At 57.8% G+C, this 127,723-nt stretch overlaps 8 protein-coding genes across 25 annotated transcripts; 3 read left to right on the top strand and 5 right to left on the bottom strand.

Annotated features, from left to right (window-relative positions):
• The first annotated feature begins 1,987 nt into the window (after positions 1–1,987).
• Positions 1,988–28,601, top strand: MAP3K14 (mitogen-activated protein kinase kinase kinase 14). Of its 4 annotated transcripts, none has more exons than XM_054000385.1 (16): positions 1,988–2,076; positions 9,618–9,889; positions 10,438–10,507; positions 12,676–12,883; positions 12,997–13,593; positions 14,614–14,751; positions 16,853–16,982; positions 17,651–17,782; positions 18,207–18,311; positions 19,390–19,553; positions 19,903–20,053; positions 20,652–21,002; positions 22,228–22,334; positions 23,647–23,791; positions 24,300–24,400; positions 25,453–28,601. In XM_054000385.1, the coding sequence occupies exons 2-16, from the start codon at positions 9,637–9,639 to the stop codon at positions 25,615–25,617; spliced, it is 2,817 nt and encodes a 938-aa protein (XP_053856360.1). In that variant the 5' UTR covers positions 1,988–2,076; positions 9,618–9,636; the 3' UTR covers positions 25,618–28,601. The 4 variants fall into 4 exon arrangements, with proteins under 4 accessions (XP_053856360.1, XP_053856359.1, XP_053856362.1 ...); XM_054000384.1 differs by having other exon boundaries at positions 12,673–12,883; XM_054000387.1 differs by lacking the exon at positions 25,453–28,601 and adding an exon at positions 24,460–24,543 and having other exon boundaries at positions 12,673–12,883; positions 24,300–24,367.
• Positions 28,602–29,671: 1,070 nt separating this feature from the next.
• Positions 29,672–47,636, bottom strand: FMNL1 (formin like 1). 9 transcript variants are annotated; one of them, XM_054000343.1, is made up of 28 exons: positions 47,538–47,621; positions 41,615–41,698; positions 41,279–41,362; positions 41,117–41,190; positions 40,478–40,561; positions 40,134–40,265; positions 39,189–39,314; positions 38,824–38,932; positions 38,526–38,602; positions 38,339–38,432; positions 37,949–38,023; positions 37,306–37,416; positions 37,083–37,235; positions 36,890–36,991; positions 36,545–36,782; positions 36,033–36,338; positions 35,796–35,917; positions 35,156–35,358; positions 34,417–34,651; positions 34,266–34,334; positions 34,083–34,163; positions 33,333–33,462; positions 33,082–33,245; positions 32,762–32,863; positions 32,429–32,521; positions 32,125–32,248; positions 31,779–31,866; positions 29,672–31,159 (listed from the first exon to the last, which is right to left on the bottom strand). In XM_054000343.1, exons 1-28 carry the CDS (start codon positions 47,580–47,582, stop codon positions 30,916–30,918), a joined length of 3,549 nt encoding a protein of 1,182 aa, XP_053856318.1. In that variant the 5' UTR covers positions 47,583–47,621; the 3' UTR covers positions 29,672–30,915. The 9 variants fall into 9 exon arrangements, with proteins under 9 accessions (XP_053856318.1, XP_053856319.1, XP_053856324.1 ...); XM_054000344.1 differs by having other exon boundaries at positions 37,083–37,232; XM_054000348.1 differs by having other exon boundaries at positions 31,072–31,159; positions 31,775–31,866.
• A 6,771-nt stretch (positions 47,637–54,407) lies between these two features.
• Positions 54,408–59,445, bottom strand: LOC128819873 (myosin light chain kinase, smooth muscle-like). Its single transcript, XM_054000265.1, has 11 exons — positions 58,914–59,445; positions 57,963–58,042; positions 57,465–57,622; positions 57,023–57,113; positions 56,699–56,902; positions 56,209–56,426; positions 55,709–55,832; positions 55,478–55,630; positions 55,203–55,323; positions 55,039–55,129; positions 54,408–54,706 (listed from the first exon to the last, which is right to left on the bottom strand). Exons 3-11 carry the CDS (start codon positions 57,478–57,480, stop codon positions 54,579–54,581), a joined length of 1,146 nt encoding a protein of 381 aa, XP_053856240.1. The 5' UTR covers positions 57,481–57,622; positions 57,963–58,042; positions 58,914–59,445; the 3' UTR covers positions 54,408–54,578.
• A 9,941-nt stretch (positions 59,446–69,386) lies between these two features.
• HEXIM1 (HEXIM P-TEFb complex subunit 1) lies at positions 69,387–70,772 on the bottom strand. Its single transcript, XM_054000469.1, has one exon. The coding sequence runs from the start codon at positions 70,601–70,603 to the stop codon at positions 69,689–69,691; it is 915 nt and encodes a 304-aa protein (XP_053856444.1). The 5' UTR covers positions 70,604–70,772; the 3' UTR covers positions 69,387–69,688.
• A 1,478-nt stretch (positions 70,773–72,250) lies between these two features.
• Positions 72,251–79,397, bottom strand: ACBD4 (acyl-CoA binding domain containing 4). Of its 3 annotated transcripts, none has more exons than XM_054000391.1 (10): positions 79,275–79,397; positions 79,086–79,206; positions 78,916–79,000; positions 78,725–78,845; positions 76,477–76,590; positions 75,511–75,617; positions 74,774–74,921; positions 73,476–73,639; positions 72,989–73,033; positions 72,251–72,675 (listed from the first exon to the last, which is right to left on the bottom strand). In XM_054000391.1, the coding sequence occupies exons 1-10, from the start codon at positions 79,342–79,344 to the stop codon at positions 72,565–72,567; spliced, it is 1,086 nt and encodes a 361-aa protein (XP_053856366.1). In that variant the 5' UTR covers positions 79,345–79,397; the 3' UTR covers positions 72,251–72,564. The 3 variants fall into 3 exon arrangements, with proteins under 3 accessions (XP_053856366.1, XP_053856367.1, XP_053856368.1); XM_054000392.1 differs by having other exon boundaries at positions 79,300–79,381; XM_054000393.1 differs by having other exon boundaries at positions 79,086–79,163; positions 79,300–79,375.
• Positions 79,398–83,728: 4,331 nt separating this feature from the next.
• PLCD3 (phospholipase C delta 3) lies at positions 83,729–95,181 on the top strand. Its single transcript, XM_054000170.1, is given in 18 exon segments — positions 83,729–83,802; positions 83,804–83,889; positions 83,892–84,074; positions 86,340–86,501; positions 87,745–87,973; positions 88,060–88,189; positions 88,661–88,886; positions 89,665–89,866; positions 89,952–90,096; positions 90,174–90,326; positions 90,402–90,554; positions 90,724–90,759; positions 91,356–91,515; positions 92,249–92,365; positions 92,448–92,596; positions 93,241–93,376; positions 94,317–94,466; positions 94,546–95,181. Coding segments are annotated over 18 exon segments (2,580 nt in total). The 3' UTR covers positions 94,635–95,181.
• NMT1 (N-myristoyltransferase 1) lies at positions 95,149–113,194 on the bottom strand. The gene is made up of 12 exons (XM_054000171.1): positions 112,856–113,194; positions 106,918–107,032; positions 105,524–105,668; positions 103,391–103,509; positions 102,806–102,897; positions 102,120–102,236; positions 101,203–101,373; positions 100,762–100,870; positions 99,584–99,754; positions 99,188–99,355; positions 98,345–98,482; positions 95,149–96,658 (listed from the first exon to the last, which is right to left on the bottom strand). The coding sequence occupies exons 1-12, from the start codon at positions 113,056–113,058 to the stop codon at positions 96,638–96,640; spliced, it is 1,569 nt and encodes a 522-aa protein (XP_053856146.1). The 5' UTR covers positions 113,059–113,194; the 3' UTR covers positions 95,149–96,637.
• A 24-nt stretch (positions 113,195–113,218) lies between these two features.
• Positions 113,219–122,120, top strand: DCAKD (dephospho-CoA kinase domain containing). Of its 5 annotated transcripts, none has more exons than XM_054000177.1 (6): positions 113,321–113,405; positions 113,530–113,583; positions 116,488–116,605; positions 118,524–118,727; positions 120,539–120,626; positions 121,071–122,120. In XM_054000177.1, the coding sequence occupies exons 3-6, from the start codon at positions 116,494–116,496 to the stop codon at positions 121,354–121,356; spliced, it is 690 nt and encodes a 229-aa protein (XP_053856152.1). In that variant the 5' UTR covers positions 113,321–113,405; positions 113,530–113,583; positions 116,488–116,493; the 3' UTR covers positions 121,357–122,120. The 5 variants fall into 5 exon arrangements, with proteins under 5 accessions (XP_053856149.1, XP_053856152.1, XP_053856151.1 ...); XM_054000176.1 differs by having other exon boundaries at positions 121,068–122,120; XM_054000174.1 differs by lacking the exon at positions 113,530–113,583 and having other exon boundaries at positions 113,219–113,405; positions 121,068–122,120.
• The last annotated feature ends 5,603 nt before the right edge of the window (positions 122,121–127,723 follow it).

The raw sequence follows: 127,723 nt of genomic DNA, 5'->3' as shown, positions 1-127,723 counted from the left end.
AGAGGCTCTGGCACGAGGTGCCCAGAGAAGCTTTGGCTGCCCCTGGGTCTTTGGAAGAGTCCAAGGCCAGGTAGGACGAGGCTTGGAGCAGCCTGGGATAGTGGAAAGTGTCCCTGCCCATGGCAGAGGAACTCTCAGGTCCCTTCCCACCCAAACCAGTCTCTGCCTCTATAAGGATGATTCTTTACTCAGGGATGTTGGAGGTTGTGTGGATCCCAGGCTCTGTGACTCTAACACATTCTGCCCAAACACGAGAGCACACAGAACATGAACCCAAAACTCAACTCTCTCCATACACCCAACCCAGAGCTGCTCCAGGGAGGAGTCAAAACCATCTTCATCTACTGGCTTTCTCCCTGGAGAGCTGAGCTGATGAGAGCAACCTCACTCCCCATATTTTCCATGCACACTTTAACCAATTCCACAAGTCCTGGAGTAACCTGCAGAAAATCCTGTCAACTACAACTCATGAGGTATGACAGTGACCTACTGTGATGGGTTCTTTTAACTCAGGGCTCATACCCAGAGTTAAATGGGCAACAGGGGCCTGTTCTGCAACACAGCATAGAACCGTACAATCATTCAGGTTGGAAACAACCTCTAAGATCACTGAGTGCAACCAACACTCAATCAACTGACACAGTAGAATCCTCCTATGAAAGAGCTGTTGGAAGTTAAAATTTCTGACCAGACTGTGCAAGGAATTTGGGCAAGAGGCCCCTGTGCAGAGCCAGCATATGCTGCAGGTGAGGGATGTGGGATCTTCCTCCTGCGCATTCCAAGGCTGCTCCAAGCACCATCCCTGTGCTTCTCACACACAGACACTGCCAGAGCCGTGAATCATTCTCTGCTGGTGTGTCACACGAGGAGTCCAAATCCAGAAGGAATAAACACTGGATTAAATTCTCCCCTGTGATGGTGGGCAGGCCCTGGCACAGGGTGCCCAGAGCAGCTGTGGTGCCCTGGAAGTGTCCAAGGCCAGGCTGGACAGGGCTTGAAGCAGCCTGGGACAGTGGAAGGTGTCCCTGCCCCTGGCAGGGGGTGGCACCGGATGGGCTTTAGGGTCCCTTCCAATCAAATCCAATCCATGTTTCTATGGTTCTCTAAAGTTCATCAGAACCCTTTCTTGAAAGCTCTGAAACTACCTCTGAAATGATCTATTTCCCATGGCTCTCCCACCTCACTGAGGCAAGAACCAAGTCACCCACACCCACCCCTTCCTTTAGTGTCAAAGCAAAACATAACCGTACTTGGGCAAAGTATAACACGAAAAATAAAGTGTCGTTTACAGGGGAGATCAGAGTTAAGTTATCATAAACTTAGACAATTTGAAAATCTCCTCACAGCACCTCCTACTCCCCACCGCCGGGAGGAGCGCCGCCATAGGGGGGACACACTCCTGCGGCCCTTCCCTTGCCATTTCACCAGGAAAGGGCGACGGAGTCTTAGACAAGGAAAAAAAAAAATCAGTAAAATGTCTCAGCTTCCGGAGGCAAGAGCAATGTATTGGGCGAGTCTCTGGAACGGCTGCTGACAGGGAAAACGCGCTACTGCGGCATCGAGGTACTTCCGAGGGGGCTCCGAGGTGGCCTCAACACGCCTGTCGCCCCCTGCCCGAAGGAACCGGGGGACACGGCGGAGCCCGGCAGCGGCCAGAGCCACGGCCAACATGGCGGACGATCGTGAGGGGACCGGCGGCCGCTCCCAGCCCCGCCCCCCGTGGCCGAACGCGCATGCGCAGCGCGGCGGTGCCTGGAGAACCTGTGGGGCGGGGCCTACTTGGCAGAAAGCCCCGCCCACTTCTGGGAAGCCCAGCCGGCCGGGGCCGCGCCGGGGGGCGGAGGAGGGGCAAAGGCCGCGCGGTGATTGGGCGAGGTGGGAAGAGGGGTGGGGTCGTTCGGCGAGACGGGGCGATGATTGGCTGTGCGGAGACAGGGGGCGGGGCCGTGGCTGGGTGCCGCCTGTCAGTGAGCGGGAGCTAGCGAAGAGGCCTGAGGGGCCGCGCCGGGCTGTGCCGGGCGAGCTGAGCAGAATCGGACCGGGCTGAGCCGAGCCGAGCCGAGCCGTACCGGAGCGGTAGGTGCGGTACCGGCCACCGCCGCGGAGACGGGATCTGGGCCCGGGGTGCGGCGTTCGGTCTGGGAGCCGCGGGGTGCATCTGCCCGGTAGGGCCTGGCGGAGCTTCCGCGGCTGCCGGCGGGAGCAGCGTGTGAGGAGCCCCGGCCCAGCCGGGGGACCCGAGCGGTGATGGGCTCTCCGGGCCCCGCCGCAGGCGCTCCCTTCGCAGCGCCGTGTGTGGGTGTTCGGAGCGTGGGTGTCACGGCTGCCCCTGTCTCGCGTCTGCGGCTCCCGGTGCCCTGGGCAACCCGGCTTTCTGATCTCCTGGTGCCCCTCGGTTCCCCGGGCTCCCGGTGCAGGGACTTCGCTGATCCCTGGCCCTGGAGAGGGGAGAAGGAGGCAGGGATGAGCTCAGCTCATCACAACACAACCGAGCCAGACCTTAATTCACCTGAACCATCCGGTCCTTTTCACTGCGAGCGTCTCTTTGACACAACTAAACGCCTCTTTTCTCTTTTTTTTTTTTTTTTTTTTTTTTTTTTGGCAAAAGGTTAATATGTTTCTTTGCTGATTAATAAGTTGCTGCTGTGGTTGATCTCAGATGCTTCCTGTCAGCTTTAACTGGTTACATTAGAAACATGTGTTGAGTGCTCTGCACATGTACGACACAGCAGTCTGAAACCAGCACCTATAAACAAAGTCTGAATTTCTTTCTCGACTGGCTTTCTAAATGCTTTTATGAGTAATAATTCACGCTTCTGTGCTGTGACATTAGTGATAAGAATAGTTGAATTGAGTGTGTCTGTAGTGAGCTGCTTTATTGCATTTTACCTCAGTTGAAATCTGTTATTGGCACAGCCACCGGGTTCCTTGGGAATGAGTCACTTGCTATTAACTATTAAATTTTAACTGTATTAAGAGACTGATTCTTGTAGAGTGCTGTGAAGGAGCATAACAAACATAACTGAAAACCTAAAGGGTTTGTGGGACCTGATCCAACACCACTGGAGTTAATGAACTTGAAGTTAATGAGTCTGTCCTGAGTCTTCTTTCGTGTTAAATGGGAGAGGGTAGAGCTGAGCTGTTGTAGCAGTGATGAGGTGCTGAATTATTATTATAAATGCCAAGAGGATGGATGCAAAGTGACCATAAATCAGCTTTCCTTCTATGACTTTTGAACTTTGCTGGCAAATGTCAAATGTGTTGGTGGAGAAAGAGGGATCGAGGCCTGGAGGACAGAAAGATTTCCAGGCTCTGAGATGAGCAGCTGGCTGGGAGTAAAAGAGCCCTGAGCTAGGAAGGGGTCTGGAGATGCTGGGAGAGGGAGATGAGGATGCATGGAGGGACCAGGAGGAGGGACAGACACGTGGGAATTGCATCTGTGGAGAGTGGGCTTTGCTGATCATGGTTTAGTGACATCAGGGCCCTGAAGAAAATGGACCATGTCTTGGCTAAAGGCAGTTCTGTTCCACAGTTACTGTGGGAGTTTGTCTCATGAGAGTCTGCTCAGCCTGGACAATTAGAAATCATCCCTATCCGTTCATATTTTGATTCTATAGTCACAACTGAACTGGCAGGACCAATCATAAATTAAGATCATGTAGAACTGCTTCTATCTATACTAAATTTAACTGAACTTTTGGGTTGGTTTTGCCAGTAAGGCATCCCAGCCTTAGTGCTTCCCCATAGATTTACATGGATTTTATAAATATGATTGAAATGTAAAGCTGCAAAGCAGTGTAAAGTAACAACTGGTGACAGCCTGGCTCCAGCTGCTTGTGCAGAATTGATTTTCCGGTGTGCCTGTGGTGGCTGGTGGAAGTTGTCTCTTTAGGTGCTTTAGTGTATCATTTTGTTATAGTTTAGGAAATGACTTCAGGAGTGGGTTGTCAAAGCCATGATGTTGTTAAGTGGCCTGAGAGCTGTGTGAGAACAGCTGGGAAGCAAATCCTTATCAGGCTGAAGTTTGTTCTGATTATTTCTGTTCTCCTTGTTTACAAAGGGGTTAGGAAAAACTAGCCATTCTTCCAGTGAATGGGCTTGTGGCAGTGTTGGTAAACTCTGGGCAAGTGGTGGTGTTCATATCTGTTCAGCAACATGAAAAGAACTGTTCAGGGGCGAGCTGTGCTCGGGCTGTCCTCGAGGAAATGAGGATAAAGGTGTGTTTGGGTGCTTTTAGAAATCTGCTGATAATTAAGCCCAGTCAAATATTTCCCTGCAGATTTTGTAACCAAACTATTGCAATATCTTAATGTCTGGCAACTAAAAAAACAACAACTGAGGCTCATTATCCTGATGTTTACAGTAAGCAACACCAGTGGCTGAAACAGAATTTGGGAGTATTTACTATCAAACCACTTTAAAGAACATGTTTACACACTGGCTATCGTTAGTAATGTGACGTGCTCCTACATAGGGCTGATAGTGCAGTGCTTCAAACAGGGAGGTTGTGGTGCTGTGTGGAGAAGGTTTTTAGCTTTCTCTGGTGCTTCTCAGGTGAATCTGTGGATCCACATGAGAGGGACCAGAGGGGATTGTGCAGGAGTCCCTGGAATGGCCAGATGGGTCACAGTGGTTATCGAAGGGGAGGTGAAGGCTGAGAGCTCCCTGGAATAGCAACTGCTGCTCTGACTCACCAGGATTTTAATCAGTCAGGCATTCTATTTATTTTCACGTTGGAGCTCTTAGATACACAAGAAAGTCTCTCTTTATTTTTTTCCCCGTAGACATGTTCACTTAAAGCAGCATTAAGTGTGTTTTGAGTTCGGGGGGCTGCTGAGTGCTAAACTGGTTTAAGTCCCTTCTGACACAAACTGAAACTTGTCCTGCTGACAGCTCTGAGCAGTTTAAATCTCCACCCAGGCCTGGGCTACAGTAACAGGCCTTAAACTGCCTCGGCCAAAACCGGAACTGTCTGAATTTCAGTTCCATCTGAAACGTGTGCAGGCAGGGGAGCTCATGGGTGGCATCCAGGCAGAGAGGAGCCAGGGATGGAGGGCAGTGGTGCCCGGGCTCTGAAGGGCTTGTACAAATAATTATGGAATGGTTTGGGTTGGAAGGGACCTTACAGTTCATCCAGTTTCACCCCCTGCCATGGACAGGGACACCTTCCACTATCCCAGGTTGCTCCAAGCCCTGTCCAACCTGGCCTTGAATCCTTTATATATATTTAGTTAGTTAGTTATTTTTAGATATCTAAAGTATATATCTAAAATTTATATCTATGCATACATACCTTTGGCCCCAAACCAGATTTTTAATGTGATCCATTCATGTAACAAGTATAATTTTTTTTTTCCTTTGGAAGAACCTGCTCCTTGACAAGGTTTGGTGGATTTGCACAAGGATTTTGCAGGTAATAACGTGTGTGGGTTCTTTTGGCTGCAGACTTGGCACTTTCTGCCATACTCACTGACAGCTGTTAGGATTGCAAGGTCCCCAAAAGGTGTGTGGTGTTCTTCTCATTTGACATTCCCTGCTCTAGTGATGCAGAAATTCCTGGCTCTTCCCAGCTGTTGCTTTGTTGTGGTGGTCAGTAAAGCAGCATGGCTAAAAATGCCCCTTGTGTTCGATCAAACCAGCAGCAGCTGCAAAGGTAACCTGAGTTAGCGCTCTGTGCACAGAACTCCTCTCCATAAGGAAGTGGGAAACCTCACTGAGACAACATAATTTTTAATCTTCTTCTTTCCTTTCAAACTAAATGTCAGTGTGAAACTGCTGCTGAATGGGTACACTCAGATGAGATCTCCATTCTGTGAAGTTGACTTAGGAAGTCTTACATATATTTTAAAGCTCTTTCCCAAGTCTTTTTTGACCAAATGTATGGGCTGATCCACAAAGCATTAACTGATGTTCTCCCAAAAGCCATTGTCCATGGGGATTGGAACCAGGCACACCAGGCAGGACCCCATATTGTGGTGTGCTGTGGAGTGATGCAGTGCTGGAAAGGTGTTTGCATGGCTCTTGTCCAGCTCTGAGTTTCTCTCACGACTTCATGACACACAGAAATGCTTTTTTAAGGTCCCTGCTCCAAACATCTTCCAGCTGAGATGGAAGAGCTGAAGAGGAACTTGTTTAGAGAAGGAGGGAGGAGGTTTTAAAGGAGCAGTAAGCACGTGGTTATCTCTTACATTAATAATGTTTGAGTATCTCATTAGTTCTGACTCCCTTCGAGTCTCAGGTGACCTTATCCGGTATTTTAGTTTCTCCCACACGTTAGCTGAGGGAGGAGCTGCCATCAGAGCGGTGCCTTCACAGCACAACTGAGACTGTTTGGCTTTCATTCTGTAAAAACACACTTTCTGTTTTACAGCAGTGGGAACTAACATTAGCTAACCCAAGGTGAGTAAACTCTTAGTGAAGATAAGGAGCAAACAGGCTTTAAGCTGCTATCAAAAGCCCATTGTGGGTTAGGAGTGCAGGATCCACTCTTATCTCCTGCATCATTACCTGACTTCCCCTTTCTGCCTTGAAAATAACGAGCCCATCACATGTCCACAGAAGGAAGAAAGTCCAGAGTATGGAAAGCAAGAATTACAGCTGTATCTAAGTGAGCTGGCTGAGGGAGAGGAGAAGCAGTCCTGGGTAGGACACAGGCACCCTGCAGTGCAGGAACATGAAGCTCCTGGTGCTGTTTGACTGTGCCCTGCGTCTGTACAGGAAGCTGTGCTCATCCTGGAGCTCATAAACAGGCAGGGGAACCGCAGCTCCAGAGTGTCTCACGTGGGTAAATCCTGCTCTTAGTGGGCTTCCTGTGGATCCTCAGGTACCCATTTGCTGCTGCCCAGGCTCCCTTTTATCTGGAGCTCCCCGAGAAGGGCTGTGGGGTGGGTCTGGGCAGAGACTGAGTGCCTGTGTCTGAATTCGTGGGACTCAGGAGCTCTTTGCACCTCTCTTCGCCCCCTTCCACGTGCACAGAGATGAGTCAGGCCTGTTCAGTTCTGAATCACAGAGTCACTGAGGTTGGAAAAGACCTCCAAGGTCTTTCAGTCCAGCCTTCAACCAAATCCAACCGTGCCCACTAAGCCATAATATGAACTGCCGTGTCTGCTTGGTTTTTGAACACCTCCAGGGATGGGGACTCCACCAGTGCCCTGGCATTCCAATGCCTGACAACCCTTTCAGTGAAGAAATTTTCCCAATATCCATCTTGAACCTCTCCTGACACAACTTGAGGCCATTTCCTGGTGTTTTCTGGGAGCATAGCCCAACCCTCAATTGGCTTCAACCTCCTGTCAGGGAGCTGTAGAGGGCAATAAAAGTCTCCCCTGAGCCTTCTTTTCTCCAGGCAGAAGTTACACTTCAAAAACTATTTAAAAGTTCTGATTGCTTATTTTTAATCACAGCTTCTGCCTACCATGCTTTGCTGTACACACCATAAAAATACTTGGCATTTGACTTTTCCAAGGACTGAAAATTGTGCAGCAACAGTTAAATCAGGCTGGGCATGCAGATTCTGGTCCTGCACAGCCCCACAGACCTGAGTCACACATTAAACTGCCTGAGCTCTGCCCGGGTCGAGGCCGTTGCTCACAATTGCTGCCTCGGTCTCTTTGAGTCTGCAAGTGAGGTAGAGCTTTGTTGACTTTAGTCTCAGTTGTGTTTCCTTGTTATTCTTTGCCATTTTAGAGGGTGACAAGGACTTGCAGTTTTGTTTCTCCCCTCTCTCTGTTCTCCTTTGACTCAGCCAAGGAGGTACTTGTAGAATTATGTATTTTTTTGTGATGGGGATTGGTTTGCCCTGAAGGACCTTGAATGTGAGGGGAGGGCAAGGAGAGACAGAGTTAATGCAAGTCAGGAGAGAGTGAGGATAAAAATAACCTTGAACTTGTCAGTTTGGTCACTGGTGGCTGGGTTAGTCATCTGGCAGGCTCTGCTCCTGCTGCTCCAAGGGATTATTTTACAGCACTGAGAATTGACATAATTTCTGTAGAGGAGAGGGAGCGGGACGGCAGTAATGAGTGGGATACTGTCATCAGCACTTCTTTTGCACAGCAGCTGTTCTCTGTTTGGCTGCTGAATGTGGTCATTGTTGACTTTCCTTGTATACCTGCCAGGTTGTTAGGTGACTCACAGCACCAAGGTTCATGCACTTGGCTCCCAAATGCCTCCCCTTTTCCTTGGTGGTCCTTCAGGCATGGAGCACCCACTCATTTTGTCATTTTCCTGATTCATCTCTGTTGCCAGGAGCCTGTTGGAGTAAATGTCCTGTTGCCCCAGGCAGCTGCTCAAGGTGGGGAAAAAAGGAAAGAAAAAAGGAAAAGAAAAGGAAAAGGGAAAAAAAAAAAAAAAAAAAAAAAAAGAAAGATTTGTGTAGATTGAAGCTGATGAGCCTCAAGGTGTGCTCATGTAATGGTGCTGATTTCTGTTTTCCTGGCCTCTGTTAAAATGTCCCCCCTTGTCCTATCCTGGGTTTGTGCTACTTAACACCTGTATACATTGCCCAATGTTTCTGAACTTCCATGGGTTGTTTAAGGGTGGAAATGTTCATTTTAGGGTTTTACACTTGTGCTGTGGGAGGGCTGGCACAAGGAAGGGTCTCTGCACTTAAGTGGCAACAGAGCGCATTCTGGTTTGTAAGGAAACAACTGCTTTAAATTCTCCAGAAACCAAGGTGAGGGGATCAGGGGCTACACCAAAGCTGTATTCCCCAGGGGCTCATGCTGTACGGAGCTCCTCACTCTCCACGTTGCAGATTTTCACCCCTGGGTATCCCCATCCTGCCCCTCAATGCTTTGCTTCCATGCTGGTTTATGCTTCTACCTTTCCATCCCCAGCTCTCTTCCACCTTCCCCTGTGCTGGGGCTTGTTTGGAGCTCCATTTGTGTTCCTGGTCAGCTCACAGTCTGTGCTGATCCCCTCCTCAGGCAAAGGGGTCTGTTCCAGCACCATCACTGTCCTCTATCCCACACCAACTTCCATGGATCCTGCACTCTAAGAGCTCCACTTCTGATGGGCTTGAGCAAGGATTGCAGAAGTTGTTGGTGATGTAGAGGAAGGAGGGGAGTGAGGGAGGATCTGTGGATGGGCAGGTTGGCTGTCGAACCTGGCTGTATTGAGGGAGAATGAGGAATGGCTTTGAGGATGACTGAGCACAGGGAAAAAAGGAATTAGCTGGATTTATGGCCATTCATGTGGTGTGAGAGCACAGTGTCATTCCTCCCAGGTGCACTCTAGGAGAACTTTCATGTCTTCCCTTTTTCCCTTTTTTTGGGGATGAATATTCTTCCTGTTTAGTCATATGGGAGTTCCTTCTTCTCCTTGGTTTCACTGTTTAAATTTAAGTTAAGGGATTAATATACCAAGAATTAAATTTCTCCAAAACCTGTGTGGTTGCATGTTTTCAGTCATGAGAATGTTGAATATTCAGATCTTCAGTGGTCCAAGTCAGAAATGGAGGACTGGTACTCCAGGGTTCTTCTCCAGCTCAAATCATGGTCATTGATTTGAATTATTTATTAATCTGATACATTCAGGAGCCTCCTGTTTCTCATGAACTTGAAGCTGCTTCTGTCTGTGAAGGATTTTGACAATTGTTTTGTTTTTCTGTTCTTGCTCAGTGTCTCCCTGAAACTGGAAATGGCCGTGATGGGAATTGCATGCCAAGGAGCTCCTGATCCAACCATCAAGCACAAAAAGGAGCTCACAGCTGCCGAGGGGCTGAAGGAGACAGTGAGTGAAAAGCAGAGCAGTGTTTGCAAAGTAGAAGATTCAAAGAAGGTCATCTTTCACAGTCAGTGGAAAATCCTGAATGATGTAATCACCAGAGGAACAGCAAAAGAAGAAACAGAAGGAGGCTGTGCATCAATTTCTATTATTGCCCAAGCAGAATGTGAGTAGCAGGGCGGGCTGCGCTTCATTGAGAAAGTGGAATGTGTAAAGAGGGATGAGATTTCACTCCCTCGGCGCTCCTGGAGAGCTGAGGCCACATCTATTTGTAATCCCAAGTGGGGTGGAGCTGATGACACATCCCAGACTCTATTTAGGAAGCTCATGAAATCTCTTAATAATGTGGCAGCATCCACTGAATAAAGCATAAATAACAGACCAGCATGAGGCCCATGCACCTTGACCAAATCTGTGTCCTGTGGGGCACCTGTTCTTAGCTGACTTCTGAAAGGTTTTTTAAAGAGGGGATAAAGAGGAGGAAACCAAAGTAAAGCTGTTATCTGGGAAAGAGCTGGGGGATCAGGAGATCGCTGGGAAGCCTCTTAATTGTGGGGGAGGAAGAATGTAGTGTGGGTGGTGTGACATGACTGTGCAGTGGTTGTCTGGATCACTCATTTAGCACAGTGGTAGAGCTGTTTAAGTCCAGTTAGTTACTACGAGAGACTTTGCCTGGTTTAAAACAAGTGATGATCCTGGTTTTTTTTCACACAGGTGAAAACAGTCAGGAGTTCAGCCCCACATTATCAGAGAGATCCTTTATTGCCCACAGTAAACGTTACAGGTGAGAGACCTCTTAATACAAACACCCCTCTTCACTGCTTTTTTTCTGATTTATCCTTGTTCCAAATCACCCTGGCTCTCTGCACTTAAAATATTTTTCCAAAAGCACTCCTGTTGGAATTAGCTCTTCAGTCTGAGGCCTGATAAGAATGTGTCTTTCCCAAAACATCTTCCTATCAGGAAAAAATACAAGTTTAGGCACAAACCACTTGAGACACTTTTACCTTATTGGCAATGCCTGCAGATTTACTGCCGTTGTAGCCTTCTGGCTGTTTCTGGATGGTCAAATTTGTTTTGAAACTACTGGGTTTTTTTTAAGGTTCATAGGCTTAAAGTAGAAGGATCCAAGGAGAAATTTTCAGTCTTTTTTAACTGAACTGTGTTGATGCTTTTGAAACTGTTACACCATCTGCTGAAAAGCTGTGTGAAACCTGGGCTGCTGCTAGAAGGAGTCCTCAGAAAAGGGAACAGCTTAATTTCTTGGAAGGATAAAGGGGGATGAGAGAACCTTTGCTTAATGACAGCATCAACAGCAGAAGCTGTGAACACAGAGAAGCTGGAAGTGGTAAAAGGGACAGTGACACTTGTGATGGACAAGTGGAGACCTGGGAATTGCTTTTCTGGAGTCACCTAGGAGTGAGCTGCTTGTTCTTCATGAAAAATACCTTCCTGTTGGGGCACATACTGGAGCTTTCTTACACACTGGAGCCCTGTCAGGCAGCCCCAGCACCCTGAAAGGGGTGACTGGGGTACAGAATTAGGTGCTGCTTGTTTCCTGATGGCTTCAGACACCTTGTGGGGTGTGAGGTTTCACACTGCCCAGTGGCTTTATGATGTGGTCCCATGGACCATCTGAAGAAGTGCAAAGTGACCCATTTCTGAGGGGTTTTATGTGGGATCTGGAGTTTTATGGGATGCACACCAGCTGTGTATTCAGGCTCAAGGCACTGTGCTGATGCCATCAGCCAGAACTCTACTTATGGCATCTTTTAGCACTAAAACACCAGGAAAAGATGAAGAGAGTGGCTGTGCCCTGCATCACTGATCAGGAAAGGCAGAGAAATGTATCAGAACTGTTCCAAGTCAATGGAACAATTGCTTCATTTGAAGATCAAAAATCTTGTTTTCTCTTAGAGCTTAATTTAAAAAATCTAACTGCTGTGATTGGTATTGAATCATAGAATCACAGAATGGTTTGAGTTGAAAGGAGACCATCTCTTTCTGACCCTGAGTAACTGCAGGCAAATATCCCTCTTGAGAGTTCATCTCTTTGTGCAAACCCCAGCTGGAGTGTTGTATATATCTGTAGGCATTCTTAGAAATCATGTGGTAGTATTTGGCTTCACAAGCCAACACATTTTGGCTTTTTGAAGCTGTTTTATTTGAGTGCTCTTAGTCATCCCTCTTCTCTGTGCAAAGCTCTTTTCCTTCAAATTAGAGCAGGCATTGTTATTATAAAAACATGTATTAATTTTAATAACTTTTAAAATAGACTGCATTTATCCATCATCTCTGTGTTCACTAGAAATCAACCACAAACTGTCTCAGAGCAGCCTGAAGACATGTAGTGCTTTCACCTCTTCTTTGCTATGTTCAAAAAAGGGACATAAAAGAAAGCTGGAGAGGGACTTGGACAAAGGAGCTGGAGTGACAGGACAAGAGGAATGGCTTCCTCGTGCCAGAGGGCAGGGTTAGGTGGGATATTGGGAAGGAATTGTTCCCTGTGAGGGCGGTGAGGCCCTGGCACAAGGAGCCCAGAGCAGCTGTGGCTGCCTCTGGATCCCTGGAAGTGTCCAAGGCCAGGTTGGGTGGGGCTTGGAACCACCTGGGACAGTGGAAGGTGTCCCTGCCCATGGCAGGGGTGGCACTGGCTTTAAGGTCCCTTCCAACCCAAACCATTCTGTGACTGTACATTCCAGTCTTGTTCTTCCAGAATTTGTAAGCCCTGGGTCACTTTAATGTTTTGCTTCCCCACACCCCACCATTTCTTTTTTACAATGCCAGAGCCTGGACCTTGAACTTACCCCTACTAGAAGGCAAGAAGTTGTGTTTCAGTTCTCTGTTGAGTTAGCAGAGTTGCTACTTTTCTTTCTGTGGGTTGGAGGTGCCATGTGAGCTGTGCTTGCACTGTCCCATCTCAGAGCCCTGCTGTGTTCTGCTTTCCAGCAGTCGCTCGGACAGTCTCGATCACATCCCCAACAATGTGGCCCATGCCACGGAGGGCAGGATGGCACCCACCTGGAGAGGGAGGCACCGGGGCAGAGCCAAGAAGAAAAGGCACAAGAAAAGATCCAAGCTGAAAGGACAACCTGTGGCTGCTGGCAGGAGAAGTCCAAGAACTCCAGAACAGGAGAGCTGCACTCCAATTCCTGTACAGGTGAGAATCTTCAGCCTTCCTTTTGTACTGTCCCTGCAAACTCCTAATAGCTCTTGGGTGAGTTTTGGTGTCTGTACTGAGGTTCCTGCTCAGCTGTTTGTTTTGTTTTCTAGGAGGATGAATCCCACCAAAGTACTCTTTACAGAAACAGTTTTTGGGTTCCTGAATTTAACAAGGACTTGGGCTATGATCCACTGTCTTTTGAGAAGCCTACCCATGCCCCCTTGTCCATGGGCAAACTCCATTCCCCAAGGAGCCAGTACAAAACTGAACTGCACAAGCTGATCAGCCCTATTCAGTGCCTTAATCATGTTTGGAGACAGAGGGACACTGTTCCCCAGCCTGAGACTCTCCATCCTTTTCCCTACAACATCCTTCCCCCCCATTTCCCACACATGGACAATCCTCTCCATGCCATGAAGCAGAATGCTCTGGACACATACTTCCATGGTGACCTCAACTATCAAGACAGTCACTTATCTGGCCTGAACTTAGAATATAATTTCACCAAATGCATCAACCAGTCTGTGCAAACCAGTTCAGACAAGCTTTCTGTGGAAGAATATTTGGTAGATGCCTTGAAGGGGAGTGTGAGTTTTGGTGAACCACAAAATTTAGCCAGCCTGGCCAAGACGTGGAGAGGAGGTGGGCTGGAGCTGAAGGAACAATTCCATGAAGCAAGTGAAAATGAAGGCGTGCTGCTGAACGAGGTGATCTGAGCCACACGCTGGGGTGTGGGAGGCAGAGTTTCTCCTGGGCTTTGGGAGAGGGATAATCTGCATCCATGTGCTTGCTTCTAAAACTGTGATTTCTGAATGGTTCTGGATCTGGTTGAAACTGCCAGATAACGATGCAGAGTTGTTTTCTGCAGGAATTAAAGCTCTGCTGTCTCAGGCTGCTGCTCCATGCTGTGCTCAGTCACCAGACATGCAGCCTGTCTCTGAGCAGTGGTTCTGTGCTTAGTCAGTCTTCAACCATGTCCTCTGTTTGCTGGGCAAGAGCCCAGTCCGTTCAGCCAGGCTGCAATATTTATTGGCTCTGGATGAGCTGGAGAGTGACAGAAACCAGGGCTGGGTAGAAGGGGAGGTGTAGGAGGCCAGTCTGTGCCTCTGCTGGAACCAGCAGCTCCTGCAGTGTCCCTTGCAGTGTCCCAGGGGCCTGGGCACAGAAATGCATTTGAATCCTAGGGACATGATTCACTTCTTTTGAATTCAGTTCTCTCTCAACACCTTAAAGTCTTCCTGGAGGACTTCCCTGGGGTCAGTGTGACTCTGTCAGTCTGGTCTGTGGAGTTCAAGGTGTCCCTTATCTGCCTGAACGTGTTTCCACTGACACCTAAGGCACAGTCTCCATCTACTGACTGCAGAAAAGCTTTCACACAGTGTCTGCATTTAGTCATGGGAATCTGGGTTAGTTGTAGGATTCAGCTTTATAGTTATGTCCTGCATGAGAAGGGAGGAACACAGAGTTCCAAAGCCATCCAAATCCTGGTGGCCTTTCTTTACAACAGTGGGGTGCACTCAGATCCAGCAGAGCCCACAGAAATCAAGTAGGATGATCCTGTATGGTTTCATCCCAAGCCTGTGGCAGGAGTAATCTTGTACTGAGATTTCTAGAGAGGTGCTGTAGTATCTGTCCTTGTGCTGCTTCTGAGAATGTTGATCTCTGTGCAGCTCAAAATTTAAGTGTCTCTTTCCTTGCTTCATCTTGTTTTCTGTTTGGACTTCCAGAAGCTGAAGCCAGTGGATTATGAGTACCGAGAAGAGGTTCACTGGACCAAGTGCCATGGTTCCTTGGGCATTGGCTCTTTTGGGGAAGTGTACAAGATAGAGGACAAGCAGACAGGATTTCAGTGTGCTGCCAAGAAGGTAATTCTGCATGAGAGAAGGACACAGGGCAGCACATGGAGAGAAATCTCTTCCATGTTCTCTTTAGGACCTTGTTGTACAGTCACAGTGAAGTGCTGCTGTTGTGTCCAAGGAAAAACTTCAGGGGGGTGGCAGACAGAGAAGCAGATGGAGGACCTGAATGTGCACAGGGGCCAAGCTCAGCAGCCAGAAATAAGTTCATTTGGCTTTAAAGTGTGCTGAAAATGATCCTGGGTGCTGAGGCAAGAGTAGCGATTTCTGAATGATTGTGAGTGACTGCAGAGGAGCAACAGCTGCGTGGGTTGTCTGTTATCTGACTATTCTTATCTCAAACCATGTCTGGTGTAAGTGGTTACATGGCAGGTATTTATTTCCCTGTTGGAAAAGGAATAAAGTAGGAAAAACCCAAGGCAGTCAGTAGGCTCTGAAAACAGAGCTTTCATCTCCTCAGTGTCAGCTGCAATGCTGGCACATTGTTCTGAGGCGATGCTGTTCCAGATGCAGCAAAGGATGTGTGTTTTTCCAAGAGCTGGCACTCTATTGTACTCCAGGATATGCCATTGTCACATGGTGTAGGGTGTGTGGAATATAACTTGGATCAGGGCATTGATTTGTGGGCTGCTGTGGGGGCCTCAGGGATGCAGACAGAGGGATAATGCAAGGAGATGAGGAAAATGTAAACTATTTTATTTGAACTTACACTTGAATAGTTTCATCACCCCTGTGAACTGATGTTTCTCACATTACTTCACTAGAAAACTTCATGTGGGAAGTGTTTGCCTTGAGTACAGAAATATTATGTGCAAAAACAACCATAACTTTCATTTTTCAGTTTAAAATGTTCATTTTTTACACTGGGCCCAGCTTGCTGTGCTCCCTGTGGAAAGATGTAAGAGGCAAGACAAGCCAGTGTGTGTATTTATTTAACCATTTCATAACCATTCAGTTATTAGCTATACAAACAAACATCTCTCAAGCATGTAGAAAATTAATTCCTGTTCTGCATCCTCACAGTTCAGGTGTGAAATCTTGTGGTGACACAACCAGCCTGTTTCCTGTCAGTGTGTAGCTATTTAAATGTATTATCCATTTGGCAAATCCACAGTCTTGGGAGAAATAGCTGTTCCTTGTGGGGTGAATTTTCAGGAAGGAAGATGGTTGTGCTGAAAAGGGAAACATGAAAGTAGGAGAAGCTGAAGTCTTTCAAAATGTCATTTTCCCCCCTAATTACTGAAGGATAAATGATGCTTCTTTATATCAGAAATGCATCTTCTTAGATCATACTCTGAAAGCAGAGAGTTCTAACATGCAAATTGGACACTTCTCTATGCTCTATTTAATTTTCCATGAGTAACTGTCTCCAGTTCCTGCTGCCTCCCTGTGACAGGAGGGCACTACATCACCTTTCACCAGACTTGGTGCTGGAAGCACCTGCTCTCCAAATTCTTGAGATGAAAGAAAACCAGCTATAGCTGGATTGCTGACAGAGAAGAAACATGATGCATCTTTTTCCCACCAGAATCTTCATGACTCATGTTTTCCTTCTGGACTTCAGCAAATTCTTGTTTTATTTATTTTGGCTGAACTTAGCGAATAAAGTTTAACTTTAACCATTTGCAGGATGAGCGCCACCTAACAAGGTGATCATGCAGATCACTGCTTGTGGACATATTTTGTATTCCCTCCTGTTTTGGGGGAGTTGAATTTTTGCCAAGTTTTGCACCATCCCCAGGGGTTTTTTCCCTCTCTTTCATAAAAGCAGAATGTTCAGTTGTCAAAATTATCTTTTTACTGAGACAGAAATTGCCTTGCTCCTGAAGGGTACCTGTCCTCAGCTGTAATCTGGAGTTATTGCAAGCTGGCATCTCTTGTGGTGAACTTTCACTTCCCTTAGACATTGAGGGTTTATCATCCTGAGTGTTCCTATTTCTTGTTGCACTCCCCGAGTTCTATTCGGGAAGGTCACAGAATTAAGTTTGGAAAAGACCTCCAAGACCATCAAGCCAAATTAACCCATCTCTGCTGTCACACAGCCACCAGAGAGGGACAGCTGTGTGAGGATCCATCCCAGGATTTGCTCAGTGCCTCCCTGTTCCCGTAGGTGCAGGTGGAACACTTCCGTGCCGAGGAGCTGACGACGTGCGCGGCCGTGACGAGCCCCAGCGTGGTGCCCCTGTACGGCGCCGTCAAGGAGGGTCCCTGGGTCACCATCTTCATGAAGCTGATGGAGGGTGAGCAGGGGACAGCACCGTGGAAGCACCACTGGTGCTGTGCAGTGCACATTGACCTCCTCTTCCTCCTGCCCCAGTATGAATCTGTTAGCTCCTCAGTGCATCCAGAATATTCCTGGTGTGAATTCCCGAGTGGGTTGAGATGTGTGTGTGTCATCCCTGCAGTGGGCTTGCTGCGAGAGGAATAATTTCCAGTCCTGCCTCACTCCAGTTCAAGGTGTCTCTTTTTCACAGTAAGACACAGTTGGGGCTGGTTTGTGCTTTCTGCTGGTTTGCAGGACACCAGTGGGGCACATTGCCCTGGCTGTCTAAGCAAACCTTGATGATTCCATTGCCTGGTGCTCCTTTTCTGGCCACAACCATGGAAAACAGGCTGTGAAGAGCGAGCTGGTGGTCATTAACACCTAGAAATGTCCGTTCTGATTACAGAGCTCCAAAGCAATGCTGTTAAACTGACACTAAGCAAAAAAACCATATGAACAAGGCCTGGTTTTTTTTGGGCAGCAAAAACTCTGGGAATAAACAAAAAGAACACAGCCATGTGTGGAAGATATGTGCTGTCAGACCTGGAAAAATCTCATTTCTTCAATGGAAACAACCAGGAATGCTAATGATGCTGGGGAGAATTTAAAGATAAGATAACATGAACTCCCTGGATTCCTTCCTAGGTGGCTCATTAGGACAGCTCATTAAACAGAGTGGCTGCCTGCCAGAGGACAGAGCCCTCAGCTACCTGGGCCAGGTGTTAGAGGGTCTGGAGTATCTTCATGCTCAAAACATTCTCCATGGAGATGTCAAAGGTAGGAAAGTGTTTGAAGTACCTTGTTCTTCCCTTTTCTTTGAAGAGGCAAACTGCTTGGAGGTTAAATTATGGGATTACTTACTAAAGTTATGGGATCTACTTACTAGATTTTCAGATCCATGTTTGAAATTAGAGCTTCCCTTGGTTCTAGAGTGATGGGAATTTCATATTTGTCACCTCTTCTTGTCACCCCATGGGTCTCCCAAGCTGTTTGCCCAGGCTGGCCCACCACTGGGCTACAAGAATCTCCAGGGCTGGTAGTTGGTAGTTTATAAGAGATAATTACAGCTCTGTGCTTGCTTAAGCCAGTGACAGGAGAAATAAATCCTTTGGGCTTAAAAAACCTGTAGTTCTGTGTGCTTTTGACTGTTTTTGCCATCTCCTAATCCAGAGGAGACTAATGGAACCCTTCTCGTTGGCAGCGGAGAACGTGCTGCTGTCGGACGATGGGAGCAGGGCCCTCCTGTGTGACTTTGGCCACTCCGCTCACCTGCACCCAGACGGGCTGGGAAAGTGCTTGGTCACAGGTGAGGCTTTGCTGCTGCTCTTCTGAGGAATTGCTCTTCTGACTCATTCTCTCTCATGAACATTTACATGTGGCTGATTTGCAAGCAGCTGCTCAGGGTGTCTCATTTATTGGTATTACTGTGAGGCATCCCACTGACAGCCAAAATGACCTGAAATTTGGGAGGTGATGGTCCTTATCTCCCAGGCTAGCAGGGTTTTTGTAAGATTATGTCAGCATGCTGCATTCAGTGTTTTGTCCCTGCAAGAAACCACACTGAAACTTTAAAATCCTACTCGGACTTGTTGTGTAACCTCACTAAATAGTGGGGAAGAGTCCTCACCTCCACTAAAGAAAATTCCTTTTTTTTTTTTGACAATTAAACTTAACCATGCTTATTCATGCAGCTGTTGAAAGAGAAGGGTATGTTTTGTAAAGTCAAGCTCATGTTTTGCCTCCCAGACTTGCTTGAAAGGGAAGTTTAATCCCTATTCTGTGTATAAGGGATGGGTCTGAGAGGGAACAGCTTCTGGGAACACACAATGCTGCTTTTTGGGTTAAGGTGGAGCCCTTCCACTATGGAGAAAAGCTGAGAGAGCTCAGATTCTTCAGCCTGGAGGAAGAGAAGGCTCAGAGGAGACCTCAGAGCTCCTTCCAATGCCTAAAGGGGTTCCAAGAGAGCTGGAGAGGGACTTGGGACAATGGCCTGTAAGAACAGGGCAAGGAGGAATGTCTCCCTGCTGCCAGAGGGCAGGGATGGATGGGATATTGGGATAAATTGTTCCTTGTTGAGGGTGAGGAGGCCTTGGCACAGGTTGCTCAGAGCAGCTGTGGCTTCCTCTGGATCCCTGGCAGTGCCCAAGGCCAGGCTGGACAGGACTTGGAGCAGCCTGGGACAGTGGAAGGTGTCCCTGCCTATGGCAGGGGGTGGCACTGGATAACTTCAAGGTCACTTCCTACCTAAACCACTCCATCCTATGAAGCTGACATGTCTCTCACTTCAGCTGAAAAGAGAGGGATTCTACCTTAGGCCTCCTACCAGTGGCACTGGAGCAGCTCTCTTGCCTGCACGCAGTGAGTTTTCTCCTGGATGGTTCTAGGGAACTACGTGCCTGGCACAGAGACCCACATGGCCCCGGAGGTGGTGATGGGGAAGCGCTGTGACTCCAAGGTGGACGTGTGGAGCAGCTGCTGTATGATGCTGCACATGCTCAACGGCTGCCACCCCTGGACCCAGTACTACAACCACCCTCTCTGCCTGAAGGTGAGTGACCCAGCCTCTGTGCAGGTGAGCTGCCACAGCTTGTTATTGCTGGCCAGGGAGCACTCACCTCGGGGTGGATGGCTAGGAGCCAGCTGGGCATCTGACAGATTAGCAGCCTTGCTTTGGGAGCTGAGCATTCCCTGTGCTTGCTCTGCTTGGGCTGCTCTTCCATACCCTGCTCATGACTTGGGTGTGACTTTTGAGCCATTCAGCTGTAATAAAATTACTGTTCAGGTCTCACTTAATGCTTTCATTTCAGTTGGAAATGGTGTTGGGGTGGGAAGAACCTTCCTGAAATCAAATTAAGCCTCTCTGGTCTAACCTCTTTCACTTCCTGTTTGTTACACAGATCGCTAAAGAGCCGCCTCCTCTGAGGGAAATTCCACCTTCCTGCAACCCTCTCACTGCTGAGATTATTAAGCTGGGGCTGGAGAAGGAGCCTCTGCAGAGGGCATCTGCATCAGAACTCAAAACTAAGACCAGTGTGGCACTTGAGGAAGGTAGAAATGTCCTGATGTAACTGATGTAGCTGAACTTTCATATTCCCACGGGAGAGTTGCTGGTGCTGTTCCTTTTGGAAGGGCCAGTCTGTTTTATTGTCCAGAATATCATTTTCACAGCATTGATGCACATTTTGGGTTGATGGCTTCTGCCTGCAGCCGAGTGTTTGTCACCCAAATAAATTATAATTTCCTGTGTGCTGTCTCATGCTCTTCTTCCTTCTCTGCTGAAGGAGGTGAGCTCTCTGTGGGTTTGTTCAGGTGCTCTGCCTGGGCTCCTGAAGCATCAGCTGCACCTGGAGAGCCTGGTGTGCAGCACAACTTCAGTCAGAGGTTTATTGCATCCTTAGCTGTAACTCATACTTGTGGTTCAGTCTTGCCCCTGACACATCACTAATTTATTTCAAGCTAATCCTGCTGAGTGGTTCTGTAATACAGCGAGAATTTGTGGAGGTGGTCTGGTTTTATCTTTTGAAGAAGCTGGGCATTTTACACCAAATACACTTTAAAAATTCCTACAGCAAAGGAAAACTTTTACCTATTTTGTTGCTTTATTTGATTATGTTTGTATCCTTTTTTTTTTTTTTTTTTTTGCTAGTGGGAGGTGTGAGAAGCCCCTGGAAAGGTGAATACAGAGAGCCCAGACATTTATCTTTGAACAAAGAAAACAGTGCACAGACATCCCTGTCCCCCACAGTGAGCCCAGTTTCTGAGACTGGTTCTGACCCCAAACTGTCAGTCAAAGTTTCCTGTGCCAGCCCAGTCCTACCACCTCCATCTCTGCAGCAAACAGAGGAGGTTGAGGGACCCCACTGGAATGAGGGCAAGGAGTTACCTGAGACCTGTGATCCCCCACCTCTCTCCTCGACTCCTCTGCCCCTGAAGAGCTGCAGCCACGGGGAAAGAGCCACAACCATTTCAGAGCAAGAACTTCAGCAGCTGGAAATTGGTGAGCACTGGGCTTGGGGAGGAATTCAGCCTTTTTTCTTGACAGCAGGATAAAAGTACAGCTGCTTTCTCTTGGCTTGTTGACAGTTATTTTTGGGTTTTCAGCTTGGATGTCTTTTTGCTCATAGTTCCTTTCTCGTTACACAAATTGCTCAACCTTCCTTCAAACTACCCAAACTAATAGTTCTTAACCAGTTAAATGTACCACAAAGGGAGTGAACAGAATTTCCTTCCTCCTGAACAGGGGGGAACCTTCTGAGAGAGGTGCAGGAACATCTTAGAAAACAGCCTGTCTCTTGTGGTTGTTTGCACTGTGTAAACAGTGTCAGAATTCCAACTTCATCTGCAATTTTAGGTTCAAACTTTTTTTTTTTTTTTTTTTTTAATTGAGGCAAGCCAGGATAAAAATAAAGGAATGGCAGATGTCAAGCAAAGCAGTGCAGTTTAAGTCAGCCTGAAACTGTTTAGTTCTGGGCATTGGAAAACCTACAGCCATCAGCCAAGGAATTTGGTTACAACAGCAATCCAGAGTTTGAAAACCAGCAGTGAATTCAGTGTGAAAATCAGTGATTTGTCCAGTTCCATTGCCCCAGAATAACTCTACATTCCACTTTTTTCCCATGTTTTCTAGTCTTTTTGAATGAATTGAAAGAAATTAGGAAGAGAGTGGTTTGAATTGTAAATGTGTCAGAAAACTGAGGAATATTAGAGGTTGCTGATGGGCAGCTTCTTTCTCAAACGGCTTTGGGTGTCAGCAGCATTGTAAGAGCTAGTTATATATGGGATATCTGGATATTATCAGGAATATTTGCAGTATTTGTAAGTACTTGTATCCAGATAAGGGAGTACAAACCTCCAGATACTTGTGAGAGCTGAGTACATGAGTTTGACCTTTCCCTGATAATGTGGATGGATCTAAAGTGACATCTTGCAGGAGACATAATGGGCAAGAACTGGTAAATTTAGGGTGCTGTTTTGTATATTGTTGCACAATCCATCTGTTCTTGGCTCAGTTTCCCTGTGTCACAGTGCTGGCTGTGGCCTCTGCATGGCAAAGTTGTGTGTTGGGCTTTGCTGGCACCAATATGAATGTTCATTAAATATTGCTGAAGAAGCTTTGGGTATAAATTGCAGACTCTGATTAGAGCAGGGAGGCATGGAGGGAAACACTGGAAATGTCTCCCTGAAACACTGGAAATGTCTCCCTTCTCTTCCTTTTGCTGCAGAACTGTTTCTGAACAGCCTTTCCCAGCCTTACTCTCTGGAAGAACAAGAGCAAATGCTTTCATGCCTCAGCATTGACAGCCCCTTTGTGTCAGATGCCAGTGAGAAGGTGAGTGGGGATGGGTGGGGGTGGCTGGCTGGCCCCCTCGGTGAAACTGGAAGCTGTGATCAATGAAAATCTGGAATTTCTCACCTTTGCTGCTGCTTTCTGACACCCAGTTTGCTGAGGAGCACCTTGAGAAGAAAACTTTGCTTATGCCCAGTGGGGTGTTGAGGGTTGTAGCTGTGCTTTGGTTCCCTGTCCAGCATGGATCCTTTCCTCCAGGGTCTCCTGTGCTGTATCCTCACCAGAAGCTTCAAGTGTGTGGATACAGAAAATCTCAGCAGCCTCAACCCTGTCTGTGCAGGAGAAGGGAGCTGGGGAAGCAATGATGGAAGTAGGAGCTGCACCAAGCAGCTGTGCAGGGTCTTCTTCCTGGCCATGGCCACCAGTGGGAGGTTTAGGGAAAGACCAGGAGAGTAGGACAGGAAAACAGAGACCCAAATATTGGATATTCATTCCCAACCTATGGATCTATTCTCCGTGAACTTATTTTAACCCATGGATAGTAATGAACACATAGTCCTAGTTATTTACCAATTTCAAATCGATTGGTGTGCTCTCTCTGGTGTTCCTAAGGTAGGGAAGACCAGTGAAGTACACTGAATAGTCCTTGTTGGACCAAGGAAGGGCAAAAGGCCTTCAATCACAGTTTTCAAAGACATTGAGTCCCCAGTTTGTGCATCCTGACATCTGCAGGAGTCAGTTCTGACTGGGAGCAGTTTTGTGTCCTATTTTTGTCTCTCGTCTCAGTCTTCCAGTGCTTTTTGAGGAGGACTGAGGGAGTTCTGCACAGCTCAGCTGTTGACACACACAGTGTGCAGTGTGGGATCTGACTCTGCTTGGTTTTTCCCACTAACACCTACACCATACCTTTAACTTGGCTTTTGACTGGTTCAGACCTCTGTGCTGGTGTCAGATTGACTGGGACAATACAGACCCTTCCCAACAGTGCAGCAGCACAGGATCTGTGGTTGGTTTTGTACAGTTAATTGTTTTTCCTGTGTGTTTCTAATGTCAGTAAGTGACAAATTTTTTAACTGATGCTTAATTCTCCTGCCAGTTAGTACAACCCCTCTTTTCTCACCCAACTTTTCAGCTCATTATTAATTTAACTATTGAGGATATCTGATCATGTCTGCACGCTGTTGCATTGCTATCCATTCCCTTTTCCAGATGGCACATAGATGTTGACTAAGGCCCAGCCTTAAATCCCTGTGGATTTCCACCTTTTTCCTCCTGACCTTATTTTAACACTCATCTCCTGCCAGCTCATTTTCTTTCGGAACCTTAGACAAACTTGTTCTGCTTATTCCTGCAGAACTCCATGAAGGCTTCTCACAGCTTGAGGGACACCATGAGCTCTGGGATCCATTCCTGGAACAGCCAGGCAGACGGGCAGAGCTGCAGCTGGAACAACCTGCTGAGCCGCAGCCGGCACACGGACACCCCCAGCTACTTCAACGGTGGGTCTGCATTCCCATAGCAGGGAGACGTGGCCAGCAGTCACTTTCTCACTATCTGGATGGGCTGGATATAGAACTCCTTTTGTCCTTCAGTTGCTCTGCCAGCACAGACCTCCCCTAAAGGAGACCCAGTCTGCCCCAGTCACAGATGGATCTGTACAGTAAAATCCAGAGAAGTTTCTGAACACACAGAGCCTGTGTGCCCTGCTTCATGCAGCTTCCATGTGCAAGGAATGTTTTATAACCACAAACATCTACCCAGAATTTTGAGGGCGTATTGTGCAAATTAATACATCACTTCAGCTGCTTTCTTGCTAAATGCAGCTCTGCTCTGTGAGTCATTCCTGTCTACAGCAAGCTCCATGCTCAGCAAAAGACCTACATAAATTAAATCCTTAATGACAAAAATTAGTCTTTCCCCATGTGTGTGCCTTGTCAGTCAGTTTTGCTGTGGACTGTGAGGTCCTTGTGGCTCAGCAGAAGTTAAAGAACCTCTTGTGCATTCCAGGAGTGAAAATCCAGATCCAGTTGCTAAGTGGAGAAAATTTGCACATCAGGGATTTCCACAGGACGAAGGTGGGAGACATTGCCACGGGGATAAGCAGCCAGGTGAGACACAGACTGGAGTACAGTGTGTCATTTGAGGAATGTTTTCTTCCTTGCTGCAGCCTCATAACCCCTGAATGCCAGAGAGACCCAGGACTGGTTCAGGGGTCTTTAGGACACCTTTAGAAGCAGGACCTCAGTGCTGCTGTTGTGAGTGTGGTACCAGAGGATGTCTTCTGAATCACAGACTCATTAAGGTTGGAAAAGACCTCCAAGATCATCAAGTCCAACTTTTGACCAAATCCCACCAGGCCTACTAAACCATATTTCCAAGCGCCACATCTACTCATTTTCTGAACCTTTTCAGGGATGGTGATTCCACCACTGCCCTGGGCAGCCTGTTCCAATGCTTTTCCACTCTTGCAGTGAAAAAATTTTCCCTAATATCCAGTCTAAACCTAGTACAAAACCTGAATTGTAAGCCAGTGCCAACTGTCAGAGTGAGCACAGGGATCTATATCTTAGAATACAGATATTCTGTGCTGTAGCTTAAAAAATCCTTCTCCTCAATTATAATCTCTTTCCCCTCTCATTTGAAGAATCACTATATAGCTTTTCCATCATGAGCAGTAGCATCAGCTCAGGGAAATGAGCTGTGTTTGGCTGTTCCTGAAAGAAACTCTGCAGTATCTGTGGGACTGTGACTCATCTGTGTAAAATGGGATCTAAAAGATCTCAGTGTAAAATAGGATCATCTCTAAAAGATGTTGCACCAGCCCAGAAAATGTTCCAGTGGTGCTAGTTCTCTCTAGACTCTGTTCTTGTGGACATCACAAAACAAAATACCTGGAGAGGAGCTCAGGTGCCCAAACATGGGCAGCTCAGGACCCCCCAGCCATGGCCTAGAGCTCGGGGAAGCACTTTGGCAGCAGAGTGGGTGCTGCCCAGTCCAGTTCTGAGGTGTTTCCATATGAGAGGAGTTCAGGATGTTCCTGCCAAGCACGAGCCCCTCCCTGGGAGGTGTTCTTGTCTTGGGAAGCTGGGTGTGATGGAGGGGTGTGATGTTCTGGAGGAGACTGGACGTGCCACTGAGCTCTGTGTGTTCTGCTCCCCAGATCCCCGTGCCTGCCTTCAGCCTGGTGACCAAGGAGGGGCAGCCTGTGCACTACAACATGGAGGTGCCCGACTCTGGCATCGAGCTGCAGTGCACCCTGGCCCCCGACTGCAGCGTCAGCTGGGCTTGGCGCGTCAAGCACGGCCAGCTGGAGAACAGGCCCTGAGCCCTGCCTGCTTTGGAGGTTTGCACCTTGTGCAAAGAAGGAATTGCAAAAGCTTCTGACCTCCCCTGCCATGGAGCACCAAATGCAGTGCTGGTGTTTGTGCTGCAGCAGGATCACAGCTCACTGCCCTCACTCGGGCCTCACTTCTGTTGGCTGTTCTGATCCAATTCCAAGACATGTCCTGAGCTTAGACGTTCCCCAGGACAGTGGGAATTACTTGTTTTGGGTGTGTTAGAGCTTGAGAATGGTAGGTGGAAATTCCTCGCTTTTCAGAGGAAGGAGGTCGTGCTTTTCAGGAGAGCAGGGCCATCGGGTGAGAACTCTTGCTCCAAGGTGAGGTCGGTCATTGCTGGGCTTGCCCAGAGGAGGACGTTGGGTGCCCTCAGTGTGGCTGGGGTTGGTTGTGCCGAGGGGAGCTGGCTGACTTCTTTCCAGCTGGAGAAAAAACCATTTCTGTAGGCTCTGGGGAGCATCATCTCCACCTCAAGCCTTTTGCATGGGGAGAATCCACAGCAGTCACTGGCTGGCTCTTGTTTTCACCTCCCACCCTTCCCCGTAGTTGCTTCCTTCTTGAATCAGAAAAGAACTTTGTTCCCAGAAAGAGCTTTGCTTGCAGCTCCCACCTGCAGGTCTCAGAGGAGCTGGTGCTCTCTCTGGTGTCCTGCAGGCAGGGCAGGAGAACGGTACAGAATTCCATGGTGGGAGGGTGGAGGGGTTGTTTCTCCATCCTGTGCCCACCTCTGATGTGGGACTTCAGGTGCACTGTCCCATCCTTGGAGGAATAAGGGACATTAGCTCTTTCAGCTGTGACAGGGCTGAATTTTATTGCTGAGTTTATAAAAATCTCCCTCCCAGCTCCCAGTACAGCCCAGTGCCCCAGTTCTGTGAGCTCAGCCTGGCCTCACAAGGCTTCCCACTCCTCCCCTCACTTCAGACTAGGTTCACTGAGTGGGATAGGCAGCTGGGCCTGGAATGCCTTAAGCTTTAAACTGTTTTTTTTACTGATTTGTGAATGTTTGGAACATACTGAAACCTCACAGGTCAAGTTCAGGTGGGCGGGTGTCGTTCGCCCTTCTCCATCGCAGAACAGATCCCAAGGGAGGTGTGAGCTCCGCGTGTGCTTGCTCAGGGCTGCTCCCAGGCCTGGCACACCTGGAAATCACAGTCCCTCCCTGTGGCTGTGGCTCTCCCAGAGCTCTGAGGCTGCATCTGAGCAGGGGCTCTGCATCCAGCCTGGGCAGAGAAGCAGCTCCCAAAAGCCAAGGTGGGCTCTGCCAGATCCATGCTGGTCTGGGAGACACAGTGGGGCAGCAGTGCTGGCAGTCTTCCCAAGGGAAGTTCACTTAGAAAATAGCTGGGGAAAGCTGAACTCTGAGCCTCCCTTTTTGAGGAGCAGCACTCCTTAAACAATGGATGCTCTTTGCCTTTGGTCTCCCGGAACATGAGCTGGTTTTGCTCCACCAGACATCCCTGATCAGAAGACTCAAGTTGTGATGTAATAAAAAGTGGAACTCATGAAGAAAAATGAAACCTGTCACCACTTTGGATATAGTTTTTATAGCACTTTTTGTTCTAAAGCACTTAATACATTGTCCAAAATAGGCACCTAATTATATCTAGTATGCCACATTCAGAGTCTTTTTAGTAAATAATTAACACATTATGCACGTCTTCCAGGAGGGAGTGGGGAAAGGGGGAGGATTGCTCGATTTCTCTTTTCAGTTGCCATAAACTACTAAGAATTTAAGCTCTGGAGCAGGAGGGATCAAAGTGCCTCTTCCAGGGCTCCCAGGAGCTCCCAGCACAGGTTCAGTGCATGCCTGGCTCCTTTCCTAAGCTTCCTCTAAGGGGACAGGAGGAAAACTGTTGGTTGTTTCTGTGAGTGTCTGGTGATGTGTCAATCCCAAGGCATCATGGGTTCCATCCCAAAGGCTGCACCTTGTGCCTCTGTTGCCTGGGGGATGCTCCCATGTCCTGGTATCTAGTTCCATGCCTTGGCATTGGGATTGAGCCCTGGAGCAGCAGGGAGGGAGCAGCAGGACTATCTGCAGGACTCCTGGGCTCTGCATCTGCAGCATTAACCTGAACTCAGGCCACCTGCGCAAGGGCAGGGAACTCTCCTGGACCTGGGATGTCCTTGCAGGGCCCATGGAGATGTCTGTGTTCCCAGGCCCATGAAGATGTCTGTGTTCCCTTAGTCCATGGGGATGTCTGTGTTCCCAGGCCCATGGAGATTCCCCAGGCCAATGGAGATGTCTGTGTTCCCCAGTACCCTCATAGCAGCATTAACCAGGATTCACCCTCTTTGTTTTGTCCAAAGCCTTCAGTCCTGTTTTGCTGCCACCACAAGTGCCCAAGTGAGGCTGCAGGTTCCCAGCCCACAAAGCTTGGCCGTGTCACTGCTCCCAGCGTGGGATGTGCTGTCACAGTCCCTGCCTGGGGACAGACACCTCAGCAGCCCCACAAACCACTGGTGCCTTCCCAGTCCCTGAGCTGGGGTTCTCCTCTGGGACAATCTCCAGGCTGTGCTGCCAGCCAGCCTGAGCTCTCCCTGGCTCTCTGCTGCTGCCAGGACAGTTTCCTCTTCCCTTGGCTTGTCACTTTGCTGTGACAGGCACAAACAACCTGGCTTCTAGATGAAGGCAATACTGACAGCAGAGAGTCGGGAAAGATTTGCATTATCCTTGTTCAAATTTGGCTGGAACTGTCAGGTTTCATAACGAGTGTTTAGGACAGAACCCCAGCTCAGGGTGGGGAGGACAAGTAGGAGTGATAAACACAGATGGCTCTTGTCGTGCAGCTCCTTCCGGAAGTCTGGAAAAATCACTGTTGGTGAGGCGAGGTGGAGCTGAGGATCTCTTTGGGATGGGAAGGTGCTGGAACAAGGAGCTTGTATGGAATGAATGACACTTTATAAAACTGTGATTTCTTGAAGTTAACGTTTTTGACCTGCATTTTCACAGGGAAAAAAAATAAAGCTAAAAAAAAGAGAAGATTTTGTTTGTTGTTTGATGTGTTGTCCCAGAGAACAAGATGGTGATGCTGGATAAGACATTTTCCAGGACGAGGAGCCTGGTCTGATTAAACTCTGCTATGTAGTAATTACCCTTGGGTTTGGGGGATGCAGGAGAGGTCAGGGAGGAGGCTTGGGCACTGCCCAGGCTCCCCAGGGAATGGTCCCAGCCCTGAGGCTGCCAGAGCTCCAGGAGCGTTTGGACAGCGCTGCCAGGGATGCACAGGATGGGATTGTTGGGGTGTCTGGGCAGGGCAGGGGTTGGACTGGATGATCCTTGGTGGTCCCTTCCAGCCTAGGGTGTTCTAGGATTCTGTGATTTCTAGGGCTGAAGAGGCAGCACTGACTTTGATGGATCTAAGCCCAGGCTTTGGTGAATAGTCTGACATCTCCTTCCAAGCAGACATCCCTTGTCCTCCCTCTGTCCCACTGTAGGGGATTTGCTGCACTGGGAGCTGCTCAGTCTTGCCTTGGGAGGCGCAGGGGTGAGGCAGGCGGAGCTCTGGGGATCCCCCCACACCTCCCAGTGCTGCAGCCCCTCTGCCGCTGCTGCTGCAGGAGCTGTTTGTCTGCACAGAGCTGAATCCTTCTGGTAAACGAGCCCAGCGGGCTGGGAGGGGCTGTGGCCAGGCTGTGTGAGGACAGTTATCCTGAAAGACATTTTTTGTGCTGCCATGCACCCACATGTCTGTGCTGTGAACAGACCTCAGAGCTGTTGTCCTCAAAAAAGATGGTGGGTGGTTTGTTGCTAGAGTTCCAGACCGGATTGTGTTGGAAGGGACCCTAAAGATTATCTCGTTCCTCTCTCACCTCCCACTATCCCAGGGGGTGTCAAGCCCCATCCAACCTGGCCTTGGACATTTCCAGGGATGGGGCAGCCACAGCCACTCCCTCCATTTTTCCATTCCTCCCTTCCTTGCTCCTTCCCTCTCTTCCTTCCTTTCTTCCTCCATCCTTCCCTCACTCCATCTTTCCTTCCTTTTTCTCCCTCCCTCCCTTCATGACAGCATGCAAACCCTTCTCCCAGACAAGTCCTTTATCCTCTGAGACATTTTATTACCAGCTCTGCTTTAGATTAAACAGGCCTTCAGTATATAAAAATAATGTATACAAATGAGCAGTTAATGGTTTACATTTCTGGCTTAAAGGCATTTATAAGTTACACATTCATTTCCCATCTCTCCCCGGACACGGAGCCGGCGCTGAAGCAGCTTAAATACAGCAGGAAGCAGCGGCTGCTCTGGCTAAAGCTGGGACGAGCGAGAAAGGACAGGAGGAGGGACGGGAGGAGGAAGGAGCGTCCTCGCATCGGGACGAGCGGGGGCCGTTTGATGGAGCAAATGCACCGAGAGGTTCAGCTGCGGCACTGCGGGGTCGGCGTTACTGAGCAGCAGCGGGGCAGGGGAGGGAGCGACAGTCGGGTCCAGTCCGGTACCGAGAGGCTCCTGCAGCTCTGGGGCCTCTCCTGCCTGGCGGTAGCAGGGACCCCGCAGCCTTTGGGATCGCGGTGCTGCGGGGCTGGGGGCTGCCGGCATCTCCTGCGTGTCCCACCCAAGAAAACGGGGGGCTGACAGTCCCTGTTTATCCCAGAGGCTCCAGCCCCGACAGTGCAGGTGGATGCTGGGGAAGCAGGTGGGCGGAGGTGCCACCACCTCGCAGAAACTTGTCCCTGCTGCTGATTGTCGCAGCTACGGAGCCTCCTCTGCGGCTAAGAACAGCCCAGCGCTGCTCGCCACAGCCTTGGGGACACCCTGTGTGGGAGTGTTCCAATCCCTGCTGCCGCAGCACAGAGAAATTTGAAGGAAGACTTATAAAATCATGTAAAATAGCACCGCTGCCAGCCCCTGGCTCCGGGAGGTGCCCGGGGTGGGAGCTTTGCAGCAGCTCCTCACTGGCTGTGCAGCGCAGGAGAACGCGGGCCTCGGGGGGGCTCTGCAGGGCAGATGTGCGGGGGAGATGAGCGGGGAGCGTTGTGTCCCTGGCTGACACCTCCTCCCCTCCCGCAGCGGCAGTCAAAGGCACCAGCAAGCCGAGGGTGGGACACACCGGTGCGCAGGGCTGGCCCCGCGCCCGGCGTGCGAGGGAGCAGCGCCGGGATAGGGATGGGACAGCCCCTCTTTTCCTTCCAGGACAAGCCGGGGCCCTTTCTATGCTTCTCCCTCCCTGTCCGTAGCCAGGAGGGTCCCCCAGCCCTGCCAGCCTGGGGAAAGGAGCTCAGGGACATGGCCAAGCAAGTGCCGGGGGTGCCTGTGCCCGGCCCAGGCAGGCAAGGCGGAGCTGGCACGTTAAGCGGCTGCAGCAGCTCGAAGCGGGCACTGTCCCTCCACCCCGCCGAGCCCCGGGCTGAGGGACTGACATCCTGCGGTCCCATCTGCGTCCGGAGGATGGTCCTGCCCCGCTCCTGGAGCTGCAGGGACGGCGCCAGTCACAGCGCGATGTCCGGCGTCGCCTGCAGGCTCTGCCCCGCCGCCCGTTTCTTGGCGCTGCCGCGGGCCTTGTCCCCCCGCCGGTACGGGTTGTTCCGCAGATCTGCACCGGGGGAAGTGCAGGGGCCGGATGAGCTTCGCTGCCCACCGGGGATGGCCGGGGTCCCGCACCCATCACGTTAAGATGGAATGGTTTGTGTTGGAGGGACCTTAAAGCCCATCCTGTCCCACCCCTGCTATGGGCACGGACACGTTCCACTCCCCCAGGGTGCTCCAAGCCCCGTCCAGCCTGGCCTTGGACATTCCAGGGATCCAGGGGCAGCCACAGCTGCTCTGGGCACTCTGTGCCAGGGTTCACCCTCACAGGAATGAGTTTTTCTCTGAACCTTCAACTTAAAACTGTCCTTCGTTCATTTAAAACCCTTGCCCCTTGTCCTGTCTCTCTGCCCGTCGCCCCTCTGGGTGTGAGGACACCCAGGACGAGCCAAGGGCCGAACGCAACGATGGGAGGAGCAGCAGCTGTGAGCAATCAGCCCGTGGGACCCCGACCGTCGGCTCTGGGAGCCCAGCACGGCATCGGGGGCTGATCCCGGGTGCCCCCGGGCTTGGGGTTCAGCGTGGCACAAATCCGGCCACACACCTGGAGAAACCCCGGCGGGGAGGGGGGGAAGCCCGGCAGCCCCCGCCCACCTGCGCCGGCCCCGCTGCCCCACGTTACCTACAGAGGACTCTCCTCGTTGAAGCTCACGTCGCAGAAGAGCCGGGACGAGCGTTTGCCCGTCCGGGCCGTGAAAGGGACAGTTTTGAGAGCTGAGCAGAGTGATCCAGAGACAGCGAGGAGGAGCAGGAGGAGAGAGGAGGAAGAAGCAGAAGAGGAGGAAGAGATATGAGACAGGGGAGGGAGCACTCAGTAGCTTTGCCATGAGGGATGTGAAGGTGCTTGCAGGTAGGTTTGGTCCCCGTGGCAGGGCTTGGTGACTGCCCAGCTCCCGTGACAGCCCCTGCAGCCCCCAGCACTGGGTCTGTCATGTGGGGACACCTGGCTGCTCACCTGAAATCATCTCTCACCTGAAATTATATCCTCAATGGCCCCATCTTTGCCTTCGTAGATGAGCGGTTCCTTCACCATCTGCTTCTTCTTCAGCTCAGCAATCATGTCCATCTGCTGCCTCCTGGCCTTCTGGACAGGCAGCTGGGAGGGGACAGGGCGCTTGAGTGGTGTGATCACACCCCAGAGGAGATGGGGTACCCTCCCCTTCACCTCCCACCCACCTGTCCCTCCCCAGGACCTGTTTAGTCCTTCCCCACCACTCAGCCCACCCAGGGCTGGGGCTGGGATCCCACCAGGACACGGACATGGGGGCACCTTCACCTCGGGCTGCTGCTCGCTGCCAGGGGAGCTGGATTCTGCCTCTTTGGCTGCGGCCTCTTGCTTCTTCCACAGCTCGATGTCCTGCTCTGCTTTCTTGGGAGAGGGGCAGGAAGGATGTGCTGAGCCAGGGGAATCCAGGACTGCAGCCCCCTTCCTTCTTCGCATCACAGCCCCCAGCTCACCCCAACTCAGTTCCAAAATCTCTGACCATCCCAAGGGCATTCCTGAGCCCCAGCCTTGCCTGTGACCTCTGCTGATTGCTCCAAAGTGGAGTCAGGTGCCCCAAATCTCCTCCCAGCCCTCAGAAACAGAGGACCCCCTGCCCCCTCCTACCTTGTAGGCTTTGATGAAGCGCATGAACATGGGGAAGAAGGTGGTGGGGGGACTGGTCTTGGGGTTCTCCCCGAAATACTCCACAGCTGACTCATACGCTTCCTGTGGGCAAAGACACCTGATTTGGGGGCTGGGCAGTGGTGCCCACCGCCCACCACCTCCTTCCAGCCTCTCCCACCTCCCCATCCTTCCCTGTTCCTCCTGCCTGTCCCACTGGAGCCACATGCCAAGCAGGAGCCTCTCCCATGGGGCAGAGGGTACCCCAGGGTGTCCCCATGGAGGGGACTGCCCCCATGACCCCACTCCACCCCAGCACCCACCTTGGCGGTTTTGCTGTCAGCCTGCAGCTTTTCCATCACCTCCGAGTTGACCTTGAGGAAGTCCTTGAGCACGGGGCTGTCGTCCTGTCTCATGAACTCCCTGCGGGTCAGCTCCATGCCCTGCTGCAGGCTTCGCACGTCTTGCAGGACACCCTCCAGGGACACTGCAGGAGGCGAGCAGTGCGGGGTCAGGGCAGGCTTGGGGTGCCAGGGGCTGCCTCGACCCTCAGCCCAGAGCCCGTGGGCACTACCTGTGCCTGCCTTGTCAAGGAAGTGCAGCTCGGTGTGGAAGCCAGTGAGCTCTGGGTACTTCTCCATGATCACCCGCACCAGGTAATGCAGCAGCGTCTGCTTGCGGTCTGTCGACTTCATCTCCAGGAGCTGGGGCAGGGCAGAGTCAGCCCCGACCTGCAGCCACCACCCCCTCACCCTCCTCAGGGCTGCCTCTGGTGCCCCTTTGTCCCTGTGGCTGGGTCCATATCCATCCCTCCACTCTCACAGCTGGATTTGCATCCCTCCATCCCCCAGCCAGGTCTGCATCCCACCATTCCCATGGCTGATTCCCATCCTTCTCCATCCCCATGGCTGGGTCTGCATCGCTCTGTCCCTACATCCCCATATGTGACCTTCCTCCCTCCATCCCCGCAGCTGGTTCCCATCTTCCTTCATCCCATCTTCCTTCATCATGGTCCTTGAATCCTTTAACCTCTCCATATCAGGTCTCCATCCTTCCAACCATTCCTGTGTATCTCCATCCCTTTGCCTTCTGCTCTCACCTCCTCCATCCCAACATGCGGTGTCTTCATCCTTTTGTCCCCACAGCTAAACCTCATGTCCCTCCATCCCTACTGCTGGTCCTTGCGTCCCTCTATCCCCATAGCAGGTTCCTGTGTCCTTCCATCTCTGCAGCTGGTCCTTGTGTCCCTCTGTCCCCAGGGCTGGTCCCTGGCAGTGGCAGTGCCCCCCTCACCCCCACACCAGGGAACCCACACCGACCCTACCGCATCAAGGCTCTGCAGCCGGAAGCCGTAGGCAGCCCCACGCTTGCTGCTGTTCATGTAGTTCCCGAAGGCCAGCACAATCTGCGGGGACACCACGGCTTGGGGACACAGGGCCAGGAGGGCACAGTGCCCACAGACACTCTGTGTGCACCCATCGGGGCCACGTCCCCCCAGAGCCCTCACCTCGAGGATGTGGCGCAGTTTGCTGGAGGACTTGAGGGACATGGAGGCGGCGATGATAGCGTTGAGTTGCTGTGGGAGGGAAGGAAGGGTGTGAGTGTCGCTGCAGGAGCCGCCCCCGCGCAGCCCCCGCCCGCCCGTCCCCGGCGCACACCGGCATCAGCAGCTGGGCCGTGTCGCCGAAGCTGCCCAGGAAGATCATGACGTTCATGCGCTCGGCCAGGCGCGGGATCTTGCTGAAGCGGATCATGAACTGGTCCTCGTCCGAGAGCTCCTCCGGCGGCTGCTGGTCCCGCTCGAACTTCCCGATCAGGGTCCGCTCGTACTCGGTGGGCAGGAAGCGCAGCAGCAGCTCCAGGAAGTCGAGGCTCAGGGCTTGCTGGTCGTACCTGCGGGGAGGGGACACCCCTGGCACTGTCAGGCCCTGCCGCAGGTCCCCCTGTCACCCTCGGCTGGTTCCATCATCCCTCTGTCCCCCAGAGCTGGTTCCTGCACCACTCCATCTTTCTGTATCTGGACCCTGCATCTCTCTATCTCTCCATATGGATCCCTCCATCTCTCTGTCTTTGGTCCCCTCATCCCTTCTTTTCATATCTGGTTCCTGCATCCCTCCATCCCCACAGCTGGTCTCAGCATCTGTCTGTCTGTCTGTCTGTCTGTGTCTGTCTGTCCCCACAGCCCTTTGTCTCAGATCTCAACCCTGCATCTCTCCATCCCCACATCTGATGTCTCCATCCTCCACCTCTCCACATCTGATCCCTCCACCTCTGATCCTTCCATCCCTCCATCTCTCCCCATACCAATCCCTGCGTCCCATCACATCCTCCACCATCCCAACCCCTTGGTCCTGCTGACCTTATCCCAGCCTTGCCCAGCCCAGGGGGAGCACTCACGTCTCGATGGCTGTGCAGATGTCCTGGATGCTGCGGCCGCCCTTGCGCAGGGTGATGGCCAAGTTCTTGGCCCGGTTGGACTCCATGAGGGTCACCTTGCTGGGCGCCTTCTGCGTGGCCTTGGCCTTGAGGGCACTGATGTCCAGGGCGGGGCCCTGCGCCTTGGTCTTGAACTGCTCCTCAAAGTCACTCATGTCCAGCTCCTGCGGGGACAAAGGGCTGTGGACACAGCAGGGCGGTGGCACTGGACATCTGGGGTGAGGACAGGGCCAGAGGACCAGGATAAGGGTGAGGAGCGAGGATAAGATGAAGCAAGGGGATGAGGATGGAACAAGGGGACAAGTACAGGGACAGGCAAGGGGACAGGGAGGGGTAAGGAGGGGGTGAGGGGACCAGAGGATGGAGATGAGGAAGAAGAAATGGACAGGATGTAAAGGTGCACATGGAGCAAAGGGACAAGGGGAGGAGAAGCACGTCTGGTCCCGTGTCCCTCTCCATGGTGCTAAGGACTTTTCCTGACCTCCAGCTCCTCCTGCAGCCCTGGACACCGTGGGTGGGTGCAGGGTGGGCACGAGGCAGCCTCAGCATGGCCCGGGGCACTGAGGCCCCCTGTGCCCGGCCTCCTGTCCCCTGTGCTCACCTGCAGCACCTTCTCATCGTTGAGCTCGGTGAAGACGGTGCCATCGATCTGGCTCGGCTTCAGGGCCACCCAGTTGAAGACGGGCATGCGGAACTTGGTCTGGATGGGCTTCTTCACCTTCACTGCAGGGTCACAGGGAGGGGGGGCACGTCACAGTGTGGGGGGTCCCAAACCCGCCCCAGGGTGCCCCCAAACCCCTCCTGGGGAACATCCCCACCATCCCTGGGCCGCACTCACCTGAACCGTTGGCAGTGGGGGGGGCGCCCGGCCCGGCTGGGGGCTCCCCACCGAGGGGTGGGAGTGGTGGAGGGGGAGGCACGGGGCCCTCAGGCCCCCCCGGGAGCGGTGGGGGGGGTGGTGGCATTGGGGCACCCGGGAGCGGGGGAGCTGGGGGGGGGGCGGTGCCTGCGGGCAGAGGGGGTGCGGGGGGTGGGGGAGGGATGGGCTCAGCCCCCGGCAGAGGTGGGGGTGGTGGAGGGGGTGGGGGCGGGGGGGCAGCAGGTGCTGGTGGGGGAGGTGGGGCTGGAGCCAGAGCCGGAGCATCTGCAAGGGAAAGAAGATGTGGGTGAGATGGTGACACAGCAGGGCACGGTGCCACCGCCACCCTCCCTCTGCTACCGCACTACCCTGAGTCCTCGGGCACATCCCCACCCCCCGCCTCAGTTTCTGTGCCTGGAGACTCGCTGCCACCCCTCCTTGGTGCCAGGTGCCCCCGCCGGGAAGGGGACATCCCCTCGCACCCACGGTACCTGTGCAGGTGGCGGTGGTGTCGGTGGTGGCAGTGGCCTCCCCAGAAACCACGGGGGTTGCGGGGGTTTCTATGACAACGGGGACAATTTCGATGGCGACGTCTCCGTCGGGCCCACGCAGTATCTGCACCAGCCCCTTCTCCTCGAGCTCCGCCAGCCGCCGCTCCAGCGCCAGCCGGTAGCACTCCTGGGGCTGCGGGGACGGCGGGCTGGGCGGCCGCGGGGGGCTCAGCTGCTCCTGGAGAGGTGACAACCCCCGGCAGGTCACTGGTGTCCCTCTGCACCCCTAGGAGCCCGGTCCCTGAGCCCCAGCCTTCCCTTGGCACCGCGGCACCCCCGGCTCACCCGCAGCGCCTCCAGCTCCCGCCGCGCCTGGCTCAGCTGCTTCTCCAGCTCCGCTATCTTGGCCATGGAGTCGTTCTCCGCATCCTGCAGCTTCTCTGTCAACTGTGGGGGACGAGGCGCCGCCGCTCAGCCCCGTCCTCATCCCTCCCTCGGGGCTTGCGTCAGCGGCTCTGCCCACGCGCCCACGGCCCACCTGGCTGACGTGCTCCTGCAGCTCCTCCATGTGCTCCAGCACCGCCGTCTTGGTCTCCGAGTCCTCCAGCATGGCCCCCACGTCGAAGATGTTGTCCAGGTAGGCTTGGATCTGCACCTGCAGCTTGTCGCTCTCAGTGAGGCGCAGAGTCTGCTGAGGGACAGCCAGTGTCACCATCGGTGCCAGCAGCACCCCTGGCACCCCCACCCTCGGGATCACCCACCTCCAGGTACTGGTCCAGCCCCAGGTGGGTGAACTCGTACTGCAGGAACACGCGGAAGTTCATGTTCTCCACCGAGTGCACCACGATGTTAATGAACTGCATGCAGGCCACCTGTGCAGACACGGCTCAGCACAGGGCCAGGGTGGCTTGTGGGGATGTTGCCCCCGGGGCTGCATGGGGGGTTGGTGGCCCTCGGGGACGTGGTGCCCCTGGGAAGTGCATGGGGGCTTGCACAGTCCTGGGGACATGGTAGCCTGGGGACAGCACAGCAGCCCTGGGGACATGATGGCCTGGGGACAGTTTGGTGGCTCAGCATGCTTTGGGATGTGATGGCCTGGGGACAGTTTGGTGGCTTAGAAGCCCTTGGGGACATGATGCCATGAGCACAGTACAGTGGCTTAGAAGCCTTTGGGGACAGCAGAAGAGCCCTTGGGACATGCCACCCCCAGGAAAGCACAGTGGCTCAGCACCCCCTGAGGACATGGGAGAGTTTTGCTAGTTCAGCATCCCCTGGGACACGATGCCATAGGGACAGTGTGGTGGCTTAGGAGCTCTTGGGGCGTAATGGCCTGAGGACAGTGCAGCAGCCTTGGTGACATGACGCCCTGGGAACAGCAGAGCATGGGCCCCAGCAGCCACTCACCATGAAGTCAATGTTGGTGTCCTCATTTCGGAAATACTCCATCAGCTTCTCAAAGCGGTTCTTCTCCCCGCAGACCTGGTGGGGAGCAGGGGGGCTGAAGGCCAGGGAGGACATGGCCAGGGGACACCCAGGAGGGTGACAGGACAGGAGGTATCTATTGGTGACACTATCCCAACCCTGACTGGTGCTGCCAGGCACCCAGCCCAGCTGAGACATGGCCCTGGGGACACATGGTATGGGGACATCAAGCCCAGTGACTGGAACATCCCCAAACGAGCCAGAGATCTGAGGGTGGTGCAGGGCTCTGCCACACCCAGGGAAACCGAGGCACAAACCCAGCTGGAGCACAGATGTTCATGTGGGGACTGGGTGTCCCTGCTGGGGACTCACCTCCTTGAAATTGTCAAAAGCAGCCAGGATGATGTCGTGGCCACCTCGGACCAGGCAGACAGCGGCCAGCAGCTCCAGCACCAGAGCCTTGGTCCTGCAGAGACACGCGGTGTGAGGGGGCTGGGGCCGTGGGGTGGGCGAGGGGACGGGGGTGACAAGGGACAACAGGGGGCAGGGCAGCTCCTACCTGGCATTCTTGTTGTTGAGGCTCAGGGTGATCTCGTTGACACAGGCTGGGTGGTTCATCACCAGGCTGAAGCCAGACTGGGGAGGGGAAAGGAGCATTCATGGGGTCGTGTGTCCCCCTGGAGACACACAAGGCCCGTGGGACACCCCCACGCCACGTCCCCATCAGGCAGGAGGTTGAGTGAGGGCATCTCAGAGCCAGGGGATGCAGACCCAGTTCCACCCCGGAGGTGCCACCGCGGACGCGGGGGATCCCGGGGAGCCCCAGGCGGATCCCCGCGGATGCCGCCCACTCCCACCTGGTAGTTCATGATGGCGCGGAGGCACATGATGCACACATGGACATCGTCCTTCTGGCTGACGAGCCGCGAGTTGCGCAGCGTCTTCCTGCTGTGCGAGGAGTTCAGCCTGGGCGGGGAGAGCGCGGCTGAGCGGGGCCCGGGGAAGCCGCGGGCGCAGCGTAAAGCGGGGACGGGACAGCGCAAGGGGGTGGCAGCGGGGGCGGGGGGACACCGGGGCACCGGGCGGCTGCACCCCACGGGACAAACCCTCGTGTCCGTGCCCATCTAGAAGCCCTGGGACTGGGACTGGGACTGGGGGGGTGATGTGGGGTGGGGTGGGTTTTGGGGCCCTCTCGTGCACACGGGTGGTCTCGGAGGCTCACCGGGGCGGGCAGGAGCTGCCGGGTGACCTGGGGGCACTGTCCCCATCGCTGCCCGGGGCACCGCAGGGGACGCTGGGGTGGACGTGGCGGAGGAGGGTGTGGATGTGCTGGTTCGAGAGGCAGCAGCTGGAGGCGCGTTAGAGCCTGCAGGACAGGAGGGAGAAACGGGCTCCCGCGTCGCCTCGGGGACACCCGGGGACAAGGGATGGGAACCCCTGCGGGTGCCACGTCCCTCCTGACCTGTCCCTGGGGCTGGGAGGGACACCCCGGCTCCTCCAGAGCTGCTGGCAGGCGGCGAGGGACCCCCGCGGTCCCCCGGGTGCCACGTTACAGCTCGTGGGGTGACCGCGGTGGGGTGTCCCTGGGACCCCCCCGCCCACCGGGGATGCCCCGCAGGCCCTGTCCCCAATACCGGTGACCAGCAGCGGGGTCCCGTGGGGTGTCCCCGTCCCGCCAGTGCCCCGTCACCTACCGTCAGCGCGTCCCCGGCAGCGTGCAAGAGAAGAGCGGGGTTAGACGGGGCTGCGGGCGAGCGGCACCAAGCGAGAGCCACCAGCCACCAGGACCGGCTTGGGGGGACACAGGCCCGTCCCTCCGCCCGGGTTTAAACCAGGGGGCTGCGATTTGCTCCCCCAAAATCTCCAACACCCCCAATTTTTGTCTGTTCCTGGGGTTTGACCAGAGCACCCGAGCACGGTCGCAGTGCCGGGGTATGGACACGGCTGCAGCCCAGTCCCAGGCAGGGCTTAGCCCCTGGGGGCACACAGGGGGATGTGGCTTTGTCCCCACCCTCCAACCACCAATGGGCGCCCATTTTTAGGAGCGGGCCTGCGTCTCCCTGCCAAGCCCCTCTCCAAGCGCGGTGCGGCCGGGGGTGCAGCGAGGCGAGAGCGGGGGACACGGCACAGGGACACGGGGACAGCTGGGGACGGGACCACACGTTACCTTACAGTGAGGGGCCGCGGTTTGGAGGAGCCCTGCGTGGGGGAAGAGGAGGTGCTTTTGTTCAGGTCCTCCAGCGACCGCTCCTTGCCCTTGTCAGAGCCGGGGCTGTTCTCTGCGCTCTCCATGTCATACCTGGTGGCCCATGGGGACATGGGGACGGGTGAGATGTGGCACCCCAATGCGGGCAGATGCCCCTCAGGGATGTTGGGGATGTTCTGCCCAGCCCCAACCATGGAGCATCGCCCTGATGACAAGGGAGAGCACCCCCAGGGACCGCCCCAGCCCTGCTGAGCCCCCGGGGCAGCTGATCCCAGCCTTGGACAGGGGACCCGGTGGGGACGTACGCGACAGAGCACTGGGCAAAGGCGAGGTACTCCAGCAGCACGTCCAGCCCCTTGTTCTCCTCGTTGAGGAACTCCTGGACCCAGCTGGAGGGTGCAGAGGGTTAGTGGGCTCTGCCAGCCCCCACATCCTCTCTCCCCCTGTGCCCAGACACTCAGCAGAGCCACCCCCTGGTCAGAGGTTCCCAGCAAGGGTGGAACACGCTGGGAACATGAGGTGGCACCATGAGCTGGCATTTCTCTGAGGGCAGGTGAGTGCCACGGTGAACCTGATATATGGGGGACACAGCCCAAGGGCTCTCCTGTCACCACTGCCACCACTGCCACTGTTGCCACCACTACCATGACAGGACAGCCTGGCCCTGGCATCCACCACCCCACAAGGGGTCAGGACAGCCAGCGTGGGGCAGGGTCCCTCCTGGCACCCTGGGGGGACCAGAGAGTCATAATGGGGTTCAGAACCCCCAGCACACCCAGCTGCCTCAGCACCCTCAGCCTCCCATCAGAGCCCTCCTAACGGGGCAGGATGAGGCCACAGCCTCCACATCCTGCTGTCACCCTCTAGCCAGAGCCAGCAGCACGTCCACCCCCATCCCAGAGACAGTGGCAGTGGCTGGGTGACAATGCCACCCCCACCCTTACCCGATGTAGTTGGTCCTCAGGGAGATCTCCAGCTCCCGGAGCACCTGCGTCGACTCCTGCACTCGCCTCTTGAACTGTGGGACGGGGACAGCCATTGGCACCGTCCCTGTGCCCAGCCTGGGATGGGGACCAGGGGACCGGGGTGCAACGGGGACCCCTCACCTTCCTGCTGACACCACCTGTGTCCAAGTAGCTCCTCAGCTTCTGGATGTAGGCAGATGGAGGGTTCTTCACCTGGAAACGCTCCTAGGAGCCCCAGAGAGAGGCTGAAACTGGGCCAGCTGCTGTGGCACAGGGACATGCCACTGTCCCCACAGCAGCCACAGTGTCCCTGTCCCCACCCCAACTGCATCAATGCTTAATGAGGTTAATGAGGTGCTGTGTCAGTAACGAGATGGATGTCAGTGCTTGGTACAGCCAGACTGATGCCCAAACCATGCCACGAGTGGCACCTGGGGACAGGGACAGTACTGGGGACGCTGTGAGCTTGGACCTCACCTGATCACAGATCAGCTCCCACTTCTTCTCGTTGTCGTACTGGTTAAGCAGCTTCATCTTGTCCGGGGGCAGGTTCATGGAATTCTGTGGGTGAAGGGTGTCAGCGCTGGGGGTCACCCCAAAAACACCCCTGGGATGCAGCACCCCCTGCTCAGCGAGCACTGGGAGTCCTTGCTCAGCAGTGGGAGATGGGGAGACCAGTGGGAGGATGGGGACACTGGTGGGAGAATGGGAACACTGGTGGGACATGAAGATTCCAGTGAGAAGATGGGGACACTAGTGGGACAATGGGGATGGAACAATGGGGACAGGGGTGGGAGGATGGGATCATGGTGAAAAAATGAAAGCAGCATTCTCAGGATGGGAACACCGGGGGGATGATGGGGACAACCCTGGGAGGTTGGGAACACCACTATTCCCAGGATGTGAGCATCCATGAACCCATCAGTAATGTCCCCACCTGAGGGGACGGGTGGGCAGCGAGTGTTGGTGGGGGACAGGAGGAAGAACTGGACACATCCACCCATGTCATGAGTGTACCATGTGCCCAGCCTTAGCCAGCTCCATCCCGGCAGGGCCACACGGGGTGAGGGATGGGGACACGACTGGCGACAACTGAGGGACCCAGGAACCTGAGCTGTGCTTGAGGGGTCACCCCTGAGTCCCCACCACCGCAGGTGCGTGACGAGCCCATCTGGGGAAGTCAGTGTTTATTGAGAGACAATGCTGTCAGGGCCTGGCACGTCCCTCTGTGCCACCCTTGCACAGCCCCAGCCCCCACGGCCACCGCAGGACGTGACGTGGTTTCCGCTCTCGGCACCGGGCGCTGCCGAAACCGCCTCCGCCATGAGCGAGATGCAGCTCCTGTCCCTGGGCTGCTCTGCTGAGGGACACCATGGGGTGGCCTTCATGGGACACCCACCATGGCCTGGGCCAGCTGCAGCTCAGCTCGGCTCACAGGTGATTTTTTTTGGTGAAAGACCCAATTTTTGGTGCTCCAGCTCAGCTGGAAAGCATCTGCAGGCTGGCACAATGGCATGTGGAGCAATGCACAGCCCCAGGCCACCCCTAAATCACAGTCTTGGGGTTCCCTGAGGAAGAGGGTGGGGATGTGGGATGCATGCCATGTTGGAACAACCACATCCTTGGAGGAAGGCATCTCCCAGGGCTTTGGTTGCCCACAGAAGAGCAGGTCCAAGGGGAGAGGTCCCACTGTGGTGGGCAGGAACAGAAACCTCTCCACCTTCTCCAGGGAGGACCTGTCAAGCTGCTTTCACAAGAAGCCAAAACAAGGAGCAGTGGGTGGGGAGGAGCTGGGTTGGGCTGGGGCTGGCTGGCACGAAGAGCTGGGCAGGGGGACAGTCAGGCTGCAGGGTCAGAAATGGCCTTGCTGTGAGGCCACTGGAGCTGCTGGGTGGGTTCTGGAACTGGCAAGGTGACAGCAGCACCTGGCTGTCACCATTGTTGGTCCCGAGCTGCCATCCTTGGGATGGATGAGGATCAGACCAAGGGACAGCGCTGTGCCAAGAGGGACCACACACCCAGACACCCCACCCAGGGCTCAGTCACACCCGTGGCACCTTCTGTGGGACACTGTTGGGTGCCCTTGGCAGAGAGGGGATGGTGGCACTGCCACACGGACCAGCTTTAAGCCATCACACGTGGGACCTGGACCAAGCAGGACCTTGCACTGGTGGTGGGACAGGACCCAGCAGGAGGCTGGGGCAGGGCTGTCCCCGTGGAGGTGGCTCTGCCCCGAGCCCCGTGGTCCCTCCCTTGCGGGCAGGATGTGGCACAGGTCGGGTACAAACTGGGTGGTGGCTGCGTCCCGGGTGGGCTTGTGGTGCCGGGGAGGAAGCGGCTCCGCTGAGGAGCCTCAGCCGGCAGCACAAAGAAACCGGTTCTCATTTCCTGCCGGGGAGGGGGGAACCGCTGCTGTGGGAGGTGGGGCAGGGCGGGAGGTGTGGGGCAGAGTGGGTGATGTGGGGCTGGGCGGATAATGTGGTGCAGGGCAGCAGCCAAGCACCCCACAGATATCAAAGGAAGGACTTGGTCTTCCTCCTCTGCCTCCTTTGGGGACAAGGATGGAGGAGCCACAGCGACTTGTCCCCAGTAGCCACATCCCACCTGCCGTCATCCAGCACCCAGCTCCCTCATCCTGCCCCTGCCCGGGGCTTCCCAGCAGCCTCACAGCTCACCACGTCACTGAGTGGGTGCCACCAAATGTCCCCCAACAACTCTGCTGTGACACAAAGTGCCACAGAGCCTGAAGGGCCATCCCAGCCATGCCCAGCCAGCACCAGGATGAGCCTGGCTGGGACCCAGCACCAGCTGTGGGTTGAGCCAGGTTTTGCCCTACACTCAAACCAAGGCCAGGGGAGGTGAAGAAACACCAACATCATTTTCTGGTACAAAACAACCTTTTGCTGTCAGGGCTGGCCGGGACGGAGCTATTTTGGGTGTCAGACACCTCTTTGTGTTCCACACGTGAGCGGGCAGCGCCGAGAGGAGCTGGGCTGAGCCGAGCTCCGCACCAAAGCTGGCACAGAATGTTCTGGCATCCTCCAGGGAAGTGTTTGTGCTGCAAACCCCGGCAGGCTGAGCATGAACTGGGCTGAACCCTGGCAGTGCCGTTTCTGGGGCACGGGGGATGTGCAGGCACAGAGAGGGGATGGAAAGCCTTGGCAGCACGTGGGACAGGACGAGATCCCAGCCCAGCACCAGGCACAAAATCCTGCCACGGGGAAGGGGACAGGGCAGGGAACTGCCCCAGATGGTGGCTCAGGGGCTCTCCCCAGCTGCAGGAAGGGCCAACATCACCAGGTGTCCGGGTGACCAACAGACAATGCCACTCCTGGGATGCTCCATCCCTCATGGCCACAGAGCGCCCCTGAGGTGGTTTGGGACATGCCGAGTCGTGAAGTGCCAGGTGTCCCATGGTGTCCCCTCCAGTGACTCCAACTGCCACTGGACTTGTTCTCCTGCCTCTTCCCAGGGCTCATTGCAGGGCACAGAGCAGGACCAGGCCCACCCAGGGCTCCCTGACCACCCTCATGCAGCAAACTGGGCTGGGGAACACTGCCCCATCAGGGATCCAGCCAGACCCAAACCCTCCCAGCGTCAGGCAGGGACAGCCGGTGCAGGAGGACACGTGTCCCCAGGATGGCCGGAGGGGTGGCAGCAGCGGGCTGGGCTGGGCTGGGCTGAGCTGGGCTGGGCTGGGCTGGGCTGGGCTGGGCTGGGCTGGGCTGAGCTGGGCTGGGCTGGGCTGGGCTGGGCTGGGCTGGGCTGAGCTGGGCTGGGCTGGGCTGGGCGGCCGCTGCCGTCTGCGGCTCCAGCTGTATTTTAAGAACAAGCAGAAGCTGATGTAGCAGCAACCGAGAAGAGGAGCCTGATCCCGCCAACGTGCCTTCATCCCTGCTGGGCCTGCCTGCCCACCCTGCACTGGGATGTCCTCCTGGTTCACCTGGGGCTGGATTCAGCAGCACAGGAGGGCTCCTGCACCAGGACACTCTCCAGGCCCTGATCCAGCAGCTGGTGGCTCACAGGCAACCTCCCACCCAGGACACAGGTCCCCCTTGGGGACATCCTGGTGCAGCCCTGTATCCCCCAGCCAGCCTTGGCCACTGTGCTGGAGCTGGATCCAGCAGGAAGCTGAGGACCAGCTTTGTTTCCTGGTTGAGCCAAGGCTGACACTGTAGCCAGGGCTTGCTGGTGACCCATCCTGCTGCTGGGGCTAACAGCACATCTGCAAACATCTGCAACAGTGAAATTGGCCTTGCACTCCCTGCGAGAAGAGGCAGCAAAGCCCCCACCAGGAAAAGCGCCCGGCTGGAGCAGCCCCCGTCCCAGCCAGCCACTGTTTGATTTTGACTCCACCACACCTCAACTCACAATTCCATTTACATGTTCCCAATTAATGCCCCTTGACATGCAAAGGGGGGGAAATCCTGATTGCTTCAAGCAAGGGTATCGGGGCATCCTTATCCCAGCAGCAAAGATGCTCTTCCTCTGCTCCATCCCAAAAATCCACCTCGTCATATCCCAAACTACTTGGCACGGGACAACCCTTCCATTGCTCTGCCAAAGCGGCATCTGCCACAGTGCCCCAGCTGGGAAGAAGCCAATTTTTGAGAATGAAGTTTTGGGAAACTAAATTCCCATTTCTTGGCAGGGAATGGGTGTATCCCCTTCCTGGCAGCAATTTGGATCCCCATGGCTCCTCCCTGGGCTTTTCTGCCAAGGCTTTGAACCACCAGCTCTCCGAGTTTGGGATGTCCAGCCCAAAACTGATTTGCACTGAGCTCTCATGGCATCACTGCAACCATGGCAACATGTGAGGTCTGGATCGTGTCCCACCAGGAGATTCCCAGCTCATCACCACCTGCTCCATCACTGAGCTCAGGAGGTAGAAAATTTGAAGCCAGAGTCAGGGATTGTGTTTGTGGTGTGTGAGGGCAGAGGGACCCCCTGTCCCCATCCCCCCGGGGTTCTGCTGCCCCCACAGCCATGAGAATGGGGAAGGGACTGTGAAAGGAGGAAGCAGAATTGGGACAGCCGCTTTCACAAGACACCCGCTTCCCGTCGGGGCATGTCCAGCCCCCTGGGTGCCCCTTCTCCTGGAAAAGGGCTTTCCCTCGGGATGAAGGCAGAGAAGGTGGTGTTGAGGGCCTGGAGCAGCGCTTTCCACTTTTCTGATCATTTTTTGGTTTAGGATTTCCAACCTGCTGGGCCCAGCCCAGCTGAAAGCACTGCTTCCTGGGGCCTCACAGCGGAAACACCCCGAGTCTCTTCCTGCCACCGCTGCTGTGACAGCCAGAGCCATCAGAGGCACCGCCACCCCACCCAGCCACCTGCCACCCCGGGTGTCCCACTGCAATCCCCTCCCTGGGAGTCCCGCGGGGGTCCCGCCAAGCAGCGCCCCTCACCATCATCCCCCTGCAGCTGCGGCCGCGTTGCTCACCCCCAAATAATCCCAGAAACTCCACGAGATAAAAAAGCTCCCAAGGAATTTGTGCTCGGGGCTGGGATGAGGCACCCTGCCGAGCAGATCCCGGCAGGTCCAGCCGAGAGGATCCCGGTGCGCCGGCATCGTGGAAGCTGCGCCCGGCACGGGATCGGCAAAACGGCTCCATCTCCCGCCAGGGGCTCGGGGGGTTAAAGCAGCAATTTTTTTTTTTTCTCGGAGCATTTTTGGGGAGGGCATGGGTAGGGGCTGGAGCAGGTGGCGCGGTGGCGGGACCCGGCCCTCCTGGCGCGAAGGTCACGGCCGGCCCGCCCCGCTCAAGGACGGAGGGAGCGAGCGGGAGCCGCTCTCCCGCAGCTCCGAGCGGCTCCAGGAGCTGCCATCCATCCCACGGGAACGCGGCTCCGGCATCGCCCGCTGCCCAGCGGCGGGAGGCCGGCAGCGGTGCCGGGGGCTTCCCCTGCCCCGGGGAGGAGGAAGAGGAGGAAGAGGAGGTGAGCGAAGCATCGCCATCCGCAGCACCGGCTGCTTGCGGCGCGCTCCGGCCCTGCCGCCGATCCCGCCATGGCGGAGCCTGCCCGGGGTCCGCGACTCGGGGTCACCCCAAGAATTTGGGGGTTGGATCCCCCCCAAGGTGAGAGCGATGAGGGGAGGGGAGCGGCTGGGGGTCATCCCGGGGCAGGGCTGAGCGTCCCCGGGGAAACCAGGTGAGAGCAGGGCAGTCACCATTATTAATAAGAATATCAATTAAATAATAAACCAAATAATTAATAGAACGACGGAATAGTAAAAATACCATCATTATAATGATGATAACGGTGGTAACGCTGCTAACGATGCTGATGCCGGTAGGGATGCTGAGAGACCCCCCCCCCAGCGATTCCCCCTGTCCCCCCCGTTATGTCCGGACCCCCCTGTCCGGCCCGGCCCCCCCTGCGGCCGCCCGTCCCCGCTCACCAGGACGCGGCCGAAGCGCTCCTCCAGCTCGGCGGCGCCGGGCATGGGCTGCCGGGGGGGCGGCGGGCCGGCGGCGGCAGGGGGGGGCCCGGGCTGCGGGCGGTGGTCGCGGGGCTCCCGCGGGGCCGCGCCCCCCTCCAGCCCCCCGGCCGCGTTGCCCATGGCGGGCGCTGCGGGGCGGCCCCGGCTCCGAGCCGAGCTTCGTCCTCGCCCGTCCCCGCCGCCGCTCGCCGGCGTTTGCAACTTCTGCGGGGCGTTATCGCGCTATAAGCGCTCAGCCCGCCCCCGGCCCCCGCCCCGGCCGCAGCCAGAGGCGGCCCCGGCACCTGCTCGGCTGCGGCGAGGCAGCGGAGCGGCGCTGCCCCGCCGGGGCTTACTGCAGCCCATTTGCTTTATTTTTTTTTTTAAATTATTTTAGACTTACTTTTTATATTATATTAAATAAAATTTAATAGTAAATGTAATTAATGATAATTTATATGATATTAAATTAAATTAATTTTATTTTTAAAATCGTGTTTTTATTTATTTATTTAAATATTGTTCTTAAGTTCTTTATTTTGTTATTTTACTTTATTTTACTTTACTTTATTTTATTTTTATTCCTGTTTTCCCTTTATTTTATCCTGCCTTATTAATTTAATTTTATTCTTATTTTTCAATTTACTTTCATTCTATTTATTTATTCAAATTTTGCTTTAATTTTTATGTTCTATGCATGTATTATTTCACCACCTTTTATTTAACTATTTTATTTCATTCTTATTTCATTCTATTATTTATTTTATTTTAAAATTTCCATTTATTTTTTTTTTGGCTTTTTGTCTGACTTTCCTTTTATCTTACAGTAATTTATTACTGGTTTATATAATTTATTTTTATTTAATTTTAGATTTTTATTATATTTAATTTCTTTCTTATTTTATTTACTCTTTGATTTTTGGGCCAAAGCTCAACAGTTTTGCATGCTCCTGCCCTGACACAGGCCGGGGCTCATGGGGACAGGGGACAGAGCTGGGCTGGCACCCACAGCGTCCCCCAGAGGGGCCACAGTGCCCCCGCCGCGGGCAGAGCACCCTGGGCACAGGGATTGGGATGTGGCACCGGCGGCACATCCCGGGATCCTGCTGTGAGCCCTGCCGGGGCAGCAGGGCATGGCACAGAGCAGGTCTGCTGAGATCCTGTGACGTTCAGTGACTGAGATTTGGTGAGATTTACCAAATTTGGTGAGATTTGGTGAGATTCACCAAACTTTGGTGAGATTTCATGATATTCACCAAAATTTTGTGAGATTTAGTGCAATTCACCAAAATTTGATGAGATTTGGTGAGATTCACCAAACCTTGATGAGATTTCATGATATTCACCAAAATCTGGTGAGATTCACCAAGATTTTGTGAGATTTGATGAGATTCATCAAAATTTGGGGAGATTTTATGAAATTCACCAAAATTTGTTGAGATTTGATGAGATTCGCCAAAACTTGGTGAGATTTGGTGAGATTCACCAAAATTTGGTGAGATTTTATGAGATCCATCAGAATTCAGTGAGATTTTATGAGATCCATCAAAATTTGGTGAGATTTTAAGAGATCCATCAAAATTTGGTGAGATTTTATGAGCTTCACCAAAATTTGGTGAGATTTGGTGAGATGCACTGCTGTTCAGTGAGATTCACCAAGACTGGATGAGACTCGGTGGGATTCACCGAGTTCTGGTGAAATTTGCTGAACCCTAAGATTCGAGGAGAGGGATGGGGATGGATCCAGAGGGGATCCCGGCAGCTCCGGGAGCCGCCGTGGTCCCAAACCCCCTGCCCAGGCCCCAGCCAGACGCCAGCGCTGCCACATCCGCACCTCCAGCCCGGCAGGACCTGCCAGGTGTCACCAGGTGTCACCAGGTGTCAGCCACGGCACCGCAGGGACTGGGCGAACGCGCCGGGCCTGTTCTGCCAACCTCCCCCACCCTCTGCAAACCCCAAATTCCGGGCAGGGGACACGCCAGGACAGCAGGCACCCATTCCCTTGTTTCCATCCCATTGTCCCTGGGGATTTGGGAGCTGGGAGAGGACTCATGGACAGCTCAGCAGTGCCAAAATTGGGGTCACCCAATTTTGTTGTTCTGATATTCCAAGGCTGAATTTTGCAGTCAAAATCTCCGCTGCTAAATATTTCAGCTTCTCATTCAATATTTTACATTTCATTTCAGATGCAGGTTTTTAACGGAAGGCACTGCAGTCCTCTGTGGGCACAGGGAGATCCTGCTGCAGTCCCAGAGGTGTGTCCAGGGACAATATTGTCCCCTGGACCATGTGTGCTCCTCCAGGGCTTCCATCCCACACCAGGGCCAGGCTGTGCTGTGGACAGGGCACTGTGGGGACTCCAAGGTCGGGGACCTCCATGAGCACCTTGCTGCATGCCGGGATCACGGAATCACGGAATGGTTTGGTTTGGAATGGGCCTTAACCAGCACCCAGTGCCACCCCTGCCACGGGCAGGGACATCTTGCAGCAGCCCAGGCTGCTCCGAGCCCCGTCCTTGGACACTTCCAGGGTGGGGCAGCCACAGCTGCTCTGGGCAGCGGGTTCGGGATGAAATCTGCGAGCTGTGGGAGCATCCAGGCAACACCTTCCTGACCTCGGCTGGAAAAGGCTGCGAGGACCTGCGAGGACCTGGGGCCGCTGAGGCTCTGGAGCCCCAGCAGAAGCAGGGCCGGGCCGACAGTACCATCTCCTGGCCGCGGGGAGGGCTGCGAGGGGAGGGCTGGGGAAGCCGCGTGTGACACGGCCGGGTGACGGGGCTCCAGCGTCCTTGGCAGGGGCAGGTGTTCTGTGAGGGGTTTGGATCCTGCTCATTCCCACCGGCACGGAACCGAGCTGCAAACAGGGAGCCAGGCTGGATTTTGGGCTGCTGGAGGTGTTTGCAGCTGGGACAGGGCAGTCCTTGCACCAGTGGCAGCAGGAGGATGAGCTGGGGGAGCACCCTGCCCACTCCTCATCCCAGCCCTGGGCACTGGGATGTCTCTGGAGGTGGGAAACCACCCAGACTGCCCGTGGGTGGTGGGGGGACTTCACTGCTGTTCTCCAAGGTGATGGTTCTTGAGCTCCTGTGACCTCAAAGAGCCTCCTGACCCCTCAGAACCTGGCCGGTTCCTTTGGGAAGCAAGGACACTCCCCTGGATGTCCTCTTCACCCGAGGAGCTTTGCTGGAAGGCGAGTGCATCCCAGCTCAGGAGCTCCTGGTGTTCCTTCAGCACACTCAGCTTCTCCTCCATCGAGCCACCCTCACCTCTGGCCTGTCCATGTGGACAAGGACGTGGTCCCTTGCACCACATCCTTGTCACCACCCTGTCCTTGTTCTCCCGGGTCTTCTCTCCTTTCACTGCTTTCCTGGGGTTTGAGGGTGTTTACCTGACAACTCCAATTAGCCCAGGGCTGGTCAATTACTGTGATAAAAGCCCTTAAAAAAACATTCTAGAAATGACACATTCAAATATCATCTTCAGTATGTGCCCAGGGCTACATTTCTCACATTAAAGGTGATTCCAGACACTTAAGTTTGTTTCCTTAATTTCAATTCCCTGGAAAACACAGGCAGGGATGGATTTATTTTCCCCCTGAATTTGCATGTCCACAAAAAAAAAAAAAAAAAAAAAAAAAAAAAATTATTTCTTGATGTTAGAGCTACCCAGGCAACATTCCCTCCTCCAAACAAGCATTCCCAGGTTTAGACTGTGCAGCCTGAGGCTATCTGATGCCCTGGCACTGAAGGAGAAAGCTCCAGAAACTTGAGGGTGTTTGGACAGCTGACCCCACCTCATGTTCCTCAAAGAGCAAGACCTGGGGGTACCTGAAATACCTGAGATAAGACACCTGAGATAAGGTGGGAATCACTTCTCAAGATTCCTCAGATACATCACCCATCCTTTCTACCCCCATGGAGGATCCCTGAGGATTTGAGGGCATCCTCTGGGGTTGTGTGGCTGAAGTGAAGGTCAGCCCAAGGGTCTGTCTTGATGGAAGGACAAGATCTTAATTCCTTTGCCTCTGAGATCCTGAGATTAGAATTCTATTTTCAGCACTGCTGAATTTCTTGGTGGCTCTAATGAGTTCCAGGTATAATTCACTCTCCATTCCTTCCTGAATTACAGACTTTAATGTGTTAAGCCATGGCAAGCAGCAGAGGGAACACTTGTCTTCCGTCAGTAAACAAGCTTGTTCTGTAGGTAAATCAGATTTTTATGGTATAAATATAGGTTAAGAGAGAAAAAGTTCATGCTGGAGTCCTGGGACTCAGATTTTCAGGGCTACGAGGAGTTTGGAAAACAGAGGAAGATAAACATCGTTCCCAACCAGAAATATTTTGGTAATGTCACATGGTAAATAGCTCATCAAGGGGATTGATTATACTCAACTTGGTGTTTGCTTATCATCTGCAGCTTGAGCACATTCAGTGCATTCCCCAGGGATGGGTTTGGAATCTGTGTAACGAGGAAAACATGGAATAGATAGCGGGTAAAAACCGGGATGTGATGTGTGGGAAAGGGGCTCCTCAGCCTCCTTCTGCTACTCCGGCATGGGAAATGCTGTGGGCAGAATGTGGAATATTTTTGTTTGTTTATTTGTTTCTAAGGACGTTCTTCTTGAAGTAGGAGCAGGGAAGCCACAGCTCCTGCTGAAAACAGGGGAGGAAGAGGAAGCAGGTGAGTTCTGTCAGGATGTCTCTCACAGCTGCTGGACCCTGCGAGGGGTCATGGAGTCATTCAGGTTGGAAAAGCCCTCTGAGATGAAGCCCCGCCATTCCCCAGCACTGCCAAGGCCACCACTCACCCATGTCCCCAAGTGCCACATCCACACAGCTTTTAAACCCCACCAGTGCCCTAGGCAGCTCTGTCAGGGCTGGAGAACCCTTTGGGGGAAGAAATTTTCCGTAATCTCCAATGCAAACCTCCCCAGGCCCAGGCTGAGGCCGTTCCCTCTCCTCCTGTCCCTGTTCCCTGGCAGCACAGCCCGACCCCCCCGGCTGTCCCCTCCTGTCAGGAGTTGTGCAGAGCCAGAAGGGCCCCCCTGAGCCTCCTTTTCTCCAGGGAACATTGGGCATTTCCACAAGGGCCCCCCCCTTTGCCAGCAGCAGGTCCATAGACATGTTTCCAAATAAAGTTCCTTCTTAAATTTCATCCTCCATTTCCAACAGGAGATAAGAGCACCAAGCCCCGGGCAGGTGACAATCTGCCACCCCCCAGTGCCCTCCTGCTTCTCGTGGTCAGATGGACACATCAGCCATGGCATTATTAACAGGAACAGGCTTTTGCCACAAAAATTCAAGTCAGGCCTGGGTGCTGATAAAGCCCTGGCAGCTGGAGAGTCTGTCCCACAGCGAGGGGACAGGGAGGTGACACATCCCTCCCCATGAGCCCAAGAGAAGAGCCACAGTGCCCCCAGCCAAGGGCTTCAGGCACTGGGGCTTCTCTACAGTCTCTGGAGGCTGCAGGATGCCAAATCCTGCCTGGATCCTCCTGCTGTGATGGCTACCAGCTTCCAGAAGGTTCAGCAAACTGTCCCAAGCAGATTTGTCACCCCTGCTCCAGCAGCAGCTTCCAGGCTTGCTGTCCCTTTCAGCTGTGGCCCCCGAGTGGCTCCCAGGCAGAGCTCTCCGAGCGTCCCCCCGCGGCGTGGCTGGATTTGGTTCTGTTTGATAAAAAGAGCAGTTTCCTCCTGGCCCTGCTCCAGGCAGAGGAGGAGTAGGAAGGGTTGAAGCTGTGCCCCTGGCACTGGGCACGGCTCTGGGCTGCTCCACCCAGGGCACCTCCAGGAGGCCTCTGGCGTGAGCAGGTGCTGGAGGAGCCCCGATTCAGCAGGAGGAGGGTTTTCATGGAATCGTGCCGTGGTTAATGCTGGAAGGAGCCTCTGGAGGGCACCTGGTCCCCATCTCTGCTCCAGCAGGGGCCCCAGGACTGTGTCTAGACAGATTTTTAATATCTGCAAGGATGAAGAGCACACAACCTCCCTGAGCAACCTATGCCAGCACTCCATTAGCAGCAAAAAAAGTGTTTTCCTGAGCTTCAGATGGTGTTTCAGGTGGTGCCCATGGGCTTTGGGCACTGCTAAGAAGAGCCTGGTTTTATCCTCCCTCCAGGTATTGATGTGAGTGGATGAGATACCTCTGAGCCTTCTCATTCCTAAAAAATCCCATCTCTCCCAGACATTCCTTGTGGCTGAGGAACTCCAGTGTTTCCTCATCCTTTATCAAACTCCCCTGTGTGTCCATGCCACGGGGGTAGTGGGGCCCCCAGGGCACAGCACGGTCCTGCAGGGGTGGCCTCACTGACTTTGGGAATGATCCCTCCCTCCTCCTGCAGCCCAGGGTCCCACTCACCACCTTTCACCAAGGGCACACCGATGGTCAGTGGTCACCCCAGTGCCCAGCAGGACCCCCAGCCCAATCTCTGTCCCAGCTGGGTGTCCCTCAGCATGTGCCTGGGCTTGTTCCTCCCCACAGCTCCCGAACACCAAGTTTGGCCTCCTTAGGCCAAGGCTGGAGGTCCCACAGCAGTTTCCAGCCCCACCAGTACCAGAGTTGGCCCAGAAATGGAGAGAGCAGAGGCCTCAAGGCTGATCCTGGCCCATGTGAGCTCAGGACATGATGACAAGGAAGGAATAATTCCTTCCTCTGTTAAGGAAGGAATTCTCTTCTGAGCAAGGAATACCATGGCTGCTGTGCCCATCACTCAAGGCTGGTGGCCCAGGTGGGCAAGAGCCTGATGCCAGCTCCCAAAGGGTGGGCACAGCTTGAGCAGCTCTTTCCTACCTGTCCCAGTGAGTCTGGGGGAAGTAGGACCGGCACAGGGAGTGCAGAGATGGTCAGTGCTTTATTGGTGGCATGTGCCTGGCAGGGACAGCAGCACAGGGACACCAGGGACCCCAGAGCTCACCCACAGGGGTTCTGGGTCTGCCCCAGGCTGGCCAGGTCACCGTGGGAGCTGCTGGAGAGGGCACCATCCCCATCTCTAGGTGGTCCAGGACGGGGGTGCCAGGGCCACGCTGTCACTGCCCTGAGGCTGCAAAGCTCCCACCATCCTCCTCCTCCCGGTCTGTCAGCAGCTCCAAGGGGTTGGCACCTCGTTGGGGCAGAGCTCTGGGGGGCTGTTCCTTCTCCAGGCTGCAGCCCAGGCCTGCAGGAGATGGGCAGAGGGAATGGTGAGGAGCTGGCAGGATCCAGCCTCTCCCCTGTGCCAGAGGCACCCGTGGGGATCAGCTCTGGGTCACACAGGGCAGGATGAGCCCGTCCAGGGCTGCATCAGAGACCACCCCACAAGAATGAGGATGGAGAGAGCCTTGGGCCCCAGAGCAGAAGTGGCACTGTGGGGCCATGCTTGGGTGTTTAGGGGCACCCAGGGTGGAGCAAAAAAAAGGAGGAGGCTGCCCAGGAGCACAAGGTGGAGATGGCAAAGCAGAGAGAATGGGCTGAGGGGGGCACTGGGAACAGTGCCTCGGGGGCCATCACCTTCCTCATCCTGAGCCTCTGATGCCTTCCCCTCCACGCTCTGGGACAGCAGGGTCAGCCTCTTGAGGGCCAGCAGGGCTTTCCCTGTTTTCTGGAGGGAAGAGAATGGGCACTGAGCCCTTCAGCCAGAGGCATCCCCCTGTCCCCATCATCCCACCAGGTACCTGCCACTTCCGGCGTGCCAGGAACTGCCTGATCCTCTCCTTGGACAGCACCCTGGGGCTGCTGGGCTGGGGGTGCTGCAGCCAGGGGTGCAGCAGAGCCCCCGCACTGGGGAGCCGCCGGCTGCAGCACACAGAGGGGGTCATGGGGGGCTCCTCCACCCTCACCTGGAGTGTTCCCTCCACCAAAGGCAGAGCTTTCCCCCGCCCATCCCCTCAGCACTCCAAAATCCAGCCCAGCTCCAGCTGAGCAGCCCACAGCCACCCCCAGGCCCTACCAGGGGTCCTTCTGCAGCAGTTGGCTGATGAAGTCCTTGGCTTGCTGGGAGATCTCTGAGAAGGTCTCCTCCTCAAAGTCCCACTGGGCAGCTGTGACATTGCTCAGGGTCTCCATGTCGGTGTCCCCCTGGAAGGGCGACTCCCCACTCAGCCTGAAGAGGTGACCCCGGGGCATCAGTGAGAGCTCAGCCCCCTCCAGCCCAGCCTGCCCAGCCCAGGAGGGAACTCACAGGATGTAGCAGATGACACCAACACTCCACATGTCTGTGGAGAAGCTCACGGGCTCAAAGGCGACCACTTCTGGAGCCATGAATTCGGGGGTGCCGTGCAACACCTTCACGGGGGTGTCTGCAGCTGCAGAGAGGATGCAGGAGGCCCGTTGGGATCTCCCTGGGGCGAGTGGCCAGCTGGGATGGCCCTGGGGCAGAGGACACGCCAACACAGCCCAGGTGGAGGAGCCCCTGTGCCCAGGTGGAGCTGCCACCCTCCAAGGCTGATTGCAGGTCTTGGTGCACTCCTGGAGCACCTCTGTGTGCCAAACAGGCACAGGGGCCCCGGGGGTCTCCACCTCGGCAGCAGGACTGGGGACACACAACTTTGCCCAGAGCATCGGGTGGCTGTCAGGAAGGGCCCAGGCAGGAGGACACCAAGCTGCTGTGCCAGGCCAGATCCTGTCCCTGTGACAGTGCCAGTCCCTGCCCCAGAGCCCCAGGAGCCCCTTCATGCTCACCCAGCTTCCGTGCCAAGCCGAAGTCGATGATCTTGATCCAGTGGCTGCCGGGGCTGACGCAGACGATGTTCTCGGGCTTGAGGTCGAGGTGGACGATGGCCTGGCCGTGCATGAACTGCAGCCCCTCCAGGATCTGCTGCACGTACTGGGCACTGCTGGGCTCTGTGTGCTCGAAGTCATCGTCCACGATGCGCTCAAAGAGCTCCCCACCTGCCACGCTGGGGGCAACGAGGTGCTGGGGATGCTTTGGGGCCTCACCAGCCCCAAGGAGGGGAAGCCCCAGCAGAGAACCCAGACTCAGCACTCTGGGAGGACCTCACCACTCGTAACTCCAGAGTCACCAGGTTCCCCATCCATCCATCCATCCATCCATCCATCCATCCATCCATCCATCCATCCCACAGCACAGGGACCCCTCCCTACCTTCAGTGCTCCCCCTGGCAGAGCCCAGCACTGTCCCACACCTCCAAACCTGTCTGCCCCCACTCACTACTCCATCACCATCACCAGCTCAGCGGGGCCCTGGAAGGCGTCGAGGCACTGCACGAGGCGTGGGTGATGCAGGAGGTTCATCAGCTCCACCTCAGCCCGCGCCGCCTGCTTCTCCTTTGCTGTGCGTGTCCGGAAATATTTCCCAGCCCGGATTTTGCCCGTGGCCTTTTCCTGCAGCCTGTACACAGTCCCGAATTTCCCCCTGGGACAGAGGAGGATGAGGGATGGAGGAGCCACCACCACCCACCTGCAATCCCACCAGGGCTGCGCATGGACAGCCAGGGGCCATCCCCAGGGGTGGGGACGCAGGACCCTCACTCACTCCCCCAGCTTCTCCAGCTGTGTGTACACATCCGAAACCTTGTCCTGGCTGTTGATGACCACATCACGGTGTTCAAAGGCCTCCTCAGCTCCTGGGGGTTGGATTAAGGTGGGCCATGCAGAGATCCCCCCTGCTTTGGGGACCAGGGGCCTGTCTCCCCCTCCAGTGCTAATTTCTGTGTCCCCCCTGCTCCGTCTGGGCCCAACCACCCTCCCCACACAGTGTGGATGGCACCTGGGAGAGCATGGGGGCAGGAGCTCCTGGGGCAGACCAGCAACCTACAAGTCAGGTTTGGGGTGAAAGGTGCTCTTAGGATTCAAAATCCAAGAGAAATGAGCCAGGATGGGATGGAGATTGGTGCTGATGGGGGGATGGACAGGGGTCACACCATTGCTGGGGTCCCCTGTGCCTCCCTGGGGACAGACCCAGGGCTCTGCTGTACCTCCTGCCTGGGACATGGTGGTGCCACCGGCTCCTCACAGGGTGCTGGCACAGTCAGGACAGGCGCTGGATGTGTCCCCCAGGCTGGGACAGGGCTGCTGGGGCAGGCGATGGCCACGTCTCTGCTCCAGCTGCTCCCTGGGGCTCTGCACCTTCTCCCTGCCACAAGAGACCACCAGCTTCACTCCACCAGCACCCACACTCCCCATCCCCCCGATGGACCCAGAAGGACCAAGCCAGATTTTAAAGCAAAGCCCCTTGTTGGATGGGGACAATCCCTTCCCAGGAGCACCTTAGGCTCCAAGCCATTGTTTTTCCCACGCACTGTCTTACATCAGCCAGGAAATCCCCAGGAAAACCACACTTGTAGGGCAAAGGAGCTGTTTCCTTACACATCCCTCCACACTCTGTCCCCAGAAGGGTTGGGAGGAGAGACAATGACACCCAAGGGTGTCAGGCAACAGCACCCAAACCCCAACCCGGGAGCCACAGCACTGACCTGTCACTGTCCAGTCCCTCCTGCTCCAGGCCACCGGCAGGTCGCTGACCTTTCCCAGTCACTGCGGAGCCACTGGGACGCTGGGGAGGGAGGGAAGGGGTGATGCTGGAGGTTGAGGACAACTGGAACCACACATATGGGGATGTCTTGGGGTACAGCTGGGATCATCCCTCCCACTCCAGCACTGGGAACAGCCCGGGCTGTCCCCTCCCTTTCCTTCCCAGCAGAGCGCTTCCGGACTTGGGGCATAAACAACCCCCCAGCACCCACGGGCTGTCCCCAGATCATGCCTCAACGCCCCCTTTGGCACCGTGCAGGGCCACAGGTCTGCAGCACGGAGCTCTGGCAGAAAAACCCCAGGGTAGGGGGTGCTGCAGAGACCCAACACACCTCATTACACAGCAGAGACTACCCAGCCCTGCTGTGCCCTCCCAGCCCTCATACAGAACTGGGGCCTCTCACAGGTTAAATCCGCAGCTGACCCAGCCCCGGCCAACCCCCGCCTCTGCCCCACCCATGGGTGGGTTCGTGCAGAGGGGTTGAGCACCCACAGCTGCCCCCCGTCCCTGCTCCACCTGCAGCCAATATCCCAGCGGAGCCATCGCTCTCCCCAGCACAAGCCCAGGGCTTCGGCTTCCCGGGAGAGCTCAACCCCGGCTTCAGGGAAGTGGGGGTGAAGGTGAATGGGGAGCTGCAAATCTACTCCGGGCCTCCAAAGCAGGTGGTTTGGAGGAAAAATGTGTTTCCCAGCTTTTATCCCCCAAAAGCAGGAGCGTGAAGCAGCTCTGGCGCCCGGTGCTGCCGTTTGCCCAGATTTAAAGTGATCGTGATTTCCTCCCGGAGCTGACTCCAGCCCCGGGGATCAGGCAGTGGCACCGCACAGGGACAAGAAATCCCGGGGGAGCCCGCTGGCACAGCAGCTGGGGCACAGGGGGTGTCACCTGGGGTTACCTGCTGTCCGCAGCCAGGTCTCGGGGAGCTTTGGGGCGATGCCAGCGCCTCCAGACGCGTCCCAGTGCCGCTCCCAGGCTCGGCTCAAAGTCCACGGTCTCCGGCAGGGAGCAGGGGACAAATGTCCCCAGGGCAATGGCGGGGTCACCACGACCTCGCCGTGCCTTTGTCACTGCCAGACCTTGCCAGCGGGGCAGAGCTGGGCCCGGGGGTCTCCCCCGCTCCCGGGGCCGAGGGATGTGTGGATGCTCCGAGCTCGGCGGTGCCGCCAGCGCTCGGCTCGACCCCGCTGGGATATCGACTGCGGGGACACGATAGGACACGGGGGTGGCCGGGCTGGGGACAGGCAGCTGGAGCACGGCTGGGTGCATCCCGGCGATGGACGCGCTGCAGCTGCGGGCCGTGAGCCGCCCGGCCGCTCTCGGGGCAGGATGAGGCCGGGCGGGCGGCGCTGGGCGGCTCCCGGCGCACGGGGACCGGGGACAGCCCCGGAACGCGAGGGATCCCGGCAGCCGCTTGATGTCAGTGTTGGCCTGACGCTGGTCCCGACGGCAGCGGAGAAAGGAGCAGAAGAAGAAAGATTTGGGGTCTGGGGGATCTGTGGAGGGCTGGCATCACCCGCGTCCCTGCGGGATGTGCCGGGGTGGAGCACCTGGAGGGTGAATCCCTCGGGAGCCGCATTCCCTGTGGATGGAGGGTCGCTTCCATGAGACATCAGCAGCAGGGAGAGCTGGCTCTGGGGCAGGGATCGACAGCAGATCAATCCATCCTGTGGGACTGTCTCGTTACCGACAGCGCTCCATTTACCGGCCACTGGCCCGGCCCTGTCCCACACCTTTGCCTTCGGATTTGGGAAGGTGGCCCATCCAAAATGTCCAGCGGTGCCTTACTCACCACCTCTCCTTGTGCCTTAAAAAAATAATTAATCTAATTAATTAATCATTAGTAGTCACACCCAGGCAGCCATTCCAGCTTTGGGAATCAGGGTGTCCCCATCTGCCCAGGGAATCCTCTGGCACGGCTGGGATGGGATTCCCAAGTGACTCCCCCAACCCCAAACCCAGTCGTGCTGCCCATGGGGTGCTCACCAGACCCCCCCAGTTCACCCTGACCGCCCGTGGAGCCCCCCTTCCCCTTTGGGCTGAGTCAGGACCCTCTGTGCAGACTCGGCTGCCTCTGCTTTTCTGTAGGTCGCACAATAAACGGTGTCACCGCAGGGCTCAGCTGGGACCTTGGTGCTGAGTGACAGCACGGGGGACGGGGTCATATCAATGGGTGCTGGGTGTCTGTCTGTCCTTGATCCCCTTGTGCTGAGAGAAGGGCTCGATGGCCTCAGGGGGACATGGCCCCTGCTCCCTGTTATCCCAGGGGCACGGCCCCTGTTCCCATCACCCAGGGGGGACACGGTCCCTGCTCCCCATTTCCCCAGGATGGAAGACTCAGCACATGTGCCAGACGTGTGTGGGGACCTGGGTGACATGGGGACGTGGAGGGCACTGTGGCCTTGGGGGGCACAGGGAATACAGGGGCACACGGAGAACATGAGCACAGGGGACACCATGGGCATGGGGACACAGGAGGGTACTCAGGGGACTTGGGGGGACCAGGGGAACGTGAAGGGGACGCTGGGAAGGCAGCGGATACAGGGGACAGGGGGACATGGAAGCCACAAGGGCCCACAGGGCCCACAGAGGCCATGGAACAGATGGAGGGATGCAGAAGACATGCGGGGGACAGGGGACATCGGAGGAACACGGGGGACACAGAGGACATGGGGGCACACGGGGGCACTCCAGAGACAGAGGGCAGCAGGGACACCAGGACGGAGGGACATGGAAGCACAGGGACCTGGGAGGGTCTGGGGCCACCTGGGGGACACGGAGGCACAGCGAGGGACACGGGAGGGGCGAGGGGACATGGGGGGACATGGGGGGACACGGGGGGACACGGGGGGACACGGGGGGACACGGGGGGCGGGGCCAACGCCCGGGGCGCGCCGCTGATGGGCGGGGCCGGCCGCGCACGTGCTGGGGGCGGGGCTACGGCGGGGGGCGGGGACGTTCGGAGCGGAGCTTCCGGGTTGGGCGAGGCCGGCGCGTTGCGCAACGCGGTGGGCGTGACCATGCCCTTATTGGGAGCAGTGGGCGGGGCCAGGCGGGGCACACGTGTGCGGCTTTGGCGCCCCGCAGCGCCCGCGGGCGGGGGGAGCGGCCGGGGACTGGGAGCACTGGGAGCACTGGGAGCACTGGGAGCACTGGGAGCACTGGGAGCTGGATACCGGGAGTGCTGGGAGCTGGGAGCACTGGGAGCTGGATACCGGGAGTGCTGGGAGATGGGAGCACTGGAAGCACTGGGAGATGGATACCGGGAGTGCTGGGAGATGCGAGCACTGGGAACATTGGGAGCTGGATACCGGGAGTGCTGGGAGCTGGGAGCACTGGGAGCTGGATACCGGGAGTGCTGGGAGATGGGAGCACTGGAAGCACTGGGAGATGGATACCGGGAGTGCTGGGAGATGCGAGCACTGGGAACATTGGGAGCTGGATACCGGGAGTGCTGGGAGATGGGAGCACTGGGAGCTGGGTGCTGCGAGCGCTGGAGGAGGGGTGATGGAATCACTGGGAGATGAGTGTGAAGAGCTGGGAGCACTGGAAACACTGGGAGATCAGTGCTGGGAATGCTGGAATTCCCGGGAACTGGGTGCGAGTGCTGGGAGTGATGGCTGATGCCTGCTGGAAGCACTGGAATCACTGGAGCTGGGTGCAGACTGCTGGTGGAAATGAGAGCACTGGGAGATAAGTGTGGGAAGTTGGGTGCTGGAAGTCATGACTGATGTGTGATGAAAGTGCTGGGAGCGCTGGGAGCTGGGTGGAGAGCTGGGAGCTGTGGCTGATGCATGCTGGGAGTGCTGGGAACACCGGGATCCAGGAGCTGGGGGTGCCGGGATGCTGGGACATGGAATGCTGGGTGATGCATGCGGAGATCTGGGATCCGGGTGCTGGGAGCTCAGTGCTGGGTGCAGGTGGGACGGTGGCTGCTGGGAGCTGGGTCCTGGTTGCTGAGTGCTGGGGTCAAACCCCATTCTGCAGCATTAGTGTTGTGCAAACATGCCCCAAAATTATTCCTGGCAGCGTGGAAAGGGCTGTGGTACCCTGGCTTTGGGATGCCATAAAGGGTGGGAGGACCAGGGGAGGCAATCGGGGTTGGTCGTGCTCAGCCAGACAGTCCAAGGTGTGGAGGAGCTAAGATATGGCTGGAAAAGACCCAAATACATGGAAAATAAATCAATCTGGATCTATAAACCACAGTATCTCTGGCACCAGCTCGGGAATCAGCCTGTCCCTGTGTGGGCTTGGCTGATCCAGCTCCTCCAGGCAGCCTCGGGACCTTGGACCTGCTCCTGCAGCCCTGGGGAGGTGCAGCGAGTCAGGGACGGGACTGGCGGTGCTCCCACGGCCAGGGAGCGCCCTGGGCAGGGGGATTGCCTCTGCCCCCTGACAACAACCCCACGGGGTGACAAAGAACGGCCCATGGGACCTCAGAGAGCCTCTCCGTGGCTAAAGGCGCTGCGGGGGAGTGACGGAGGGGCCGGAGCTGGGCTCAGAGATAAGCCCAACGCCCGGAGGTGTGGGGGTTATCAGCACCCCAGGCTGCTCCTGGCTCCTCCAAAGCCCTGCGTGCTCCCCCGGTGCTCTGCTCAGGGCAGCAGCAGGCAGGGAAGGACAGAGGATCCCGTGGCTGAGGCTGTCATCAGGCTCTGTCCCTCTGACAGCACAAAATCCCAGGAGATGGGACACGCCGGGAGTCAAACCCCACCTGCACTAGCTGGGGACTGATGTCACAGCTCCTGATACAGAAACCCCCCAAAAATGGGTATTTTCTGGCTTGTAGGGATGGGTCAGCACAGGGAGAACATCTGAGAGCTCAGGGGCTGCCAGGAGCAGCCCCCCTGTCCCAGGAGCATCCCAGAGCTCCTGGCTCTGCCTCCCTGCTGTCCCAGGGACATCCCAGCACACCAGGGACAGGGACAAACCCCCTGGAGGGGCTGTGCCAGCGCCAATGCCCCCATCCTGGGCCTGTGGGGACAGGAACAGCCCCCAGGGGCTGAGGGCACCTGGTCCCATGCCTGGAAACCCTTCCTGGGATGTGGCACCAATGTCACCAGTCCCCCAAGCTCTGCAAAAAGGGTTCCCTTACTGGTCATACTGGGACAGTCCAGGGGGAAGTGGATTTGTCCCCTTCCTCCCCACCCAATTCCCAATATTTGGCCCATTTTACACCTCCCCATCCCCTTTCCCACTTAGGAACAGCCAGGCCATATCCAACACCAACCCTCTGGTCAGAAAACGTTTAGCACAATTAACCCCCACTCATTAAATCCCATAATGGGGAGGAGAATTTATGATTGAGGATTTACCAGCCCAGGAAAAAAAAAAAAAAAAAAAAAAAAAAAAAAAAAAGAAGAAAGCAAACCTCTTAAACCTCTTTGTCTTTTCATAACATCAGAACTTAATTCCAAATGCTTCAAGTGGCTGCTCAGCCTCATTCCCTGAAATGTTCTTCCCAAAAATCACACAAGGACAGGGCCTGGCCAGCCTGCTCCAGATAATGGGAGTTCAAGATGACCAACTTTAAAGGGAGAGACTTTTTGGGTTTGTAGTGAGGTGCTTTTTGTGCTTTTTTTTTTCCCTTTTATTTGCAAAATTTATTGCTTATTTTTGCCTTTTACATGCTCTGAACTCCCAAGGACACATTCCCTTTAAATTCCTGCTGACTGAACCCCCTGTGCACACCCCACAGGGCTCAGTGAGCATGGGGCACAACCAGTGGGGAAAAATCCCCTTGAAACCCTTGGGAAAGCTCATGGACTTTGCCCTTTGGGTCATTTCTCTCCTTGAGATCTGAGATGGAGGCCAGATAACCCTGGGAGGAGCCCTCTGCAGCGCTGGAATTGGGCAGACGGGCGACTGGAGGGGAGAACTGTCACCAGACAGGAGATCTGGGGGGAGAACTGCCACCAGACAGGAGATCTGGGGGGAGAACTGTCACCAGACAGGAGATCTGGGGGGAGAACTGTCACCAGACAGGAGATCTGGGGGGAGAACTGTCACCAGACAGGAGATCTGGGGGGAGAACTGTCACCAGACAGGAGATCTGGGGGGAGAACTGTCACCAGACAGGAGATCTGGGGGGAGAACTGCCGCCCCCTGAGCACACCGAGCTCCCACCGTGCTGAGGGGACACGTGTCTGCTAACTGTGGTCTGTGTGTGCTAATTGTGATCGATCTAATTGTGGTCGATCTAATTGCGATCCTGTGATCCTGATCTGTGCCTGCTGCTGCCCGGGCACGGTTCTGGAGAAGGACAGAGGCGTTAGTGAGCCAAACTTCAGACGGCTGAAGAGGAAGCCAGGCCTAGAGCCAGGCACCCTCATTTGGGGCTGCAGACCCCACTTTGGAGTCGAACACCCCCCTGAAGCGCTGGGGTCACCCCCTCGATCCAGGCCCCTCCCTGCATCCTCCCCGCCACCGGAGCAAGGCCTCGGGCCCCTGGGCCGCCCCGGCCGAGCAGCCCTCAGGGCCGGCTTTCGGTGTCGCCAAACCGGCCAAAACCCTCCTCCCGGAGCCCCACGGGCCCTGCCCGCCCCGCCGAGGACCTCCGGATCCCGCAAGCCCCCCCGGGCACATCGGGGCTCGCGGGAGGCCTCGGTGTTCGCTGTTCCGCCCCGCGGCAGGAGCGGGCCCAGCCGCGCCGGGGCCCGGCCCGCTTCCTCCGCCTACCGCCGTGACACAGCGCCCGCCACGTGCGGCCGCGGGGCGTGCTGGGGCGGCGAGTCCGCAACCGCCCCGGCCCCTGCACCGCAAGGCGTAAGTGGACTACAACCCCCACAATGCCTCGCGGTGGACACACGCACCGCCTTTTCCTCTGCTATTCGCGTTTCCATTGGCTTCGCCGGGCCGTCACGCAGCGGCACGGCGGGTTCTGATTGGCAGGAGGGCGGCGGAGCCGGGACGGCGGCTATGGCGGCCGGGCGGGCGGAGCGGGAGCGGGAGCGGTGCCGCCGCCGCCATTTTGTGTGTGAGGGGCCGGGCCGGGCCCACTCCTGTCGCGGACCGGGGCGGCCCAGCCGGGGCTCTGTCCCGCGAGCGGAACGTGGGGCCCCTCGCCGGCCCTAAATGGGGGGGTGGTGCCGCGGCGCCACCGGCCGTTTCCCCGTCAGCGCTCCGGGACCGGAGCGCAGCGCTGCCCGGCGCCTCATGGAGCTGCGCGTCCTCCCCGGGGCCTGAGCCGGTGGGGTGGAGGAGCCCGCCTGGCCTGGAGGGCTCCGGCTGCACCTGCGTTACTGGGCGGGGGTTGGGGCTGTTTTTCGATCAAAATTAGCGTTAAACGGTATTTTAACGTTTCTCGACAGCCGCAGCCTGATCTCGTGCGGGGCTGGCTCTGCCTGACCCCCGTGAAGAGCAGGGAGGGGAGGAACAGCGCAGTTTTTATGGAAATTGGGGCTGGGAAGCACGTCAGGAAGGCTGGATGTGCCGGGGTCCCGTCCCTCATACACCGCGTTTCGGGTGGGGGGAAATAACCCCTGGCATTTAATCCTTTGTTTCACACATTTCAGCCAAAGCCCGCGGGGTTCCCGCAGGGATCCCGGCCGGATCCAGTGGATCTCAGCTAACATGGCCTCCCCGCCGGGGAGCTCCGAGACTCAAAAACAAAAGCGTTTGGCTGTTGCCAGGGCCCGGGGGAACTTCTCGGGCGGTAACAAACGCGAGCGACCCCGGGCTCGCAGGAGCGGTGCCCCTCCGGGGCTGGGGAAGCACCTGCTGCGTTGTTTTCCCCATGCAAAGTCAAACCCCAGCTCTTTAAAAACTAAAAATGGCATTTTTTTGGGAGTGCTCAGCGCTGGGGAGGGATTGAGCTGGCGCAGCCTCCCCACGGCTCCTCAGTGGAACTCCAGTTGCCAGCCCCGTTCTTGCCTCGGCAAAGGCCGATAACACCAGCTCATCCCCTGGTATTTGTGGGGCTGGGTTTAGGTTTAAAACAGGGAGATTTGGGAGGCTTCTGCTCTAAGTGCGGATTGTGCTGTCAGACGTGGGTCAGCCAGTTAAAACCAGATTATTTTACATTTAGGCACTTGGTGGGTGGGGTGGGGTTTTTTTAAAATTATGTTTGTTGTTGTGACTCTGCAGATGTTGCTTTAGCAGGTCCTGAATTCCAAAGCATCATAGGGAAAAGGTGATGGCTGTCCCAGCCCTGGAGTGTCCAAGGCCAGGTTGGACAGGGCTTGGAGCAACCTGGAACAGTGGGAGGTGTCCCTGCCCATGGCAGTGGGGTGGAACTGGTCTTTAAGGTTCCTCCAACCCAATCCATTCTGTGATTCCATGATATTTTCTATCCCAGCTGCATTTCCAGGACTGGGAGGCTTTATTGTGTGTGTGTTCAAGTGCTTGTGATAGCTGAAAATGTAATTTCAAGGTGATTTTGTCAAACTCATGAGGGTCACATTTGGTTTGAGCTGTGAGCTTTGCACCTGCCCAGGTGTGCCAGGGTTTGTGGGGAGCAGAAGGGGAGCAATCCTGAGGGGCTGGAGCTGCCAGCCAGGGCTTGCTCTGTGGCAGATGCACAAAGAGCTGCAGGTTTTTTGTGATGGCCCCACCAGCTGCAGATTCTCCTCTTGTTTCGCCAAAATGCCACTTGTGTGACCCAGAGTCACCAGTCACCAGTGTATCCTGGGAAGTGGAGCCAGTGAAGGGGAGTGCAGTTAGTGTGGTGAAGTGGTGGCAGGGCACAGGGGGGTGCCAGAGCCGTGTCCCTGGGTGTAACCCTGCCATGGGATCAGGGAACCACTGGATTTACTGGGCTCAGGCCTGGAGTGCCACGGAAGGAACACCAGGAGCGACGCCAAGGGGCTGTTGTGTCCCAGGGCAGGATCTGGGGCTCACCTCACCCCAAGGCTGTGGCACTCACAGACACTTCCTTCTTGGATTTGCAGTGTTTCCATGGATGTGCTGTGTCCCTGCACTGCTTCTGTCCAAGGGGAAAGGCCATTCCCACACATGGGATGGAGCAGTCTCCATTTTTTGTGTTGGTAATTTTTTGTGTAATTTCTGCCTCTCCCCAGGACAGAATTTCAGCCCTTTCTTCTGAAAACAAAACCCTTGAGAGGGGAGGAGCTGGGAAAGCCCATTGCCAGAGGGTCCCCCAATGCTCTGTGTTTCCAGGTGCCCCAAATCCAGTGTTGGTGTTGCCTTCCCACAGCCATGGAGCCCTGGGGAAGTGATTCCTGCCTGGCCTAGTGGCATCCCTGTCCAGAGAATCATAGAATGGTTTGGATGGGAAGAGACCCTAAAGCCCATCTCATTCCACCCCCTGCCATGGCAGCAACATCAGGTGTTTCAGGGAGCTCCAAACCCTGTCCAGCCTGGCCTTGGACACTTCCAGGGATCCAGAGGCAGCCACAGCTGCTCTGGGCACCTCTGCCAGGGCAGAGGTTGGCACTGGATGGTCTTTAAGGTCACGTCCCACCCAAACCATTCCACAGTTGCAGCCTCTGGGTCCCAAGCCGAGCTGTGCCGGGCTGATCCCTGCTGCTGTGGCTCCGTGCTCACACAGGTGAGCTCCAGTCAGCTCCTTGGCTCCAGGGCTTGTGGGAAGCCTTGGGACAGGGAGCTCGGGAGGAGCACGGACAAGCTCCCTGTCCATTGCTGATCCACTCGGAGGTTTCAAAGGTCCCCAAATGTCCCTGGTCTGCATCTGCAGGAGCTTTGGGCACAGGAGCTGCACTGAGCCCTTGGGATCAGGATAACCTGGTTCCTAGGGAGAGTCGCTACAACAGCACAGAACAAAGCAGGAAAAGGTGGTGGGGGCAGAGGAGGTTGGAGAGCTGATCATTATGGTCCTTTTAGTTGGTTTCTTTGGTTTGGGTTTTTCTAAGTTGTATTTTTTAAAGCATTTGCAGGGAAAACATTTATTCCAGGGAGTTGAACCTGACATGTGTGGGGTTAAGTGGATGAGGGCAAAACCTGACTGAGAATATCCCCTTGGATCAAGGTTTTCACACGAAGCAGGTGCCGGGAGCTGCATTTCACAGAGCTAGGACCGTGAGGGACCCCCGTCAGTGCCATCAGACACGCGTCCTGCCCCGGGAGAAAACGCCTGTTGTGGGAATCGCTCTGCAGGGAAATAAACGGCGGGGAAGCATCGCCGGGGCCAGAGGAGGATGGGGGCTCGGCCCCATCCCAGCCCGCAGGATCCCGCAGGATCATCGCCCCCCCTCCCCGGCGCTGCGGTGATGTCATGGCACAGGGAAGGAGCCGCTGGCTCCCGGGCTCTTGAGCAAGTGGCCCTGGCTCGTTTCCTTCCCCCCACCGGTGCCCCAGAGCTGGGGGCAGGGGGGGGGGAGAAGATAAAATCGGTGTGATTGCCCTTCGAGGGGCTCCCTCGGCCGCTTTAACCCCCGGTTTTACACCGCCCCACCTGCGCTGGTAGCGCTGAGACGTCCGTGTCCTCTCCCCCCACTCCCCTGAACTCTCTGTCCCCTGATAAAGGCTGGTTTTTTCCCCCGTGGAGCGGCAGGGGTTTGGCCAGGCTGGAGTTAAGCCTGGTGGGACCTTTGCAGCCCCTCGGTGCTGCCGCTTTACCCCCGATCCGGTCCCACCGCACCTGCCCTGGCAGCGCTGGGACAGCCCCGTCCCCCCCTTCCCTCCCCGAGCCCTCGGGTTTTGTGTAAATGCCCGATTCCCCCGTTCCTGCGGGCAGCTGCCCAGGCCCATCCCGGTTCCTGCCTCGCCAGGTACAGCTTTCATCACCTCCCATTCCGCTCCCGACTTCTGGCTGCACCTCGGCCCCGGCCAGATCAGCCTCAGCCCCTCCCCTGCTTCAGCCCCTCATGGCCCTGTCTGCCCCCCAAAAAAGCTCCAGCGCTCGGAGCTTCTCCCTCCTCCTCCCCCTCTCAGGTGCAGCAGGAGGGAGGTTGAGCCATCGCCTTTCCCTGCTCCCTCGTCAGCCATTTCAGAGGCCAAGTGCTGACTACCAAAACTTTTCCTTGGGCTGCTCCAAAACTTTAAGGTTTTTCCTCTCACTTGTAGCTTGAAGTAGATTTTTTGGGGGCAGTTTTTGCCCAGATTTCAGTTAATGACCTGGATTCCTGCAGAGCTGCGGGGAAAGAGAGTCAAGTTTAAGTGAGCCTTAGGCAAACAGACAGACTTGAGGCTACTCCTACCTCAGCGAGGTGCCCTGTGTGTCCATCACACACCATTTTACCCCCTTCCAGGTACTTTTAACTATTTCAGCTCATTAAGCTGAATTAAAATTGAAAACAAACAGGGGAAAATAATAACAAAAAAGGTTAAGCGGGGAATTACAACTAAGTTTAATCAAACAACAGTTATACCATGACGAAAATAATCCAGAATGTATTCCCTGGTGGAATGCCATTCTGATTATTTTCGAGAAATCACACCAAAACTATTACAGTTACAAGTAATTAAATTTATTAGACCTCTGTATTTTTTATAGTCAGTTTTGGCCAATTTACAGCTTTCCTGGGGATTTTTTTTTTTTTTTTGGTTTAGACACAAAAAAAAAATAAAACCATAAACCAGATATCACCAATACATCAACCCCCCCTCGCCCCGTCACAGCCACCTAAAAAAGGGGGAGCCCTCGGCCCACCCAGCTGCAGTTTAGCCCATAAAAAGGGTCCGCGGCGACTCTGTACAAGGACCGAATGTTCCACCCAGCACTGTAAAAACCCCCCCGCGCCCCCCTGCCCAGTGTCACTCCCCCGGCTTGCAGGGGCCCTTTTCCTGCCGGGGCAGCTCCTGCTCCCGCAGCAGCCGCAGGTTCTCGGCTCGCAGCCTGTCCACCTCCCGCTCCAGCGCCTGCACCCGCGCCGGGTCCGCCGCCTCCCCCCCGGCTTTTTTGCTCTCCATCCTCAGCCGGTTGTTCTCCTCCTCCATGCGCGACAGGCACTTCTCCAGCTCCAGGTACTCCTTCACCAGCTCCTGCTTGCTCATGTTCTGCAGGCTCTCCACATGGTACCGCTCGTACGTCTCCGAGAAGTCCCTCTGCAGAAACTCGCTGCCGTCCCCCCCCATCCCGTCGCTGCCCCCGTCCTCGTCCGCCGCGTCGTCCAGGAAATCCTCCTCGCTCGTGTCGTCCGACTTGGCGGCCGCTCGCCGCGGGTACAGCCCGGTTTTCAGGTCGGGCTCCTCCTGGTCATGGTCCTCCATGAGAAACTGCGTGGTGTTGTAGGGAGCCACCGGCTGCCCCTTGGCGAACATCTCCGCTCGCAGCCGGGAGGCGCGGAGGCTCTGCCGCTCGTCGAACTGCTGCTTCTCCTCCCAGCTCAGCTTCGAGTACGGCTTCCAGCGCCGCTTCTTCTTCGACGGCCGCCGACGGTGCTTCTTCTTCACCGGCCACTCCTCGGTGCGTCCCACGGCCCGGTACCGCGGGCCCAGGCCGGGACGCCCCGCTCCACCCGCCGGCGGCCGCCCCTCGGCGCCGCCCGCCGCCGCCTCCGCCCCGGGGGGCGGCAGCCGCCCGGCATCGCCGTCCTCCGTCGGCGCCTCTCCGCGCTCGGGCTGCGGCTCGGGCTCGGACTGCGGCTCCGGCCGCGCCTCGGGCTCGGAGCGAAGCTCCGGTTCGCACTGGGGCTCCGGCCCCGGTTCAGCGGGCACCGCGTCGGCCATAGCGCTGCGCTCGGCTACGCTCGCTGACGGGCGCTACCGGCGCCGCATGGGGCTGGCCCCGCTCAGGCCGCCCGGGACATGGCCCGGGGGAGGTTTAACGCCGCCGGGCCCGCCTCCCCGCGCGCCCTGCACGCGCCGCCGCCGCCGCTCCCACCGCAATCCCACCCCACGGCCCAACCCGCGCCCGCCGCCGCCCGCTCCCGACTGCCTCTCCTCGGCCGCGGCCGCCCGCTTTATAGCCGCGCGCGCCCCGCCCCGCCCCGCGCAGGCGCCCTGTGCGCCCCGCCCCGCCGCGCGTCGGGACCCGCCCCCGCCGCGCGCCCCGCGCCGCCGCCACGGCCCCGAGCGCGCGGGCGGTGCCGCCTCGCGGCCAATCGGCGCGCGCGGGGGGCGGGCCTGCCCGCCGGGGCACGCCCCTGGCCGTTGTAGGGACTGGTCGCCATTGGCCGGGATGGACGTCACTCGTGCGCGGCGCCACCAATCGCGAAGGGGCGAGGGCGGGACCGGGCCGTACCACGCGGCGGGGGAGTCCCCGTGAGCGGGCCCGCGCGCGCCCCGCGACCTTCAGGCCCGTGCCGAGGGCAGCGCGCGCGCCCCACCCCCCACGGCGGGGCTGTGGCACGGTCCGAAAAGAGTCCCCGCGCGGCGGAGGCGCCGCCCGCGGTGCCGCGGCCCCGGGACCGGGAGGGTTGTACAGGACCGGGCCGGGTCGAGCCGGGCTGTGGGAGGGCCGGGAGGGGCTCCGGGGGTGCGCGGGCCCGGGGGGAAGGGGGGCGAGCGGAAGGATCCCGGCGCTGTGTGGAGTGCGGCCGTGCTGCAGTTGGCGGAGGGAGATGTAAACAAACCGAAGCGGAAAGAAGTCCTTTCTTAAAGGCGCCGCGTCCCTTTTTGCCGGGGCGGTGCGGAGCGGCGCTCCCGACACCGGCGGGGTGCGGGGGGGAGGGGCAAGGGGAAGGAGGGGGATGGGGAGGTCCCGGGCCTTGTGCTGGTCCCGGTCCCGTTCCTGGTCCTGCCACCCCCAGCCGCGGTGGCGATGTCCCCTCGGGCCCCACGTTCGGGGGCGGGGGGGCCGCGCGGCCTTGGGGGGGGCTGGAGGGGTTTGGGGGCCCCGCTGAGGGACACACGGCTGGGGGGGAGCCACGCACGGCCCTGGGGGGCTGCTGGGGCTCCGTGTCTGAGGGGGGAACAGCACAGGAGGGCCCCTGGGGGAGCCGCGGGAGCCTCACGGCCGGGCGGGGCACAGCCCGCGGGACCGGGGGCTCCGTGTCCCCGCTGTGTCACCTGCCCTGCCCGGCCCCACAGCGGGCACCCCCGCCATGGCGCCGCTGCAGCCCGGCCCGGGGAGGTGCCGGGGGTCCCCAGCCGCCCCTCCCGCCGCGGGCGCCCTGGGGCTTCCTCGCCGCCGCCTCCGGAGCAGGGTGGCGCTGCCGCTGGCACGGGCCCGGGGGCACGGCGGGGCCCCTCGGGGCGCGCACGGGACCCGGCCGGGGGGGTGGGCTGGGGCCTGGAGCCAGGCTGCCTGCACGGGGGCCGCCTCTGGCCCCGGGAGGTGACCAGGCGGGGACGGGAGTGACCGGCCGGGTACAGGGGCAGGGCCGGAGCGTTCGGCCGCGGTCCCCTTCCCTGGCAGGGCACAGGCAGCGGGGCTGAACCGAAAAGGCAACTTTAATAGAGGCAGGTTCGGTGGTGTCCCAGCCCCCGCGGCCCCGGTGGCCCGTGGCTGTCCGTGCCACCCGCGGGGCCGCGGCTGCTCCTGGTCCGTCGGTGCGTGGCAGCGGTGGGGCGGCCGCCCGGGCCCCGGTGCCGGCCCTGAGTGTCGGTGCCGGTGTCCGGGGTGCCCCGGCCGGGCCCGCAGAGCCCGTGGCTGCTGAGGCGATTCCCGCGTGGCTCCGTGGCGATTCCCCGGCTCGTGCGAAGCGGGATGGGCAAGAGGGGTGGCGGTGGCGGCGGGGACGCGGTGGTCACCTCTTCCTGCCCTGCCAGTGGCGCAGCAGCCACTGGGTGACGAAGGGCCAGGTGGCCAGGAAGAGCAGCGTGCGCAGGGACACGGTCAGGCGCCACAGGGACATCGCCTGGCGAGGGGACAGGGAGAGGCGGCGTGGGGAAGGGGACAAAGGTGTCACCGATGTCAACAAACACCCCCTCAGCCCTCTGCTGAAAGGAACCACCGCCACTGCTCGGTGTCCTGGTCACATCCCTCCTCCTCTGGAGATCGTGCATCACACCGCCGTCCCTGGGGCCGTGTCCCCATGGATGTCACCTGCTCCCCGGCTGGGGGTCCCTTCCCTGACCTCCCCCAGCTGTGTCCCCACGCCCCCGTGGGCTGTCGGGTGGGCAGGGGGACAGCGGGGCCACCCCGCAGCACTTCCTTCACCCCCAACTCACCTGTGGAGCAAGTGCTGGGCCGGGGTCTGTCCCAGCTGCCTCCCCCTGCAAGACAGGAGAGGGTTTGGGGTGCAGGTGGGGCTGGCACCCCCCTTCCAGCCCCTGTGCCCCTGTGAGAGGCAGGGAATGGCCTGGAGAGTCCGTGCGAGGCTGCTGGGAGGGATCAGATGTGCAGCTGGGCCAGGACCCCAGGGGCAGCGGGAACGAGGGGGGGCAATGGGAACGGGGGGGGGGGGCAGCGGCAGTGAGGGGAAAACAGGGATGAGGGGGCAATGGGAATGAGGGAGGCAATGGCAGCGAGGGGCAGCAGCTCCCAGCCTCCAGCGTGGGCCGGATCAGGGCACCACCGGCCGCGGCCCCACCAGGATGTGTCAGCACCAACCACCGCGGGGTCCGCACACGCGGGCCAGCCGTGTCGCAGGCTCGGAGCTGAGCTCTGCTGTCCCGGCCGGGCCGCTGCGGTGCCCCAGCTCTGCCCTTCCCGTACCTGGGCAGCGCCGAGCGTCTCCAGCCGGCTCAGCCGCTCCCGCACTCGCCGCAGCTCCTCCTGCAGCGCCCGCACCGTGCTGGCCACGTGGGCCTCCAGCTCCGCCGCCAGCCCCGGGGCCAGCTCGGGGGTGCTCCCGGGGTCCCCCCCGGCCGGCCGGACACCTGCGGGCACAGCGACGGGCACACGGGTGGCAGGGCAGGCTGAGCACCGCCCGACGAGCCCCGGGGCTGGCACTGCCCACCCCGTGCTGTCACCCACCGCTCAGCGCCTGCCCCACAGCCGATGCCGGCCCAGCCCGGCACCCCAGCAGCACCCAGGTTGTCCCCAGGGCCATGCATCGCTGTGACACTCCAGTGCCGTGGTGGCGGCAGTGGGTGGCCAGCCCACCGACAGGGTGGGTCACCTTGTGACACCTGGTGAAGGTGCCACCACCGGGCAGGACACCCAGGGCCAGGGCAGCTCCTCCCTGGCCGCCCCCAATCCCAGCGAAGGCCCCAAACCAGCCTGGCAAACACCTGGATAATCCAGGCAGCGAGCAGGACACAGGCAGGGACTCGCTGCCAGCCCTGGGGACAGCCCAGCTTGGCCTGGGGACAAGTTCACTGCCAAGGTCAAGCAGCCCGGAAGGGAACAGTAACAGGGGAAAGGGTGAGACACGTGGGCTGTGCCCAGGTGAGGCAATGGCACCAGTCCCACGGGTGAGGGTGGCAATGCCACCCCAGGGCAGCCCAGTATGTCTGGGGAGAGCAGAGAGGGTGGCAGGAGGCTCCTCCCTGCAGTGGCACAGCTCAAGGCCTGGCGGTCCCCAGACACCAGCACTGGATGACATCAGGTGAGTGGCACTGCTGTCCCCAAGGCCTCCAGGGCACAGGGCCCAGCTTCACCCCCTGCCCTGCTGGGCAGAGGTCACCCTTGCCACCACCCACATCCGAAGGCACGGCTGGTGTTGCTGGACCAGGGGCAGGAGCTGGGCAGGGGAGCCAGGGACCTGCACTGCCTGCCTGGCTGCCGAAGGGCCAGCAGAGCATCCTCCAAATTCGGTACCGCTGCGGCAAACGGGCAAAGGAAGGGCTGTGTGCTGGAGGACTAAAGCTGCTGAACTGCTTGGGGACCAAGGGATGCAGAGACAGGACACTTGTGGCTTCCTTCAGCTACTGATGGCCCAACCACAGGTGCTGGAGCCAAACTCAGTCCCCTGGGGGTGGTGGCAGCCCCCACCCCACCCCATCCCCCAGCCCAGCCCATGGGAGGTGGGCAGCAGCAGGAAGGGGCGCAGGAACAAGCTCTGCACCCACCTCTCTCGGAGCCCAGGGCTGGGAGGTCTGTGCTGCTGCTCCCCTCGGCTCTTCTGCCTTCGCCCCGCTCGCCTTGCCCACTGCGGGGCTCTGGGGGCTCAGCCCCAGCCTGGACCCCCTTTGGGGTGAGCCCCCGCACCTGCCCGGCCTATGAGATGGGAGAGAAGGGCCCTGAGACCCCCACTCCCCTCCCCAGGGCAGGGAGGGGCATGCCAGGGCAGCAGTGGGGTCCTTCTCCTGTGGTGGCATTTTTGGGGGTGAAGGGTGTGTGGGACTGAGTGAAGATGAATCCCAGTGGTGACACCAGCCAGCATCTGGCTTGGGAGGTGACACCTGAGGGGAGTGAGGTGCCCAGACTTGAGGTGGCAAAAGAGGGAGGGCTTCCTTCAGACCCACCAGGCCTCACCGTGGCACCTCAAGTGCCAAACGTGGCCCGTGGCAGCAGGGAGAAGTGGCAGGGGAGCAATCCAGGTGGTGGCACCCAGGGGATTGGAGCTGCTGGTCTTGCCCAGCCCCATCAGCCCCCAGTGCCCCAGCAGAGCCTCAGCACAGGAATGGGGGGGCTGGGGAGGCTCCTCAGCATCCCTCAGTGACAGGGAGCAGGCTCCAGGAGTGGCACGAAGCACAGGGAGGTGCAGGACGGTGTCCCTGGAGGTTTTATGAGGCTCCCAGGCTGGTGGTGCTGTGCAGCACGGGCAGGGCAGGGGTGGCAAAGCCTCCAGTGCTTCCTCCGTTACCTTCTCAGGCTCCATCTGCTCCAGGGTGTCACAGAACGTGTCCCCCTCAGAGTCACTCGTCACCTGGGTCCCCTCGAGCACCTCAGGGGCAGGAGCCGGCCCAGCCCCTGGAAGGGAAGCACAGGGCTGGGGCAGGGGTGCCCGGCTGTGCCTGGGGGCACAGGCGGAATGAGGGATGTGCGTGCCCAGGGCGAGGTGGGAGAGGGAAACTGAGGCACTGTGGGGGCAGAAGCAGCTCTGTTAACGTGGCCATGAGTCCCAAGACTGAATTCCCCCTTCTGCTGCCCACGGTGTCCCATTGGCACAACACCCACGGCTCCTGGGGCAGCAGTGGCACAGGCAGGGACACTGCCCAGCTCCCGGGGCACCGCCAGCCCCAGCACTCAAGGCTGGCACGGCTGGCACACTGGCACTCGCTCCGTGACCATATTTGCTCCTGGGGGAAGGCTGGAGCGGCAGCGGGAGGAGGAACCTCCCTGCAGCACCCTGCCCACCCCGGGGCACAGCCAGGGGCCCCTTGAGGGGGCACAGGGAGGGAGGGGGTGACTGCACGAGGGGCTGGGAGAGAAAAGCCAGGGCTGAGGTGTCACCAGGGCTAGGCACTGTGAATCCCAGTGCCAAGGAAGCAGCAAACGTGGCTTGAACCACGGGAGAACATCCCCTCATGGATCATGGACCTTCCAGGGTGATATTTTCAGAGTCCATGGGGCAACAGCCTCCCCTTGTCCCCACAGCTTAGCAGATTCTGGCTCCTTTGCACAGGCAGGAGCGAGGCAGAGCCAACCCCACGTGTCCAGGGTTACCCCAGTGAGAGCTGGACCCCGTGGCCTGGGCAGTGCCCGCAGCACCAGCAGGGCTGGGGCAGAGGTGCCTGAAGCCAGCAGTTCTGTGGGTGGATGGAGCCCCAGCCCCAGTGCCTGCTCCAGGGGGTCTCTGCCAGGTGCTGGCCACACCAGGGACACCAACCTGGCACGTGCTGCCCGTGCTGCTGCTCGCCAGGCACGGTGTCTCTGGGGCTCTCCGGGGCCGGGCTGCTCGCTGGGACGTCCTGGCTGGGGCCATCCCGCTGCCCCTGGCTCTCTGCACAGAGGGAAAGGCAGAGCAGGCTCAGTCCTGCTGTCCTCGCTGTGCTGGCTCCCTGGGGCTGGGCTGGCCTGCCAGCACAGCTGGGGGACACGCAAATGTCGGGGAGCAGCCAGGGAGCAGCAGCCTCTGCAGGTGCCAGCAGCTGGCAGGGAAGGAGAGGAGCCAGGTTTGTTTGCTGACAGCCCAGGAACCCCTGTGAACTCACGAGGGTTCACCCTGTGCAGACCACCGTGCTCACCCAGGGGTGGCTGCGGTGTCCCTGTCCCCGAGCCCCTGGGGCAGCAGGCAGAGGGATCGGCGCTGGTGAGTGACAGTGACAGCGCTGTGCCCCGGCAGTGCCCATGGCCCACCCACGGCAACAGAGCCCAGTGCAAGAGGCGTTGGCAGGAAGAGCCTTGTGTGGGCAGCAGCACCCCGAGCTCCTGGGCCAGCAGCACCCCGAGAGGGCCTGACAGGGCCAGCCCTCCCCAGCGCCCCGTGGAGCCCACGGGGTTAATCCCAGCCAGATTTCCAGCAGCCCCCAGGACTTTGCTCCCTGCTCTTGGGCAGGCAGGTGTGTGGCAACGCTGCCCTGCTGCTCCTTCCCTCACCTCTCTGCTGTCCCCCAGCCTCGGCATCACAGGGGACCCACTGAGGGGGACAAGGCAGCTGCACCCCACAGAGGGGTACTGCCGGGGCTGCCCTGCTCTGGGATCCTCCCAAATCCTCCTCAAATTCCCCAAATCCTCCTCCCCATTCCCAAATCCTCCTCGGGGTGTGCTGTGACCCACAGAGTGTGGCTCCTGTCACCTCACACAGCACCTGGACAGACCTGGCTCCAGCCACCATGTTCACAAGACTCTGGTGAAAGCCACACTCACTGGAGACCTGTTGGGACCTGGATCCATCCATGATTTGGGTTCCAAGTGCCACTTTATAATGTGCTGTCTTCATAAATAAACAAAACTTAAGCTGCCCAGATGCCCAGCTCTGTGCCCAAAAGCTGCTGGAGGCACCTGCCACGCTCCACACTCTGAAATCCCCTTTCTGCTCCAGTTAGGAGCAAACAAAGCTGTGATTGCAGTGTCTGAAGGCGGGTTTGGGAGCCTTTAACACAAATGACTCAACACCTTGAGGAGCTCAGTGCTTTGCACCTCAGTTCCAGCCACCTCGGGCTCGTTGTTCCTTGTTCCACCAGGCTGAGATTTAAGTGACCATGTCACCTGTAAGTGACACTCCCAAGTGGATAATGACCAGCTTAGACACAGCTTTTAAATTTCACAGAAAAACTAAGTCTGCCTTTTAAAGGGATTCAGCATCAAAAAATGGAGAACAAAGCACCTGGGTACCACAGGAAGGAGCGGCCGCCCAGGGGCCAAGCCTTACAGACAACTGGTTTTGGCATCCCAAAAAAGGGGGTGACAGGCATAGGACAGAGGTCGGGGAGTGAGTCTGTTTGCCAGGGCTCTCCCAAACCACTGACAGGTCACGGACCCGGCTGTGAATCCGCCCTGGAAGCCCCTGTGCTGCGGAGCCGATGCGCTGCTGGTGCCTTCCCCACCCCTCCCTGCTCAGCAGTCAGACACGGCCAGCCCTGCACTGGGGCTGGGGCAGCTCCCCAGCCCCCTCCCGGCCCCAGGCAGCAGCACGGGCACGGAAAGGGCTCGGAAGGCTTCTCCTCCAGCAGAAACCGGTTCAAATAATCCCATTTCTCAAGCCCTGTTTCTCCACATCCCCTCCATGCCGGAGCTGGCCGGCCTGTCCAGATGTTCACGGCAGCTGGGCCGGAGCCCTGCCCGGAGTGGGCCGGCGCCAAGGGCGAGCACAGCCCGCCGAGGAGCTGATCCCTGCCCCACTGCACACGGCCAAGGGCCGCCTGGAGGCCAGAGCTCAAATTCTCGCTCCAAGTTTTGTGGAGAGAAAGCCCAGAATGTGTCACACACAGGGACACCGGTCTGCCCTGAGAGCCCCTCGGCAGCAGCAGTGCCCCGGCAGGGTCGCTGGGATGTGCTGCGTCCACCCCGTGCCCCCTCAGGGGACGAACCGGACCCGGCGCCGGTGCCGGGGACAGCGGGAGCGCCGTGCCGGGAGGGCAGCACCGAGGGCGGGGATGCCCGGGGCACAGCCGGGGCACAGCGGCCCCACTCACCCCCTTTCCTCTTGAAGAAGGACTCGGGGGGCCGGGGCATGTCGTGGATCACCTCGTAGAGCGGCTCGAAGTAGCGGAACATCTCCTCCGTGCTCTCGTCCATGGGCACGGTGTCAATGACCTGCGCAGGGCCGCGGCTGGACACGGGCACCGCGCCGCGCCCGGCCCGGCCCCGCCGCCCGCCCCGTTACCTTCTGGGCCACCTTCTTCATCTCCGCCACGTACGCGGCCATCGCCTCCTCCTTGGACATCCTGCCCAGGCTGTGCCAGGCGTCCCTGCGGGGCCGGCGCCCGTCAGCGGGGCTGGGCGAACCGGACCCGAGCCCGAACCGGGGCGGAACCGGGACCCCCCCGCTCTTACCACTTGTACCGGCCGATGGGGTCCCAGAAGCCGGGCCGCGGGCCCTGGCAGCGCCCCGCCGTCGCCTGCTTGTAGTAGCTGTAGAAGCGCAGCATCTCCTCGTAGGAGGGCCGGTACGCACCTGCGGGACACGGTCAGCGGGGCCGCCGACGCCGCGGCTGCCCGGCTCCGGTCCCGGCCCCTACTCACCGCTCCGCGGCAGCCCCTGGATCACCTGCACGGCGGCGCGGAACTGCGCCCCGCAGCCCGGCTCCTCCATGGCGGGACCGGCCCCGGCCCGGCCCGGCGCGGCTCCCTCTCCGTGCGGGGACCGCGCGGGGCCAATCAGCGCCCGCCTTTCATCGGTCCCTCCGCTCCGCGCCCAATCAGCGCCCGCCTTCCATCGGCCCCTCCGCGCCGCGCCCAATCAGCGCGCGGCTCCCGGAACGGGTCCCTCCCGCCCCTGCGCTCCCGGCGCCGAGCGCGGTGCGTGCGCCCCCTGCCGGCCCGACTGTGCAGCGCTCGGCACGGGGGGGCCGGAACGCCGCCTGGCGGAGACGGGAGGGACTGCAGCGCTGGGGACTCGGCGGGACAGCGGCAGGGACGGGGGACAGAGGGAAAAGGACAGAGGGACAGGGACAGGGACAGAGGGACAGGGACAGAGGGACAGGGACGGGGGAAAGGGACAGGGGGAAAAGGACAGAGGGACAGGGACAGAGGGACAGGGACAGGGACAGAGGGACAGGGACAGGGGGAAAGGGACAGGGACAGGGACAGAGAGACAGGGACAGGGACAGGGGGAAAGGGACAGGGACAGGGACAGAGAGACAGGGACAGGGACAGAGGGAAAGGGACAGAGGGACAGGGACAGGGGAAAGGGACAGGGAGAAAGGGACAGGGACAGAGGGAAAAGGACAGAGGGAAAGGGACAGGGACACAGGGACAGGGACAGGAGGAAAGGGACAGGGACAGGGACTCAGGGACAGGGACAGGAGGAAAGGGACAGGGACAGGGACAGGGACAGGGACAGGAACAGGGACAGGGACAGGGACAGGGACAGAGAGACAGGGACAGGGACAGAGGGACAGAGGGACAGAGGGACAGGGACAGTGAGATAGGGGCAGTGTGACAGGGACAGTGGGACTGGAATAGGGACAGAGGGACAGAGACAGGGACAGTGGAACAGGGACAGCGGGACTGGGATAGGGACAAGGACTGCAGGACAGGGACAGTCAGACAGGTACAGTGGGATAGCAGGACAGGGACAGTGGGACAGTGCACAGGGATAATGAGGCAGGACAATGAGAGTGCACAGGGACAGTGGGACAATGAAACACAGGACAAGGACAGTGCACCAGGACAGTGACATGGGACACAGGGACAGGGAAACTGTGCACCCTGATAGGTGCACCCAGACAGGGCATGGGGACAGTGCCCTGGCACAGGCATGGGGACAGCAAGATGGTGGCTAAGGAAAGTGCCCCAGAACTGCACTCCAGCACCCCAGAACTGCGAGGCTGCGCCCCAGGCCAGAGCCCAGGCGTGGAGCCCTGGGACACAGCCCTGGGACAGTGCTCTGATGCACCAGGGCAGTGCAGTGACACTGCGGTCCGAGGACAGGGACCCTGTGCTGTTTCAGTGCCATGGGGCAGGGGCAGAGCTCTGTGACGCTGCACCAGGCACAGGGACAGTGCTTGGGGTGCCACCTGGGCTGTGCAGCAGGACAAGGCAGGCAGGAAGTGCCGGAGCACAGAGAAGCTCTGGTACACTGGCACAGGGTGCCCAGAGCAGCTGTGGCTGTCCCTGGATCCCTGGCAGTGCCCAAGGCCAGGCTGGGCAGGGCTTGGAGCACCCTGGACAGTGGAAGGTGTCCCTGCCATGACAAGGGTGGCACTGGATGGATTTAAGGTCCTTTCCAACCCAAACCATTCTGGGATTCTGTGATAATCATCTGTGATTCTGGGGCCATGCATGGGGACACTGGAGCCATGCACTGTGACACCAGGACAATGCAGTGGGGACAGGGACAATGGAGCCAAGTACCAAAGGTGCCAGGGGAAGGGACCAGGAGACTGGGACACTGCACTGGGAGGGTTGGATACTGCACTGGGGATCTGGAACACGGCACTGGGACAGTGCCACTGGGCCACCAGGCAGGAGCAGGGTCCCATTGCATGGGAGGGGACAGTTGAGTCAGGCAGAGCAATTGTTAATTATTATCCAATTTTATCCACTGTTCTTTTATTCACTGTATACTTTTAACCACTGTTAATTATTGTCCAACAATTAATTATGGTAGTAAGGAAGGGGCAGAATTTGGGGTCTCCGAGCCCCCGAGGTGAAGCCCCTCTGCTCCAGGGGCTTCCTGTGAAGGCAGGGAGCTGTGGGGACATGGGGACATGTGTGACCTGGCAGAACATGGTGCCCTGGGGAGGTGGGAGGTTCTGGGGAGATGGGAGGTTCTGGGGTGCTGTGGGAGGTTCTGGGGTGCTGTGGGAGGTTCTGGGGTGCTGTGGGGACCATTTGGATCCAGGCTGGCCCAGGGCTGGATGCTGGGGTTGGGATGCAGAGCAGCTTTCAACATCCCTGTGCTGGCTTCATCCTTGCCTCACACTCTGTTTTTCCAACCTTAACCCCACCTCCAAATCCCAAATCCAAGTGGGTCAATACCCCCCCAACCCTTCTAAATCACATCCACATCACCTGGGGAAACATTCCCTTGGCCAATTGAAGACAAATAAATAAAATGAAATTAATAATAATAATAATAAAAAATAAATAAAAGCAGTAAAACCTTTTAAAGCTCCGGCCATTTCCGAGCTCTGACTCAGGATTCCTGCTCGGAACAGCGACAGGGCCTGGCTGGCTCCGGCTGCCGGCAGCGCCGCCCGCGAATCCCGGGCGCTGATTCACGGCACACGTGCTGTGCTATAAGCGGCCGGGAATGCGAGCTGCAGCTTTCCACGGGATCCCTTCCAACCCGCTGGCGGGCGGGAGAAAATAGCAACGCCGCGGGAGGGGAGGAACCGCGCAGGGATTTGTTGTGCTGCGGGTTTTGCAGCCAGAGGTGTTTATCCTGGTCATCCCAGCGGGTCGAGGCAGCTGCTGTTGAATTCCTGGGAATGCAGCTTCAATGGGAGGAAGAGAACTTGGAGAAGAGCCCGGTTATGTGAGTTGCAAGTGCATTTTTGGGGTGACTCTGGTGTCCCCCTGTCCGCAAAGTATTCAGGAAGAGCTTTATCCCCCCCAAACACAGTCCAGGGACTGCACAGATGTGTCCCCAGCTGTCCAGATGTTGCAGGAGTTGCCCAAGTCTTGAGCCACAGCACTAAAATACTGTCCCAGGCTGCTCAGGCGCTGCCCAGATGTCTCCCTGCATGTACAGGTGTTGCTCTGGGATAAGCAGAGATTGTCCCAGGAGCCCCCATTGGTTGCTCTGGGTGCCCAGATGTTGCTCAGGACACACAGACATCACCCACAGTGCCCAGATGTTGCCATGGGTGCCCCAATGTTCCCTCAGTATATTCCAACACCTCCCAGGGTGGCCAGATGCTGCCCTAAGTACCCAGATGTCACCCCAGGATACTCAGGTATCACTCATGGTGCCCAGATGTTGCCCAGATGTTGCTCCAGTCTGCCCTGCTCTCACCCCTGGATGCCGAGCTGTCCCACCCAGGGGCTGGCAGCACCCCTGTGGCCCTGTCACTGGGGAAAGTCACCTCCTCTTCCTGTCCTGTAGCTCCTGGTCCCCACAGCCCAACCAGGCATGGGATGGGCTCCCCGCTCCTCTGGACGCTCTGGATTTTTGGAAGAAGCAGTCACCCACCCTTCCTGCCCCAGCACCCTCAGTGGTGGCTGGGGGAACACGGCACCCAGGGACAGAGCAAGAGGGAACAGCCTCGGGCTGGGCCAGGGCAGGCTCAGGGTGGACATCAGCAGGAATTTCCCCATGGAAAGGGTGGTCAGGCCATGGAAGAAGCTGCCCAGGGATGAGGTGGAGTCCCCATCCCTGGAGGTGCCCAAGAACAGTTGGATGTGGCACTCAGGGCTCTGGGCTGGTGCCAAGGCAGGGGCAGGCACGGCCTGGTGATCCTGGGGGTCTTTCCCACCCTAAACCCTCCTGGGGTCTGTGTGTGCATGGCTGCACACTCACACTCACACTCACACACTCATATTCACACACTCACCCTCAGACTCACTCACACACTCACCCTCACACTCACACTCACATGAGCTCACACTCACACGCAGCCCATGAGCTGGGGACAGGCTGGCACGGCAGGACGAGTCCCCCGGTGCGATGCAGAGGGGGTGCCCTGGGTCCCCGGTGGCGCTGCCAGGGTGGCGCCGGCCCGGGCAGAGCGGGGCTCCCTGGCGGTGCCCGGTGCTGTCCTGGGGCCGGTGCCCGGTGCAGGCGGACCCGCGGGGGGCAGTGGGGACCCCCGGTCTGTCCCGGGTCGGGCCGGCCCTTCGGACACAGCGGGACCCTCTGCACAGAACGAACACCCGGGCGCACGTCGGGCCCCCGTCCGTTGCCGGTCCGAGGTAGCCGCGGTGCAGAACGGGCCCCGCGTAGCTCGGTCCCATCCCGAGCAGCCCCGGTCAGCACCGGCAGCCCCGCTCGCCCCGGGCCGGCACAAACGGTTAACAGCGCCCGGGCTGCGATGTGGCTCCTCCCGGTCCCTCCCCGCGGCCGGCCCCGGTCACGGCCCGGCCGCCCAGCCCCAGTCCAGCCCCAGCCCCGACCTCCGCCGCCGCCCAGCCCGGTTACACCGGCCGGGGGCACCGGGCGTACCGGGAGCAACAGAACCACCCGGGGCACCGGGGCACCTGCAGCACCAAGAGCACCGGAGCCCCGGGAGCGCCGGGAGTACCGGCGGTACCGGGGGTACCGAGGGTCCCGCGTCATGATCTGCGGCAGGAAGGCGCGTCCCGCCGCCGAGCAGCTCCGCGCCCCGTCAGAAGGTGCCGGTGGCTCCCGCCGGCCCGGGAGAGCCCTGAAGAAAATGGGTGAGTTCGGGGGGAACCGGGCAGAAACTCCGTCAGGGCTGGGCCAGAGGGGTCCGGGAGGGATCTCCGTGCCCGGGAGGGTCCCCGAAGTGGGTGGGGACCCTTGTGACGGGAATAGGTCCGCAGGGCAGGGTGGGGGCCCCCATGGCTGAGATGGGTACCCAGGGCCGGAAGAGTCCCCCTGGTAGGGAGGCTCCCCGAGGAGGATGGGTTCCCCCACAGCAGGGAGGGCTCCCCCGGGATGGGAGGGGTCCCCAGGGCCACCCCAAAATCGCTGTGCATAGCCCCAGCCGTTGGGGGACAGTGGGGTCGGGGTTTGGCCACGTCACAGGCGACAGGAGCCCCCTTGCTCAGGGCATTTATTGTCCCCAGGGCTCAGGTCCCATTACCTGGGACCCTTCCCAACACCCTGCCTCAGTTTCCCCACGCAGGGGTGCTGCCCATGGCACAGTGGGCACACGGGGCTCACCAGTCCAGGCAGGGGCAGTGGGTGCCCGGCAAGGTCAGGGTGTGTCCCTGGAATGGCTGGTCCGGAGTGGGAGAAGCAGGAAGGGCACAGCTGGCCTTGTGCCCCCAGCTTTGGACACGGGGCCGTGTGCCTGGAGCTGCTGCAGCTCCGTGTGTCCATGTCCGTGTGTCCCTGTGGCTGTGTGTCCTTGCACCCATCTGTCCCTGTACCTCTATATCCATGCATCCACGTGTCCATGTGTCCCTGTACCTCTGTATCCACACATCCCCGTGTCCATCTGTCCCTACCTCCCAGCACCTGTATGTCCATGCATCCCCTTGGCTGTGTCTGGGAGCACCCACCCCTATGTCCATGCATGTCCGTGTGTCTGACTGTCCATGCACCCCAATGGTTGTGCACCCATGTGCCCACGTGTCCGTGTGTCCTGGCAGCAGTGCATCCATGCACCTGTGGATCCATGCATCCCTGCATCCTTGTCTCTGTCAGTGTATCCCTGTGTCCACGTGCCCCCATGACTCTGTGACCGAGAGGCTGTGTCCATGCACCCATGTGTGCCTGCATCCATGCATCCTTGCATCCGTGCGCCTGTGCATGCACCTACCTGAATATCTGTGTGTTCCTCTGTCCTTGCATCAGCAGATCCATGTATCCATACATCCCTGCATCTCTATATCCATGCATCCATGTCCTTGTGTCTGTGCATCCACGTGCACACTGCACCCCGGAGTCTGTGCACCCACACACCTGTGCCCACGGATCTGACATTCCACGTGTCCATCCCTGTGCCCACGGATCTGACATTCCACGTGTCCATCCCTGTGCCCATGGATCTGACATTCCACGTGTCCATCCCTGTGCCCATGGACCTTTATCCATGTGTCCATCCCTGTGCCCATGGATCTGACACTCCACGTGTCCATCCCTGTGCCCACGGATCTGACATTCCACGTGTCCATCCCTGTGCCCACGGATCTGACACTCCACAGGTCCATCCCTGTACCCATGGACCTGTATCCACGTGTTCCTACATCCCTGCAGCTCCATGCTCATGCAGCCATGTCCCCATACCTGCCCTGTGTCCTGCACCCTGGGCAGGATGTGACCATGCAGGAGGTGCTGGCAGCTGGTGGCTGCACCCGCGAGGCCATGGTGGCTCAGGATGTCCCCAGAGCCCCCAAACCACCCTTTCCCAGCCCAGGAGTGGAATCTCCATGCAGAGCAGGATGTGGCCACTGGAGATCTTAGGAATGGCTGCCAAAACAATAAAGGGAGGAAATAACCACTCCGTGAACAGATGGAAAAATCCTGGCTGAGGCGTGGGCTCGCAAGTCCCCCGAGTCCACCCTGTCATTGTTCCAGCCTGAGCTCTGCTGCTGGCACCGTCCTGGCACTCTCCATGCAGGATCTGGGCAGCTTTGCTGGGATTTAGAGCTGGGCTGTGTCACTGCTGTGCCCTTTCCCCCCTGAACAGCCACACTGTGCTCCAAAGGGGCCCAGGGCTGTGGCTTGTCCTGTCTGTCCTCTCCTGCCTGTCCTGTCCCATTCCAACCCATTCTTGTCCCATCCCATCCCATTCCAACCCATTCTTGTCCCATCCCATCCCATCCCATCCCATCCCATCCCATCCCATCCCATCCCATCCCATCGTCTGTCCTGTCCCATTTGTCCCATGCCATCCCATCGGATACAGATGTGCACCCAGATGTGCTCTGATCCCCCCCAGCCTATGCCCCCAGTACACCCTTAGAGCCCCCAGAGCCCCCAGAGCCGCCGGTAGCCCAGGGCTGTCCCCGCAGGCCTGACGGAGGATGAGGATGTCCAGCGGATGCTCCAGGGGTCCCTGCTCTGGAAGGTGAAGGCCAAGGGGGGCTCCAGGGCGCGGCTGTTCCGCCTGCAGGAGGACGGGGTCACCGTCTGCTTCGAGGGGCGCTTCCGGCACGCCCGCTCCCCCCAGAGCTGTGAGTGCTGGGACTGTCCCATGGGGCTCGGGGACACCGAGACTCATCCTGCACTGCCATGAGCTGCAGGGAGGGCCAGGAGCTGGGCAGTGCCCCAGACCCACCCCTAGACCCCTACCAAGGACCCAGACCCTTACCCAGACCCCCACCTGGAACCCCAGTCCCAGTTGGGGACCTAGTCCACAGCCTTGAGTCTGGATTCCCACAGAGAATCCAGACATGGACACGTCCATGTGAGACCCAGACCCCAACCCAGGACCCCCACCTGGAACCCAGACCCTACCCCAGGACCTGGACCCCCACCCAGGACCCAGATCCGTTCCCAGCACCCAGAAGCCCACTTGGATCCTGGCCACAGCCCAGTTCCCAGACCCCCACCCAAGACCTGGATTCCCACTCAGACCCCAGACCCCACCTGAGTTACAGACCCCAACCCAGGACCCAGATCCCAGCCCAGGACCCAAATCCCCCAGTGAGAACTGGACCCAATCCTGGGACATGGAACTCCACAATCCCAACCCCCCCCAGACCCCCACTTGTGACCCAGATGCCCCCGGGGACCCAGATCCCTGCTGGATCCCCACCTGTGACTTGGACCCTGACCCCAGCCAGGACCCAGACATCCCCCCTCACTCAGACCCCCGTCCAGGACCCAGACTCCCACCCAGCACCCAGACCCCAATCCTGCACCCCAAGCTTGGGGTCCAGACCCTCACCTGAGCTATTAATCCAGTCCAGAACATGCCCCCCCTCCCCCAATACCTGATCTCCAACCCCCTTCACGCAGTGGCTCCCAGAGCCTTCCAGCCCTTCCCAGTGCCTCCCAGTACACCCCGTGCGGAGCTGCAAGAGCCCCCACCCTTCCCCATCCCCCCGGGGTCAGCACAAGGTCCCGTCTCCATCCCGGCCAGACTCTGTCCCCCTCCCCGGCGTCACCCGGCTCTTCCCACCCTCATGTGGGATGGGTGCCTGGAGCTGGCACCGCTGCACGGCGGCTCCATCCCCTGCCAGCGTCCCCGTCGCCATCCCCGCGGGGACAGCGGCCGCGGCTGCTGTCTCGCCTGGGATTAGCGGGCTAAGCCCGGCTGCGGCACCGACCGGAGCCGAGCCCCGTCCCTGGGGCGCCGCGGGGACGCGCGGGGTGTCCATCAGCAGCCAGGGTGTCTTGCAGGATGCTCGCGGGTGGGTGACCCGCCGAGGGAGCACGTCCATGTCCCTCCCCACCCCGCGCGTGTCCCCGCAGTCTCGGTGGCGCACATCGAGGGGGTGCGCGAGGGTCGCCAGTCGGAGGGGCTGCGCAAGCACGGGGCCGCCTTCCCCGAGCGCCACTGCTTCACCCTCGCCTTCAAGGGCCGCCGCAAGAACCTCGACCTGGCCGCCCGCGGCGAGGAGGACGCCCGGCACTGGGTGCAGGGGCTCACCAAGCTGATGGGGCGGCTGCAGGCCATGAGCCAGATGGAGAAGCTCGACCAGTATCCTTTGAGGGGGCTCTGGGGGCTTGGGGACAGGGTGGGGACGGCTGCGGGTGACGCCGGGAGGTTTCCTTACCCCGCTGCAGTTGGATCCATGGGGTCCTGCAGCGAGCAGACAGGAACAAGGACAACAAGATGTCCTTCCGGGAGGTGAAGAGCATGCTGAGGATGCTCAACATCGACATGGACGATGTCTACGCCTCCAAGCTCTTCAAGGTACCCATCCTGTGCTGCACGGCCCGCTGTGCCCGCTGCTGGCTCCGGGAGGGAATTGCTGGCTCCTTCTCTGCCTTCCCCAGCACAGAGAACTGGCAAACTCCTCCCACCAAAGCCACCCATGGTTGGGGCCCACCAGGAGCACATGGTGGAGAGGGCTGAGGTGGGCTGAGCTGTCCCAGCCACTGTTCTGTGTCCCCAAGGTGGGACATTTCTCCCCCGTGGAGAGCTGTTCCTCTGGGCACCCCTTTCCACCTAGGGAAACTGAGGCACAGGGCTCTGCTCTGTTCCACCCCAGAGCGGGGGGTCAGAGGGCTCTGGCTGGGGGAACAGAGGGGACAGTAGCTGAGCCCCCCAAACTCATCCCACGCACACTGCCAGCTCCAGGGGACAGGCAGAACAAGGCAGGGGGTGGCTGTACCCCGTCCACACAGGGAGGGGACAGTCCCTGAGGCTGGGCTGTCCCACCAGGAGTGTGACCACTCGGGCAATGAGCGGCTGGAGGGCCGGGAGCTGGAGGAGTTCTGCCGGCGGCTGCTGCGGCGGCCGGAGCTGGAGGAGCTTTTTGGGCGTTACTCGGGTGAGGACCGGGTCCTGTCGGCCGAGGAGCTGCAGGACTTCCTGAGGGATCAGGGCGAGGACTCCAGCCTGCGCCAGGCCCGCTCCATCATCCGCACCTACGAGCTCAACGAGAAGGGTACGGTGAGGTGTGGGGTGTGGTAGGCACAGGAGCTCATGGATGGAGGGATGGGGCTCTGATTGGTGGCATCACCCCCACCAAACCAGTTTGGGGTCCTCCAAGGCTTCTATTACTGTCCTGGCGCCCATTGCCAGTGTCTGCCGTCCAACTCATGGCCTGGCTGGCACCTGGTGGATGTGACGCGTCACAGGGGATGTGAAGGTGGGGATGGGCAGCAGGTGGACTTGCACGTCTCATGGGTGGTGTGATGCCAGCTCTGGTATGAATGTGACACTGCTGAGGGACTTCTGTCTTCCTCAGGTCCCACCATGGCAGGTCCAGGGTGAGCACAGCACTAGGAGGACAGGGGAGACGTCATGGTGGGGATGAAGGACCTCCATGTCACAATAGTACCCTTAAGGCAGATGTGGCACTAGGAGGATGGAGGACATCAGATGGGAGATGGGACACAAAGGGGACCTCCCCTGAGTGCCACAGTGCCAGGTCTGGGGTGACATGGCACTGGGAGGACAGAGGGCATCAGGGTGGGGACAGGGAACCTCCACACTTCATGGGTGTCACCATGCCACGTCCAGAGTGAATGTGGCACCAGCAGGATGAGTGACATCAGGATGGAGATGGGACACTGGAGGGAACCTACATGTCCCTTGGTGCCACAGTGCCAGGTCAGGGGTGAGCATGGCACTGCTGGGACCTTCAAGCAGGGAAAGTTCTCAGGGTGCCACCCTGCTAGCACCATGCCACCCTCTGTGACACCTGCCACCGTGTCCCGCAGCCAAGCAGCAGGACCTGATGATGCTGGACGGCTTCATGATGTACCTGCTCTCGGCCGCCGGTGACATCCTCAACCAGGAGCACACCAAGGTGCACCAGGACATGAGCCAGCCCCTGAGCCACTACTTCATCTCCTCCTCCCACAACACCTACCTGACCCGCAACCAGATCGGCGGCACCAGCAGCACCGAGGCCTATGTCAGGTGCGTGTCCCCGGTCCCGTGGAGCCCCAGAAGGTCCCGTGGCTCCAGGGTGACAGGGACTGAGCCGGTGCTGCTGTGGTGGCAGGGCGCTGAGGGCAGGGTGCCGCTGTGTGGAGCTGGACTGCTGGGAGGGCTCAGACGGGGAGCCTGTCGTCTACCACGGCCACACACTCACCTCCAAAATCCTCTTCCGCGACGTCATCGAGAGCATCCGCGACTCCGCCTTCGAGGTGAGAGCGGGTGGCAGCCCTGGGGGGTGCCCGGTGCAGGGTGCCAGGTGCTGAGGGCTGCCCGTCCCCATGCCCAGAAATCCCCCTACCCCGTCATCCTGTCCCTGGAGAACCACTGTGGGCTGGAGCAGCAGGCCACCATGGCCCGGCACATGAAGGCCATCCTGGGGGACAGGCTGCTGACACAGCCCCTGCAGGGGCAGGACCCCCACGATCTCCCCTCACCGGAGGTAAGGCCACCTGTGTGCCCACTGCACTGTCCCCATGTCCCCTCCAAACCCTGAGCTCGAACCTGCCTTCTGTAGCAGCTGAAGGAAAAGATCCTGGTGAAGGGCAAGAAGCTGCCAGAGCTGTGGCAGGAGCCACAGGGTGTCACTTCCCTTCTGGACCCCGAGGAGGAGGAAGAGGAGGAGGAGGAAGAAGAGGAGGAGAAGGTGCAGGAGAGAAGCCCCCGGCGGGTAAGACACTTCCCCAGGGATGTGATTCTGGGGGACCATGGCATCCTGGTGGTCCTGATGGATCAGAGCATCCTGGTGGTGCCAGGGGACCATGGCATCCTGGCACAGTCCCAGCTGAGCACTGCCAGCTCTGCCATGGCCTCTGCAGCCCTGCTCCCTCCTCTTTCAGTCGCTGCAGTCGCTGCAGGAGATCAAACCTCTGCAGGTGGGTGATGGGCTGGAGCTGGGGGGGCTGACAGGGCGGGTGCTGTGGGAGCAGAGAGCAGCTGTCACTGCCTGGAAGAGGGGACAGAGCTTGGGGACCCCTCAGCTGTGCCTCCCTCTTCCTGTTGGGCTGGGTGGCCTGTGTCTGGGGTTTCCAACACTTTGATTTCTCTGTCACCTCGAGTTCTCCATCGTGTTGGGCTTTCATCACATCCAGAGTGACCTGTTGGGGTCGGCATCACTTTGGGGTCTCTGTCGCCTCAAGTATCCCATTATCTCGGGGTGCCCATCACCTCAGGTTCTCCAGCACTTTGGAGTCTCCCTCATCTTGGGGTCTGTAACATCTCGGGCTGTCCATCCCCTTGGGTTCTCCATGACTTCAGGTTCTCAACCTGCTTGGGTTCCCCATCAGCCCCTGGTCCGTCATTCCACTGCCTCAGGATCTGCACCCCTTGGGATCTCCACTGCATCAGGGTCTCCATGGTCTTGGGGGTCTCAGCACTCAGCACAAGTGGGGGAGGGGAGGTCTGCAGACACTCAGACTGGCAGGTGGGCACCAGGGCCAGGCTGTCCCTGATGCCACGGTGGCTCCTGCAGGCCAAGGACGCGTCGCAGGTGTCCCCAGAGCTGTCGGCACTGGTGGTGTACTGCCAGGCTGTCCCCTTCCCCGGGCTGGCCCAGGCCCTGCGCCACCCCCAGCCCTGCCAGATGTCCTCCTTCAGCGAGAGGAAGGCACGGAAGCTCATCAAGGAGGCAGGTGAGGGCCACCAGATGGGGACAGGGTGGGTCCATACTCCTGAGTCACTGGGATGCAGGAAGGGCTGAGAGTGATGGGCTCTGTCTCCAGGGTGGCTCCATGAGTGCTCAGGGTCACACTGGCCTCACCCAGGCTGCCCCAGATGGGTGGGACTGGGGTCTGCTGGCAGGGCCTGCCTGGGGCCAGAGGCCAGGGTTGGGTCTGACCAGGATCAAGGTCTGGGATCAGGATTTAGGATGTGGCATCTGGGTCCAGGGCCTGGGGCTGGGAGTAAGGTCTGGGTCAGGGTCCAGGCACTGAGGTCTGGGGTCAAGGGCTGGGGGTCAGGGTCAGAATCTGAGGTCAGGGCCTGAGATGAAGATCTGAGTCAGTGTTCAGGGTCTGGGGTCCAGGCTCAGTGTGTGGGGCCAGAGTCAGTGTCTGGAGTCAAGGATTAGGATCTAGGTCAGGGTTGGGGGTCTGGGTTTGGAGTCTGAAGTCCAGGGATCAGGATCAAGATCTGGGGTCAGGGTCTGGGTTCCATAGTCAAGGTTTGGGGTCAGGGGTCTAAAGTCAAAGTGTGGGGTCAAGATCAGATCAAGGGTCAGAAGTTGGGGTCAGGGGTCCAAGGTCAAGATCCAGGTTTGGGGTCTGAACCCAGGGTCTGGGTTCAAGGTCACACGTCACCCTCTGCTGGGGGCCCCCAGCAGCACTCGAGGGTGCAGCGGCCCCGCTGAGCCGTGTCCCCCCGCAGGCCCAGCGCTGGTCCGGTACAACGCCCGCCAGCTCAGCCGCGTGTACCCGCTGGGGCTCAAGATGAACTCTGCCAACTACAACCCCCAGGAGATGTGGAATGCTGGCTGCCAGCTGGGTGAGACCCCCAGGCCCCCCAACCTGGCACCTGCCCCTGGAGCCGTCACCCCCCCTGACACCCCGTCCCGCTGTCCCCACAGTGGCGCTCAACTTCCAGACGCCGGGCTACGAGATGGACCTGAACGCCGGGCGCTTCCTGCCCAACGGGCGCTGTGGTTACGTCCTGAAGCCCCTCTGCCTGCGCAGCCCCCCCGGGGAGGGGTCCCGCCGCCTGGCACTGCACATCAGGGTGAGGACACCCCACGAGCCTGTCCCCAGGCCTGGCTGGGTGCCACCCATGTCCCTGCTGGGTCACACCCATGACATTCCAATGCCTGGCCAGGTGCCACCTGCGTCTTTTCCCAGGTGATGCCAATCCTGTCCCCAAATCCAGCTGGTATCAGCCACCTCCCTCCTCCCCACTCCATCCCCAGTCCCAGCCAAGTGCCACCCACATCCCTTCTCCTGAGGACCCAGGCACATGTCCCTCATGTTCCTTCTCATGTGTGGTACCAACCACCTCCCTCCTCTTCACCCCATCCCCACTCCTGGCTCGGTGCCATCTGCTCCCTTCTGGGGACACCACCTTGTCCCCAGCCATGTGCCACCTATGTTCCTTCTCCTGGATGGTACCAGCCACCTCCCTCCTCCTCATCCCATCCGCACTCCTGACTCTGCCACGCATGACGCTTCTCCTGGGTGACACCAAGCCTGTCCCCAAATCCAGCTGGTGTCAGCCACTGGGTGGCATCAGCCACCTCCCTCCTTTCACCGTGTCCCCAGCCCCAGTCAAGTGCCACCCACGTCCCTTCTCCTGGGGACACCAGTCCTTTCCCCACACCCACATCTCCCGGGCCCCTCATGGTCCCTGTGCCCTGGTCCCCTGTGCCACAGGTGATCACAGCACAGCAGCTGCCCAAGCTGAACAGGGACAAGGGCAGCTCCATCGTGGATCCCTTCGTGCGCGTGGAGATCCATGGGATCCCGGCTGACTGCGCCAAGCAACAAACCCACCACAAGCTCAACAACGGTGAGTGCTGGCACCTGGGCACGCCCAGGGACACCCCTGGGCACCATGGGGACACTCCAGGGCACCCAACCCCCAGGGACATCCAATTACCTATTACCTCTCACAGCCCTATTACTGCCCGAATCCAAGGACAGCTGGGTCCCCAGGGTCCCTTGGAGCACCCTAATCCCTGCAGACACCCCCGGGAACCCTATCTCCAGGGATGCTCCAGGACACCCAGTGTCCCTCAGGACACCTGGGAACAACCCAGGGCACCCTGATCCAGGGACACCTTGATGCCAGGGGCACCCTAATCCCTGTGAGGGACAGTGCCTTGGGTACCCACAGCCCACTCACTGCCAGTTGAACCAGTGCCCAGGACATCCCAGTGCCTAGGACATCCCAGTGCCCTCCACACACCACAATGTCCCCTCCCCAGCACAGCCAGATTCCCACCCGTGGCAGGGTCCATCATGTTCCAGTTCTCCCAGTGCTGCTCCCTTACGGTCTCCAGTACACCCAGCCCAAGCCCAGTGTGATGCCCATTCTTCCCAGTATGACCCCCATTCTCCCAGTGTACCCCACCACGGCCCCAGTGTTACCTCCATTCTCCCAGTATGGTCCAGCTCAGCTCCAGTATAACCTCCATTCCCCCAGTATATCCCATCAGAGTCCCGGTATGATCCCATCCCTTCAGTATACTCCACCACAGTCACTGTACAACCCCCATTCTCCCAGTATAGCCCAGTCCAGTACCAGTATGACTCCCTTTTCCCCAGTACACCCCACTGTGGCCCCAGCATCACCCCCAGTCCTCACATCTCCCAGTGCAGGATGGCAGCTCAGCCGGGGCAGGGGCAGTGCCCGGGGGTCCTGCTGGTCCCTGTGGGGCACTGGGTGGCCCCGGTAGCCCCGGTGGCCACACCCACTCACCCCCCCCCCCCCCGCGCCGGTGCCGCAGGTTTCAACCCGCGCTGGGAGGAGACGCTGCGGTTCCAGGTGCGGGTGCCCGAGCTGGCCCTGGTGCGCTTTGTGGTGGAGGACTACGACAGCACCTCCTGCAACGACTTCGTGGGGCAGTTCACGCTGCCCCTGCCCAGCATGCGCCAAGGTGGGTGCAGGTGCCACCCCGCTGCCCTCCGGGGACGGGGACAGCCCCTGCCACTCGCTGAGCCCCCGCGTGTCCCCAGGGTACCGCCACATCCACCTGCTCTCCAAGGACGGGGCGTCCCTGTCCCCCGCCACGCTCTTCGTGCATGTTCGATCCAAGAGCCTCTGAGGGCCACAGGAGGGACAACCTGGGGTCCCCGAGGTGCCCATGGAGGGACGCCACATCTTCATGTGGGGGACAACAGGCTCCTCCATGGGTGGGCACCCTGCGTGGGGACAGCCCGAGGACACCGCTCGTCTGTCTGTGGTGACAGCGGGGCTGGGAGCACCCAAAGGGGCGGGGGCTCCCCTCCCTGTTACCCAGTGCCACCCAGTCTGCTGGTGCCCCACTCCTCCTCTCCTTGAGGGGACAGAGATGCTGTGACAACCAGGATGGGCTGATTGGACCGACGACAGCCCAGCACAGCCCCACAGGGGTGACACGGGTGACAGCAACCACCAAATCTCATCAGTCTCGGCCACGCTTGATCCCAGCCCCTCCCTTGGGATGCAAGGATGGTGCCATCATCACGCTGGAGTCCCTGAGGGGACCCTGCCACCACACACTCCACTGTGCTCAGGTGGGGACACATTGCCAAACTCTGCTCTGGCACCAGTGACAGCCACAGATTTACACCCCAGGATCAAGCCAGTCAAATAAAGGTTTTATTTTAACAGAGCCTGTCCCAGTGTCCCTGTCACCCTCCGGGGCCTGTCGTGAGTGGATCAGGGCTGAGCCCACTCCCAAATCAGCAGTGCCCTGGGGAGCTGCCAGGCACCCATGGAAGCTGGGGGGATTCATTGGAGCAGCCCTCAAACCTGCCATAGGGACAGAGGGAGGGTCCCATGGGGTGTCCCCCACCCACACCCAGCCTCCCCTAGCTCAGGACAACAGGGACACAGGAGGGGACACAGAGGTACTTGCATAGGTGACACAGGACCCTGAGCAGGGGGGATGTGATGGCACTGCCAGGGGGGATGTGATGGGCTCCTGGTCCCCTCTGAGGCCCCACAGGTCCAGGCTGAGGCGGGCACAGGCTCTCAGGGTCTGTGGTGCCACGGGGTGTGACAAGGACACGCGAGGACAGGGAGCGTGAGAGTGCATAGACGGGGTCTTGGCCTTGGTGTGCAGCTTTGGAAACCTTTGGCTGGGCGGGCAGGAGCATCTCGGAGCTCTGGGTTCATGACATGGCAGGAGGCTGTCGGGCACTCCTCGATGGGATGAAGGTTTGCCGTGAAGACATTTCCTTTCTCTCGGTGGATCCCACAGCACAAGGCGACACTGGGGGCTGGTGGTGGAGGCACCGGGGAGGCTGAAGCCCCGGGGTGATGCCGATGGAGTATCCATATATTCCATGCTTCCAGAGAAAAGCAGCTGAGCAGAGAGGCTGGAGGTGTGGCAGTGGCAGTGGAGCATCCCCTGGTGCCCGCAGCCCCACGGGGAGGCTGAGGGGAAGGAGCCCCGAGCAGAGCGGGGTGTGCCGGACACGCTCTGGCCTGAACCCCCCCAGATCTTCGGGCACTGCTGCCCCTCGGTTCAGAGTCCAGCAGGAAGAGTTGGAGTCTCCGTGGCTGGGCAGGAGGTGGGACAAGGCATCACTTGCACAAATAGCCCTTGGAAAGGAATCTTGACGTGCTCCGAGCCCGCGGGGAGGGACCCTGTTTAATGAGTCAGGAGCAAACCGGGGGCAAAGAGCCGAGCAGGGGAAGAGCCTGAAGCACCCTCGGGGCAGGCAGGAGGGTTTGGCCAGCAGCCACCATGTTGCCACAGCATCAACATCAGTTGTCCCTACGGAGAAAAGTCCCAGTCCAGCAGCCCAGTGGTGACCTTCAGCAGCCGAATGTAACTCATGGCAGTTGGGAACAGGAAAGATTTAAAATATATATAATATATACTTTTATTATTCACCCGTTAAATCCATTATATGCCAATCATGATCTAGTTTCAGCAGTTACATTCCCTTGATCATGTCTTTAGGAGGATGCAGTTAAACCAAACAAGGAGGCGGCTGACAGCAGCGGGGGCGGCGGCTCCGGTGCCCCTCTCCCGGCGTGGGTCCAGCTTTGGCAGAAAGGATGAGGGCAGCACCTCCACAGACCCGGCTCCTCCACGCTCTCCTGGCAAGGGCTCCCTTACTGCAGCACCAATCCAACCTGGGAGCAATGGAAACTGGGGTCAGGAGGTGTCCTCTGCTCCGCTGCCAGCCACGCGTGGACGCAGCTGGGAGGGCTCGGCGCTGTCTGTGTCGGTTTCCCCATGGTTTTGAGGTACTTGGGAGCAGCAAGCCCTGGGTTTGTAGCTGAATGGACACACGAGCCCTGCCCAGCTCTGATCTGGGGAGGTGACCAATGTTTGGGGTGTGACAAGCCCCACCAAGTTATGAGACAGCCTTGATTCATGAGTCAAGGATGTTTCTCACCTCATGATGAGTAGAGAGGGATGGAACACCTCTGCTACAAGTCGGGGTTGTTTAGCCTGGAGAAGGCTGCAGGGAGGCCTCAGAGCCCCTTCCAGTGCCAAAAGAGCCACCAAGAGGGACTTTGGACAAGAGCCTGGAGTGACAGGACAAGGGGGAGCGGCTTCCTGCTGCCAGAGGGCAGGGATAGAAGGGATATTGGGAAGAAATTCCTCCTTGTGAGGATGGGGCCCTGGCACAGGGTGCCCAGACAAGCTGTGGCTGCCCCTGGATCCCTGGAAGTGTCCAAGGCCAGGCTGGACAGCGCCTGGAGCAACCTGGGATAGTGGAAGGTGTCCCTGGCTGTGACAGGGGTGGAACAAGGTACTCTTAAGTTCCCTTCCAACCCAAACCATTTCATGATTCTGTGACTGGGAGAAGCTGCTTCCCAAGAGCCTGGCCCCTGGGCATGTCTCTCTGCAGGCAGCTGGCACTGCTGGGGACCCTCCAGGATGTGCTGGTGGCCTGTCATGCACTCTGACCCAGTGGACGCAGAGGCAGCCCCTCCACAGGAAACATTCCCAGCATCAGGCTCTCCCCTCCCCCAGCTCTCCTAGCAAAAGAAGGAATTGCTGTCACCTCCTGGGAACCTCCTGGGGCTTCCTAGGAGGCTCAGCAGGCAAGTGAGGCTGTTTTAGGGCACAGGGCTTGTGCCAGAGATACACCTGGCTTCACACCAGGGAACCAAAGCCCTGTGACTGCCATCAAGGCATTAATTAGCTGTTAAGGCATTAATTAGCTGTGATGTAGCTGGGCAGATTCTGGTTCTCAAGCACCATCCTCTGCCTCAGAATGGCCCAGGGCAGGCAGATGGGGCTGCAGGACAGCTCTGGGAGCAGGCCAGTGGGGGACAGGCTGCTGGCCCTGGGGACAAATGACATCCTGGGATGCCATGGCTCAGCCCCCTGTGTGTGGTGGCAGAGCTCCTTTATCACAGGTCCTGCTCCAGCCTGTCTGCTCTCTCCAGAGGGGTGGCTGCTCCTCCTACTCCACCAGGACACACTGACACCCAGGGTATGCAGTGACAGCCGGGTCCCATGCAGGATCACAGGTGACTGTCACAACCCACGGTGTCACATCTGTCACCCTGCAGCCCTCTGCTGTCTCCTCTGTGCTTGGCCTCCTTCCTTAGAGGGAAGAAGCTGGTGTGAGGAGAAGGACTGAACCTGCACTAGTCCAGGAATAAAATTAGCTTTGGAAGACGAGTGTGGAGGGGTTTTCCCCAGGGACACGCTCTGCAGGCACGGGAGATGGCAGAGGGATTCACCCATCACCGTGTGTGACACTGCAAGGACACCAGCTGGGCTGGAATGCTGGCGTGTGGGTGCCAGCAAACCCCTGTCCCCAGGGCTGTGGGGACAAGGCCCTTCCTCACAGCACTGACCTTCTCTGGTGCCATGCTGGGACACTTCCAATTGTACAGGTAATACTGCAGGTTCCCATCCCCGATCCCAAACTTCAGCTTCTCCAGGAAGGTTTTGTTTTCCATGAGATCCAGTGCATTGAAGACGTCAAATCCTTTCTGCACAGGGAGACATGAAGCCATCAGTTCCTGCTTTTGTGCTGGGGAGTTCCTCCCACCTGTGAGCAGCCTTGTCCCCTTTCCTGCAAGGCTTTGAATCCCAGAAAAAGGCAAGAGCTCAGCCTTGGTGTCCTCATCCTCAATCCAACTACTACAGGACTGTTTGCTGTAGGACACAAGTAACCACCACAAGCTGGAAGGTTCAAGGTACCCCAACATCCCTCTCCTGGGTGGCAGATCCTTTCAGATTTGGATTTCTATAGTTCCTGGGAACAAGTCCTTCCCACAAACCCAAGGGTTGCCAGCCTGCAGTGAGCTGCCCAGTGAGTTTCCTGGTGAGTTCCTGTGAGCTGCCCAGTGTCCCACAGTGCCAGCCCATCCCTGCATCCCTCACCTGTGGGAAATGGATTTGTAGACAATTCTCAAAGCCTGACAGAAGGCTCACATAGTGGGACCCACGAGGGGTAATTTCAGATTATTGGCTTTAAGGCATTTACAGCATGGGGTGGCAAAAGCTGATAGGCCAAGGAACACTTATAGTGTGTTGTAATTAGGAAATAGTTGGCTTCTGATTGTGATGGGAGTGAATTATAACATCTGTATTGTCTCACCCTTCACATGAGACAGAAAATGGAATAAAAGCCTTTAAAACACCTCTCAGTTGCCCCTTGTCTGGGTCAGAAAAGGGCTTTGTCCAGCACTCACCGACTTGGCGAGGATGAGTGCGTCACTCATGAGGTCGATGAGAGGCGTCTTGGTGTGAACGTTGTAGAAGGAATAAGCAGCTTTCAGGCTCTTGTGAGTCGGGTGGTTCATGATGGTGGAGGGCAGGGTGTAAAAGCTCAGGAAGTCTGTCACCTCTCCCGGGGCACTCTGGAAGGCAGAAGTGACATCAGGACATGTCAGACTGGGACAAAGCCTGGCCAGAGCCTTAGAGGGGCTCTCCCAGTTGGAGTGATGGCTGCAGGGAGACTCGGGGCCCAGGATGGAGGCACATTTCCATCCTGGAGGGGCACGGAGCTCCTCCCTGATCACTCCCACAGCTCCAGTAGAGGCAAAAGCCCAGGAGAACACCCCTCCCATCCTGCTCCTGCCCCTCACCTCTACCACGAAGGTGTCGATGATGTTCTCCTGAGGTACGAACCAGTGCTCCACCTCCTCTCTGCTCATCACGGGTGTCAGGTGGAACTGCTTCAGGTACTCAGTCAAGAGCTTGTGCACAGCAGGGATGTCCTTGTGCTCCATGGGCCGCAAGCCGGGAGTCTTGGGAGTCTGCAGAAAGTGGGACAAGTTGTTTCGTTGCTTGCACAGTGGTTTTCATCACCCAAGGGCTCTCCAACGAGCAGCACAGAGACGCTCTCTGCTTACATCAGCCCATTTTCATCCCCCCAGCCCTGCGTGCCCAGCAAAGGATGGATGTAATCGGCTGTGACACCGATGGCAAAGATCACAGAGAGCACAGCATGTCCCAAACCCCCAAGTGCCAGGTCAGGTCCCACTGGAAGTGCTCCTACCCACTAACAACACAAACTCTGCTTCCCTCCAGGTTCCTGTTCCCACTCACAGCAGGCACGGGCTGGGAGACATGTCCCAGGCTCCACAAGATGTTATTCCCAGTTGGCCTCAATTACTAATTTAGGGTTGGAATGGCTCAGCAAGCCCAGATCTGCTCTGGGGCTGACTTTCTGTGCAAAAACCAGTAGCTCCAGCCCAGCAACTGCTGTCTGTGTGGCTGTGGGAGGCAGGAGCTGGGAGCTGCCCAGCATGAAAGCAGCACTTTCCACCCCAAAGGGGCAGCTCTGGCTGCCAGAAAGGAGCCAACTAGGTCGGGGAAGGTGGTGGCAATTTTAAAGCAATTTGCTTCTTTCTCTTCCATCTCCAGCTGGGGAACTTCCCCAGCAGGACAACTTCAGTGCCAGAACTGATCAGTGTGACTGAAGAATGAGGGACTAACTCGATCCAAGGTCACACCGAGGCTGTGTTTGGACAGATGAAGCCTGTCACATCTGCCTGCTCGTTTTACCAGGACGACAGGCTATGACTCACCAGCAAACAAAAGCTCACAGGGTCCTCTAACTGCAAGAATTTGCCCTTAAAATGCAGGTAACCAGGCAAAAATACATAAAGATTAAATAAAGCACAACTGCTTGACAGAGCCATTTACTACACGGATCAAACCCTGGGTCTCCAGGCAGAGGACTTGACCTCGACCTCGTTTGTGTCTCTCCCCTTGCCCAGCGAGGAGCAACCCCTGAGCTCTGCTCCCGGCTGGCACCCACCTCGGGCAGCCGGTAAAGCTTCGTGGTACGTTGCATAGTCATGTTCCTGCTCAGGTGGGAAAATTTGACCTCGATGAGTTTCCGAGGATTCAGGGAGCGGTGCCAATACCTGCGGAAACACACCGGCAGTGGGAGACTCGTTCTGGGCAGCGGGGCAGCTGCAGGGGCAAGTGAGAACATCAGGCCAGCAGCTGCCCACACAGAGAGACACGGTTCTGAAGTGCTTGTGCTGCCAAAGCCTCCTCTCCTGTGTTACATGAGCAGCTTTAGCAAAGCCACTGCACTTAATCCTGGAAGGACAGCGTGGGAGGAGAAACCTGGACTGGGATCACTCTCCCCTGTCCTGGGGAATCCCACACCGGCCACGCTACTGGCCACAGAGGGGACCACGGGAAGGGAAGGTCTGCGGACAGAAATCTTGGGAGAGCCACAGACACTCACCTGCAAGTCCCCACAGGCTTTGGCAGCACCACTCCCGCAGTGTAAACAGCCTGGAAGATTCCCTCTAGATGCACCCTCCGCGTGATCTCACGGATCAGAACCGGAGCCACCCGTTTGGAGCGCAGCTTTTTGTGGACACACAGGAAGTTTATCTCCACCATCTTCTTCTCTCTTGGGGAAGAAACAATGCAGAGCATGAGGCTTGACTGTCCTGACCTGGGAGGATCAGACCAACGCCCTGGGCAATCTACCTCCAAGCCCCTTCAAGGGAATGAGGAGTCAACGCCTCAGGGAAGGGGCAGGGGTTGGTTTTGGAGAACCCTCCCTTAAGCTGTTACCCAGGGATTCCCAAGCAAAATGGTCTGAATCTCAGGGTCTGAATGGTCTGAATGTCAGGGGAAGGTCAGGTTGCATATTAGGGAAAGGTTCTTGACCCAGAGGGTGGCTGAGCACTGCCCAGGGAATCTCCTGCCCAGGGAATGGTCACAGCCCTAATGCTGCCAGAGCTCCAGAACAGTTTGGACAATGCTCTCAGGTACAGGGCTGCCCTGTGCAGGGCTAGGATCTGGACTGGATGGTCCTTGGAGAGAGATCCCTTCCAGCTCAGGATATTCTATGATTCTACATCTCCATCTAGCCCTGGATGATTTCTGTAAGCCCATAACTTCTGTAAGTTAATCCACCTCGTTGAGGAAAACAGCCTTCACAGTGGTTAACTACAAGATATCCCTGCCCAGAACCTCCCTGCCAACCCTTAAATATCCCCCACCCTCCCCTCCAAGCAGCAAAACAGCTCCAAAGCTGAAGGCTGCAGGTCTGGCTGTGTGCTGGGGAAGACAATGGAGCCAGACTCCCTGAGCACTCCCAAAGCCCCAGGTGTCAGCGAGGGGCAGGATGAGAAATGCAGCAGCACTCACGTGTCATAGATGTGGATGGTGGCTGGAATCGCGCTGATAAATCCCACCAGCTTCTTGCTGGAGACCACTCGGACCCCACAGTGCCACTGGGGCAGCCAGCCTGGAGGACGCAGTGCCCTGGGGAGGGGACACACCTCAGCAGTCACCTCCCACCCAAGGTCCCTGGTGTACCTGCTCCTGCCTCCCACCCTGCCCTGGGACACCTTGAGTCCTGCTGGCTGGCAAGAGGATGAGAGAGTGACAGTGATGTGACAAGGACTGTTGGGATCCAGGGCAATTCCTGCACCCCACAGCCAGTCCTCACTAGGGACACAGGAGGAAATTTCTGTTCCTCGATTCAGGAACACCCTGAGGAAACAGCAGCTCTGCTGCAACAGGACTCCAAGGGTAATTGCTGGCAGCTGCCTTCATCCCACAGCTTCAGGGCACTGAGGAGTCCCTCAGCTCTCCAAAGAGGAGAAAAGTCCACTTTTAAGCTCCCATATCTCAAAGGAGCCAGAGGCAGGCAGGGCTGGGTGACAGCCCCTCTCACCGTGTCCCTGGGACACTGTACACAGTGACAGATGGGGGAGGGACAATTCAGGAAGAAGGGAGATGGGATAAGCAAAGGCAGCTGCAGCCCTGTCACCGGGATCAGGCTTGTCAGCATCCCACACCTCCTGCTCTGCACTCCTGGTGCCACTCACCACAGCAGGAACTCGGGCGAGTAATCGAACCGGAACATGTTGTCATCGTCCTCCACGTAGTTCTCATTGAGCAGTGTGTAGAGCTCCTTCAGCTGCAGCAGCACAGAGCATGTAGGTTAAGGAGGTTACTCAGCCTTCCACTGCCCCCAGTCAGGACCCTGAGCACTTAATGTGTGGCCACAGCACTGGGGCACCATGTGCAGCCACCCCCCTGCTCCTGGCACATTCCCCTGCTCCGGGGTCCTGACCAGTGCCACACAGAGCAGCAGGACACAGGGAAGCCCTGTGCCATCTCCCAGGGAGGTGGGTCATGCTCTAAAGGGGGTTCCCACAGGGGAACTCCAGGCTTCAGGCATCCTTACATCCTCTTGAAAAAAACAGGCCAAGCTGCCCAATGTGGAATGGGTAAAAGGAACTGCAGTGGGGGGAGTCAGGCCCATCCAAGCCCAAGGTGTGACAGAGCCACAGTGTCACCTGCTGTGGTGAAGGACACGTTTCCATCCCCAAAACCACCTCCAACAGCCCAAGCGTTGAACTGCCAACCAAGACACTCCAACACGAGTGTGCTGAGCTGCCTGTACTCACCACACCTCTATCCCCCAGGTCCAGGGCATCCCAGGTGAAGCCCTGGGGCAGGGTGTAGGGCTCCTGGCGGATATTGTCCTTGTCTGGCTCCACCGGCCCGTGGGTGTTCACCACTTCTCCTGTAAGACAGAGCAGGGAGCATGAAGAAGTTCTCTGCTGTGTGAGGCCAAGCCTCCACAACATCTAATCTGGTCTCCCACTCCTGCAGTGGCAGACAGGGATTGTCACTTCACCCACTCAGTTTGGGATGTGACAATGGGCAGGGAATCAAAACTTCCAGGGCAAGGGTGGAGCCCATTGGGTGACCAAACTCAGCCACAGCTGCATCCTCCAGCTCCACACGTGATGCCTGATCCTTCCCCATCCCCACAATCCCAGCCTGGGCCAGCATTTTCCCGTGAGCCCCTCCATGGGACAGTGATCTCCTGCCACTTGGCAAGAGTCAGGGTTTCCTGCCCACTGTGCCTGAAGAAGAGCTGCAGTGAACAACACAACTTCTGTTGTAAAACCACTGACTCCTAAAGGCCGTGATTCAGCCAGGAGGTGTCGGCTCGAGCTCTGGCTGTCTCGGGGATGTCAGTCCAGCAGCATCACTTCAGTGCTGCCAAGAAAAGCGACTTGTGCTCATTAAGAATTCCCTTAAAAAGGCATTGAAAAGGTTTCCTAGCAATGGGGAGGTGATGAAAGCCTGGAGCAAGAACTTCTCCCATCACACCCACCCCAGGCAGCTTCCAGAAACGCTCACCCCTGGCTGCCCTCTCTGTTTTGAGCAGGTGTTGAATTGTTTTGAGATCTGGCCCCAAAAATCCCACAGCACTTCTGTTATCCAGCCCTAAATAGCCCCATGCCCACAATGCCATGTGCCAGAGCACACCAGGACCACGAGGAGCGCTGGGACACGGTGAGTGCCCAGCAGCCAGGCACAGCCAGGCACAGCCAGCAGGGAGGAACGAGCTGCTTTGTGCCTCCCACTCCCCAGGAGACACCTTCCACCCTTTCCCCAGGGTTTTCCCAAGCAGAAATGATGTTTCCCATGCCCAGTATCCTTGGAAAAAAGGGTAAATGCAAGACTCTGCTGTCTCACATGACCACGTGCCATCTTGCTGTGATTTTCCCAACTTAAAGCTGAGATTGGTGCTCCCAGAAAAGTTTTTGAGACCCAAAAAGGCCTCATAGTGGTGTGGACAACATGGAATGGGAATCAAACACTGCATCTGCAGCAAAAAGGACACAAAGCCATGAAGGGAAATACTGAAGAGCAGCAAATCTGAAGCCATGACAAGTTTTGGATAAATCTAGAGAACTGTGGGATTGGACTCACTCTCTAGTTCTCCTGAGCTCTGAGATGAGGAGAGACTAAAACAAATTTATCCCAGGCACCCCAATCAGCCTGGGAACGAGTGCCTTCCAGACAGACAGCTCTCCTGGCACATCTGCTCTGAGAACTCCTGCCATGCTGTCAGTGGCAGATCGCTGCCACAGGCTGTCAGGAGCAAGAGGAAGGGCTGGAGCAAGGCCCAGAGCTGGGAAGCACCACTGGGATGTTCACAGGGGGAAGAAGGGACCAAGAGATAGGGCTCCTCATCTTTAGATGCTCATGGCAGCTTGGGGTGGAGCTGCTTTGATGTTTGTGCTCACCCTCTCCTGCCTGTGCCAGAGAGGAATGTGAGCCCAGCAGAACAAGGATGTGGCACCTGGACAGCTCTGAGTCCAGCTCAGGATGTGGCAACACCACACACAAAACTTGGGTACAGAGGGCTGGGGAGACCCAACTCCAGGGCTATGGATGGGGATTAAGGGATGCACAAATGCAGGAGGCATCGGGTCAGATGTCTCAAGGGGTTCCTTGTCCCTCTGTACTCCTTGAAGTGTACCCCTCTGAACCCCTTGAAGGGGCTCCTTGTCCCTCTGTACCCCTTGAATGCACAGCTCTTCAGACCCTCCCCATCCACCTAGCCCACGTTGCTGAATGGTGGAGAAGTGGTTTTAGTGCCTTTGAAGCCCAGGCCAGGCAGGGACTCACTTGGGGGCCACAGATCAGCATCTCCAGGCTTCTCTGAGGGCTTCCTGGAGCAGCCTGGGGACCACAAGGCCTCCCCCAGGGCCCACAGGTCATCAAAGGGCTACACGTACCTAGCTTGGGCACTGGCTGTGTGTCCCAGAACTGGTAGCTCCTCTTGCTGGCTTCCTCCATGGTTTTGGCAGGGCCTTGACCTACAGAGAAGAGCTCAATGGCTTTTTGAATCTCCTGGATCCTCTCAGCAGGTAAAGAGTTCACCTGAGGGCACAGAAGGAGGGTGGAAAGACAAAATGAGTAAGCTGAGCCACCAGGTGTGTATGTGGGCTCCTCACCAGGGGAATCTGGAGCTGATCCTGTCATGGGGTGCTGCCAGGAAAGGGAGAGCAGGCAGGATCCTCCCTTCCCACCCTCAATCCTTGACAGGATGCATGAACCCCTTCACCAGCCACCTCACCTAGATCTGGTTTTTAGGCACTCCTAGGACAAAGGGGATGGAAGAATTGTCTGAAAATGCTTTAAGCTTCAGTTAAGTGTGTGCTGTGAGCCCCAGGAGCAAACCTCCCCACTTGACATCCTGCAGAGACAGATGGATCAACCCACACCCAGCACTCGAGATTCTTTCAGTGGCTTTTCTCTCACTATTCAGCCTCCTCCCTCTAAGCTGGATCTGTATCCACAAATTGCAGCTTCCAGAGGAGTCCCTGGACACCAAGGACTGGGACAAGGCAGAGAGGTTGAGTCAAGATGAAAGACACTTTCATCCTCCTCTTCCTCAGGGTAGATGGCTCTGCACTGAATTCCCTACCCCAGCTCCTCTCTGATCCCTGAGGAATTTAGTTTGAAAAACACAAAGCCCCAGTTTAAAGCTCTGCAGCATCAGATGGACAAAATATTCAAAATATTTGGACAGGAACTGGGCATCAGACAGAAAACAGCCTCTGCTGAAGTGTGTCCTCTGCCACAGGACCAGAGGGGACAAGAGAGCCAGGAGGGTCAAACCCTGTGTGTCCAATGCTGCTTCCTGAATCACTGGCTGCTGGACAGGATCAGGCAAAGCCCAGAGGGATAAGATAGACCCTGCTCTCCCCAGCTGTTGTTCTTGTGATCATCAAGCAAAAAATCAACACCACCAGATGTCACCCCCGTGCTGCTGCAGGCAGGACTCAGAGCTGGCAGGTGGCAGCTCCTGCCTGTGACAGGCAGCTGGTGTCTGGGAAGAGGAACCTGGAGGTGCTAGTCTGACCCTGGAACTGGCTGGGATATCCAGCCAAGGACTGCATTATCCCTGGAGTGCTCTGCAAACACCTTCTGCACCAACAGGAACTCCCGCACACGGAGCCAGGCTGGGAAATCACTCTAAAGCTGAAGTTTTTTGAGCAACCAAGTGCCTAAAACCACTGGGAACTCTGGGCTGGGAACTCTTTCTTTGGCCTAAGTAACAGTGGAGGGCTTTGGGATGGGGCCGGCTGTTGTGGGGGGGCCAGGATTCTGGGAAGGGGTTGGTCACCTTCACTGGCTGGTCCTGAGCCTGGTCAGGCTGGTCTCCTCCTCCTTTCTCTTTCTTCCGTTTGGGTTTCTTTTTCTTCTTTTTGGCTCCGCTGTCATTTGCTGGACTCAGGCCCCTGGGGAACAAAAGAAACATCATTGAAGCCTTGGGGTTTTCTTTTGGGAGAACATTTGTTTGGTTTCTGAGGCACTCTAAGGAAAATGCAGGCTCCTGCTGAGGCCAAGTCTCCAGGAAGGGGAATACTCCGTGCACAGAGGGTGCAGCCAAGCGCCCGCCCCACGGCACAGAACTCCCTGGGAGCTCCCAAAAAGGGACCAGCACTAACACCTCCCACCCCACAGGTGTGCTGGGCAGTGGGGACTGTGCCCTGTGCTGCAGGTGGCCACATCCCTGCTCTGCCACCCGTGCCCAAATCCCTGTGGAGTGCTGGGATGCTCAGCTTCGGCGTTTTCCTCCTCCAAGCCAAGGACTGATGTGGAAGCAGAAAAAGGGTCCAGCCCCAGGGATAAGGGCCCCACAGCAGGTTCAGGCACCACAGAGAGGTCACTGGCCAAGGACACTGTGCCAAGTGTCACCTCACCTGCAGAGGTGATGCTCTAGGGAGATGAGGCTGCTTACTAAAGTTACTCTATTGTTATGCTGGACCTGGAAAATTGAGAGTGAGGAGCAAATCTCTGTGAGTGCAGGGTGGGAAGCGCCTTCACCAGGGCATAGCTCCTCCTTCCACAGCTGCAGGGCAGCCCTGGACACCCAGATCATGATCATCCCCAAAGAGCTGCTGGTGTGAAACCCCTCACTGAGCCTGGCCTTTGTTCCAGCAGCATCCTGATGCCAAAACACAGGAGAGGAGCCTGCTCCCAGCATGGCAGATGGCAACTCATGATGATGATCTCATGATCCTGCATGGATGACCTGACTCAGGACAGTCCAACGTTATGGGGGAGCTGGGAGCTGGCTACAGCCTCTGACACAGGCAGGGTTCAGGGGGAAATCCAGTCCTGAGAGGTTGGAGCAGGTCTGAGCAGAGGGATGAGAGGGAAAAGGGAGGGACACAGGGCCAGGAGAGCGCTGCCAGCACATGGCTCAGCTCTGTCCTGTCCCAGTGCATTTGTACTCTACAGCACAGGTGTCCCCTTCCTTGCACCCCAAAACAACTCTCACAGCAGGGACAACCCTAAAGATCTGACCTGCCCAGGGGCACCAGCCTGGAATCCCCCCACAAAAGCACTGCTCAATTCTGGAACTGTTTAATGTCTCTACCAAACACAAGACAGTGGTGAAGAGGGTGGAGCAGGAAAAAAAGAAGAAATGTGTTGGAAAATATGTTGGAGCAGCATCCAACTACTTATTTCAGCAAGGCCAGAACAAGGAGCTGGGAGGAAAATTGAGCTTGTAAGGTGGAAGGTGTCCCTGCCCAAGGCAGGGGGGTGGAACTGGATGATCTTCAAGGTCCCTTCCAACTCAACCACTCTATGAAATTCCTGGGCTGAGCAGCAAGGAGGTAATGAAACTAGGGAAAAGTGGATGGAGAAATGTTTTTGGAGGGATGAAGCTGGGAGATGCCTGTGGATGTAGAATAGAAAGCCAATGTGATGGGCTGCATTGCCCTGGGGAGCAGAGAAGGATGCTTTGCAGCACATGGAGCTGCTGGGCTGGGGAAGCTTTTCCTCTGGACAAAACCTGAACAGCAGCAGAGACTCTGCAGGCAGCACATGCTGGGGAAAAGGATCCCCACCTATCAGCAGAGCCTGTGTGCAACACCAGGAGATGGGAAGCATTCCTGGCATGGGAATAAGCAGTGGTTCAGGGCAAGGTGCTCCACACAAGGGGGTGAAGAGAAGCCCCTCTCTTCCCCAGAAGAACATGAAGGGAGAGGAGGAGGAGCAAAGCCACAGCTCTGAGGAGCAGCAACTGCAAGGACCAGCAGCTCCAAGGACCAGCATCCCGTGGTGGTGCTGCACCATCCCTGGGGGGAGTCTCACCTTCCCTCCCACTGCCAGGAAAGGGCTCTGCCTCCACCTGGGAGATGCTGCTTGGACATGACAGCAGCAGCAATGCCAGCACAGCGCTGCTGACACCACTATTGATTTCAGTGACAAATGTGTGATGGCTGTTTTAACTCTCTGGGGAGAAGCACAGGCAAATCCTGGCCACAGTGAAGTCCTGGGAAGAGCAAAGCCACCTTGAAGCTGCAATAAACACATCCAAACCGTTTCCTATCAATTTTAACAGCACAAACTGACAGCACCAGGAGGATTCTTGAGCACACCCCAAGGGCTGACACTGGAAGTTGACCCTTCCAAAGGGGAGGGACACATGTTCCCAGCTCACCTGCACATTGGGATGCTGCAGGTGTCAGTTGTGACAGACAAAATGCTCCCCTCATACTCTGTCAGCATTGCTTTGCTTCATAAATCAGAGCTGCCAACTCCCAGCTTGGTGCTAATGAGCTCAGCCCAACCACGCCGGGCTTGCAGGTGAAAGCACTGAGAAAATTCCTCCCTGATTTATGAGCAAAGCTGTCGTGACCTGGAAGAAATCAGGGTGGCAGAAGGTGGGATGAGGTTTTGCATTCCAGGTGGCATGGCCTGGGGAAGGGCCCTGCTCCAGCCAGGAGATGAAAACCAACCTGGCAGAGGAATCACCAGCATGTAGGAAAATGCTGGAAAACTGGAAGGTCCCACTCAGTACACCCAGAGAAGCAACAATTACAGGTATTTTCTATTTTAAATCTATTTAGGAAACCAACTAACTTCTTTCCCCAGGGTAGCTGCACCCCCCAGATACACCCCCCCCAGCATCCTGGGACAAGCCACCACCATCCAAAATCTCAGCTACTGCAGCTGGCCTGACCCATGAAGCCAAGAGGGCTGGAGCAGTTTCATCCCCAGGAAGGGTGAGCTACCAGCCCAGCTCACATCCAACAGTCCACAGCCTTCCCAGCTGCACTTAAGGCCTTTTCCCTCCCATATCCCTTTGGACTCTGAGGTGCTGCACAAAGGCACCTTGGCTGCACTGTGCAAACATCTCCCAGTTCCCTGTGAGATCACCATGGTCTCTTTTCTGGCTAAGGAAAACACTTTTCCCTTCTCCTGAGAAAGGCATCCCCACCACCATGGCCATTATTCAGCACTCCAATCCCTCCTTCCCCAGTTCCAGGTGCCTCCTTGAGTTGAAGGCAAAGGCTCCAACCCCAACCACTGCCCAGAAAACAGCCCCTGTAACCTGAGTGATCTTGAAAATAGATCTTTGGAAGCACTTAAGGGCAGCAACCAGGCTTGTTCAGGGTGAGACCTGCTCAGACTGGCTCTGCTCCACCAGCTCAGCCCCTCTAGAGGCTGGAAAGCACCAGATCATGCAGTGACAAACTGGTGCTCAGCACCCACTTATCTATCCCTGGATCCATGGGTGCTCCCCAGCCTGAGGGAGGAAGCACAAGGGGAACAACTCCAGCTGTGGGCAGCTCCCTCAGCCTGGAGGGAGCTGAAAGTGTCAGATGAGAAGGAGTAGATCCCTGCTCCGTATTTAGGTGCTGGAAAATCCTTCTGCCATCCCAGGGGCTAATCAGGCATGGTGCTTAGGCTGTAATCTCTGTAATCTCATTAGAGGCTCTGGCAGGGAGGAAGGGAGGATCTCCAGATGGCAGAGCTCAGCTCCCAGAGCCCAGCGTGCCACCAGTGTGCTCCCTACACCTACACTTGCATCCCACGTGCCAGAGCTCAGTGCCTGTCCCAGGAACCCCTTCTCATGGCAGGCATTGCCAAACCCCCTCACACCCCATCCAGCAACAACCCAGCTGTGCCACAGGGCACTCCCAAACTCTTCCTGCCTGGAACAGCTTTCCCAGGTGGTGCTGACAACCATAGGACTGTTTCAGGGGACTGGGACACTCCCATCCTTGCTGTCACCTCTGCTCTCGCTGCCTGTGAGGTGACAAACCCCACCAGGCTGAGCCCATGCAATGTTCCTGCCTTTCCAGACCAAGGAATAAATCCTCCACAGCCACCAGGGACGCAGCAGAAGCTCCCTCCACACAAAAGGAAATATGAGAAATAACAAAAGTGGGATTATTTTCTTTGGAAAATCAGCTTGGATAGCCACAGCAGAGAGCAGTGCAGTCACTTCCCCGTGCTGACACAGGACTGAGGCTGAGGAAACTCAATTCCTCTTCCCTGTCCTTAAAAGGAAAGGAAGCATTGCTTTCACTAAGGAATACTTTTATGTTTTAAACCTCAGCGCCAAGATCCAGTGACTCCCAGCACAAACTGGCACGGGCAGGGCTCTGAGTGTGGCTCTACAAACCCAGGCAGCTCAAAGCCCTTCCCTTGCCCTGTTTTTGGGGGCAGTGTCACTGGCGTGACCGGAAACACTCCCACACCCACTGTAATGGGATGTATGGTATGGAATCAACAGAATTAATGGCTGTGCATCCAGTGAGAAAACCATCCTCCTTCCCACCACGTGGTCTCTCCCTGGTGGTTTTTGAGGGTTTCCCAGAGAGCTCCAGAGCCTCCCTGCCTCACGCTCCTTATGGCTGTGCCCACCAGCCATGCTTTTGGTGTTATTTCCCACGCTATCCAAACTATTTCCTACTGGATATTCCCCAGGCTGTTTGTGGTATTCCAGCTCCTCGAGGTGGCCAGAGTGATGCCAGGACCCCAGGAGGCCTCCAGAACACACCTTTTCCTGGCAAAGGGCAGGAGGAACTGCTGGGCTGGGGAGCAGCAGTGATTGAGCACCGCGTCTCCTCTGCTCGGCTCTGGCTTCCACAAACCTAATCATGTCAGAGGGAAAGAAAATAAAAATCTCCCCAAGCTCAGCTAAACCGATTAAACTGAGACACGGTGCCACACCCGGGAGGCAAATGAAATATAAATGGGCAGCTGTGCTGTCATAAAAAGAGCCTCTGTGATATTTCTTGTGTGACCTTTTATTCGCTTTGGTTCCTGGGCAGGCGGGATTGCCAATGGAAAGCTGCTGGTGGAGGGAGAAGGGCTCTCCAAGCCCGTGGTCTCTGCTCTGCAGGGCTGGGGAAGCAGCAGCAGGAGAGCAGGTGGAGCCCAGGGAGGCTCAGGTGCAGGAAAAACAAAGGGCAAAACCGCCGGAATCCTCTGGAAAGCCACACGTTGATGCTCCCATTCCCAGCAGGAACGAGGAGGGAGCCTCTCCCGCAAACCCCAGGCACGGTGAGGCAGCTCTGCACCGTATTAATTAAGGCGGTGAGTAATGAGGGTGCTACGTTAAGCATTCCAGCTCTTCCCTGCTGAGATAAGGACCTGCCTCGCTGCCTGTGCTCGCTCCCTGCCTTGTTGTTGTTATTCCACCATTCCGCACCCCTGGAGGTTGCGCTCCTCCAACCACGAGACAACGTAGGCAGAGCTTCGCAAAACCCTGGGCTGTGTTTAGGCTAACGACGGGATGAGCGTGCAGAAACCCGGGATTATTCCAGGGCACGGGGATGCCACATGCTCCGGAAAGCAGGATCACGTATGCAACCGCGCCACCACCCTGGGTGTCACCGCGGGGATGCAGATGCCACGAGTGGGCTGAGGCGTCCGCGGGAGGGCAGAAGGAACGTGGGGAGACACACCCTAACGCAAGGCCAGGAAGAGCTGCCAAATGGCCTTCTTTCTGCCCCAAAAAGGCACTCGCGGCCCCATCCCGGCCAACCCGCAGGCACCGCGGCCGTCACCCATCCACGCCGCGGCCGCGCCCGACCCTGCTGAGCTTCGGGCACGCTCCCGCAGCGGGAGTGAATGGGCGCCAGCGGCGCCGCCCCCGCGCCAGACTGACCGGCGCCTCGACCAATCGCTGCCCGGGATGCTGCCCAGCGACCAATCAGCGCACCCAAGGGGCGGGGCGCCTCTCACTTCCCGGCCGTTCCTCGCCTCAATGGGCCCGGCTGCCGCCGTGGCACGCGGTCCCGGCCGCCGCTCACCCCCGGTTAGAGCCATGCTCCGCCTCGTTTTCGCAGTCGCTGCAATGCTCGTGGTCGTTCTCCTCCGCCGCCGGCCGCGAAGGCCTCGCCGGTGGCCGCCTCACTGCTGTCTCACTGTCGTCCGCCATCTTGAACGGGGCCTCCGCGCGTGCCGCACCCCCGCAACAAAGCGCGCCGCGATTGGTCGGCGGGCCGCGAGGCATGCCGGGAGTGGTAGTCTGCGTGGGCTTGCGCGGGCCGGGCTGCGCCGGGGCCGGGACTACAATTCCCGTCGGTCTCTGGGGGTAGTCCTGGGGCGGGGCGCCGGTTGCGGGGGGGCTCCCTCACACCGGGGAGCCGCGTGGATGCCCCGGCGGACGGAGAGCCGCGGCCCGTCCCCCCGCTCGCCCCTTCCCCGCCGAGGCCGCTGTGCTCGTGTCTCCGCCCGTTTCCTGCTTGAGGGATGGGTCGAGTCTAATGAGCGGCGCCGATTGGCTGGGAGAGACGCCCCCGCTTCCCGCCAGCCAATAGGCGCGCGGGACACTGCGGCGCGTGTGAAGCCGGGCGGAGGGTGAGTGGTGAGGGCGGGGGCCATGGTGGCCCCGGCGCCCCGCGGGGTCGGTCACGGTGTTTGTGGCGGCGGCTCTTTCCCCGCCAGTTAACGATGTGTTGGTGATTCTTCCCTTTGGCTGCAGCCTCCTCGAGCCAAACACCAGCGCTCTCAGCCCCAGCAGAGAGGAGGAGGCCGGGTGAGGATGGTGCTGGAGGACACGGTGCAGCCTCATCCCCAGTCCCTGTGCTTGCCGGATGGATGGATTGAGGCTGGCAGCTTCTGCTGTGCTCAAAACCCCCAGGAATTGGGACACGGGGAATTTTTGGGCACTTAATTCTTTGAAAAACGTTTCCTCAGTGCCTTGGGTGCATCTCCCCATTCCTCACTGCAGGAACAGCTCACCGAGTTTTCCAGCCTGACCAGCCTCTGTGGCTCGTGTTCTGGTTTTTTTCCCCATGTCTGGTTTAGTTGGAACAGGCCAAATATATCCCCCAAAACTGATGTATTTTGGGGAAAACTGGTTTTGGCTCCTGCCAGTAACATCTGCAGGAGCGGGCTGCCCTCTCCCCTCGTGTGCAGTTCAAACCAGAGCTTGTTAAATATTGATGTCTGAGATCTGTGCAGGCCCTTGGACAGCACAAGTGTTCAGATCCCCGGCTGGCCCTGGTTTCCAGGATAACCCTTCCAAGGGCTGCTTTCCCCCTGCAGTAATTCCTGTGGTGGAGGCATGCGAAGGAGGGACAGAAATAGCAGGGTTTTGGGAGCAAGTCCCAGCTGAGGCTGGAGGCCAGAATGCTGGGCTTACTGCAGTTAAAGCCCCGTGTTTACAAGGGCAGGAGAATTTTCAGTGTATTTTTACAAAGTGTATTTATTTCAGTGTATTTTTACAAAGCCTCCACTGCCATGATCCAGCTCCTGGTGCAGTGTTGCCCCTCACATGCTGCAGCAGTGGGAGTATAAAGTCCTGCTGGGAGGGCAAGATTTTAACCTGCTGGGGTAAACAAACAGCCCCTCTGTCACTCCAAGCCCCCTGTAACACCAGGGAGGCTCCCTGTGGGGGCCAGGTCCTGCTGTTTGCTGTACATCAGCCTCCCCAGTCCCTGCTGTTTGCTGTTAGTATTTTGGCCCTCTCTGATTCCTGTTGGGTCCCCCCTTGTTGCTGCTGGAGCTGTCCCCATCTGTTGTCCTGGTGTCTGGAAAAGGGAAGGAGCACGTGCTGCTGCTGCCTGAGCTGCTGCTTCTGCTCCAGCTCTGCCCCTTCCCTGTGCTGAGCTGCCTCCAGCTGCCACAGGACTTGCCCACCCCCTCCTCCCCCCCTAACTGTGGGTTTGGGTCCTGTTTGTAGGACAGAATTGTGACTGAAGTGTCTTTTTTGTTGTTGTTTTCTGGCCAAAGGGTCGCAGTGCTGTGATTTCAGCCATCCTCAGCCCTCCTGCAGCCCCGTGTGCCCACCTGCCACTCTCAGGGGACACTGTTCCTGGTTCCTTTATGTGCAGAGTTTTTGGGGGGCTGGTGATGGCTGGAGGGGGGGTGGAGACCACAGCCAGGCTAGGCAGAGCGACGGTGACAGAGATTGTTGGGGTTGGGCTACCAGGAGGCAGCAGGATCTGGGCAAGGCAAAGCCTGTGGCTCCTGGCCAAAGGTGATGGAGCCAATTCCTTCTCAGCTGTAACAGCCACAGGCTGGGCTGTGGGAGGTTCAGCCCCTCACCCGTGGTGCCACCCCGGATGAGGTGACAGCAAAGTCAGAGCTGCTGTCCTTGGGGGTTTGCACGACTCAGCTGCTCCGGGCTGGGCTGCAGGAGGGACACTGCAGTTGCATCCAGCCTGCTGGGGCTGTTGGATTTTTGAGATGCAGATACTCATAGTCCCCTCAGCTCTCCAGAGCTGCCTCTCTGAGGCTGAATCTTTTGGTTCTGAGAGCACACAAGCAGGATTTAGAGGATTGCAGGGTCTGTGCAGGAGCTGTGGGAGCAGTGTTAGCAGCCCCCTCCCGGCCTCGAGGCCAAGGGCAAGCACAGATCTGTGCTCAGGGCTGTGTTTGACAGCTCACAGACAGCAGTTTGCTACTCAGAGCTGTGAGTTCCCTGTCCTTAGGGCTGCCAGTGGTGTGGGAATGGGATTCACTGAGTGCCTTGTGGGCTCTGGTGGTGTCAGAGGTGGCTGAGCTCCAATACCTGGCTGCAGGGATTGAGCAGGGCTCTCCCTCTTGGGCCTCGTGTGTCCCAGTCCTGGCTCAGACATTGAATTCTGCCCTTTTTCACTGCTCCTGGGTCACGCTCAACAACCCTGCCAGAAATTTCCTGATTTCTCTGAGCAGGTCCAGAGGAGGCCATGGAGATGCATCAAGGGCTGGAGCCCCTCTGCTCTGGATCCAGGCTGAGAGAGCTGGGGGGGGTTCACCTGGAGAAGAGAAGGATCCAAGGAGACCTCAGAGCCCCTTCCAGTGCCTAAAGGGGCTCCAAGAGGACTTTGGACAAGGGCCTGGAGTGACAGGACAAGGGGAAATGGCTTCCCACTGCCAGATGGAATATTGGGAAGGAATTCCTCCCTGTGAGGGTGGGCAGGCCCTGGCACAGAGTCCCCAGAGCAGCTGTGGCTGCCCCATCCCTGGAAGTGTCCAAGGCCAGGTCAGACGGGGCTTGGAGCAGCCTGGGACAGTGGGAGGTGTCCCTGCCCATGGCAAAGGTGGAGTTGGATGGGCTTTAAGGTTTCTTCCAATCCAAACAATTCCATGATTCCATGGCTCGGGGGGCTGTAGATGGGACTCTGGTTTGATGAGTAGAGATGCTAAAGGGGAACGAGTTGCTGGAGCTGCAGATAAACCAGCTGGAGGAACTTAGGGCTGGCTCAAGTGGCACGTCCAGGCTTAGAGGGGGAGGTCCAGAGAAGCACTGTCTAATCCAACACTGTCCTCCAGCCTGTGCAACACCCAGCTCAGAGGGTGCCAAAATCCTGCTGATGTCTCAGTGACACCCTGAGAAAGTAGGAAAATGAGCTTTGAATGAAGTTGCCTGTTTGGGACTAAATATTTGATGTGCTCAGCATGAAAAGAATGGCCTGTCCTGGCATGTTTTCCAGCTCTTCTCTTTCCCTTGCAGAGCACGATGTTCCTGGTGGGACTCTCGGGTGGGATCGCATCTGGGAAGAGCACGGTGGTGGCCGTGCTGCGGGAGCTGGGCTGTGCCGTGATCGATGCCGATGTTATTGCCAGGCAGGGTGAGTTTTCCGGAGCTGCTCCTGCTCCCTGAGGTTCCCCTGACAACCGGGATCGCTGCCGGGAGGCGCTGACGGCAGAGGGTGCTCTGGGTACATCCGAGAAGGGTTTCCCTCCCGCTCCCGAGTCCGCGGCTGCGCTGCCCTGGGGGGAATTGGAGCCGGGATATATTTTTAATTAAAAAAAAAAAAAAAAAAAAAAAAAAAAAAAAAAAAAGAAGATCATGACCTAATAAACACCGTGGGGAATACTCTGAGTTTCCATCCCCTGGCGTGTGATGCTTCCCAGCTTTGAAAGCCAACTCTGGGCAAAAATAAATGTGGTTGCCTGTAAAGTAGGATCCCTTGGCTAGTCCAACATGCCCCCTGAGCCCCAGGACACCCATCCTGTCCCTCAGTTATGTTCGTGGCTAAAAGAGAATGTCCCTCTGTGCTGGATGTTGTTTTTTCTGGTGATACTGACAGATCAGACCACAAAATAAATGTGCTAAAAAACAAAAACAAAAAAAAAATTATTGGGTTGGAGAAAAACCCCAGAATCCCAGATCTGTTGATTCAGTAGGACCAGAGCAGACCTTGTTTTCCCTGATTACCTGTGAGATGTTAATCCCTTACCCCACCAGGATAACCAGGAGAGCAGAGGTTGCCCAGAGCATCTGTGGCTGCCCCATCCCTGGAAGTGTCCAAGGCCAGGCTGGATGGGGCTTGGAGCAACCTGGGATAGTAGAAGGTGTCCCTGCCCATGGCAGGGGGTGGGACTGGGTGAGCTTTCCCCCCAAACCAGTCTGGGTTTCTGAGGGCTGTAGATCCTGCATGCAGCAGGTTTAGGTTCTGCTGCTGAGTAATGGTGCAATGGTGTCATTTGGAAGTGCCTGAGCTTTTCTGTTTGGTGAAGAACTTACTGTGTAGCCACTCAAAGCTGTGATGCTTTAACATTTTATTGCACTGTAATTCCCCTGGAGGTACAGGAAATTTGCTGGAGGTGCTAAAAGCCCTCAGAGACGGTAGGAAAACACTACAGATACTCTGTGAAAAGTTTTCTGCCAATCACTTTATTTTACACCAATTCCTTTTTTATATGTGTTTGTTTACTATATAGATTTCACCCATCCTGAAGCTGCCTCCATGTGATATTCCATGGCAGAAAAAAATTGGTCTTAAAGACTTTTATGAGGTTGGCCTGAGGTTACAACCTGTGGCAATGTTCCTGGATTTGGGAGAGATGATTATCTGCGGTCTGTCCTTCGCTGTGGTTACCCTCAGCTGGAGCTTAATTATGGTTTTATTGCTTCATCCCTTTTGTTGGTGGCTTTAAAAGTTATACACTCCTGTAACATCAGAGCCCCTGCAAGGGCTGATTGGGGATTGAGCTTTTAGAAGGTTTTTCTGTTCATTTTCCTGAAGAATTTAGTGACTGATGTGAAAGACAGTAAAAAAACCCACCTCAGCAGCATCCAGAGCCAAGTTACAGCAGTGAGTATCCACATAGTGCTGAAGTTTTCAGCTGGTCCTGGTTCCTTTAGGATCTCCCTGCTCGATCCCTGGTGGGAATTGGCTCAGGCCAGCTGCTCCCCCAGCCTTGGCGTGTGGCCATCACCGTGTCCTCCTGCCCGCCCTGCTGACTGGTCACCCTGCGCGGCAGCACGTGCCAGAAGGGTTGTGGTGCTGAATTAATGTCTGCAGGACTTCGATCTTCCAGGTGTCAGCCCTCAAAGGGACCTTGGGCTGGCAGGGCTGTTCTGGCAGGAGCTGCTGGGCTGTGCAGATGTGCCAGGACAGATGTGCTGGAGGCAGATGTGCAGCCACAGGGAGCATCAGCTCTGTTAGTGAATGAGCAAACACCGTCTGAGGGCGATTGCTGATGCAAACACTGACTGTGCTGTAAAACTGGCTCTCACCCCCAGCTGTTTGATGTTCTCAGTGGTGCAGCCCCACTCCAAGGCCCATCAGCAGATCCTGCAGCACTTTGGCACCGAGATCCTCCTGGAGAACGGCGAGATAAATCGCGAGGCTCTCGGAAGCATTATCTTCTCCCAGCCAGAGAAACGGCGGCTGCTGAACTCCATCACCCACCCTGAGATCCTGAAGGAGATGCTGAAGCAGGTCCTGAAGTACTTTGTACTTGGTAAGAGGCCTTGTCCAGCCTGCCAGGACTCCTTCTTGGGCAGGAGCCATCCCTGCTCCCCCTGCCTTTGGTTTGAATGTGGGGAGAGGGACAGGGATGACAGAGATAGGGAAGGGACATTGAGTGACAGCCTTTGTGCTCTGCCTGCAGTGGCCTTTGGTGTCAGTGTTTGGAGGATTCATTCCTGATTCACTCCTGCCTTTCACTGCTGCCCTTCACCACTTTCCTCTGTGGTTTAAAGTGTATCTGTAGGGCCTGGGAGCAGCTTTGCCGAGATTACCCACCGGATAATGCCACACTCCTGAAACAGTCAAATATCCCTCCCTGCCCCCAGCCTGCTCCAGCTTCACTGCAAGCTGTGGAGCCCTTTGAGTGTCGATAAGGTGAGGAATGGGCTGACAGCTGTGGCTTCCAAAGTCCCGCGTTCCCCCTGATAAATGGAACAAATGCAGCTGTCAGGCTGGGCTGGGGAAATGCCAGATAAGATCGCCAGCTGTTCCGGAGGTCTCCGTGTAGACAGACGGATGCCTTAATAGAGTCGGTCTGGATTCGTGGTGCTTATCAGAGCTGAGCCCTGTGAGAGCTGAACAGGCCGGGGCACCACGGGGCCAAGCTCTGCTGCGGGGTGAGGAGGAGGAAGCACAAAGGAAGCAACTGGCAGGAATGCCAGGAGCCAGACATGGAGTCTTGAACTCGGGGCTGCAGGCTGAGGAGGCGGATGCTGTCCTGGCCCTCGGCGAGAGCGCTGTGTGGCTTCAGCAGGCTGCTTTGTCCTCATTAGTCAGGATTTAATGATTTGGGATAGCTGGATGTTGTCTCTGAGGATCGCTGTGTAAGGAAAGCTCTGATCGATCAAATCAGAGGGCAGCAAGAAGCTTCTCAGGGCAGAATGGTGGATGCTGGTGGAATGGTATCTCCTTGGATGATGATGTCTTTGTCAAGACTTTACTTGCTGTGGGCAACTCGGTTTTAGGGGGCTTATAAAGAGGGGACATCAACAAAACCTGAGATGTCCCCATGACTGGGAGACACACAGGAGAGTGAAGTCTTGAGTTAGAGCTTTGCCCTCCCCTCACCCTCTCCTCCAGACTCAGCAGGGCGTTTCTCACCTCCCCAAACACTGGCCAAGGGCAGAGGCATGGAGAGAACTGGGGGACAGTGATTGACTGTAAGAAGCTCTGCTCCCTGTGGTGTCAGAGGTTTTAAACTCAGCCAGTTTTGGTGAGAGTTCAGCCCTTGGCCTGTGCCTTGAGGCTCCCCCCCACATTTGAGTGTCACAGCTGCAGGAGGTCTGCAGGGATTTCCTTGCTCCCCTTGGAAAAATGGAGCTGTTTAGCCAAAGGTTTTCATAAAGGAAGGAAAGCTGAGCTGGGAAATGTTGGCTCAGATGGCTGCAGCCTGGTGAAGTCTTGGACAAGGGAAGGAGTGGAGAGCAGATCCTGCTATAGGCACTGCTTCCCGGGAGAGGCCAGTACAGTGTACAGCTGCTGCTCTTGCCAGCCAGGCACTGCTGCTCTCATTTCAGCTCCTCTTTTCAGCTCCTCATTATATTTCTGCAGTTTCACCTTTGGTCTGAAGCAGCCAGGTTAGGGTTGATTTTTTTTTTCCCTCTGGAAACTTGGAATGAAACCATTTCCTCCCTATGAGAGGGAGGAGGGCCAGCAGGCTCTGCTCTGCTTGGCTGTGATCGTGGAGCTGTAGAGCTCCTGCTTGCTTTGCTTTTCCTGGCCATGGTGTGTGTGCAGCATGAAGGATTTGGGAATGGGGGTTAACACTGTTCCCTTTTTTGGGGAATGTTGCCATTTCCACAGGCTACCGCTATGTGATCCTCGACATACCTCTGCTCTTCGAGACCCGTGGATTGACCAGGTTTATGAAATACACGGTGCTGGTTTATTGGTAAGTGCTCTGGGAACCATGAGGACAGGGACAAAGCCACCTCTCTCAGAGGGGACCATCATGTGCCTCCACTCTGGTGAAGGTTCAGCCTCAGCCCTGGTGCAAAGCCCATTGAGAGAAGCAATACCTCCCTTTATAGTTCCTGAGCTTTCCCTGGAACCATCCTAGAGGGGAATTCACTGCCTTTGGGCCCTCCACAACCCATACTCTATCAGGGCAGGATCTGGGGCACTGTTACAGGCTGTGTGAATGCTGAGAACGGCCCAGGCAGTGGTGGCTCTGCTGATCCAAGTGCAAGCTGACTGTGTCAGAAAGGACACAGTCATTGTGAGAGGGGGCACCTCTCTCATTCCCACTTTATCCCAGTGATTCCCCCTGGTGCCCGAGGAAGGCAGATCCCCGTTCTCTCCCACCCCCAGCTCAGCGCTGTGCTCTGCCCAGCAGTGACCCCCCGACACAGCTGGCGCGGCTGATGAAGAGGAGCGGCTTGGGCGCAGCCGAGGCCGAAGCTCGGATCAGCTCCCAGCTGCCCCTGGAGGAGAAGCGCAGGTGGGCGACCCACGTCATCGACAACTCCGGGGACTGGGAGAGCACGCGGCGGCAGGTCCTGCAGCTGCACACCCGCCTCGAGGATTCCCTGGATTTCCTCTGGGCACGGCTGGCGGTGGGCACGGCTGTTGCCGGGCTCGGAGGGCTGGTGTTCCTCCTCATCCGGCATTTCATCTCTTAATTCACCTTTCCTCTTAGTCAGGGAAGGGGCCTGAATTTCCCTGTTTGAAAAGGGCAGTGAAAGGCCACCTCTGTTAATGAGCTTTGCCAGCTGAATGCAGACAGCGGCATGAGGTGTCTCCTTGCACACTTCCCAAGGTGAACGCAGCCAGAGGTTTTTTCAGGCACATTCTCCCTGCTCAGGTTCTCACCCACCAGCCGTGCCTGTGGGATGACACCCTTGTCCCCAGTAGGTCTCTATTGTGGGACTTCAGTGAGCTGAGGCACTTTAATCTGGGACGATCTCACTTTAATCGGGTACAATCTCACTTTCATGTCTTCCAGGACAATCTTCTCAATACGGCTGGGTGACTTGTCAAGCCCTGTTATTGCCTCCAGTGTCTCTTGGGTGATTCCTCATAGCTCCTAATCCAAATTTATATTTGGGATTTTCCCTCTTTCATGTTGATTTAATGGAAACTTGTTAAATCAGCAAGGGGGAGGACAGTACCTTGTTTACATGGATTGGGCGTTCAGCTAGCTGCTCCTCCCCCCTGCCCTCTGCTTCTGTGTCCATCACTTGTGGGTCACCCTTGGCTTTGGATCCAAGGCTCTGATCCACCCTGGATTAGGCTGAGATCTGGGCTCTGCCTCATTCAAACTCATTTCCTGCTGTTTGAGCTTCCTTTGGCAGCAGTTTCCCGGTGGGAGAGCTGAGCCTGGGCGAGGCGGGTGCTGGCTCTTCACTTTTGTTTTAATAAAACACTGAACAGCAGCTGCTCCGCATCCCGCGCTGCTCCCAGGCTGTTCCTATGCCGGGGCACGGCTGCGCTCTGTAAAGTTCAGCGCACGCAGGAAGAGCTGCCGGACGCTCCTGCTTTTCCCAGTAAACATCCCTGAGCTGCTCCAGGAGCTGCTTGGAGCATCAGCCCTGCCACGGCCTTCCTTGGGGGGGCCGAGGCTCAGTGTTGGCTCTGGGCACCCCACGGGATGGGTCTGGCTTGCAGGGATGTGATCCTGGACCTGTGGTTCTCTGTGGCCAGCATGTTCCCTCTGGGGTACCCCTGTCCCCACTGCTTGTCCCCACACTTTGAGAAAGGTGGGTGCTGCCAGCCCCTGGCCACTTCCCTGCACATGGTGATCCCTGGGATCCTCCAGGGTGTTCCCACCCTCCTGCCTGGCCTTGGGCCTGTGAGGCAATGTCCTGCCACCCCCTGTGCCATCCTTTAGGCACAGATGCCTTCCCAGGGTGTCCCCAGCCAGCACGTGCCCCTTTTTTTGGGACAGGCACTCTTTCACCTCCATCCTCGCCTGAGCCCCAGTGTGCACCCGCAGGTCCTGTGTCTCGCCCACCTGGAGAGACCTGGTGGTGCCTGTGCAGCCCCAGGGAGCCTCCCTGGGCTGGAGTGCCCACCTGGCTACCCCGACTCTTACAGCTGTACTCGAGTCCTGACCCCTCTGTGCTCTTAAATGCTCCGTAATTGTGCAGTGCCACTGGAGTCCGTCGCAGCCAGCCATAAATCAGGGCCGGAGCGGGATTTCTCGGCCGAGATAAGAGCCAGTCCCGCCTCCCTCCCGCCCGCCTCCGCGATAAATGGGGCCCGGGGTGGAAGGATGGAGCGAGACGGGGCGTAATCGCATTTAGCGCTTCGCTCCCGCCCGGCTGACGTTGGCCTGCCGCTAACGAGTTTAGCGGGGCCGAGGGAGCGAGCAGATCTGGGGGCATGGTGAGGCACAGGGCTGCCCACGGCACTGGCACGGCCGGGGGAGCCTGCTGTGGGCTGAGCCCCCTGCGTGGGCTGCGGGCCCAGGCGTTGGCACCCACGGGGGAAGGGCTCTGGAGCTTGGATACGGAGTTGTGTCCATGGGAGCTGCATGGTGCCCATCCGTGGAGCGGCCCCAGGATTGCCTCAGCACCACCAGTCCCACTCCTGCCCATCGCACACCCCAGCCAAACCCCCTCGGGGACAAGCCCATGGCCACCTGTGGCCATGGCAGTGGCCGTGTGGCCAAGCCTCAGCCATCCCCTGTCGGTGGCAGATGGCTCAGCTCCCTCGCCCGGGTGGTATCGGCGATCAGTGGCCATGGAGGGGGCCTGGAGGACTCCCTGGCTGAGCCCCTGCGCTCGTGGCACAGGTTCTGCCCCCTGAGCGGGCTCCACATGGGCTCCCAAGGCCCGTGGGTGCTGATGGAGGATCGCGGGTGCTGCACCCCGGCCCCAGCCCAGGCACAGTCCCTGCGTGCTGGGGCCGCCCCAGCTCGCCGCACTCCCCGCCATCGATCGCGGAGCAGCCGCCACCGCCACCGCGGGCCCGCGCCCACCGGGGCCGCTCGAGCAGAGCCGGCCCCGCGCCGCGAAGCCAAATATTTGACTGTGCAAATTGGCGGCCGGATCGATGCTGCTGCGGCTGGCGGGGGGGCTTGTGACAGTCGGACCCTCCTCCTGCTGCACCCCTGCTCCTGCACCCCCTTCCGAGCCGGAGCAGCCCTACCTGGAACACTTCCTTCCACAGTGCACCCCCTTCCTAGGGCACCCCTTCTCCCCTGCACCCCTTCCTCGGAACATCCCCTTCCCCACTCCTGAAACCTCCCCTTCTTGGAGCTCCACCTCCTTCACAGAGCACCCCCTCCCTGGGGTAACCCCTTCCTCAGAGCACCCCTTCCCTGCTGTACCCCATTCCTGGAGCCCCCCTTCCTTGGCGCACCCACCATGGCACCCTCGCTGGGGCAGAGGGTGGGGTCAGATGTCCCCTCACGAAGCTGCAGGTACATTGTGATGTCCCCCCATGGGGCATGTCCCCAGGTGTGAACTGGGTGGGCGCCTCCATACCTACAAGGGAGAGCAAGCCGAGGGGCCTGAGTGGTGTCACTACATGGCACTGGTGTCACCAGTGTCACTGCATGGCATCTGTTGTCACAGGTGTCACTGTCACTGCACGGCCCCCGGGGTGTGGCACAGTGTCAGTGTCACTGCACACCTCCCTGGGGTGTCGCGTAGTGTCACCATGGCTGCACAGCCCCACTCGTGTCACACGGAGCTGCTGCGCAGCCCTGCGGTGTTGCACAGCTTCACTGTTGCTCCCTGGAGTGTCACATGGTGTCACTGTCACCGCGCAGTGCACAGAGTGTCACTGTCACTGTGGGGCCGCCGGGTGCCACGCAGTGTCACTGCAGCTCCCGTGGATTGTCACACAGAGTCACCGTCAGTGCCTGGTGCTGGGGCTGTCACACAATGCTATGTCACTGCATGGCCCACGGGGTGTCACCCACTGTCACCATCACTGCCGGCCCACAGTGTATCACCCAGTGTCACTGCCACTGCATGGCCCACGGGGTGTCACCCACTGTCACCGTCACTGCACAGCCTGGGGTGCGACACTCCTCGGTGCCACCCCCTGCATACCCCATCGCTGGCACCCACTTGTCACTGCGCACCTCCTCCCTGTCACATCCCGCCCCCAGCGGCCGTCGGGCTCCCCCGCGACAGCACAGCTGGTCCCAGCAGCCCAAATCCCGGCTACTCCCATCCCATGTCCCCCCGAGCCTGTCCCCTCCGCCAGCCATGCGGCCGGCGCCTCCCAGCACTCACCGCCGGCGCTAATTAACTGCCGGTGTTGGCAGCCCTTAATTGCCGCGCGGTGGGAGGGTGACGGGCCCCGCCGTGTCCGTAATGAGAGGCAGCGTGACGGGGACAGGGACGGGGGATGTGCCACCCACACCTTGCCCTCCTCCTGCCGGCGGCCGGGCTCCCCCCGCTGGGCAAGGGACAGTGCCTGGTGTTGGGCTGGGACGTGCTGGGATGTTGCTGGTCCCGGGGCCAGGGCTGACCTGGCCAGCTAGCCAGCCCCTGGGTCAGCTGGCTGGCCAGCAGCCAACGGCTCAGCTAGCCAGACAAGCAGACAGGCATCTGGTCAGGCAACCTGACTGGTGGTCTACTGGCTGGCCAGCCAATCAGCCATCTAGCCAAAGACCCAGCCAGGCAAGCAACCAGCCAACTGGCCAGCCAGGCAACGAACCCACAAGCCAGCCAGCCCACCCCCCCCCCCCCCAGCCATCCACCCATCCAGCCGACCGGCTGGGTGTCCCACGAGCCCGTGCACTGCCAGTAAGCCAGCTGGCCACCAACCACCCAGCTCACCAACCAGCCATCCACTCCTCCTTCAAGGCCCGCAGACAGTTGGCCCTCCCTGCCCACGGCTGAATGTCCCCCTTCCATGGCCCCTTCCAGAGTCCATCCTGAGGACACAGTTGGAATTTGGGGACAGCATCCAAACTCATCAGGGCCTCCAAACGGCCGCTCTCTCCCCAGGGCCGACATTGGGCTCATTGGTTGTGTCCAGCTCTGTCTTAATTCCAGCTGAGCCACGCCTGGGCTGAGCGTGCCTGGGCTGAGCCACGGTGGCAGGGCCAGGTGGCAGGTCCCCGTCCCTGTCCCCCTGGCCAAGCATGGTCCTATGGGCAGTGTCTGCCACAATGCCAGGAGGGGAAACTGAGGCACGGCACAGTGCCGGCCCCATGAGCCCCCTGCCCTGGCCCAGCCACCCTTGCCCTTCCCTAAATCCTCCTCCATGAGTTCCACAGCAAGCGGGAGGTGGTGGGCACAGCCACCCCCGGCCAAACCTGCGCCCCTGGAGCATTGATTGTCCCCGTCCCCGCTGCCGGCGTCCCCAGCATGGCCCACCCGCCCCCGCACCGCGTTGCCAAAGCAAACAGCCGAGGGCTCGGCCGGCATCGATTCTGCGGGAGCTGCTGTTTGCTTAACCTTTGCAGAGGAGCGGCGGGCGTCGAGCGGAGCCGCAGCCACCGCCACCGCCACAGCCACCGCCGCAACAGCCGCAGCCACTGCTGCCACTGCTGTCACCACAACCACTGCAGCCACAACAGCTGCAGCCACCACTGCCATCGCAGCCACCGCTGCCATCACAGCCCTGCAGGCACCACAGCCGCTACTGCCACCACCATCACTGCAGGCACCACTGCAACCACTGCAGCTGTGACAGCCACTCTTGTCACTGCTGCAGCCACCACTGCAACAGCCACAACCACTGCTGCCACCACTGCCACCACAGCCACTGTGGCCACCATCACTAGCACTGGAGTCACTGCTGTCACTGCAATCATCGCTGCCATCACAACCACCACAACCACGGCAGCCACTGCTGCTGCCACCTCCCACCTTTGTCCCTTTCCCACCTCCCGCACTCCCAAATGTGGCCGTTTGGAGCTTTGCCGATCCATTCCCTGTGCCCAGGTGGATGGAGCTGGTTTGAGGGGCTACACTGCACCCCTCCCCATGAAGGGAGCACCTCAGGGGCTCCAGCCAGTGTCACCTGGGGTGTTGTACCCACCATACAGTGCTGCTGTCCCACAGCAGTGTTGAGGCTGTCCTGGCTCTGTAGGTTGGCTGTAGGGCCACAGCTTGGGGACATGGTAGCCAAGGGTGGTGGCCTTGCCATGAGGACAGAGTAGCTCAGAGTGATGCAGTGGCCTGGGGTGGTGGCTATGCCAAGGGGACACAATGTCCTGTGGCAACAAGGTGGCCTGGGGCTGTGTCCCCACCACGAGGACAGTCCTGCAGTAGCCAGGACCAGGGATGTCCCCTGACCCTCCAGGTGAGGCGAGTGCCCTGATGCAACCAGCATGGGCCTGTCCTCCCTCTGTGTCCCCGCCATGGCCGCCCCGTCCCCACGCAGAGCCCCCTGCCCACCCGGGCCACCCCATCCCTGCGCTGACGGTGACTCACGCAGCCCATGACCTCGCGAGGCGTATTTTTAGGCACTTGTTAAAACAGAAAGATAATGAGGAAGAGGGGGGTGTGGAGGGGGGGCACAAAAATGATGGAGAAAAGAACCAGGGAAACAGCTGGTGACATAATGGTAACAAACTCTAAGGGGTGATACGGTGCTGGCAGCACCCCCACCCCAAAATACTCTCCCCCCTCCCCAGCCTTGTAAAGACCCCAGGAATAATTGCCTCCTTAAAGGTAGCTAATTGATTTCTGCTCGCTGATTAAAGGCTCTGTGGGAGCCGGGGGACATGCGGGGGCGATCGATGGCTGTCAAATTCCCCTTGGTCCCCCCCTCTTTTGGGGCGGGGGTGGGGCTTGTCCCCCGCGTGTCCCCTGGGGTTTGGGGCCATTCACAGGCATGAAGGGGATGAGGGGATGCACCCCCAGGGCCTTTTTTAGGGGCAGAGGGGATGATGACCCTATGGACCTCACAGGTGCCACCGAGGTTGATGCCACCTCGGTGTTGTCACCGAACCGCTGTGGCAGACGGCACTGGGAGCGGCCCCGGGCCGCTCTCTGCTTGTGTGTCCGTGTCGCCCTCCCCCATCCCCGCGTCCTTCGCTCACCCCCGGCGCTGGCGGCGCCTGTCACTTGCCATCGC

Source organism: Vidua macroura, chromosome 27 (assembly GCF_024509145.1).
Source record: "Vidua macroura isolate BioBank_ID:100142 chromosome 27, ASM2450914v1, whole genome shotgun sequence".
NCBI lineage: Eukaryota > Metazoa > Chordata > Aves > Passeriformes > Viduidae > Vidua > Vidua macroura.
Note: the sequence above shows the minus strand (reverse complement) of the source record. Positions and strands in the feature narration are given on the sequence as shown.

What these genes read in the sequence shown, in the direction of transcription:
- MAP3K14 (XM_054000384.1), top strand. Translation starts at nt 9,637, where the DNA reads ATGGCCGTGATGGGAATTGCATGCCAAGGAGCTCCTGATCCAACCATC. An exon ending in GGGAAAGTGCTTGGTCACAG is followed by an intron (nt 18,312 to 19,389) that starts GTGAGGCTTTGC and finishes GGATGGTTCTAG; the next exon opens with GGAACTACGTGCCTGGCACA. An exon ending in CCACGGGGATAAGCAGCCAG is followed by an intron (nt 24,401 to 25,452) that starts GTGAGACACAGA and finishes TCTGCTCCCCAG; the next exon opens with ATCCCCGTGCCTGCCTTCAG.
- FMNL1 (XM_054000343.1), bottom strand. Translation starts at nt 47,582, where the DNA reads ATGCCCGGCGCCGCCGAGCTGGAGGAGCGCTTCGGCCGCGTCCTG. An exon ending in GGCTGCAGAGCCTTGATGCG is followed by an intron (nt 33,463 to 34,082) that starts GTAGGGTCGGTG and finishes GCCCTGCCCCAG; the next exon opens with CTCCTGGAGATGAAGTCGAC. An exon ending in CATTGAGGATATAATTTCAG is followed by an intron (nt 31,867 to 32,124) that starts GTGAGAGATGAT and finishes CACTCTGCTCAG; the next exon opens with CTCTCAAAACTGTCCCTTTC.
- LOC128819873 (XM_054000265.1), bottom strand. An exon ending in CTGGTGATGGTGATGGAGTA is followed by an intron (nt 56,427 to 56,698) that starts GTGAGTGGGGGC and finishes CGTTGCCCCCAG; the next exon opens with CGTGGCAGGTGGGGAGCTCT. An exon ending in TGGCACGCCGGAAGTGGCAG is followed by an intron (nt 55,130 to 55,202) that starts GTACCTGGTGGG and finishes TCTTCCCTCCAG; the next exon opens with AAAACAGGGAAAGCCCTGCT.
- HEXIM1 (XM_054000469.1), bottom strand. Translation starts at nt 70,603, where the DNA reads ATGGCCGACGCGGTGCCCGCTGAACCGGGGCCGGAGCCCCAGTGCGAA.
- ACBD4 (XM_054000391.1), bottom strand. Translation starts at nt 79,344, where the DNA reads ATGGAGGAGCCGGGCTGCGGGGCGCAGTTCCGCGCCGCCGTGCAGGTG. An exon ending in CCCATCGGCCGGTACAAGTG is followed by an intron (nt 79,001 to 79,085) that starts GTAAGAGCGGGG and finishes CCGGCCCCGCAG; the next exon opens with GGACGCCTGGCACAGCCTGG. An exon ending in AGCCCTGGGCTCCGAGAGAG is followed by an intron (nt 73,640 to 74,773) that starts GTGGGTGCAGAG and finishes CTGTGCCCGCAG; the next exon opens with GTGTCCGGCCGGCCGGGGGG.
- NMT1 (XM_054000171.1), bottom strand. Translation starts at nt 113,058, where the DNA reads ATGCCTCGCGGCCCGCCGACCAATCGCGGCGCGCTTTGTTGCGGGGGT. An exon ending in TCGCCCGAGTTCCTGCTGTG is followed by an intron (nt 102,237 to 102,805) that starts GTGAGTGGCACC and finishes TCCCCTCCCCAG; the next exon opens with GGCACTGCGTCCTCCAGGCT. An exon ending in ACCATCCACATCTATGACAC is followed by an intron (nt 101,374 to 102,119) that starts GTGAGTGCTGCT and finishes TTCTTCCCCAAG; the next exon opens with AGAGAAGAAGATGGTGGAGA.
- DCAKD (XM_054000174.1), top strand. Translation starts at nt 116,494, where the DNA reads ATGTTCCTGGTGGGACTCTCGGGTGGGATCGCATCTGGGAAGAGCACG. An exon ending in CCTGAAGTACTTTGTACTTG is followed by an intron (nt 118,728 to 120,538) that starts GTAAGAGGCCTT and finishes CCATTTCCACAG; the next exon opens with GCTACCGCTATGTGATCCTC. An exon ending in TACACGGTGCTGGTTTATTG is followed by an intron (nt 120,627 to 121,067) that starts GTAAGTGCTCTG and finishes TGCTCTGCCCAG; the next exon opens with CAGTGACCCCCCGACACAGC.